At 47.4% G+C, this 106,221-nt stretch overlaps 5 protein-coding genes across 8 annotated transcripts; 3 read left to right on the forward strand and 2 right to left on the reverse strand.

The window, feature by feature from the left end:
• Positions 1 to 3,624: 3,624 nt before the first annotated feature.
• Positions 3,625 to 22,504, reverse strand: SDC4 (syndecan 4). Its single transcript, XM_079126992.1, has 5 exons — positions 22,349 to 22,504; positions 10,497 to 10,635; positions 9,220 to 9,266; positions 8,271 to 8,469; positions 3,625 to 5,716 (listed from the first exon to the last, which is right to left on the reverse strand). The coding sequence occupies exons 1-5, from the start codon at positions 22,472 to 22,474 to the stop codon at positions 5,565 to 5,567; spliced, it is 663 nt and encodes a 220-aa protein (XP_078983118.1). The 5' UTR covers positions 22,475 to 22,504; the 3' UTR covers positions 3,625 to 5,564.
• Positions 22,505 to 36,690: 14,186 nt separating this feature from the next.
• Positions 36,691 to 71,499, forward strand: SYS1 (SYS1 golgi trafficking protein). 3 transcript variants are annotated; one of them, XM_079126996.1, is made up of 4 exons: positions 36,691 to 36,895; positions 37,107 to 37,343; positions 38,886 to 38,953; positions 71,361 to 71,499. In XM_079126996.1, exons 2-4 carry the CDS (start codon positions 37,182 to 37,184, stop codon positions 71,365 to 71,367), a joined length of 237 nt encoding a protein of 78 aa, XP_078983122.1. In that variant the 5' UTR covers positions 36,691 to 36,895; positions 37,107 to 37,181; the 3' UTR covers positions 71,368 to 71,499. The 3 variants fall into 3 exon arrangements, with proteins under 3 accessions (XP_078983122.1, XP_078983123.1, XP_078983124.1); XM_079126997.1 differs by lacking the exon at positions 71,361 to 71,499 and adding an exon at positions 67,723 to 67,852; XM_079126998.1 differs by lacking the exon at positions 71,361 to 71,499 and adding an exon at positions 40,361 to 41,000 and having other exon boundaries at positions 36,708 to 36,895.
• On the reverse strand, positions 46,693 to 50,840 carry TP53TG5 (TP53 target 5; the record flags this gene model as incomplete). Its single annotated transcript, XM_079126701.1, has 7 exons — positions 46,693 to 46,701; positions 47,701 to 48,369; positions 48,802 to 48,806; positions 49,146 to 49,183; positions 50,102 to 50,232; positions 50,426 to 50,500; positions 50,796 to 50,840. The coding sequence occupies 7 exons, from the start codon at positions 50,838 to 50,840 to the stop codon at positions 46,693 to 46,695; spliced, it is 972 nt and encodes a 323-aa protein (XP_078982827.1).
• Positions 71,369 to 73,694, forward strand: DBNDD2 (dysbindin domain containing 2; the record flags this gene model as incomplete). Its single annotated transcript, XM_079126994.1, has 3 exons — positions 71,369 to 71,507; positions 71,702 to 71,839; positions 73,025 to 73,694. The coding sequence occupies 3 exons, from the start codon at positions 71,369 to 71,371 to the stop codon at positions 73,228 to 73,230; spliced, it is 483 nt and encodes a 160-aa protein (XP_078983120.1). The 3' UTR covers positions 73,231 to 73,694.
• A 7,321-nt stretch (positions 73,695 to 81,015) lies between these two features.
• On the forward strand, positions 81,016 to 90,270 carry PIGT (phosphatidylinositol glycan anchor biosynthesis class T). 2 transcript variants are annotated; one of them, XM_079126990.1, is made up of 12 exons: positions 81,017 to 81,249; positions 81,426 to 81,603; positions 83,415 to 83,542; positions 83,847 to 83,947; positions 84,110 to 84,196; positions 84,717 to 84,804; positions 84,910 to 85,007; positions 85,103 to 85,268; positions 86,274 to 86,474; positions 88,417 to 88,582; positions 88,696 to 88,779; positions 89,584 to 90,270. In XM_079126990.1, the coding sequence occupies exons 1-12, from the start codon at positions 81,063 to 81,065 to the stop codon at positions 89,834 to 89,836; spliced, it is 1,737 nt and encodes a 578-aa protein (XP_078983116.1). In that variant the 5' UTR covers positions 81,017 to 81,062; the 3' UTR covers positions 89,837 to 90,270. The 2 variants fall into 2 exon arrangements, with proteins under 2 accessions (XP_078983117.1, XP_078983116.1); XM_079126991.1 differs by lacking the exons at positions 81,426 to 81,603; positions 83,415 to 83,542 and having other exon boundaries at positions 81,016 to 81,249.
• Positions 90,271 to 106,221: the final 15,951 nt, after the last annotated feature.

The raw sequence follows: 106,221 nt of genomic DNA on the forward strand, positions 1-106,221 counted from the left end.
CACGGGGGCGGGGTGGGGCAAAGTTCTAGGGCAGGCGGAGCCTTGGATCAAGTTCTTAACGGACTTACCCTGGTTAAAGAATACTGGGGTGGGGCCCATCCCACCAAGCTCATCCCTAAGCCCTTGTCTAGTCCAAAAGATCATCTGTCTGCCCTGCCCCTGGCAGATAAGGGGCATTACCATTATCACCTTGCTCTTCATAGGGGTATCCTGGACTTGGCTGGTTTTGTCCTGGAAAAAAAAAATCATATATATATATATATGACATATATATGGGACAAAACTATATATAGATTAATATATTTATATGTAAATATAAATCTATATACGTACATATATATATTTCTCACACTCCTAACCAATATTAATTTTCAGAGGTGTCATCTTAAAATGAAGGAAGGTAGATCTAATGTAGACAGCAGTCATCTTAGAATCAAAGCTGTGTGTACTCGTTGGGTGAGCTTGGCAAGTTCAAGTCATTCAACCACTCTGTGCCTCAGTTTCCTTATCTGTAAATGTGGCTTTTTTTTTTTTTTTTTGGTACTGGGGATTTAACCCAGGGGTGTTTTACCACTGAGTTACATCCCAGCCCTTTTTATTTTTTATTTCGAGAGTCTAACTAAGTTGCTCAGGGCCGTGCTGAGCTGCAGAGGCTGGTCTCCCACTTGTGATCCTCCTGCCTCAAGTGGCTGGGTTTACAGACGTGGGCCATGGTGCCTGGCTGTTAATGTGGATCTTAATCATAAGATGTCATGAAGAATAAAATAATATATCAAAAGCACTTCAACAGGGCCTGACCCACAGCAGCCACTTTATATAACCTACTTGCTGTCACTGTTGTTATTCCAAAATCACTTTTTAGAAATGATTCAGGCACTACACGCCTCCTTCATGTAACAGATGGGGAAATTGATGGTCCAGGAGGTGAGTGACCTTCTGGTGTTTGCTTTCCAGGTTGCATAACGAATTGCCACAGAAGTAGCAGATTACAACCACACATATTTATTGTCCCAGAGTTTCCATGGTGCCCAAGCACAGCTTGGCTGGTCTGCTCAGGATCTTCCAAGGTTGTAATCAAGGTGTCAGTCAGGGAGGTATAGAGTTCTCTTCCAGCCTCACAGACTTGTTAGTGAAACTTGTTTCCTTGTAGCTGAAGAACTCACGGCCACATGCTTCTTCAAGGACCACCCAGAATAATCTCCCTTTTAACTAACTTAAAAATCAACTAATTTGGGACACTAAATACATCTACAAAACCTCTTCTCCTTTGCTGTCTAATGTAACCTAATCATAAACCTAGGGACATCCTATATTTACAGGTCCTGCCATATTTAGGAGGAAGGAATTATATGAGTTGTATACACCAGGTGGGGATCGAATGCTGGGGATCACCTTGGGATTCTGCCTACTCCCCAAAACCATGTAGCAAATTATTGGCAGGTGGAGATCTATTTGGCATAGAGAGCTTTCCATGCCCCATGCAGGAAATGTTCCATGCAGGGGTCAGTTCTGCGGCCTCCGAAGATTGGCAGATCACAAACAAAATGACCCAATCTTCTCCAGAATCCACTTTGCATTCCTTGCTTCATTCTCAGAAATAATATAGTGCCCTATCGGAGTTGACGCTCCAGATAAACTAAGCCCTGCCCAGGATTGACAAGTAGTGGAGCCATGGCCACCAACCGTAAACATGGCTTCCGGAGAGCTGCTTCGTAAGCTTCCAGCCCTTTTGTAGTCTACCCTCACAACGAATAGGGTTGACTTGTGCTACCAGTAAGATTTTATGGAAGGAAGAGAGTATAACTTCCAAAGCCAGGTCATAAAAGGCATTGTAACATCTACCTGGATCACGGACTCTGGGAGAGGCCCGGTGACATGTCATGACACTTCACTCCACCTTATGTAAGTTTGCAGGGTGAGGAACTGAGGCCTCCTGCCAGCAGCCAGTACCAAGTTGCCAGGCACGTGAGTGCACCATCTTGGATCTTCCGGCTCCCATCAGGCTTTCAGAAGACTGTCAACATCTGGACCACATCTGGACCACCTTATGAAAACCCAAGCCAGAACCAAACAGCTAAGCTGCTCCTGAATTTCTGACTCACTGAAACTATGAGATAATGCTGGTGTTATCACAAGCCCCTTAGTTTGGGGATAGCTTTACATAGCAAGAGATCCTACAGGAGCCTTCTGAAGCCAATATCTCACCCACAAGATGACACCAATTATGAGAGTACCACCAATAGTGGTTACTGTGTGCCAGGCTCTGACCTTCTTCCCCATAGGCTGTGAGAACACAGGGTAACAGCTGGCAGAAGTTGAAATCAGAATGCAGAGGTTTTAACTCACACCATTCAACATAGGAATTCCTGGGACAGTGAGACCCTTCTGTACAGTACAGTAGTCACCAGCTACACGTAGCATTGAGCACTGAAGATGAGGCTAGGTGAGCGTGGTGGCATATAATTGTGATCCCAGCAAGTAGGAGTGCTGCGGTGGGAAGCATCTTAGACCCTATCTCAAAGGAAAATTAAACAGGGCTGGGGATGTAGCTCAGTGGTACAGCACTTGCCTAGCTTGTGTGAGGCCCTCTCTGGGTTTGATCCTCAGCACTGCAAAAAAAGGAAATTGAAATTGAGGAACTGATTTTTTTTATATATATATACTGAGGATCGGACCCAGATGTCCTACCCCTGAGCTGTATTCCCAGCTCTTTTTAAATCTTGCAACAGGGTCTTGCTGAGTTGAAGGGGTCCTGGACAATACAACCCTCTAACAGGCAGTGTGGTTATAAGCAGACTCCAGAGCCTGGCTGTCTGGTTCCCATCCCACCTCCATCCCTGGTAAGCTGTGTAGCTTTGAAAAAGTCATTAACCCCTTAGGTGAGTACAATGGGTCTACCAATGACATCTACTCTGTTATGATGCTTAATAAGTTCAGCTGTAAATCAATGAGAACGGGCTCCTGGCACATGGTATGTGCGCTGTTGAATTAGCCATGACTGCTGTCAATTTCTCTTGGTGTCCTCCCCAAACCCAGCCAAGCATTGGGCAACATGGTGTCAAGAGGGAAAAACCACCAGTGTCCAAGGACCTGGAGTTAAGGTTCAGCTCTGCACTGGCAAGCTAAGTGCAGAATATCCCTTTGGTAAAAACGTTCTGACCCACTCACAGGGTTGTCGTGATCATCACCAGGGGTTGTCAATGGTTTCCAGAGCCTGCCAACTACAGTGTCAGCAGAGCCCAAGCAAACGACATGAGTGAAGCAGACAGAGACGGGCACAGGGCAGAGCCCACGTCCAGAAAGAAGGATGTCCTTTCCCAGAAGCACCTGCTGGTTGCCATGCAGGAGGATCATTGTCAACTTATACATTTTTTTCCCAAAGAAAGGAGAAATCTGAAATTTTATGAAAAGAGACTGGTCTATGTTTGTTTTGACCACAGTGCTGCCACAAAACACCGAGGGAGGCAGGCAGGCGAGAGAGGTTGAACTTCATGTCCTGCAGCCTTCCCTCCCCAGGCCCTTTCCAGCCTCCTTAACCTCTCCCTGTCTGCAACTCTCATGCTCCGCTGAGTTCAAGGGGTACAGAGCCCAGAAAGAATGACATCAAAATGACAGAGGCAGGCATTCTAGAAAGTACCAGGTTTTATTATCTTTTTATCAAAAAATCAGTAACAGACGACAGTGGGGGCGGGTGGAGAGTCGGGGCAGGCTGCAGATGTGCTCACTCCAACACAGCAAGAGGAAAAGGACCCTGAGGCTAGAAGAGGCTAGAAGAGGACCCAGCCGGCTGGGACTCTGGGTTGGGGTAGAGATGGGAGCTAACAGCCACAGGGCACAATGAGGGAAGGTGATTCTCCCCACCCCAGCCGGTGGGGTCAGAAGAAACAACCTACCTGGGCTAAGCCACCAGGCCTCTCCTAAGAGGGAGAGCCCCAGATAATAGACCCAGCTGGGGCCTCATTGGCCCTCCTCCCTGTCCCCTTCCCCATCCCAGGGAGATAAGAGTCATCCCAGCCGAGCTGAGCACTAGCTCACCAAGCCAGTACAGTTCTCTAGAGCAGCATGTCGCATCCTACAGGTGGAAGGGTGCTCTCTGCAGGGTCAGTACCATAGCCACGAGCCCCAGGTGGTGACTGGATGCTCAAGATGTGATTAGTGCAACTGACTGATGAGGATGAAGTTCAAACTTTACATGATTTGAATTGACCTAATTTAAACAGCCACATGTGGTTACTCTATTGTGTAGCACAGCCCTAAAGCCTAGAGAAAGCAAACCCTACAACCTGAGCTGGGCCCCAAGCAGAAGGCAGAAAGACTGGAATCATCTGCCCTCCACCATCCCAGCCCGGTCAGAAGGCACCAGGAACAGGGCAAGAGAAAGGCAAAAATCCACTCGCGCAGCCACCCGGCCAACAGGAAACTGGAAATATTACACTATATCCTGAAAAAATATATTTATCTATTTTTCTAGAACCAAGGGCAAATAATAATATATTACAGGAACATAGACACAAATACCACACCATCCCTACATTATATTTTGGGATCTGCTATAAAACTATGTTTCAGCAAAAGTTACTTCTTAGATGAAGCAGCTTCAGAAAGGGCCAAGGTCATGAGCAGGGGAGCAAGAACTTTTTTAAATGGGGGGGGGGGGGGGGGGGGTTAAAGAATAAAAAGGGAAAGAGAGGCCCTGTATGAAGCTATAAATAGTAAAAAAAAAAAAAAAAATTAATAAAAATCACATCTCCGGCTCTTCTCTCATTTTCAAGAAACAAACGAACATAAAACTCATTAAATACAAACTTCGCAGGTGCTGTGAAATGTGAGTGCAGAACATCCTCACATCTCCATGCTTGCCCAGGCAGACACACTCTGCACAAAGGAATGAACTGTTAAAAAAAACAATAATAACAAAAACACCCTAAAGATGATTTACAAATATTCTATAGATTCATTTCAGGGTGTGCTTGCAGCACTTCCCCCACCCTCCCTCGCCAAATAAAAAAGGTCGATTTCCACAAGTCGCTCAAAAGAGCCCAGGATGGCCCTTGGTGTACCACAAACCCTCCCGCTCCATGGCAAGGACCCACGGATGGACGTTCTTGGGGGTGCCGGGGGTGCTAGTTCCTTCTCCCCAGTCCCACAGAGGGATGGGCTGTGAAAGGGGAGGAAGCAGCCAGGTAGACCTCCAGGCGGGACTCCCACAATAAATACCCCTTCACCTCTGGCTCCAGGGGGCCCCCATGAGGCATGTTCAGTAGAGGCTCTAAACTGGTCCTAGATTCTAACCTGGAAATTCTTTAAAATGACCCACCCCCAGGCTTGCCTTCAGAAAGGCCACACTTAACCCCCATTTTTCTTCAGGGGTAACTGAGGCCAAAACCCCAGAAGAGCTAGGCAGCACAGTAGAAGACGATGTCGCTTCTGACCCCGGACAGGGGATCAGCGCTGGAGATATGGACAGGTAGGTGTTGAGGTGCCTCCTCCTACTCTAGTGCCCACCGTTCACAATCCTTTGGCTCCCCTTCCTGCTCAAGTCCAAGCCAGTGCCTGTGGGAGGCTCATGCGTAGAACTCATTGGTGGGGGCTTTTTTGTAGATGGGCTTCTTGCCCAGGTCGTAGCTGCCTTCGTCCTTCTTCTTCATGCGGTAGACCAGCAGCAGGATCAGGAAAACCGCGAACAGGATGCCCACGATGCCACCCACAATCAGCGCTGGAGAGAGCGGGAGAGAGCGGGGAGCCGGGTGAGAGCTGCTCTTGGAACCTCGGGCTACACACCCTCTGCACCCACAGGCATTTCCTGCAGCCAGATGTCACCACTCCTTGTGCCAGGCAAGCTGAACGCCTAATTAAATTCCACCCGCCTGACCCCAATTATGACCAGTTGGGCCACGAGGCATTATAAGTCACTGAACACCTTAGGGTTAAAATGGCAAAGTCACTATGTAAACCTGATTCTAAAGCACAGGCAGACGCCCTAGCAACAGCTGCGTGCTGAGCCAGGATAAGAATAATGGCGAGCTGCGGAAAACCACTTAGACACATCTGCCCTTAGCACAGGGAACTTTAGCTTTTCCTGTGTGTGCACACCCATCTACCTTCCTGAGCCTACACAGGTATACGTGGCATAGACATTCTACATCCATGCAGAACACACTAACGTCCACACTGATGTCACAGATAAATCGCGTACTGTGCTGCATGTTTCCATGTAGAGCCCAGTGGCTCAGGCTGGTTACCACTTCCACCTACTAGCTGTGTGATTCCAGGCAAGTCCCTTAGTCTTGTTCATTGCAGAATGGATTTGTGAGTCGCATATATTTGTCCTAAAGATTAAATAAATTATCTAGTGGCTTAGAACAGTGCCCAGCGCAGAGCATATGCTCAAGGCTCATGAACTGTAAACCTCTGGGATTTATCTCTGTGTCCCCGACACCCTGCATTGGGCCTGCTGAATAAATGGCACTCATAGTTCGGCTCAGCGAGGAGCGCCTGAATGGTGTCAGGCAGAGGTGAGCATCTGTTCTGTCCACCATGCCAGGTGGCTGAATGACTCATTCCTGTTAGGGATAGGAATGGCTCGCAGAAGCCTTTCTGTGGCAGATTGAGTCCACTAATTCAGTCTTACTCAGGCTAAGAAGATTAATTTTCCATCACTGCACACCCTACAGATCTGTGCACAGAATGGGATGGAGCAGCACAAGACCCAAGACCCAAAAAGCAGCACCGAAGGACTTCACGAGGTGCCAGAAAGCACATGGAATATTAGGCAGGGACCCCATTCCCATTTTCATCACCTCCCCTTGGACAACGCCATCGAGACTCCACACAGGGTCAGAGTCCAAGCACAGGCTCAGAAGTTGACTGTGCTCCTAGGTACAAACAACAGGTCCACTGCTTTCTGGCTTTGTGACTTCCTACAAGTCATTTAGACTCGCTTTCAGATTGTTGGAGGGACACCCTGAGGGGCACAGGAATCTAATGGCATATAGCAAACTTAAAGCCCCTGGGTACTGTTTTAAAGCTACTAGAATGGAGGATCCCACCTCAGTCAGCTAAAAATGTTCCCTTTCTCATAAGGATCTCATACTGGTTAATGCTCAAATGGAAGAGTAAACAGATAGCCTGGCTTCAGTTCTTCTCTTGCCATGTGCCCCAAAGCCTGGGCGTGTCTCCCCATGAATAAGAAACAGTGGCTTGGACTAGATCACCGACTTTTCCTTTAGAAACAGAAGCACCTTTAGTTGCTCTAAGTAGTACCTAATCAACAGATCTAAAATCCGTATATGTGCTGGGCTGGCGATACACACTCATAATCCTGGCTGCTCAGGAGGCTGAGGCAGGGGGATCTCAAATTCAAGGCTAGGCTTGCCACCTCAGAGAGACCCTGTCTCAAAATAAAAACATAAACAGGGCTCGGAATATGGCTCCGTGGTGGAGCATCCCGGAATTCAATCTCCAGTACTGCCAAAACATACAAAAATAAAATCTGAAAATTTAAAATCTGTAGCTGGCAGACCTAAAATATGCCAGCCGAGAGTGAAACTCTGTGGTTGAAGAAAGATGGGGGGGCTTAACCTCTAAAATGTTTCCACAAAACAGTCTGAACCATGTAAGACTCAGTGGCCCCTCACCCTGGGACAGAGCTTACCCACACCAGCACAGTTATAGTCAAGAGTTGTCATCAGAAACCAAATGTTTAACCTCTCTTGGCTTCAGTGTCCTATTCTGTCACATGAAGATACCCTGTGCCTCACTTTCTGAAGGGACAATGAAGATTCAGTGATGTGACACTAACATCAGAGGGCCCTTTACAGTTTGCTAGGCAATTTCATTTTTTTATTTTTCACTAACTCATGGAGTCATCATCATACCCAGTTTAGAGATGAGAAAAAGTGGGGGACTTCATCCTGCTCAAAAACCTTCTCAGCAAGGTCACAGGCTGCTAAGCCAGAGGGCAGGGGAAAGGGAGGCCAACCCAGACTTAAAGGAACCACCAGGTTTTCAAGGGAAATTAATGATTAATTCCCAGATGCCAAACCCAGGCTGTGAAAGTGCCTGGAAAAATACCCCAGAGGGGCGTGAGGCAAAGAAGTCACAAGGCCTATTCTTTAGAAGACTTTGATACGAAATTCTTCCCATCCCCCTCCACCAGGCTGCAGAGGTTAAAGCTCTCCACCCCCAAGGCCAGCTAAGGGGCCTAGAGGCATCCCTGCCTGCCGACCCTCTTCCCCTCAAGGCATGTCAGGAAGAGCTTGGGGCCTCACCTGCCAGGACCTCGGTTCTCTCAAAGATGTTGCTGCTCTGGGCAGTGCTGGACATGGACACCTTGTTGGACACATCCTCGTCTCCCTCAAAGGGCGAGATCCTCTTAGGGATGACTTCATTCTCCTCGAGTTCCTTAGATTCGGAGTGGACCCGGCTCCCGGGCCCTGCCCGCTCAGGGATGTGGTTATCTAGAGGCACCTGAAGCGGGGAAAGAAAAACAAAACTGGAGTGAGCATGGAGAGGGACTTAAGCAGGTGGGGACGTTCAGCCAGGTCGAGAATCGGGGCTGGCCCGTATGGTCCTGGAATAGGAACCCATAACTACCTCTCAAAATTAAGCTGCCAAAACGCTTACCTTGGACTTTTCTAGTACATCAGCTCCTAATGGGAAATGAACCTGTCCAAAGGGAGAGGGATGTTCCCACACCCCGCTGATAGGAGGGTGTTCTAGAGCAGCTGTGCTGGAGGCAGTGTGGCAAACCCTAGGAACTGCCTGCCCTTTAAGGCCGCAATTTTGCCTCTGGACTCTATCCTAAAGAGCTTGCCACAGGGTTTTAATTTTAGGATATCAGAAAATTATATGTAGTTTCTCCATCAATAAGGAGAATCAGGTGAACCATGACGCAGCCTGTACAAGTGACAAGAACATTTCATTACGTGTTCAGGACCACCATAGTGACAAATGCAGTAGACAGAACTGTATATGCTACTTGGTATCAGTTGGGAAAAGGCCATAAATGCATAGAAAAGGAGCTGCTGTCACAGTGACTACACCTGCAGGGGGCACAGTTACCCACAGTTGTGCCTGTCCCAAAGTAAGCCCAGGACCCCAGATGAAAAGGCTTCTTGCAGAATGCAGTCAGACCCCTGGGGGCGGCTGCTTTCTGCCCCTCTCAACGGGTGCGGGTGTCTGACGGGTGCAGCGGGAGGAAAGGCATGCAGCACTTACCAAGGGATGGATCACTTCAGGGAAGCTTTCCGGGCCCTCCAAGTCATCTGTAAGGTCAGAATAGCTCTGTGAGCACAGGGTCCACGTCCCCCAAATAAGTGGCCCCTGCAGCCATGGCTGGTGGGAGTCCTAACTTACAACCCCAGCCCCTCAAATCTCCGTGTCCAGAAAGTGAACTTGGTCACCTCAACCTCAGCCTCCTAGTCTGAAAAATGGGACCCCTGAGACCTGCCTCCCTGGCTCTTTCATACCAACTGTGTGTGCTGGTAGCCAGACAGGAGCTTCATTAGCTCCAAACACCCTTGTTCTGTAAAGCATGAATCCAGGGACCAACAACCACACCTAGGAGCTGAGAGAAATGCAGAATTTCAGGGCTGACTGAATCAATCTGCATTTGAACAAGATCCCCAGGGAATTAAGGTTTAAGAAAGAAGACTCTAACTGTAATATTAAATACCATATATTGCATCATTAAAGCATGTACTGAGAAGATGGGTATTTCACTACAGAAACCTTCTACTATGTATATGTATCCTATGACATCATGTTGTATATCTTAAATACACACAGTAAAATTTATCTTTAAACACACACACAAACACACAAAGTTACTTGGGTGCTTGGTCCATGCCAAGAGTTCTGAATACAGTCCCACAACACTGATGTATAGTCATTATTATTCCCATATTACAGAATAGGAAACCGAGGCTCAGAGGTGACATAGAGTTAAGGTTTGAAGTCAGGACTATGTGACTTCGAAACTCAAACTTGGAATACTGACATGACCCTGAACACAGGAGGGATGATTCTCAGCAGCTGGCGGCCCTAGAGGTCAGCGCCAGGGCGTGAAAGACCACAAAGGGCATTGCCCCTGGTTTGGTCCCAGGAAGCCTCTGCCCTCACATGCCCCTCCCACCCCCACCTCCAGTTCTCAGCTAGTACTTTCCTTTCCGAAGAAGAAAACTACATGGGGCCCCCGACTCCCACCACCACACTGCCCTACCCCATGCCAAAGGGAGGAGCCTATGGGAACAGGTTCAGGCTGGTGCCCGTAAACCCAAAGCTACAGTGAATTCAGAGCAGCACACAGCTCGCCCCAGAAAGTCTCGCCATAGAAAAGGCTAATACAGTTACTTTTGTTTCTCCTTCTGAGGAGAAGAGGGGTAGTGTAGGAAATCCCTACAAAGAACCCACGCTCCAAGTTCGTACTCCTCACTGGCTGGGCTACCACCTCCTCCAGCCCTGTGACCCAGGCTTGCCCGGCATGTCCTCCATACCCAGATCTCCAGAGCCCGACAGCTCAAAGTCATCAGATTCCTGCCCGGGGCCCCCGACGTCCTCATCATCAGGTAGGTCTCCGGAGAAGTACTGGCTTTCCAGGAGGTCCTGGGGGTTGATGACCTCGGTTTCTCGGATCTAGGATGAAGAAAGGAGAAGCCTCAGCCAGTGGCCCCTGGTGCTCTATGACAGCTGAGCCCCAAGAACTAGTGAAGGGGACAGGCCCAGGAGCGCACGCCTGTAATTCCAACCACCTGGGAGGAGGATCACATGTTTGAAGCCAGCCTCAGCCACTTAGCAAGACCCTGTCTCAAAATTTAAAAAATAAAGGGCTGGGAGTGTATCCAGTGGCAAAGTGTCCCTGGTTTCAATACCCAGTACTAGGAGAAAAAAAAAGTGCCAGCAGGGGATGGAGCCAGGGTCTGGAGACCCAGGTCCTGGATCCTGCCCCGCTCCCAACTTACTGTGTGACCTTGGGCAAGTCTCTTTCCCATTCATTGTTAATTAAAAAAAATACTAGTGGTAATAATGAAATTATTAGTATTATTAGGTATCCTTTACTGAGCACTTGAAATGTGCCAGCCCCGTTTTTAATAATTCTGGTGGCATGTTGTTAACTTATTTTACAACCAAGGAGACTGGGCATTAGAGATTTCATAAATTATTTTCTTTTGGTGACAAAACTTGCAGACAGAGGAGAAATGATGGGGCTGCTTGATTTGGGAGCCCGCGGGGTCCTGGGTGCACCAGCAGCCCTGGGGACACCATGCTGCAGGGTCCTGTGAGGCAGTAGCAGCTGACTGACACATGGCAGCGAGTGGACTCCTGGCTCTGGTCTTGCCCAGTCGGGGACACCTTTCCCAGCTGAGTCAAGCTGGGCTGGGACAGGCTCACTCACACCTCACTCACTCGGAGTGTTGCTCAGTCCTGGTGACTCAGGCGCTCACTCCCAAAATCAGCCTTGACTTCCAAACATCTCCCACAAGCAGTTCTGCTGCCAGCACTGTGCAGCGCACAGAGAGGCACAGTCCCCACCCCACAGACCACCACTCCAGCATCCTTAAGTGTCACTCACCCCATGGAGACCCCCTCCCACCCCCGACACAGCAGAGTCTGAGGGCCGCCCCTACCAAGCAGCTTTCCAAAGGGAAGTGCCCAAGGTCCAGGGAGGCAAAGACCTCTTAACTGCAGGAGGCAGGGCAGGGGGTCTGCTCAGAACCACGGAATATAAACTAGACACCCAGGAAGTCCTGTTCCCTTTTCACAGAATTTGAGAGAATCTGAAACCAGAATAGGGCAGTGACTCGGCTAAGGTGGCACAGTGTTAGCAACACTGATCAGAGTGGAAAGATGGCAGGTCCCTGTTGCTGACTGCCCAGGCTGTGCAGGGCCCTGCTGAGACTGCCAGGGGCACAGCGGAGACTCTGAGAAGAAACAGCCTCCAGTTTGGTTCATAAAACAAGCTACCGAGCAGCAGGAGAGGTCTAGAAAAGCCCCTTGGGAGACCAGCCTCCTCCTCCACCCTCCCAGCTGGCTTCCGGGGAGAGGCGGGTGAAATCTGTGCTCTCCTCCACCCCGGAGGGGGCAGGATGCTGGATTCCCGGAAGGGAGCCGGGTCAGGCTGGGAGCAAGGCAGGGACAGGCGTCCTTCTCTCCTGGCTGGGGGAGGCTCCGTGGAGATTGGCACAGGTGGGGGTGGGAGTCAGAAGGGGTTAAGCCCTGGTTAGGGATGACTTCATGACTCCGGAATCAGGAGCTGTTGAGCTGCTGGCGCTGGAATTCCAGCCCCCGCACTACACAGCCTGTGCCTGTGGTTTTGGTTTGGCAGCACAGGGGAAGGCTCCTTCAGGGTTGCGTAAGCGCCTACACCTAGGGTGGGGTTCCTGTGCTCCTACCCCCATCTCCTGCTGTTGCAAATGTCCTGGGGCTCAGAATCTGAACAGCAGGGCCTCCGGGTTTACTAAGAGCCAGGTTTTATAATGAAGCACAGGACAGGATGTTGCAGAGGTGGAAATGAGGACTCTGAAAGATAGTCACTTGTCTAAGGCCACACAGGCAGAAAGTGACCATGCTGAACCAGAACCCAGGCATGAGTCTCCCGGGCTTTGAACCACATACACAGGAACACATGTGTTCACACGCGAGCCCCGGTAAGCAGGTGTGTCACATCCAGCTGAGACAAAGATGCTTTGGCTCCTTGTTGACCTGGCCTGAAAACCAGCCTGGCTGAGGGGTGTCGGAGTTCAAAGTCTGCAAGACAGAGGTGAGGTCCCAACCACGGGGCTGGGGATTCCAGCAGCGTCAACAGTCTAGAAACCTGGCCTACTCCCTGGTTCCTGGTCACTGTGGAATGCTGTTTACGCATTTGGCCTTTCCTTTAGTACGTGAAAGTGCTATAAAATGTTTCAAAACCAGTCATGGGATCAGCAGGCTGATTGGCTGTTAGGAACTCCTCCATCCTACATTGAGGATGAGGAGAGACAGGTGTGACAATCCAGCAGCCATGGCAGTGCCACACTGAGGATGAATCCAAGCTTTATTCCCAGTTTCACCCTCCTTGTGGGCATCTGGTCATTCCCTAACCCTTCATTTCAATACCAGGTTCCCAGAAGATGGGGTTAGTTCAAGATCACCAGGGACCAGTGGCATGGCCAGGCCCAGACCCTGGTTCCAGAGCTCTGACGGGACAGATTCTTCATCAGCTGCATTGGAGGAGGCTAGGAGGCTTCCCTCTTCTATCAAGAAGAGCACAGGAGGTGGTATGCCCGAGGGCATGAGGAATTCAGTCCTCCTTGAGCTCTGGAAGCCCCTCTCCGGCCCCTCCTCTGCCCATGACCTCTGACAAGAGGGACACTCCCAAGTGAGCAGGAGTCATTTAGGACAAGCTCCATGGGATTGCGGGCAGTTGTCCCTCTTTTCTGTGGCAGCAGGGAAGGCACCAACAGCCCCCCACTTCAGACAGGGCCTATACAGTCTGGGGTGGTTTTGAAGAGCCAGGCCACCCAGCAGCCAGGCCTAGCCCTGACCAGAGGGGGACCCCGCCCTGCTCCTGGCTAAGGATGGTCTGTTCTCCTCGGCTCGCCCCACCCCTTCCCAGGCACGAGTGTTCCCGTGTGTGCACACGCACAGGCACCCTCTGTGGGCCCAGGCCTCTCTGCATCTTTGTCTTTTTCACAGATGCACAATAGAAATCACCAGCTTGTGAAGGCTGGGCTGAGACCCTGCTGACCCTGTAGCTGCTGGTCACCTGAATTGGTACCTGGGGGTACCTGTGTTTTTTCCCAGGCCTTCCAGGAAAAAGAAGATAGGGAAGGCAGTTATGCTTTCATTTTATAGCAACTAGCGCCTGCCAACAGAAAGTACCTGAGGCCACAGAGTCCAATGGTCTCATTTTATAACCTCTCAGATTAGGACAAGAGACTTCTCCAAGGTCACATAAGCAGCTGGCAGCAGAGCTAGACTTGGAAACTAGATCTCCTAGCTCCCAGGCTGGAACTGTCTTCGCTCCCTCTCAAGAGTCCTAGCTGCCCCTGAGGGTTCTCAGCAAATCCATTGTCACTTGTTATACTCCCCATATAGTTTTCAGGCTATAGCATAAAACTAGGAAAAGGTCACCAACCCTATTTGGAAAAGGTCACCAAACTTATTCCAAAGTTCTATAGCTTCTGTCACCCTAGGAAAAGCAATGGAGTGTCCGCTACATGCCAGACACCCTGCTTGGCTCTCTCTATACCTGAGCTCACTGAATTGGTCCAACAGGCTTCTGAGGGGCTCTGCCTGGGGCTTGGCGGGGCTGTTTACCCACAGCTAAAAAGCAGCACAGCTGGGAATCGGACCTCAAGACCATGTCCTGACCACAGCCAGGCTGGTCACTGCCACACGCCCTTCACCTCTCCACCCTGACCTGATCGCCGGGCACACTGCCCCATCAGGGCTCCAGCGCGCCCCTTCCTCTGGCCAGGAGTAAACAAAGGTGAAAGTGATATTGCTTGAACAAAGGAACAGAAACTTGGCTGGTGCACCAGGGAGTTCAAGGTCTGGGCTTGGTTAACTGTGATCTAATGAGAGCCTCCCCCACTTGCCTCCTCGGCAGGGAAGGCGGGGTCAGGGCCACACTTGATCCTTCCTTCAGGAGGCAAGACCAGAAGAGCAGTAACTGAGCACCGCAAACGCAGGATGGGTAAGGTGGGTGAGGTGGGTGAGTGCCCTTGGACGCCAACTGCTGGACCCACCAGAGTGATTCTGGCAGGAGATCCCAGGGTGCACAGCAGACACCTCCTCCCCGATTCCATTCCAAAAGATCAGACATTTCCCAGAACGTGCAAGATCTGTAGCAAATCACAGTCCTGCCTGAGAGTTTATGTGGGCTTTTAAATCCTCAGTTTCCTCATTTGTAACCAGTCTCATTAACACCTTGCCAGTGATAAGGATTAAGGGAAATGCATTACTGTGTACAAGCAACCCAGCTCAGGCCTGGTACACAGCAGGTGCTCAATGAGTGGTGACTATTATTAACCCCCACCTGTCTTCCTTTTGGCTAAGGGGGAGTATTAATACTCAAAGGGTCAGGGACCTGAGAAGACCTGTGGAAGCAGTTCCTGTGCTGTAAAGAAGCTGGCCAGTGGATGGAGCGATACTTTTGCAAACTACCAAGGGACATAACCACAGTGGGTTATTATTTTGCTTCTGAGACCAGATTCCTTCAGACTATGCAGAGTAAAAGAAATGGGGAGAGACCCAACCAAGCCACTCAGCTGTGGGCACCTGTCCTAAGCAAATGGAGAGAGGAAATCACACAATCTGCAGTCTGGTGCTCTGGTACCTGAAGGGTTAAGCCAGGTCTGGGTGGGGGTGGAGAAAGGGTTCAAATGTCAGCTCTGCCCACTCAAGGCCAGGTTACTGGGAACACAATCACTCTGAAGAGAGCCAGGCCTGGCACTGCCAGCAGCCAGCTTTTCACCAAGCTCAGGGCAGCCCATTCCCAAGCAAGGACTCCAGGATCCTGGGATGCCAGCTGGGAGTGGGGGAGGTGACACTGGAGCTTCTGGACAACCTCCTACCAGGAGCCAGTCCAGCACCCTGGTCACTGACTCCCTAGGTGGTCTCGGGTGATTCCCTCTCTGGGCCTCGGTTTCCCCACCTATAAAAGACGGGTCTCACAGAAACAAGCCTCCCTCTGTCCTGAGGCCTGGTAACCAAACTGGGCATTGCTCCGATTACCAGTGGAGACAGCTGGGAGGGGCTGGCTCCCCGAGGGCCTCAGAGACAGAGGTGCATTGAAGCTGGACTTGTAATCTAGGCAGCCGATCCGAAATCCCTGCTGGATCTGCAGCCGAGGAGGCTCTCCGGGCGCACACAAGCCTCTTGTGTTCTGAGAGCAAGTTGAGAGCCTCCTCTGCAGCCTTGTCGCAGCAGATTAGATGGACCAGGGAGCTGGCTTCCTGCCCCTTTCCCACCTCCCCCGCCACCCAGGGAAGCCTGCTCCAGACCAGCTCAGTCTGTTCCATAATCATCTCCCAGCAGCTGGGCTTCCCCGAGGCAAGGAGCGACCCCACTTGGGTGCCCAGCCCAGCCATTTGCAGCCAGTCCCTGCAGGCCTGGCTGCCACCACCCAGCTTCACCCAGTCACTGTTTCCACACACGCCAGCCCCTCCTACCCGCCTTTCCATTACCCCAGGTGTCACCTGACAGCTCTCCTCTGCCAGAGAAAACTGGGGCAGCTGAGTTCCCTGGCATGAAAGACCAGGGAGGGGCAGGGGCAGCATGAAAAGGACGGCACTGAGTGAGACAGTCTGGCCCAGGTCAGGGGTGAGAAACAGGGGTGCCAGAGGTGGGCCGAAAGTGGGAGGCGGGGAGACTATAGGAAGTTGAAGCTGGAACAAACTGGTAAGATTAATCTTTTGGGGAGTCCCGAGCCCTCTGAGAATGATAAAAGGTGAACCCTGAGAACTGGAACAAGCCATTTACATTTTTATTGTGTGCACAGACACCACCTACTCAAGGCCAACCTCTGGACGGCTTAGGAACCCTTGTCTAGCCACTAATAATAAAATCAACTGAAGCCAGCACTTTACAAGTTTGCCAAACACCAATTATGACCCTTGAGTGACACAGGTGTTTTATAGAGGACACTAGGGCTCTCATATCAACAAAGTGATTTATTAACCAACTCTGTGTCCCTGGGTGAGTGGCAGAGGTGGGACGGAGACAGGTTTTCTGGCTATAAAACATACCCACTTTTCCAGTCACCCAGCTTCTAGCAGACAAAGCTAGAGAGGCCTCCAGGGCCAGGAATATGTCCAAAGGTCACCAGTGAGTTAATGACAAACCAGCTCAAGAAGCCAGGCTTCTTATTCTCTTGGAGTTAAATCAGAACCCAAGTTGACATATGTCCTCCCCTCTCCTAGGAAAGTCGGGCTAACTGCCTTTTCAGAACACTGTCTGTTTCTGTCCATCATCGCCCTGTCCCTCCAAAACCCACAGTGCTACCTGCAGTCACTCAGTCACCCTAACATTAGAACTTGCTGGACACCATAGTGCAATATGGGAGGCTGGGAAAGGAGGATCAAAAGTTTGAGAACAGCCTTAGCAACTTAGTGAGGTCCTAAGCATCTTAGGGAGACCCTGTCTCAAAAAATAAAAGGTTTGGGAAGGTGGCTTAGTGGTAAAGCCCCCCTGGGTTCAATTCCCAGTACCCCCCCCCCAAAAAAAAAGACTAGAACTCCGCCCCTCCTACACAGGAGAGTGACCTGAGTCCTGGGCAGTGTCCTGAGTGGTTCAGTACCCTTATCCAACACCCTGCCCCTCTCCCTGCAGGCTTCGAAGTTGCCCACCAGAGGACCTCCTGCAGGACAGGTGGGGCTGCTGGGAACTGGTTCTTGTTTAAATATAAACCATCCGGATAATTAGCAAACAGCCCACTTCTAAGATAAACAAATAGGAGATTTTGACTCCATCAGCCCCACCCAGGACTCCTCCCTTTCCACCCACCAGCTGTGGGGTTAGATGTGGGGGAGGGGAGAAAGCTTTCTAGGGGCCCTGACAGGGAAGGGACAGTCACCAAGGAATGCCTCAGCCTCCTCTCCGCTAAGCGCTCTATTATTCAGTGTGCTCTTATTTCCAGCCATCTAAAGCCTCTCCAAAAAGCACTGTGATTTTTTGGGGGGACCGCGGGGTACTGGGAATGAGCCTGGGGCACTCTACCACTGAGCTACATCTGCAGCCCCTTTTCCTCTTGCTTTGCTGAGGCTGGAACCCACCTGGAGCGTGCTAGGCAAGCTCCCACTGAGCTACACTCCAGCTGCCGCATGGCCCTCCTTAACAGACTGGGAAGCTGGGCTCAGAGAGGCTGAACGGCATGCCCAAAGTCACCAGTAAGAGGTGGACTTAACACATCTGGAGTTAGATCTGCCTCACACCAAACCAATGTCTCCCAAATGGCCCCAGCAGCAAGGAGGAGGCCTCAGAAATGTCAAAGAATCCTAGGTCAAGTCACATCTGCCCTGGGTCAGCTTTGTTCTGAGCTCACACCACTCAGTTTTGCTGAAAGGGGGGAAATGTGCCCCAAACTTTGCAGAGGTCTAAAGACCCATTTTGAGGACCAGATGAACTCTGTCCAGTGTCAAAGTCCACATGCAGGCCAGTACAAGTACTTTCTGTATGTCCCCTTAAGGCTCTGGACACTAAGATGCTGACTCCAGAGGACAAGGTAAAAGTCTTCATATGGATTCCAACACCCCCACCACAGAGCCATCCTCTTAGCCAAGAAGTTGAAAGGAAATGCGGACTCAGACAGGTGACAGTAGCCTGCAGTGACTCACAGAGCCCCATCCCCCAATTTTAAGTGTTCGTTGGAAATCACACCCACCTACCAGCCCAGGAGGCCGCAGGACAACTAGAAGCCAATTCCTCTCAACAGGGAGCTGGGGCTGGAGCCCAGCCTGGCTTCTCTAGCTCCTCATTCAAGCTGGCTCAGCACTCCAAGTCCTTGGAAAAGCTCTCCGTTTCCAGGAGCTGGGGATGGCAGGAGCTGAATGTCCATCCCCACTTCTCTTGAGTCAGGCTCTCGTTTGGACTCTTAACTAAGGGGGACAAGAAAGCTCCCCTCTCCTCATCAATGGGCTTGGGTGGGGGCAGGAAGGACCCTTGGAAGGCAAAGGGCCCAACCTCCTCATTTTAGGGTTGGGGACACAGAGACCCAGACACAGGGTGTATTTGCTTAAGGATACCCAGCAATACAGAAGTAGGACCCAATGTATCTACCATCAAACCCAGCAAAATCTCCTGATCTGGAATGTTCTGAGGATGATCAAACCAGACACCTTGCATTATCAGTCAGACCTGGTTTTGACCTTGGTAAGCCACTACATTCCTCTGAGCATTAGTTCCCTATAAAAAAATGGAGACAAAAATACCTATTTCACAGTATTACTGGGAGATATTCATACTGGTGATATATAACCTCAATGCACCTTTTACAATGAAGTTCCATGCATGAATTTATTCATTCAGACAAACATTTCCTGAGAACTAACTCTGCAACAGGCATTTCACCAAAACAAATGGAGCAAAGTTCCTGCCCTGGGGTTGTGTGTGGGTGGGTGGGTGGGTGGGTGGTAGGGCTTCCCCCATTCCAGAATTTGGTACAGCATATTAAGTCCCTAGAGGGAATGCTTTGGATGTCTTTGTGGGTCCCACAACCCCTTTTGAATAGTTGGTACTTAATTGTTAATGAAATATCAGTGCTGGAAAGGGCTCTTGAAGTTATCCAGCTTAAACTCCTCATTTTACAGATTGGGGTTATCAGTGCAAAGAGGGCAAGAGACCTCTCTCCAATCTCATGAAGCCCTCCATGGCATGGACAGAATATTTCCCCAGGTGTTTGGTAACTCTGTGGGCTCCCACGAAGTCCCAAGAGTTCTCACTGCATACTCAAGGGTCCTAGAACCCACTGGCCTTCCGCTCCACCCTCACTTCTGTGCAATCAAGGAAAGAATTCTTAAGCAGACCAGAAATGTCTTTAAGTTGAAGTACACCTGGTGGATGGGGAACACTTCCCCAGAACTGCCTGGGCCTGGTGCCAAGTCATGGACTGTGCCCCTGGGCAGCAACACCTTTGTCCCCCTCCCACCCCTCCCCACTCCCAAAACAAGGCTGCCTTTAATTGGCCAAGGAGTGGCAGGAAGGTAGATGAGGGGAACGCTCCCAGCTGGACAGGAAGAACTGGTTTAGGATGGCAAACCCCGCCAGACAGAGGAGAGGGCAGCTGGGTGCTTGCCCTGGGGTTCCTTCCCAAAACCTGTGGCACCAAGTTGGGGGAATGCAATCCTAGGGGAAGGCCCCGCTTTGGAGCAAACCTAAAATTGGAAAAAGACTACTAGTCAAACAGGGATTTTGATGGCCTGAATGCTCTCAGCTACCCAAGGTGGTGACATTTTACCTCCCTCTCAGTTCCCTTATCTGGAAAGGTGGGTATAATATAATATAATTGCCACACGCTAGGCTTTCTTTTCTTTTCTTTTTTTTTTTTTTTAGCTGGGGGGTACCAGGGATTGAACTCAGGGGCGCTGGACCACTGAGCCACATCCCCAGCCCTATTTTGTATTTTATTTAGAGACAGGGTCTCACTGAGTTGCTTAGCAAGTCATTTTTTCTGAGGCTGGTTTTGAACTTTCAATCCTCCTTCCTCAGATAAAATGCACCAGATGTGACACATGGAAAGTACTCAACAAATCATAACTGCCATTAGCAAACTCCTTCTCCCTGGGCCTCATTTTTCTCCACCTGCAAGAAAGGCAGACTGGATCATCTCTATGTCTAAGTCAACTGTCACTTGGTCTATGTCTAAACTAACTATCATTTGGCCACAACCTGAGAGAAGGGGAGTCAAAACGGGAAGACCCGTGCCCCAACTAGAGGCAAGAGGTCTGACATTAGCCAGGAAGGGGAGAGCAAAGTTCAAGTTGAGAGACCGATACCTCTCTGAGGAAGCAGCTGCCCAAGCTGATGGCTCTGTCACCCTGGGTCACCCCACACAGGACAGACACAACCCCTCCCCCAAACCACATCCTTCTGACTGCCCCCAGGACACAGTTGTCTGCTCCTCCGGCTGAGCACCTGCAGGCTCAGCAGACCCAGAGCTGAGACTGACATGTGACTTCTCACGTGGTGACCTCAGCCACCTCTGGGTCCTTTCCTTTTTCCCACAAGGCCCAGTCAGTGTTCCTTCAGATGCCTTCCTAACTGCTTGATCCCAACCCCCTTGGGCCCCACTAGTTAGCTAGCGCTGCACTGGGGCAGAAGGCTGGTTCCAGTGTTGGCTCCACTAATCTCCCTACAAAACTGCCCTTGCTTTGGGAAACTAAGCACCCCACTCTGGGCTTCTGTGTCCTTGCACTGTGGAATTCCTTGAGGCTTTCTAGTCCCCAAATTTCAACAGATTCTAGATCAGTCTTGAGTAATCCAAGGATGGGACCAGCAAGAGTCACTCAGAATAAGATAAAAGCAGGAACTTGGAAGCCTGGCTGCCTAATTTGAATCTGACTCAACCTCTTATTAGCTGTGTGGCCTTGGGCAAGTTACTTAACCTCTCTAGCCTCAGGACCAGTTTAAGAACAGTAAACAATAGGGTTGTTGTTGAAATCAAGTTAGTTGATAGAGCCATTAGAAAGCTATTAGAACAGGACCAGACACACCAAAAACTCTAAATGTTTGCAATCACCAGTGCGAACCTGGAATTGTACTGGGGGACAGAGAAGAGGGGTATTGCTCAGGGTCTCAATCATTCCTCAACTAGAGGCTGCTAGATAGAGTCAACTTTCCCGGGAGTAGAGAGGAAAAGGAGACCCAGGGCTTTCAAAGGAATTAATTAATGATTAAACCCCAGGAACTTATTCCCCCCTAACACTAGGGCTAAAGGGCACAGAGTTCAAGCTCCTGGAAGCAGATCATCCCTCCTGAAATTCCTATGCCTCCAGCTTCCCAGAGGAGACTGCCTCCCTCCTCCCCAGCTGGCTGCTGCCATGCAGCTTCTGGTGGCCCAGGGCTGTGTAAGCTATGCTGGGGACCAGCAGAAGGGGAAAGAGGAAGGTTTCTCTAGGCTTCAGGAGGTCTTCCCCACTCCAGTCCCCTTAAACCGCACTGGAGGTGGGTGCCTCCGTTTCCCCCATGCAGTTCAACAGAAATGAATACTTGCAGAAAACCGAGGCTCAGCTCCTAACTACGTGCCGAGCCTAAACCGCCCCTCCTGTCTGCCCTTGAAAGATCACAGGTCCCAACTTTCTAGGAACCCTAAAGAAGCAGCAGTCACCTCTCGCCCCACGTCCCCATGCCGTTTGTGCAGGTGGGAAAAGTGAGACTAGAAGGACAGGCCTGCTAAGTCAATGGCAGGGCGGGGGCCAGAACTGAGGTCTGGGCTCAGCGGTCCACTCCCGGGTAATCCGGCAGAACCGCACCACCACCTTAAACCCCTCCTGTTTCCCAGCACACGCTGCCCCTCGTCCCCAGGCCATCTCCGATTCTCCAAGCTGTCCCCTCTGGGAGCCCAGGAGAGGGATTCGGCGCTCAAAGCCTGCGCCAGGATCACAGCGAAGGGGCGAGGGTGTGGGAGGGTGTGACACCGGCTTAGTCACGTCTGAGCCGGAGCCCGCGGTAGCGCCCAAGCCAGGCGAGGCGGGAAGAGCGACAGGCTGCGGGCGCGCGGAGGGGCCACCCGGAGCGAAGTTTCCCACAAGTTTCTCCGGCCTTGGAATCGGGTCGGGAGCGGCGCAGCCCCCGAGCGCCGGCACCCGGACCCCAGACTCTCAGTAACAAAGGAGGCACCGGCCCGCCCCGGGGACCTCCAAGCACCTACCGACTCTGCGGTGGCTGCGGAGACGCCCACGCAGAAGAGCAGCCCCAGAGCGAGCAGGCGCTCGGGCGACATGGTTCCGCGGAGCCGAGAGGCTGCGGCGAGTGGCCGCGGCAGGCGCGGGCCCATCTTATAGGCGGCGGCCCCGCCCCGGCCCGCCCCCGCTGCCCGTCCCGGCTCCCGCTGCCCGCCCGGAATTCCCCCGCCGCAGCGGGGCCTGCGGGGCGTGCGCCGCCCGCCGAGCTGGAAACCCCAGGGAACCCGCCCCGCGCGCGCCGGCCAGCTCCCCGTCCACCTCCAGCCCTGTCCTCCGGGACCTCCGGAGCCGCCCGGTTCAATTCATCCACCGCTAGGCAGGACCCCGGGGATCATTGCGTCTGACCCCATTTTATGGTTGGGGAAACTGAGGCCCAGGAACGGCAGAACTTGCCCAAAGTCTTTCATTGAGGTCCGCCTTCAAACCCAGTGCGCTCCTGTCCGAGGGCACCGAAGACTCAAATGGGACGTGAACCCGGGCAGTGTCGAGACAAGGATCAGCAAACTTGCGAAAGGCTACACAAGTCAGGCTGTTGCGGGCCTTGTCATCTCTATCCAAATTCTCCAAACCAGCGTGGCGGCTTAAAAGCAGCCATACAGTGTCAAAGGACTGAGCCTGCCTATGTCCTAATAAAACACTGAAATTAGAATTTTGAACGATTTTGCACGGGTTACGAAATAGTGATATTCTTTGGACACCCCTCCCCCGCCGCCGACCATTTAAGAATGTGAAAATCATTCTTAGTGAGCTGAACAAAACAGGCAACCGGCAGCAGAGCTCGGCCTCAAAGTGATTGACCTCTGTTTATAAGGGATTCATTTTTAAGATTAGGGACTTCCTAAAAAGTTAGGTCAGGCGTGGTGGTGTGGTAGCGATTACTTGTAGTCGCAGCGACTGGGGAGGCTGAGATAGGATTCTCAAGTTCGAGACCAGCCTGGGCAATGTAGTGAGATCCTATCTCAAAATTCAACACGGGGTTGGGCTAGGGGTATAGCTCAGTGGCAGAGTGCCTTCCTAACTAGTGTGAAGCCCTGGGTTCAATCCCCCAGTACCTAGAAAAAGAAAAAAGAAAGTTTGATCTTTCTGAAAACTTCTTTGCAAGTTTACCTCCATCCTCAAGTCAGCTTTCATACTTTATAAGAGGCATTTGTTTGTCCCCCTTATCACTCATCTTCCGAACTAACAACGCATTGTGTTCTGGGGTGATGGAAGTGACAAAATTCTCAAAACCACGCATCACTACTGTTGGGATTATTATGGGGTTAGAAAGGACCATCCTATGATGATAAATCAAAGTAACAAAGGTTCCTTACTAGTCCTGCCTCTTACCTATCTATCTATCTCTATCATCTGTTGATGGCATCTGTTGGCATGAGTTCATGTATTTTGTGGGGTGGAGAGCTGGAAATGACTTCCCTCTATTCCTTAATTATTATAAAAAAATGAAAGTCTCTATGGCAAAGATTCTTGAGAGTAAAACAAGTTTCAAATACCATGTTTTCCCTGCTGGGTTAAAGATAAGCAATTAATTTCAGCTTTTTTTTTTTTTTTTCTTTCTCCTTTTTGGTAATAGGTATAGAACCCAAGGATGCTCTGCCACTGAGCAACATCCTGTCCGTTTTAATTTTTATTGTGAGACAGGGTCTGGCCCAAACTGGTCTCAAACTTTTGATCCTCTTGCCTCAGCCTCTATTTTCAACTATTCTTAATTTGCTTCCCTAGGATATGGGGGGGAAAAAAAACTGAGAAAATGAACAAATCTCATGCCACAATAAAAAATCATTTTGCATGCTAAATGGTTGACAAACTTTGCTTTCCACAGAACTTAGGGGCCTAATTTAGTTGGTAGTAATTTTTGATGATAGATTACTCTGTGATTTTAGTTATCTGTCATCGCACTGCTATAACAAAATTCCTTCCGTTCCCACCAACTTCTTTAAGGGAAAATTTCTCAGCATTTACAGCCAGCAGGATGCTGGTAAATGTTTGGCAATAGGCCTGGGAAGGTGGGAGTGCTAATTTGCGCCATTTGCCAATTTCTCTTACACTGGTTGATTTCACGCTATCAATGAGCTGTCACTGAATATGGAGTTGGGAAGAGATGAACAGTATTTCTATCCATGGATAATATAGTATACATAATCTCAAGAACACAGATAATGAAGTATAGTGAGAGAATTAGGAAGAAATAAGTTCTTAGTACTTATTTTCTTTGTATCTATTTATTTCTGCAATGCTAGGTATGAGCCCAGACTGCACATGCTAAGCAAGTGTCCTACCACTGAGCTATACTCCCAGCCTTTTTCTATTTTAATACAGTTTATTTAAATGTAAGTTGATATTATTTAGCTTTTAGTAGTAGTTATGCTTAACAACCAGTTTGCAATATTCACAAAAATTGACCCTGATGAACCAGTGCAATCTGCTTCTAACACCACTGCTTGACATCTATAAAAAGTGGAAAATAGGAATAAAATTATAGCTGAAACCTATTCCAGAGTGACCAATATTCACCCAGGATTTTCGTTTTGTTTCCATACTGAGAATTGGACCCAGGGGTGCTCTATCACTGAGCTACATCTGCGGCCCTTTTCATTTTTTGTTTTGAGAGAGGGTCTTACTAAGATGCTGAGAATCTTGCTAAGTGGTTGAGGCAGGCCTTGAACTTTGTGATTGTCCTGCCTCACCTCAAGTCACCAGGATCATAGGAGTACCTCACCACACTAGACTCAAATTGTTTATTTTAAATGTGTGTAGTTTATTTCATGACAGGTCTACCTCAATAACGCTGTTTAAATTGCTGTAGGACTTTTAAAAATTGTCATATATTTGTATTATTTTGATCAAGTGCATTCTAAGAATAATTGTAATAGTAGAAAAAGTTTAGTACCCAGTCTTAAGATAAAAGTAAAATAGTAATTCATTTTTTTACACTTACATTTTCAAGCAGATACGTATAATGTAACCATCAATAAATCTCTTAGGCACTTAAAAAAATGATAAAAATTTTGTGGTAGAACATGGAGCAGAAATTTGAGTTCAAGTAGGAAAAGGAATCCTGAAACATTTCTGACATTTAGAGAAGGGTCTGGGCCAGGCGCGGTAGCGCACTTCTGTAATCCTAGCGACTCCAGAGGCTGAGGCAGGAGGATTGTAAGTTCAAAGCCAGCCTCAGCAGCTTAGCAAGGCCCTAAGTAACTCAGTGAGACCCTGTCTCTAAACAAAATATAAAAAGGGCTGGGGATGTGGCTCAGTGGTTAAGCATTGCAGAAATAAATAAATACAAAGAAAATAAGTACTAAGAACTTATTTCTTCCTAATTCTCTCACTATACCTCAGTGGTTAAGCACGGGGCTCAATTCCCAGTACCAAAAAAAAGAGAAGAGTCTGTTCATGGATTATTGTTATTATTATCATTATTATTGTTATTAGTACCAGGGATTGAACCCAGGGTGCTTAAGCCACATCCCCAACTCTTTTTATTTGTTTACTCATTTTGAGACAGCATCTTGCTAAGTTGCTTAGGGCCTCACTAATTTGCTGAGGCTGGCTTTGAACTTGCGATCCTCCTGCCTCAGTCTTTCAAGTTGTCATATATTTTTAAAATGGATGGTTGCAAGTGTCAATTGGTAGAGTATTTAATTCATTTAAGAGAATGATGTGAGCTTTTTATTTCTGAGTGTATGAATTTATAATATGCCAGAAATTACAATCTTTGCAACTATTTAAAACTTTTGATGGAAAAATGTTAGCTATCAACTAAAAAATGTGCCAGGGAGTATATAGTGTTTAAATAATAATTTAGTGTTTAAATAAAAATTTGAGAGCACACGGGCAGAAAAACTGAAAATGGCTAGTTTATAGTTAGCGGAAGGTTTGGATAATAATACTGTCCCTGGAATTAAGGAATTAATTTCCTCCCCCAGTTCTGAGACTCTATCTGTGGATTTGAGTTTTTAACCTGGGCTTCTTGGGTGGGGGTTACGGGGGGCATGAATAATCAGTCCTCCTATAGAGTACATGTCTATACATAAATTATTCTGGGGCAATAAACTTCACATTCTTTCTTTAGATTCTCAAAGAATTCCTGACCCTTAAAGAATTTTAAAAGATTTGATGAAAACCTGAGGTCATTTGAGAAGCTCTATTGAGTTCTTCTTTGGCCCCCCAGAAAACAAAAGGCAGTAGTCACGATTTGTTATACCTAATTGAAGTCCCCAATTTGTTGCATGAAGCTGAAGTAAAACAAACAAATGAACAACAACAAAAACAAAAACAAACAAACAAACAAACAAAAAAAAAACAGCCAACAACAGAACCCACATAATTTCTAGGGTTCAAAGGTCTTGAATAAGATTCTAGTTCTGAGCCAGGCATGGTGGTATACATCTGTAATCCCAGCAGCTCGGGAGGCTGAGGCAGGAGGATTGTGAGTTCAAAGTCAGCCTCAGCAATTTAGGGAGGCTCTAAGTAACTTGGTGAGACCCTATCTCAACATAAAATATGAAAAAGGGCTGGAAATGTGGCTCAGTGGCTGAGCGCCCCTCCATTCAATTCCTGGTACCAAAAAAAAAAAAAAAAAAAAAAAAAAATCCTGTTTCTGGGAATTGCAGATTGGAGGAAGAGTTGCTTTGCTCCTCTGTAAAATAGGAATCATTCTCGAGGTAGTTAGGGAAGGAAGGAAGGTGAGTAGCAGGCATGCAGTACATGGTCACCTAGGTTGGTTCCCCTCTCTTTTCCTTATTTTCTGTTCCTGACATGGAGTGGGTCCAAGGGAAATCAGGAGCCAGACACTTTCTATCCTCCCCCTAGCTTCTTTTCAAGAGAATGGAAGTGATTCAGGGCAACAGGCAGCTCCCTGGCATCCAGTTTAAAAAGGAGTGAGACCCAGGCCACCACAGGGATGAAGGTGTCCTTCCCCTGTTCCCTGACCCCAAGGCCAGAGGTAACCGAGTCTGAGCTCACACCTGCAACTCCACAAACACCAGGCCCCTAGTGCTGTAATCGAGCCTGTCTTCAACTGCCCCTTCTCCTGGAACCTGGAATCTATCATCTTCTTCTGGCTTTCCTCTCTTCCTCCGAGTCCTAGTGTTCCATCTGTCCCCTCCCTTGGGCAGGCATTCCTTTACTGCTCGTGTTAGTTAGGTTAAGAGCACAGGCTTCAGAGTCAGATCTGAATTGTGATCCCGGCTGTGTGACCTTGAGTAAGACACCTTACTTCTCTGTGCCTCATTTTCCTCACTTGTAACTTAAGGATCATTAGAGTTCTTAACATCATAAGAATGTTGACAGTATGGTGATTACTATAATATCCAGCTTATAAATGTTGTTGTTATTATTATTATTCATACTGGGCATTGAACCCAGAAGTGCTATACCACTGAGCCACATCTCCATCCCTTTTTATTTTTTGAGTCAGTGTCTCACTAAATTGCTCAGGGCCTCATTGAATTGCTGATGCTGGCCTCGAACTTGTAATCTTCCTGCCTCAGCCTCCCAAGTTGCTGGGATTACAAGCTTGTGCCACAGTGCTCTGAAAATGTTATCTATTTTTATAGATTTAAAAAAAAAATGATGAATGAGCAAAGATGTCTCCCTTATAAGAGTCTTGAGCCAGGGAGGTTGGCACATGCCTGTAATTCCAGCGACTCAGGAGGCTGAGGCAGGAGGATCACAAGTTCAAGGTCAACCTTAGTAACTTAGTGAAGTCCTAAATAATTTGGTGAGACCGTGTGTCAAAATAAAAAAATTAAAAGGGCTGAGGATGTTCAAGCAACCCTGTGTTCAATCCCCAGTAAAAAAGAGAGTGAGTTTAGAGTTATTCCACTCACCAAGAGCTCCCCAGACACAGTAGTAAGTAGGTAATCACGAACACCATTTTTAGAACAGCTAAGGGATTGGGTGGTGGGGTTCTCTCTCCCAGAAAGGTGCCAACCCTTTCTGGTCTTCCTCACTCTATGCAAATCTCTCCCTGGCTCAAGATAACGACAGCCTGGACTTTCCAGCGCCCATGGAATGTCCAGCCACTGCCTTGCATAACCACAGAAACTGGGAACACCAGGGTCACAGCGTCCTCCCAGACCACTGCACACAACAGTACCCCATTGTGAGACAGGCAAAGCAAGGCCCTGCAGTGAGTCAGCACCCACCCCTGGTATTTTGAGGAATTCTAAAAATAGGCCCTTCAATTACTCTATTTGCTTTTCTAAATTTTTTCTCACAACATTTTCCTTACCTGCCATCTCCTATTTGTTCTTTCACATGTGTACTGTTTCTGTCCCCCAGCAGGAGGATGTCTCACGAGGGTGGGAACGTTGTCTTGTTGTGCTTGTGTCCCTAGCGCCTATCCCGAGGTCTGGCACAGGCTAAGGATCAGCCGAGCTGGGCTCTGTGGGAAGTGGGGGATGCCATTTGGCTGTTTCTCCTGAGACTCAGACAGAGCAGTTCATTCGTTTGGTCATCTATCCAACAAACATTTGATGAGCATCTTGTGTGTGAGAGGTCTTTTGATAAATCCTGGTAGAGGAGACACTGTCCTTGCTTATGCACAGTGGACCACAGCCACCAGTTCCGTAGTAGGCTAAGGACCTAGGCTAGGCCAAGCTCTGGACTGGAAGTTTTATGTGCATCGTCTCTTAGTCCAGCTCCTCCATCACAAGGAAACACGCCTCACTTGGAACTCCTCAGCAAAAGGGACTTCAAAATATTAGGAGGATCAGGAGGGCTGAAGAGTGAAACGGAAATGAAAACATCAAGTGCTGAGATAGTTCCACAGGCTGGCAGCCGTGGCTCCACCTCTTTGAGTCTGTATGCTCTTAATCTGAGTGTCATTCTTCACACCCTCTCCCCCTGTCCCTAGTGTGTGCTTCTCTCTTACTGACTTCCTGGGTCTCTCATCCAGTCCAAATCTGGGGGCAGACAGTCTAATTGACTTGGCCAAAGGCCCTCCTGTTCCTTGAGTGAGCACCTGCAGGCCAGGCTACTTCTTGGGTGACTAATTGGCCTAGACGGTGAACATCTTCTAGTTTCTCCCATATCCTGAGCAGAGAGTATGATCAGTTAGAAGGGAACATCAAGCATCATTCTCCCCTTGACTGTGTAAAATTAGCAGTATCATCTCTAATTTACAGACGAGAAAACAGACTAAGAAATGATAATAAAGTTCTAATAAAGCTGCCCTAGCTATCCTGCTAACTCATGAGAAATACAAGCTATCTTGTTTGCCCCCCGGATTCCGGGGATGTTTTTGTGCAGTAAAAGCTGACTAGTACAGGATTCAAACTCAGGTCTCTTTGACTTTTATGCCTTCCCGTGTTGTCCTACTGCACTTACAGCCCTGATTCCTTTTGCATTTATATACCCCAAACAGTCCTGACAACGTGGGGTATCAGGGAGGCAGGACAGATGCCTATTGCAAACAGCTGATTCACAGTTGAGGAGACTAGAGTTTGGAAAGGTGCAGGGAATTGTCCAGGCTGACAAAGCCTCATGGAAACTCAGACCCCTTGGTTTCTAGCCCTGGGCTCTTTCCATAGAGAGAACTTGATGGGACCATCATCTATTTAGTATGTGTTAGGCACAGCGCCATGTGATTCACGAGTCATAGCTCATAGGGCTGCATTGCAGAGAAACCAGAAGACACTCTGAACCAGTCATTCAGCTGAACTTTCCTTTCCTTGCAGTTTTCCTGGCTCCCTTGAGGTGCTCTTCCCTACTCCAGCATCGATCAAGCTGGAGGCGGTGCCCTTCTGGTCCAGATGCCACAGAAGTTGGAACCTACTCTTTGCAAACAGTGAGAATTATTGTTACTGCAAAAAGGTAGCAGAGCAGCAAGGTAAAGACCATAGACTGAGCTGGGTGTGTAACCATGACGGTAATCCTAGCAACCCAGGAGGCTGAAGCAGGAGGGTGGCAAGTTTGAGACCAGCCTCCACAACTTAGTAAAACCCTGTCTCAAAATAAAGGGCTGGGGATGTAACTCAGTGGTAAAGTGGCCCTGGGTTCAATCCCCAGTCGAAAAGAAAAGAAAAGAAGGAAGGAAGGAAGGAAGGAAGGAAGGGACACAGACGGAAGCCTAGTCCTACTGTTTGATTTAGGTGCAGCCAAGGTGACTCACCTCCCATTGTCTCCTCTTTGCTTCCTCCTCCAATAAAAGAAACATCATGTGAAGACCCCAGGCTGTTCAAGCAGGCTGTCTCCCTTCCTAGAACATCACATCCTTGCGCTGGTTCAACCTACTCATCTTTCAGGACTCGGTTGAAATGCTACTTTCCCAGTGATATCTTCCTCTGAGGTCAAATTATATTCCTGTCCAAATTCTTTTCTATAGCATCCTTCACAGTATTCACTGTGATTCACATAAACATAATCCCTCAACGTCTGGCTGATCGGATATGCTCTCTACTAGACCTCCGCGGGGAAGGACTGCTTCTGCTTTGCTGTCACTGTATACACTGAGCCCAGCACAGTGCCATAGTAAACACTCAGTAACTATTTGCCAGACCAGATGAATGACGAATGAACAGATTTGCTGCCCCACTTTCCCTTCTCACGAACTCCTCCCACGCCTCCCCTCTACTCCTCTTCTAGGGGTGTTGTAAACTGATGACGAACTAAGGTGGACATTGGTGGGTGTGGGTTGATGGCCCTCCACCCTCCCCTCTGCCCACTCAGTTCCTGCCACACTGACCTCCTTGCTATTCCACGAATACGCCAATCTCATTCCTGCCTTGGGGGTTTCCACTTGAGTTCTTTGTATATGGAATGTTCTCCCCAAGTATCCTATGGCTCCATCCTTCACTTCAATCAGGTCTCTACCTAAAGTTTTTTCAGAAAGATAGCCATTTCTTTTTCTTTGTACCAAGGATCAAACCCAGGGGCATTTAACCACCAAGCCACATCCCCAGACATTTTTAAATATTTTATTTAGAGACAGGGTCTCTCTTAGTTGCTTAGTGCATCACTGCTGAGACTGGCTTTGAACTTGCAATCCTCCTGCCTCAGCCTCCTGAGCTACTGGGATTACAGGTGTGAGCCACCTCTCCTGGCAAGGTGAATGCCATTTCTGAAAGAACGTCTATCCTCTCCATCCTCCCTTCTCCTCCACCTCCTTGACCTCAGTTTTCTTTTTCCTTTTTTATTTTGGGGGGGGTGGTGAATACCAGGGATTGAACTCAGGGGTACTCGACCACTGAGCCACATCCCCAGCTCTATTTTGTATTTTGTTTAGAGACAGAGTCTCACTGAGTTGCTTAGCACCCCGCTTTTGCTGAGGCTGGCTTTGAACTTGCGATCCTCCCTCAGCCTCCCGAACCCAGCCTAGCTGCTGGGATTACAGGCAGGTACCACCACCCCCCACCTCAGTTTTCTTTGTAGCACAGTTTATTACCTGATGTAAAAATGTTACATTGTTTATGACTTGTTTATCATGTGTGTCTTCCAGGAGGCCAAATTATATTCCAGGAGGCCAAAGTTTTCACCTTTACTCACTTCGTTCATTTATATTCATACCTCCTAGATCATCTCCTGGTGAGTAGTAAATGCTCAATGAATATCAGATGACTAACTGAATGAATCATGAAAATGAAGGTGAAGAAAACAACTTTTCTTCATATAACAAAGTCCCGAGTCTTTTAAGGTCAGAGTAAAGAATAATTTCCTAGGTAGGGACAGTGAATTTAGCACATGGTGGGGCAAGAATCAAGCTCAGGAAACTTGAAGGGTGAGGCCACCATTTAAGACTGTTTTACCCCTCTGCTTCCTCTTCAGAGCATCTTAGGCCAGGGGAACCTACACATGGTTCAGAGTCCTTTGTTTAAGGACTCAGAGGTCCAGCCACCTACTGGTGTGTCTAGCATTGTCCACCCTCTGGAGAGGTGATGATCAGGCCTGGAACAAAGGAAACAGTCCCTTGATCATCCCTGGTGTAAAGGAAAGAACAGGGAGGCTGGAGCAGAAAGTCAGTACTCCAGGTGTTCCTTCATTTGAGCCCCAGCCCCAGCCCCTGCGTTTTTAAATTTTAATGATTCCTGCTGACAAGACCCACCATGCCTCAGCTGGATACTGACTGTGAGTCACTTCCTCTTCCGAGCCTCAGTTACCTTATCTGTAAAATGGGAAAAATGTTTATGCCTATGTCCCTGGGGCTGTGGGAACAAGATGAGGTAACGTATGTGAAAGCTCTGTGTAAACGGCAGCGTTCAGTGCACTTTGTCAGGAAGAGGAAGAGCGTGGAGTCAGACGGGCCTGGGTTGGCAGTGTGGCCTTAGGTAAACAGGGCCCCTTCTCTGAGCCGCCGGTGCCTCAGCTGTGAAGGGCAACTATTAATAGTATCTACAACTGCCAGGCTTGTTTTGGAAATTAAATAAGGATTAAATGAGATAACATAAGTGTCTACAGTAAGTGCTCAGCACATGTTCCTCCTCAAACACACACACACACACACACACACACACACACACACACACACACAGTCCTTAAAACAGACTGAATAACAAAGTGTTCTCAGTCTGGAGAAGAAAACAGGCAGCCAATGAGCTCTTTCTCTAGTTTCCATTCTAAGAAAGGAACTCACTGGCTGGTGTCCAGGATGGTCACTGACGTGGAGGATTGCAGCCAAAGGCTGGCCTTCCACATGGAGTTTCCAAAGTGTGTGCACAGAGTTGTATAACCTGCTCCTGAGACGTGTCTGTGCTGAAGTATTTTCATAAAATCGTCCTGAAAGGAAACATGTGAGTGGACCATAGCACTTAAGGGCAGAGAGAGGGATAGAGGAAGGGAGCTGGGAATCTTGGGAGAGTAGGGTGGGACTATGTCTGCCTAATAACTGGTAGGATCCTTGCCATGTATCTGAGAACTTAGGTATTTCCACTCCCACATTCTAAGGGAAGAAATAATAACATAAATATTACTAATGTTTATTTAGTACCGACTGCTTGTCAGGAAGTGAACTAAGCACATATTTGATCCCCAGGGCAGCCCATGAGGGTGCTATTTTGATCCCCACTTTATAGAAGAGAAAACCAAAAGACCGAAACCATTGAGACTGAAAGAGATGAAATAACTTCCCCAAGGTCACCCAGCAAGAAGCAACAGGGTCAGGATTTAAATCTAAGCAGAGATCCGAAGCCCATGGTCCGACGTGAGAATATTTCTCAAGAGATTTATGGGGGTGGACCAGAAAATGACCCTAGTAGGAATTGTCCTCATATGCTCACAGTGAGGCCCCAGTGTGGGAGTGACGTAAGTGACGAAAGTTACTCCCCTCCCCTCCACCTGGAGGACAGTCCGTCCCAGCTTATGACTGTTTGTCACTCTGCCTTGTCCTAAAGTTTAAAATTTCATTAATAAGTTTGGAACAACAGACTTGGCAGGATGGGAAGGGCCCTTGAGACCAGCTATCCTAGTCCAACCCCCTTATATTACAGAAAAAAGAAAAAAAAAAAAAAAAAAAAAACGAAGCTCAGTGAGAGCCATGTACATGCCAATGTCACAGAGAAGTTTTCTGGTAAATGGAGAAATTGGTTTAGGGTCAACAACAGATCATTTTGTTCTGTAGTTACCAAATGTGGCTACACTTTGAATTCACTTTAGGAGTTCTTTAGTATATAGATTTTTAACTTTGAGGGTAGCTCAGTAGTACAATGCTGGCCTCGCATGTGCAAGGTCCTGGGTTTGATCCCTAGCACTGCACACATGCGTACACACACACACACACACACACACACACACACACACACATACAGATTTCTGCATTCTGTTTCTGGAGGTTCAGACTTAGGTTTGCTTGGAAATCTGAATGTGCAATGTTCCAATATGTTCCAGGGGCGAGTCAGATGGCCACAGGCTGCATTAGGAGGTTGGAATCCAATGTCCCTCTTTCATTTTATAGTTTAGGATACTAGGACCCAGCAAGTGTGACCCCAAGGTCACAGAGCAAGTCAGTGGGACTTTAACTCTGATTTTGTGGTCTGAACCAGGCTGACTGTGGTCAAATTTTGCAGATAGGCCAAGAAGTCTTGCCAGAGGAACTGCCCTGGTTTTCCCCAGCTCTCGGTTTCCTTTTTGGATTCAAATTAAGACACAGGATGGTACCCATTTCTGGGGCACAGAAAGGTGGGATTCCAAGGGCTAACCTTCCAAAGGGAAAAGGAAACAAGCTCCTGCCTAGTCGTGTCCCGGGGTTTTCCCATAGGCAGGTTCAAAGATACAGGATGACATCAGACACAAGCTTTCCAAACAGCTCTAACTTCAAGCTCTAGGCTGTGTGTTTTCCTTCCAGGAGAATTAGGTAGGGAGAGCCTTACCTGTAGGGGAGGAGAAAGGGGTGGAGTGGGCCCAGTTGTGACGTGATGGGGATGGACTCCAAGACAGGCCACACATTCCAGAACCTGGAAGGAAGATGGAACTGCTCTGGGAAATTAAGTCTAAGCTCTCCAGTGTACTTCCTGAACCTCACTTCTTATCTCTCACCCCAGGGTGACCTGAGTGGAGAACTGACTGTTCCTTTCCTACTTCCTACTACTCAACCACCTACTTCACGATCAGATCCTTCCTTCCGTTTCTTTTCTTCTGGAGTGGATTTTGGTGTTTGGAGTCAGATATCCTGAGTGTGAATCCTGCTCAGGTTCCTACACCCTCCCTGACTTAGGTAGTAGCCAGGTCCCTTCTCTGAGCATCGGTTTCCTTACCTATAAAAAGAGGGATAATATTATACCTTCTTGGATTATGAGGATTAAACAAGATCATGTAGGCACTTAATAAACAGATGTTTTCTCACAAACATTAATCATGTGAGTGATCAGTGGACTAAAGGAATTTGAATGTATCTTTTGTAAAATGAATCGAGGTGCCTAAGAGAATGATTCACCTGGAAAACACTTCAGAAAACTTTGGGCCTTAATAACTACTAATCTGAAACCCAAGTGAATTGTTTATAGCGTTTCCAAATGATAAGGAAAATCATATACTTCTTTTGTCTTCCTTGTTGTTTCCACTATTGGGGATTGAACCCAGAGTCTCCTGCATGCTAGGCAGTTGCTCCACAAGCCACATTTACAACCCTTTTTATTTTCTAGACAGGAAGTTGCCTAGGCTTGTCTCAAACTCCCAGTCCTCCTGCCTCACCCCCTGAGTAGCCAGAATTACAGGTGTATACCACAGCACCTGGCACATACTCTTGATGAAGTCTCAAGTTTCTTTTGTCTGGAATTATATCAACTCAAGGTGATAACATGGCTATCACACACTGTTCAGAAATTCTGACTGGAAGTTTCATGGGTCTCTGATACATTTTTTAAATGGGAAAACAATTAGTGGAGGGCAGATAAAATATTAGAAAACTTTAATCTTGTCTAACTCCTTATTGCATAAACGGGGAAGCTGAGGTTTAATGAAGGAAATGATTTGTTGGTCACACAGCTAAGAAGTGATAGAGCTGACTTTGAAACCCTGGTTCTTTTCCTACAACCAGTTACTTCCCTTCTTTCCAACTCCAGAGAAGAGGAACCTAGGATCAATGAAGTTGAAGAGTTTTGGTCAGCTGGAGCAGAAATAAAGTGAGTCACCAATTTGCTATTGCCCTTTCTCTGTACTTGACTCATTTAGCAAATATTTACGGACTGTCCACTATTCGGCAGACTCAGAGAAAGCAGAGATAAAATAATCAAGGCAGCAGGCAAGGTCGGATTTGATTCCAGGTCTGACTTTAGTACCTTTAGTTTCTCCATTGGATAACACGTTATAATACTTTGTCATCTAAACCAGTCACAGTGTGTCTGACAGCAGGTACTATCTCATGTGTTCTAACCTTCTTCCCGGCACGGGGAATTCAGGTGTTTGGAAACACTTTAATTTAAATCCTAACATTGCCCTTGTGCTTCTCCCTTCCTCTCTCTGCCCACTCCCCGCTCCTCCCGCCCCACCCCGTGTCCTGTGTGTGTGTGTGTGTGTGTGTGTGTGTCTGGTACTAGGGCCTGAACCTAGGGATGCTCTACCATTGAGCTACATTCCCATCCCTTTTTATTTATTTATTTTTTATTTTGAGACAAGGTCTTGTTAGGTTGTTGAGGGCCTTGATAAGTTGCAGAAGCTGGCCTCAAACCTGTCATCCTTCGGCCTCACTCTCCGCCCAGGACCACTCGGTCTTTGAGTTTTTTTCTAGATTCCCCTCTAGAGGGCACTAAAGCACTACGGCTTTTCTGCCTCACTTCCGTTCGCCTTCACCCTTCATTCTGCGCATGTGCTCCGATCCTTTCCCGGCGGCCCATACCCTCTAAGTGGTTCAGCGAAAGTTTGCACACAGCGCGCCTGCGCAACCTCAGTCCCGCCCCTCTGCCGCCGTCCCCGGAAACGCTTCCTTCCTACGCAGCGTCTACAGTCCCTCGGGTCGCTGGATCTTTGCCTCTCTAGGCCGTAGGGCCGCTTCTCCATGGTTCTGTCTGTCAGTCCTGCTTCGGGAGCTTGCAGATGAAGCCACGTCGCGCTCGGGAGCTTCATCCTTGAGTCCATCACCGGTGAGTGAACCCCCGAAGAGTTCGTGTGCCGCGGGGGCCGAGCAGCCGGAATGGGCAGGACTTCCCCTCACTCTGGGAATGGGTCTGTCCGCCCCGCCCTCCCCCCAACTCCCGGAATGGGCTCGCCCCTCGGGCCCAGTCCCTCCTCCAGGCCTGGCGGCGTTGCCAGGGCGACGGCCCGCCGGCTGAGGCCGGGCGTGTGTCCCCGCAGGTGGCGGGGCGGCCCGGGGCCCATGGAGCGGCGGTGCTGACAGGCGCGGGCGGCGGCCGGGCCCGGCGGGCCGGCATGGCGGGCCAGTTCCGCAGCTACGTGTGGGACCCGTTGCTGATCCTGTCGCAGATCGTCCTCATGCAGACTGTCTATTACGGCTCGCTGGGCCTGTGGCTGGCGCTTGTGGACGCGCTAGTGCGAAGCAGCCCTTCGCTGGACCAGATGTTCGACGCCGAGGTAGGGTTCCCGGGCCGGTGGGGGTGGGGTCTCGGCCACACCGAGTGGCTTTGTGGTCTGACACTACTGGGCTGTAGACCCAGCTGGGCCACTTTCTCTCTTTGTGGCCCTGCGGGAGGGATTTTACCCTTTTAAGCCTCAACTGCCCCATCGGTGAAATGGAATGACTGATAACAGAGGCAGATGAGCGCAAAGGCAAGGCCTGGATGCTATCATAAATAGGCCTGCGTCCCAGGCAACTCTGATAGGCCTCCTTTCTGGGGAGAAGAATGGATAAAAATGCATTCGTACAGTGAATACTGCCTAGACTTTGGGTCACAGGCTTCCATTTAGGCTTCACTTTACTTGCCCTGTGATTTGGGACAAATGTTCCTTCTCTGAACTTACTTTCATGTCTGCAAAATCATGAAACTGGTATTGGAAAGGACATGAATTGCAGTACAGAGAGCCTGTTCTTAAGAGTCCAGTCTAAGCCCAGACATACTAGCTCTGGGAACTTGGGCAACTTGCTTCACTTTTTAGAGCTTTTTCATTTTCTGGAAAGTGGGCAGAATAATCATACCGTATCATCCTTAGTAAAATGTTATGAAGCCCAGAGGGGCCTAGGAATAAGAAGTGCTTTATAAAGTGTAAAGGAAGTTACATTTGAGAGGCATCTATTGGTATATTGGTATATTGGTATTGAGCACAGATCATTACCTATGCTCAACCAGGAGACCTGGCTGGAGTTCTTGCTCCTGATACTTATTCTTTGCATAGCCCTTGGGCAAGTTGTTATCCTGATAGAGATAGTAATAAAAATAACAAAGGCTTTTCAAGGTTTTCATAAGGATAATATGAGACTATGGATGTCATAGGCCTTTCTTTGTAAGCTGAAAGTGTGGTAGAGATACTTGGTCTTCACTTAATGTTGTGTCAAGGGTAGCAGAGGTTCATACCTACCAGGTGCAGAGTAATAGCTTTGTAGGAGCCTTCATTCTTCTAGGAAGGACACATGGAAATCCTAGGCTGTGTTGAAGAGTCAACTGATGTGTACAACCTGAGTTCTAGGCCAGGAGTCAGCAAACCTTTCTTGAAAGGAGGATAGTAAAGGTTTTAGGTCACAACTACTCAGCTCTGCCACCATAGTGCAAAAGCAGCCAGAGACAATAAGTAAGTGAATAGCTGAGGTCTATGTTTCAATAAATCTTTATTTACAAAACCAGGTGCCTTGCCTATGGGCCAATAGTTTGCTGAACCTCCTTCTCAAAATATTGTATCACTTTGGGCAATTTAACTCCTTCGAGCTTTTATATCCTCCTCTGTAAACTGAGATTAGTAATTCCTTTCTTGCCTACTGTGAGGATCAAATGGGATACCATAATGAATGTATATGACAATATGTCGTTGGAAATAGTTCATCATACAGTCCCATCAAAGTAGGTGTGGTCTTGTGTGATTTGGAAAGAATACTTGTGCCTTAGGAAGTCTACTGGGATCCTAGAGCCTGGGGCTCTGCCAAGTCACTTCTCTAGCATATTTCCATTTGTGATTCCCCCTCAGATCCTGGGCTTTTCTACCCCTCCAGGCCGGCTCTCCATGATGTCCTTCATCCTCAACGCTCTCACCTGGTGAGTATCACCAGTTTTATTATCCAGCTTTTGGGGTCTTAGCACTGGGACTAACTTCCTATATTTGTACATGATACATGCTGGCACTTGTTCCTGGGGAGTGGTGGACTGAAGTGGGTGGCAGAGATCAATTCTGGAATTGACTCTATTGTGGAACTCCTTCTGTTGCTGTTTTGACTTAGCTGCAAAGCTCTTCTGTAACTATGTGTGCTGCCTGCATGATAGCTTCCATCTCAGATCACTTTCCTGATATGGCATGAAGTGAGGGAAGGATAAGACTGGAAGTCAGGAAAACTATCTATCTTTGGTCCCTGTTCCATTGACCTAGTTACTTCCCTCCTTTCTGAGCCTCAGGCTCTTTATCTGCATACAAGGAGTTGGACTTGGTGATGTGTAAGATCACTCATGACCATTGCCTGTCTCTTGAGAGGTGGTTTAGCATAGTGATCAACATCTCAGGCTGAGAGGTAGACTCACTTGACTTTGAATCTCAGCTTTATCACTAGTCTAATGACTTTGGACAAGTTAAATCTATCTAAGCCCCATTTCCTCATCAGTGAAGTGAGTCTAATGACATTGCCTACCTCATAGTTGTAAGGATCAAGTGAATTAATTCACAGGAAGTACTTAGAATGATGCCTTGTACATAGTTATTATTATTGATCTTACACTGGAGGATGAATACTGGTGAGCTAATTTTGAACTAAATTTGTCTCCCACATATGTTCTGTTTGGCTTATATAGAGGTCAGCCCATACATGGAGTTTAAAACCTTTTTTTTTTGGTACTGGGGATTGAACTCAGGCACACTCGACCACTGAGCCACATCCCCAGCCCTATTTCATATTTTATTTAGAGACAGGATCTCACTGAGTTGCTTAGCACCTCGCTTTTGCTGAGGCTGGCTTTGAACTCATGATCCTCCTGCCTCAGCCTTTCAAGCCTCAGGGGTATGCCACTGGGCCTGGCATTAAAACATTTTTTCACTTAGTTGAAAGTTAACATATTTTATAAAAGTGCAGATTTATGGCTTCTCTTGAATAATGGGAGAATGGATCCAGGCTACCCTTCTAGTATGATAACATTTGCCTAGATGCAAGTAGCTTTTGTCTCTGCGTTAGAAAGAATGTGTATAGTTTTAGGGTGCACCACCAATCCCTAGCATCCCTCTGACAGTTGCCATTTATCATCAATCTCCTAGTTTTATTTTCTTCTATTCAGTGTGATTCACTCTTGATGTTACCTACCAGGTTCCTTTAGGCATCTAATATTGTAACACTTGTTTCACAATTAACCTTGCTCGCTTCTGACCACTATGCTGCCATCCTAATTGCCCCTACCCCCCAAATAACCTAATCTAAGACCAGGACAACTCAGTGACAACTCACTGCTGTCCTCTCCCAACAGTGCCCTGGGCTTGCTGTACTTCATCCGGCGAGGGAAGCAGTGTCTGGATTTCACTGTCACTGTCCATTTCTTTCATCTCCTGGGCTGCTGGTTCTACAGCTCCCGTTTTCCCTCGGCGCTGACCTGGTGGCTGGTCCAAGCCGTGTGCATTGCACTCATGGCTGTCATCGGGGAGTACCTGTGCATGCGGACGGAGCTCAAGGAGATCCCCCTCAACTCAGCCCCTAAATCCAATGTCTAGAATTGGGCCCTTTGGACACTCTACTGGCACTTGGGTTCCCCAACTTGGGCTGTTCAGACCTTCTGGATGAGGTCCAGCCCAGGTCTGAGAGGTACCCTGGAAATGTGAAGTCTCTGTTGGTGGAGAGATAGTGAGACCCCGTCAAGGAGGCAGGTAGCAGTCAGGATCACAGCTGCAAGAATGACCTCTGTCTGCTGAAGCCTTGGTATCTGGGAGGTCAGGAAGGGGACCCCTGAGGGTCATACAAGATTTGGAACCATGTCACTCTTGAGCCATCATACCTGTCACCAGCCTGTTGTTTTAAAAAAGAAAAAAAAAAAAAAAAAAATCAAGGATATCTGATTGGAACAAACCACTCTTTTTAGTCATCTGTCTTACCCCTGGACAGCTATTTCCTTTGCCATGTTGCCAAGCCACTGATTCTGGATCCATAGCCACAGAAAGAGATGTAGGTGCAAAGTACTATGCTGCTGTCAGGGAGAGGGCGACAGATGCAGACTTCAAGCACAAGGAGACTGCATGGCCCGTGCCCTGTTACACACATACACATGTGCACCCAAGCACCCATGATCAACTTCCTTCTAGTTCCTACTCCCGGGACTCCCCCTGCTGCCAGTCCTCAAAGCAGGGCACAGGACCCAGAGAAGTATCCCATCACTTCCAGTCTGACCTTCATAATAGAGTCACTGCCTGCTCTCTAGGAATGACCAGGTTCCCCAGTTCCCACTGGATCTCAGTGCTGACAGGAGTTCCTTTTTCTTGTATTATTTGGAATTCTCTGGTGGGAAGGGCATAATGGGTGCCCAGAGATAGAAAGGCCAACTTTCTAGCCCAGGCTATGCTGATAGTCTTGAGTCAGATAAAAATTTGCTGCTAAGATATTTCTTTGGGGTAAAGTTTCCTCTGTGAGGGGCTTGCAGCTCTCCTTCCTGTGTACAGAAATACAGTATTTTCCATGGTTCTGTCTGTACTTCCTTTGTAATTCGTGGGTGGAAGTGAGATAGATGAACAGCTAGGCAAAGGAGCTACAAAGAATTGTTAAGTTACTTCTCCTTTCCTGGACCTTCGAGTTATTCCTCCATTTGGTTAAAATACTTCATATGCAGGAAATTCCTGCCTACCCCCCATAGCTACTTCTATGCCTCTGGTTAACTGCTGTGACTCTTAGGACGCGCCCCCACCCTGCCACCGCTACTTGCTGATTCTGAACATGTGCAATGGAGCACACTAGTCTAGACCCACTTCTGCGTTGAAACCATCAGTATTCTTTAGTTTCTCTGGATCATGCCCAAGAAAGCTGTCGTTTTTAGCTTTTAGTATTATAGTTACATAGATGAGTTTTGCTGTCTCTCTGGGAGCCTTTCTAGTGTCCTGGCTCTGAGCCTGGTGTAGGGAACTGAGGCTTACAGGGTGAAGGTCTAAGAGCATACATGCTTGGGGGGAAGCTGAGAATGTGCTAGAGTGAGGCAGCTCAAGAACTCAGAGTGCTGTGGCTAAACTAGAAGGAAGCAGCTTATTACTGGGGCATGGTACTCCTGGCTGCAGGGTCCAGGAGGTAAGCCCGGCAGGTTGGTGGATTTCCCCCTAGACACCACAAATTCTACAGGCATGTAACTAACTTCATTTTGAAGTGCTTCAGATACACCCCATGTGGCAGCTCTCTCCCTTGATGAGTTGTGGTGGCTGTTAACTGCTATTATGGTTGGAATACCTCTTTAGGATTTCCTTTGAGGACTGGTGCCACTTTTTTCTGAATATTTTCTGTGATGACAAGTCTTTGACTCATGTTACTTTGACTTTTGGAAAGGGCCCCAAATCAGAAGAACCAGCACCCCCGCAAGTTGAGTGACAGTTATGGATCAAAAATATGTGATTTTAAGCTAGGCACAGTACATGTGCCTGTAATCCCAGCTACTCTGGAGGCTGAGGCAAGAGGACTGCAAGTTTTTTAAGTCTAGCCTGGGCAACTTAATGACTTCTTAAGAACAAAGAGAAAAAATGGCTGGGTGTGAACTCAGTGGCAGAACATCTAGCAGGTGTAAGTCCCTGGATTCCCTCCCTAGTACAGCTCTCCCCCTCGCCCCCCAAAAAAGAAAAAGTCACCTTAAAATAGTTTTATAGTTTCCAAAGTAACAATAAGAGCTGAAGGCTTTATGCTTCATTTCTTAATCTTCCCAACAACCTTCTGAAGAAGGAAATACCATCATCTGTATCTTCCATATGAGGAGAGTGTGGGAACTTACACAAGGTTCTTTTAAAGAGCTGGCAGTACCAGGATTTGGGCTCCGATAGTGACATTAATAAGCATACATTTTGATTGGTTAAACAGTCTATCACCTTATAAGTGTACCTCCCCATTCCACTGCATTGTTTTAAATACTAAGGATGAATAGTGCTTTATAAATATTACTAACTTTCGAAGAAAAACTGATAGACAGTATACTAAATATGGCCAGAAATTTCCCAAGTAGTTGTAGGAATGCAGAAATATCTTTATTTCCAGAGTATAAAGGATAGTACGCAGATCACAAAACTACTTCATCCCATTTCAAGTTGATAATCATCTTGACTTTCTAGTCATTCAGAGAGAAAAGTGGACTGTTGAATAATTGCTGAGAATAGTTTATAACTCTGAAGGAGGATGGGAATGGAGAAAGGGATGTCTGGCTCCGAGGGCACCTCTAACCCCTTGCTCTAGGCAACCCTGTCCAAATCCGAGCCAAATGGGAGCCAGGATGGTAGCAAAAGATACCTGGGAGTGGGGTTTGGTGGGAAGCTCCAGGTCTCTCTAAGTTCTGGTGGTGCATAGCCCAAACAGCCCGTCCTAGAAGCTGAGTTTCTTGGACTTCTTCCTCTGACTACCAGATCAGGGTAGTTTTTTAGGGGCCGGGGCAGTTAGCACTCAGGTGTGGAATATCTTTCTGTACTTCCAGGGATCACAGATCCTCAGGGGCAGGGCTTCTGGGAACCCAGGGCAGAAGGAGTAAGGGCGGACTCAGTATTGGAGGAGTCCTGGGGGATTAGAAGCCAGTGTCTTGCTTGAGGTTTTCTGTAGAAAACTACTAAAGGGTGTTGAAAACAGCATTGTGGCAGGAGGGGATAGAAGAAGCTAAGCCATGTTCTGCCCCTACCTGGGCAAGTCAGTATTCTCAGGGTCCAATGCTGGATGACTTTAAAGAGCTGCAGTGGAGTGCAGGGTTAAGTTCTGGAATCCTCATTAATAGCTGTGAGATCTTGGGTAAGGTACTTAGTCTCACCCTAGTTCAGTTTCCTCCTTTGTAAAATGAGGGTGAGTATAGTTATCCCAAGGTATTCATGTGAGATTGGTTTTAGGATCCCCAAGGATATCAAATTCTGAAGGTGCTCATCCCTTTTATAAAGTAAAACATAATAAAGGGGCATAGTAAAACAAAAAGGGGAAAATGGCATGTTATTTGCACATAATCTACACACATCCTATTGTATACTTTAATCTCCAGAGACTTACAATCCCTAATGAAATGTAAATGTCATGTAAATAGTTGTTATACTATAGGAAATGACAAGAAAACGATCTGTACATGTTCAGTATGGACCCAGTATTTTTTTTCACAAGTAATTTTGGTCCAAGGTTGAATCCATGGATTTATATTTATTAGGCTACTGCTCACCTCTCCGTTTTACCGAAGAGGAGACGACTTTCTTCTGGTCCTGTGTTATCTAATGTTAGATAGGGGACTGACTTGCCTGTGATATAGGTGCCACCACCAAGTGTTGGACTCTTTGTGCCCTGCCCTGTAAGTGGTCAATGTCCATTTTCACTTAATCCAGTGAAACAGGCACCGCCATTCCCCCCATTTTGCAGACAACAGTTGAGGGTTGGGAAGTCGCTTTCCCCAACATCGCACGACTGATAAAAAGGTAGCCACATCTGCCCCGAAGCCTTGCCCTCCGTACATTTCAGTTGTTTGAATATACATGGACAAACAACTGGGACAATGTAGGGAGTCCAGATGCCACCTTAGCAAAATGTTGTGAATGGGAACATAAGTTTGGTTTGTTAACAAGCAGCTAGTTCTCTAAAAGCTGACAGGTAGATGCTCAGTAAGCAAGAAATAGGGTCAGTACTAACCTCAAGGTTTATTTTGGCAAAGGGCCAGGAAGGTGGTTTGGGGAAAGGCCAAACATTTGTTCAATACCCCACAAACTGGCTTCACCTACATGAGCCTGATCTACTTTATCCCTATTTTGAGAACAGATGAAATAGTCCCTGGCTTATTAAACATCAACTTAAGTTTAGATTCAACCATTTAGTTTCCCTTCCTGCACTGGTTAACTGTTAAGGAACAACTTGTGAGATGACTACCTTCCCAAATCAGGATCTCAGAGAACCCAGAGAGCCTCAGACTAAAGTGGTCAAATAAGAGGGTGGTGGTAGTGGGGAGATGGCAGTTGGGGGATTGTGAAAGGCACGTCATCAGAGGCATAAATGCCAGGGCAGGTGGGGATGAGGCTGGCGGGAATACTGCTGGGAGTCGCTTTTCCCTGGGACCTGTAGTTCCTGCTCTCCTGGCCATGCTGTACTCCACCCTCAGCACACAGGCCTCCCCTGTACTGGGTGACTTTCAGCAGGTGGAGACCAACTGCTTTCTGTGGAGCAAAGTGGAAGTTGCCAGTCCCCCTAGGCCCACCCCATTTCCCCATTTGGGCTTTCACTTGGGGTCCCCCGCAATTTGAGGAAAGGAGAGGGACAGAAAGGATTTGGAAGCAGGCTGCCCTGACTGCCCACTGATGGCAGCTCAGGACAGAAGTTCATTAAAGGTTGATGGATCAGGTGCTTTGGAAGGACAATTGAGTAAGGTTATTTTCCAAGGTCGATGGGATTGATGACGGGCGAGGGAACGGAAATGCAGACTACTGATGAAATGGGCGGGAGTACAGGTTGAGCTGGGAAGTGCGAGTTACTGGAATGGAGGTTGCAGGGGAAGTGGGGGGGTATGTTTAGATCACACCAGGGGGTAGGAAGCCCGAAGAGGGGCTCCACTCTGGCTGGACCGGGTCCCAGATGCCAGATCCACTGAGACCCAGTCGCCCAGCTGAGCACTTGTCCAGAGGAGAGGAGCGACGTGGGCGAGCCTTTCCATAGGTCACCCTCTTAATCATTGAAATTCTTCACCACCGCAGTCTCCCTCCGACAGGGTGGAGAAGGCTCTGCGCCTCTTGATGGCTGCGGAATTCTCTGGAACGCGCCCTCTGTGCAGCGTGCCTCCGGGAATATGGAGGAGTATAGTTTTTGGAGAAAACTGGAGCTACTTGGGCTTTCCTTTCCCCAACTGCGTTCCAGACCCTTTGGCTCCTATAGACAGAGGGCGACTTCCACCAGATGGAGTCAACTAGGGCTTGGATTCAAGGATGGACTTGCCATATCACTGGTGCTGTAGAGATGTGCCAGCTCCCTGCCTGACCAGGTGTTTTCTGTGATGTGACCCCGGGGGGGCCATATATAGAGGTGCAGCCAAAACCCATTTATGGACTCGAATGCACTGATAATCAGGGCTTGTCACGGCTGGATGCTGGGACTTCTCCACTGCCTAGTGACTTCTGGACCTGCTCTCTGCACCTTTCTTGGGACAATGGAATGGGGAGCAGCTCCTGCCATTCCTTGCTGAGTGAGTCAGGGCAAGTCCCTTTTTCTGTCTGGGCGCCAAGGTTTCCTCCCGCTTGGACAGCCATTGTGAGGCACCTTGGACCCAGGAAGCCCACAGCAAATGCCCTGCTCTGACTTCATAGAGAAGAGTGCAGCACTCAGGAAACCCGCTCGGGGGGTGGGGGCTGGGGGTGGGTGCTAGTGCCTCCAGCAGGCTTATTTGTCCCAGCTCCTCACTGGCCTAAGAAGCTGGGGAACAGGAATACGTGACACACGCACACTCCCTTGGCCTTCTCCACCAAGGGCCTTTTTCTCTCCATCCTTCCCAACCTCACACGAACTGGCAGAGCCAGCGGCAGCATTTTTTAAGTGCCACGTGGAAGATTTTATTTGTAGACTCGCAAATTTGCCCGCCCAACCCTCCCGTCCAGCCGATTGCGCGATCTCCACCCTCTCCTCATCGAGTCACTCCACCTGCGTGCACAGAGACCTCAGTGTTAGGCGCTAAGATTGCCGCCAGAGGGCGCTGCTGTCTTGTAAAAGGGCACAGGGACAAGTTGGAGATGCTGGTTTTTGCTGAAGGGGAAGCCTCCCTTTAAGCTGGACCTCCAGAGCCAATAGCCCCCTTCTTTCACTGGGACTGCACTGATTCCATGGAAGGATCGAAGTATTGTGTTCTTCCATTTTCTTTTTCTTTCCTTGTACTTTTCTTTCTTTCTTTCTTTCTTTTTTTTTCTTTTTTTTTTTTTAGTATTATTTTGCTTCAAAACAGAGTAACTCATTTGAAGCATGAATAAATCAAACAGTGGAGGGTTGACTTGGTGGAAGAGGGAACGGGATGCCACAAGGCCCAATCTGGCCGTGTCCCTCCCTAAACCGGTTCATTTAAACCTCTATGAGATTGAGAGCCAAGCAGTTCTAGCCCCTCCCGAGGCCTCCTGGCAGTGAGATGACCCACATTGGAACCCACACTCTCAGTGCCTTTCCTTCCCCAGAGCCCCTGAGAAACCTAAGCCCTGCCACTATGCCGATGTTTGGCCTTGGTCAGTGGCTTCCCGTCTCTGGCAGTGAAGACAGCGCCTCCCAGCACTATTAGTCACTGCCCTCAAGACTTGGGATCCCAACTGGGCATGGCGGCACATGCCTGTAGGCCTTGCACTTGGGAAGCTGAGGCAGGAGGAGTGCTTGAGCCTATGCGTTCCAGACCAGCCTGAGCAACAGTGAGACCCCGTCGCAGAAAAATAAGATTCAGGCTGGACCCAGTGCCGCATGCCTGTAATCCCAGCAATTTTAAGAGACCTAGGTAGGAGATTACAAGTTTCAGTTCAGCCTGGGCAACTTAACTCGATCTCCAGTAAAAAATAAAGGGCTGGGGATGTAGCTCAGTGGTAGAGCGCCCCAGATTTAATCCCAATAGCATAAAAAAATAAAAATAAAAATTGAAAAAAAACTTAGGATCCTGAGCCTACTGACTCTGGGGCTCTGTGCCTGGCTTGGGTATGCATCTCCCTGGCCTGGCAGTGGTGTTGCCACACCCACCTTGTAAGAATGGTACATAGGCAGCTCAAGTGACGCAGAGCAAAAGCGGGTACAGCAGCGCTTGACCCAGCGCAGGCTAGAGGGTCTGCACATGACGCGGGGCCCTGGGAGGTGGATTCGTCTGGGCAGCCCCTCGAACCAGATATTTTGGCCGTCTACATCCAACTGCTTCATATCCCCCATGGAACTTCTGTGGTAGTGGGTCTTCAGGAAGATGACTCGGCGGCCCACAGTAGAGAGTTGCCTCACCCGGGCTCGAGTGTTCAGGCCATGACCCCCCGATGTCCTTGGGACCTCAGGCTCCACCTGATCTAGTGGCACTGCTTCAGTTGACTCCTTTTCCTTGTTCTTTATCTCAGATGCTATCTCCGGCTTCCACTCATTGGCCCTTGTCTCCTTAGATTCTTCTATAGACTCTTCTTTCTTAGTCTCCAGTTTCTTCTCAAGGAATCTAGCTTCCTGGAGTTTTTCGTTATTTTTTTTCACTTCATTGCAGGCATTGTCTCTGGCAGGGAGAGAAAAGGCTTTCAGCAGAGCAGAACCAAGGCTCTGATTTTCTAGCCCTGTCCTGAGAAAGTTGCTGTTCAGCCAGCTCAGGGGATCCTGCTAAGATAGCTAGAGAGGAGGCTGGGGTTGTGGTTCAGTGGTACAGCGCTTGCCTAACATATGTGAGGCACTGGGTTTGCTCCCCAGCATCACATAAAGAAACTAAATAAACAAAATGAAGGTATTATGTCCATCTACAACTAAAAATATATTTTTAAAAAATGTTAGAGAGGGCCTGAAAAGAAACTTGTCCATTGCCCAGAGTCCTGTGCCTAGTGACAAGGCTGTGGTTATTTATTGGCAGAGGGATGGGAGAGGTTTTATATTGTTTGCATCTACCACTAGGTTAGAGTTTTGTCTCTCTGGACTTCAGTTGAGAGGGTGAACAGTTCAGTGTTTGTTCTTTGTTTGTTTGTTTTTGTTTGTTTTCAGATCATGTCTCAAGAAGCATTAATATTCCTTGAGGAAGAAGATTTCCAAGGTCCTCACCTGCCCTAGAGTGGGGACAGGATGAGGGCAAGATAGCCCCCCTAACAAAAGTATAGTCGGGCTTGGGGATTGATATTTGAGGAGAGGTTCCACTGCTTTAAAAAAATCTTGGGAAGTGGGCGTGGTGGTATATACCTTTAATTCTAGCAACTGAGGAAGCTGAGGCAGGAGGATTGAAAGTTTAAGGCCAGTCTCAGCAACTTAGCAAGACCCTGTCTCAAAATAAAAAAAATAAAAAGGACTGGGGTTGTGACTCAGTGGCAAAGCACCCCTGTGTTCAATCCCTAGTACCAAATCATAATCATAATCATAATCATAATGAAGTTGGGAAACTGTGGTGCTACCTGACCCTGCTGGTTCTGTTACTTCTGGTTGCCTGTATCTAGGAAGCCAAATCCGAAGAGCCCAGGGGGGTTAATAGGTATTACAGGCTGGAAGGAGACTTCCCCTAGCGTGTCTAATAGATTTGGCCCCTGCCAAGCCCCATCCTAGCCCATCCTAGCCATGTGGAAAGAGGTGGGCTTGAGATAGCAGCAGTACTGGTGATGGTAATGGATGCTGCTAATTGGAGGCCCACTGTCACGCCCAGAATCCTCATGAGATTTCTGCTAAATAGGAGGTAGTGAAGCAGCAGAGTGGCTTGTAGAGCAGAGGCTTTAGAATCAGACAAATGGGGATTCAGAATCAGTTTTCTCCAGCAACTGGAACTAGGGTGAGATATTTAACCTCTCAGAGTCCTAGTTTTTGTATTTGTAAAGCTGAGATAATTCTGTGTACCTATTAGGATTCTTGGGAAGAATAAACTAAATGGGTAGATACTTGTAAAGTGCTTATCACAGTAGCTGGTGTTAGGTTCTTAGCAGGTACCTAATGTTAGCTTTCTTAATATTCTGTTGTAACTTAGGAAACTGAGCCTCACCAAGATATACTAATCCTCAGACTTCAGGGGCCAGTCTGCAGGTGAACCTCTGGGTTGGGTTGATGGGAGGGGGAGGGGGAGTGACTCCGCCCACTCAGTGCTGCAGGTGTTGCTTAGGTTCATAATTGGATGACCATGAACACTGTTATGGCCACAGCTCTGATATCAGACAGGAATGACTTCAAATCCTAGCTCTTCCACTTCTCAGTTCAGTTAAGTGAGCTAAGTCACTTCATCTCTTGAGTCTCAGTCCCCATCAGTAGTAAAACAGGTACAATAAATACCTGTCTTAGGGAGCCTTTGAGAAAATTAGACCTATTCTCTATATTCTTTAGCATAATGACAGCTATTGGGTCCATGGTGAGGATAATGTGGGCTCACCCGGAGGAAATACGGAGCATCTTCGGAACTCTGAGCACTGAATTCCAACACCGTCTTGCTAGGCTATGCAGTTCTTGGATCCTGCGGTTGGAGCTCTTGAGTAGCTTCAAGAGCGACAAATTTCTTAATACCTGTCAGGGGCAAGAAACCAGAGAAATAGAAGCTCCAGCTGTCCTGGGATAGCCTTCCAATCCCCTGCCTGTGGGTCTCTCAGCTCAGAACTGGGTCTGCTGATTCCTCTGGGTCACTTGGCCTGGCAACCAGGAGCGGCTGTGCACTGGGACTCAGGATCCCCTCAACTGGGGTCAAAGTGAGTCATCTTACCATTTTAAGTCGGTTCCGCTCAATTGCTTTGCAGACAGGCTGACTTATCTTGTCCTGTAGTTTCTCATCTTGCATCTGGGGTGGGGTGGGGTGGGGAGAGAGAGTGTGAGTTAGCTAGTGCAGGAGGAATCTCCAGAACACCTCCATTTGGCCTCTCCACTTGACCAAGTGCGGTTTGATGGCCCAAGGTTGGCAGTTTCGTCACCCTGGTTTGGGCACAGAACTGGGGAGGCCATTTTAACTCTCCTGATCTCCCTTCGTCCTTCGCTTCCCTTTCCCCCCAGGCTGGAAGTCCCTTGTCCTTGGTATGACTGGACTCTGTTAAGGCCCCTTCTAGGAGCTAACCCCAGGGTCCAGTCCAAAGTCTGACCTCGGAAACCACTTTGTCCTTGGGCCTCTTTGCTGATGGACTCATGCTGGCGCTGTGAGGCCTCAAAGACTGAAGGAGCAAGACTGGTACCAGGCACTGCCTGTGCCCTGCCCCTCGCAGTTCAGACAGCACTCAGCCTGGACATCAGAGAGCGGTGCTGGAGCCCCCAGGCAGGGAGCTGTGACATCACTGAAATGTGTGACAGCAACAGGGCTGGGTCTCCAGGGAGTGTGTGGGGGGCAGGAGTAGAGGGTGGGAGGTGAGAAGGAAACTCCCATCTGTGGAGAAACACAGTAGGGGACAGGCGGCGGCATACCTGATACAACCTCCCTGTGAGGTAAGGGGATTATTCCCTCTTTTTAAATGTGGAAGTCAAGGTTCAAAAAGGTTCAAAAATTTACAGCTGGATGACGGTGGGGCCGGAAACCTGACCAAGGTCTGGCACCTCTGGAAACCAGGTTCCCAAACCATGCTCCTCTGTTCTGTTGGGTCACATGAGTTGACTGTACTTGCTACAGGCCACGTGCTTTTCTAAGTGCTGGAATAAAAGAAAATTCCTACTCTCAAGGAGTTCACATTCTCGTGGAGGGGAAACAAACCAATGTGTATGAGGGTAAATGTTTCATTATTCACCCTTGAAAACAAAGAATATGAAATTGTGTGTTTATTATACATTTTAGATCTTTTTTTTTTTTGTACCAGGGATTGACACCAGGGGCACTTAACCACTGAGCCACATCCCCAACTCTTTATTTTTTTATTTTGAGACAGGTCTACCTAAGTTGCTTAGGGCCTAGCTAAATTGCTGAGACTGGCTTTGAACTTGTGATCCTCCTACTTCAGCCTCCTGAGTCACTGAGATTATAGGAATGTGCCAACACACCTGGCTTGGATCATAATTTTTGAGTATTGAAGTTTATTTTCTCAGACTTTTTTTTTTTTTTAAACTATGTACAATGTAATAGCCTTTTATTTAATCTGTATTATTGACATTTTCTCTATTACTTTCTCTTCCTTTTTTGGTACTGGGTTTTGAACCCAGGAGTATTTTACCACTGATCTACATCCCGGCCCCTTTAGGGTTTTTTTTTATTTTTGAGATAGGATCTAGCTAAGTTGCTTAGTATCTTCCTAAATTGGTGAGGCTGACCTTGAAACTGAGATCCTCCTGTCTCAGCCTCCCAAGTTCCTGAAATCACAGGCCTGCATCACCATGACTAACTTCTCCAATACTTTTTAAAATTTTTCATTGCTTTTTATTTTCTATTTTTTTGGTACCAAAGATTGAATTCAGAGGCACTACTGAGTCACATCCCCAACGCTTTTTAGTTTTTATTTTGATACAGGGTCTTACTAAGTTGCTTAGGGCCTCCCTAAATTGCTTGGATGCCTTGTGATCCTCCTGTCTTAGCCTCCCAAGTTCCTGGCATTATAGTCCTGTGCTACCATGCCTAGCCTCTCCATTACTTTGTGTGTGTGTGTGTGTGTGTGTGTGTGTGTGTGGTGCAGGGGATTGAACCCAGGGCCTTGTGCATGCAAGGTAAGCACTCTACCAACTGAGCTTCATCCCCAGCCCATCCATTACTTTCTTAAGGTCAATAATTTTCTTCTGTAAATATGTTAGGATTGGGGGGCCATAGAGTTATGGCCCCAAACTCAACTGCTCAGTTCTCTTGTTACAGAGTGAAAGCAGCCATATATAATAAGTAAATGAATGAGCGTGACAGTATTGTAATAAAACTTTATTTGCAAGAATAATCAGTGGGCTGAATTTGATCCATGCCAACCCCAGGTCCAGACAGTCAACAAAACAATAAATTAAAAGCCAATTTGTCGTGCTTACCTATTCCAGTGATGTAAATACTCCTACCACATTTGATTTAAAGTTACCAATTGAGGGACTAGGCTGTACCTCAGTGGTCAAGTGCTTGCCTAGCGGATGCAAGGCCCTGGGTTCTATCCCCAGTGCCACAATGACAGCAAAAACAAAACAAACAAAACACAAAGTTTGCTAAAATTTTTTTAAATAAAATAATCAATTGATGTCACTAAACTCAGAACAGGGCCGAAATGCACAGTAGCATCCTGTTATATATTTTATATTTCTACTATACGTAAAGAAGTTCAAGAAGATGCACATGTCTATAATCCCAGGTCTTGGGAGGCTGAGGTAGGAGGATTGCAAGTTCAAGGTCAGGCTCAGCAATTTAGGGAGGCCCTAAACAACTTAGTGAGATCCTATCGCAAAATAAAAAATAAAAAGGGCTGGGGATGTGGCTCAATGTTACAGCACCCTTATGTTCAATTCTCAGTACCTGTCCCCCCAAAAGTCAAAAAGATCCATAAAAGATGGTTCAAAGGTTAGAAAGTGATGAGTTTGAGCATTTTTTCATGTTTTTAATATGATTTATGTAGTCATAAGTTTACATACTTTAATTTTTAATGATGGCCTTGCTTAACAACCAGCCTGCAGAGTTTCTCAAAATGTAACAATTGACTTTTGTGAGCCCTTATGAGTCAGTCCACCACTGTTATGTCAGATGGAAATAAGTGCTTGGAGCAAAGTAAACAGGGTGAAGGGGACAAGGAGGGTAAAGATAGGGGTTCACTGTATTAAAAAGTGCCATCTGGGAAGGATCCACCCACAAGATGAGATCTGAGCAGAGACCTGAAGGAAGAGAGGGAAGAGGAGATGGTAGTAGCAGAAGATGAAAACAAAGAGGAGGTTGGGGTGGGCTGGGGGCAGGTCAGGGCTGGCTTTGAAGGACAGTGGCAGCTCTGAAGCTCTGGTGCCTCGCTGGCTGCATCAGAGTGGTCTGAAGAGCTTGTGAGAACAGCCTTCTGGCACCAGACCTCAGTAGGCCAGTTCAGCACCCAAGTGTGGGAACCACTCCATACCACTGCTGCTCAGGGCAGAGGGTGCAGGCACAGGGAGTGCTTGGCTCCACCTTCGAGGGGTGACAGACCGAGCCAAGACTGTGGGACAGTCCTTCATAGGTTCATCTTTTCCAGAATGTCCCATAATTAGAATCATATGGTAGGTAGCCTTTCGGATTGGCCTTTTTCTCCATGTCTTTTCATGGTTCTATGGCTGTTTCTTTTTAATGCTGCATAATATTCTGTTGTCTGGAAATGTCAGTTTATCTTTCACCTACTGAAGGACATCCTGATGGATTCTATGTTCTGGCAATTATGAATAAAGCTGCTATAAACGTGTGCAGGTTTTTGTGTGGACATATGTTTTTGATTCCTTTGGATAAATACCACAGAGTGCAATTGCTAGATCATATATTTAGTTTTCTAGGAAACCACCAAATTATTTTCCAAACTGACTATATTCCAAACTGGTGCATACCCTTCACTCTTTTCCTTCCTTTCTGAAGTTGTGCCCGCACAATGGCTCCCAAAAGCAATTTTTCATATTCTATCCTGTTTGATGTTCCATTTACACAGGGAAAAAACAGCATTCATACTCAGTAACACACAGCTGGCAAACCTTGGGGATTAAATCTAAGGCTCTTACATGAGAAAATTCCACTCTTTTAAGAAAATGTGGTAAAATACATATAACATGCTGGGCATTGTGGTGCATGCCTGTAATCCCAGAGGGTCAAGACTGAGCCTGGAGAATCGCAAGTTTGAGGCCAGCCTCATCAATTTAGCAAGACCCTGTCTAAATAAAAAAAAAAAAATAGAAGGGACTGAGGATGTAGCTCAGTAGTAAAATGCCACATACCAAAAATGGTACGATTGTGGATTTTGTGTTACATGATTTGTTTTGGGTACCAGGGGATTGAACTCAGAGGCACTCTTACCACTGAGCTACATCCTACCCCTTTTTATTTTTTATTTTGAGGCAGGGTCTTGCTGAGTTGCCCAGGCTGGCCCAGAGCTTGCAGTTCTCTTGCCTCAGCCTCCTGAGCCACTATGATTGTAGCCCTGTGCCACTGCACACCCAGGTCTTCAATGGAACCTTTTTTTGTTTTTTTTTTGTTTTTTTTGTTTTTGGTACTGGGGATTGAACCCAGAGCTGCACTTTACCACTGAACTACATCCCACCCATTTTTATTTTTTATTTTGAGACAGAGTCTCACTGAGTTGCTTAGGGCCTTGCTAAATTATTGAGGCCAGCCTCAAACTGTGATCCTCCTGCTTTAGGCTCTGATGTTGCTGGGACAGTAGGCATGTGCCAGCATGGTAGGCCAGTATTTGTCTTTTTTATGCCTGGCTTATTTCACTTAGTCTCTTCAGGGTTCTTTCATGTTGTAGTTCTTGTCAGAATTTCCTTCTTTTTAAGGCTGAATAATATTTCCATTGTGTGTATATATCACATTTTGTCTATCCGCCTATCAGTCAAAGGACATTTGGATTGTTTCTACTTTTTGACTATTGTGACTAATGCTGCTCTGAACATGAATGTGCAAATATCTTTTCCAGACTCTGCTTTTAATTCTTTTGAGTATATGCCCGGAAATGGAGTCGTCGGATTATATGGTAATTCTGTTTGTGAGTGTGTGTGGTGCTGAGGCTCAAACCCGGAGCCTCCTGCGCGGCAGAAGTACCCCCGCAGCCCAGCGAGTCTGCTCTGACTCTCAGGAGGAACCGCCACACCCCAGTGCAGTCGGTTTATATCCCCACCAGCAGTGGCAGGGGTTCCAGTTTCCCCCCACCCTCGCCCACACTTGATACGGTCTGGGTTTTTTAATAGTTGTCATCCTATAGAGTATGAGTTTCCATTCTTTTGTTTTGTTTCTTCTCACAGTTTTTGCTTTTGCTCCTTAGGTTTTTTTGAGGTATATTTTACATACAGCAAAATTCACCCATTTCAGTGTGCAATTCTATAATTTTAAACAAATGTGTATTATTATATACAACAATTAATATAGGGACTTTTTATAACATCACTAAGTTCCTTCAAGTCATCTCTGTGTATTAACCTCCTCTCCCACTCCCAGCCTGGAGACAAAGGATGTGTTTTTCAGTCCCTGAAACATTTGTCTTTTTCAGAAAATTATGTAGAGTCATGCAGTACATAGGCTTTTGAATCGGGATTACTTTCTGTTTTTTTCTTTTTCTTTTTTTTTTTTTTTAGTGCCAGGGATTGAACCCAAGAGTGCTTAACCACTGAGCTACATCCCCAGCCCTTTTATTTTGAGATAGCGTTTCACTAGGTTGCTTGCAGCCTCACTAAATTGCTGAGGCTGGCTTTGAACCTGTGATCCTCCTGCCTTAGCCTCCTGAGCTGCTGAACTTCAAACTTTCATTTGAACTTCACACATGTTGGATAATAGTAATTGTCTCCTTTCATTGTTGAGTAGTATTTCACTCTATAAATATGTTTAATCATTAAAGGACATCTGGGCTAGTTTCTCATATTCAGTGATTATGAATAAAGTTAATAAACACATTTGTGCACTGGTTTCTGTGGGACTATAGGTTTTCATTTCACTTGGATACCTACCTACAAATGGGATTATTGGATCATATGGTAATTGTATATTTAACTTTATAAGAAATTGTCAAACCATTTTCTAAAGGGACTATACTAGCTTGTATTCCCACTAGCAATGTATGAGAGGTCTAATTGCTCTATCAAATGTATTGGACACAAGACACTTGATATTGTTAGGTGATGGGATTTTACCACTAGATATATAGTTGTATCTCATAGTATTGGTGATTTGCATTTTCCCTAATGACAATAATGCTGAGCATAAATATGCTCATGTGCTCATTTGAAAGTTGTCTTCTTTGGTGAAGTGTCTATTCTTTTGCTCTCTTTTATTTGTGTGTCCCACCACCAGAAAAATCTTTCTGTGCTATCTGCCCCTCCCCTCCTCTCAGCGCATTCCTCATCCCTGGAAACTACTAATTGTTCTCTATCTCTATAATTTATTTCAAGATTATTTTGTGAGCTGGGCATGCTAAAGCATGCCTGCAATCCCAGTGACTGGGCTGAGAAGGATCGAGAGTTCAAAGCCAGCTTTAGCAATTTAGCAAGGCCCTAACCAACTTAGTGAGACCCTGACTCTAAATAAAATATAAAAGGACTTGGGATGTGGCTCAGTGGTTCATCAACCCTGGGTTCAATCCCCAGTACCAAAAATAAAAAAAAAGAAAGAAAAGAAAAAAAGAAAAAGATTATTTTGTGAATGGAATCATGTAGTATAGATCTTTTGAGGTTGACTTTTTAAAAATTTCAGCATAATGCTGTTGAGATCCAGGTTGCTGCATGTATTGATAGTTTATTCCCTTTTATAAATTCAACAAATCATTATAAAATCACCGAAAGTTTCCAAAAACTATACCGAGGTGTCCTAAGTACCCTTCGCTCATTTTCCCTCAAGGGTAACATCTCGCATACCTTTTGTGCTGTATCCAAGCATGTGTCAATCCGTGTAGCCACCATAACCAAGGGGCAAAACTGTCCTGTTAACCCAATGGTCCCTCATGCTGCTTATAGCCACAGCCATTTAAGTCATTTCCACCTTAGGGCTATTACAAATAAAGCTGCTACAGACATTAACACACAAGGTTTTGTGTGGACAGTTTTCATTTCTCTAATATAAATGCCAAGTAGTGTGACTGTTGGATCATATGGGAAGTATATGTTCAGTTTTTCAAGAAACTGCCAAACTATTTTGCAGAGTGACTAGAATTATCATTTTACATTCCCACCAGCAATGTATGAATGATATAGCTTCTCTGTATCCTGACTTGCTTTTGGAATAGTCACTATATTATTTTATTTTTTAAATTTGTTCTAATTAGTTATATATAACAGTAGAATGGATTTTGACACATTGTACACAAATGAAGCATAAATTCTCATTCCTCTGGCTGTACATGGTGCTGGGTCACACCAGTAGTGTAATCATGTGTATATAGGGTAATAATGAATGTCTCATTCTACCATCCTTCCCATCCCTACCACCCCACCTCTCCCCTTACTCCCCTCTGCTAATCCAGAGTTCCTTCATTCTTCCCTACCCATCCCCTACTATGGATCAGCATCCGCTTATCAGAGAAAACATTTGGCCTTTGGTTTTTTGGGATTGGCTTATTTCACTTAGCATAATAGTCTCCACTTCCATCCATTTACCTGCAAATTTCTTATTTCGTTCTTCTTTAAGGCTGAGTAATTTTCCATTGTGTATATGTACCACATTTTCTTTATCCATTCATCTGTTGAAGGGCATCTAGGTTGGTTCCATAGTTTTGCTAATGTGAATTGAGCTGCTGTAAACATTGATGTGGCTGCATCACTGTAGTATGCTGATTTTAAGTCCTTTGAGTACAAGCCAAGGAGTGGGATAACTGGGTGGAATGGTGGGTCCATTCCAAGTTTTCTTAGGAATCTCCATACTCCATACTTAGGAATCTCCATAGTGATTGCACCAATCTGCAGTTCCATCAGCAGTGTATGAGTGTGCCTTTTTCCCCACATCCTTGACAACACTTATTATTGCTTGTATTCTTGATAATTGCCATTCTGACTGTAGTGAGATGAATTTTTAAAAAATTTTAGCTATCTAATAGGTATGTAGTGATATCTCATAATGGCTTTTTTTAAAGCTTTATTTTTTACTTGTAGATGGACACAATACCTTTATTTTATTTATTTTTATGTAGTGCTGAGGATCAAGCCCAAGACCTCATACATATAAGGTAAGCACTCCACCACTGAGCCACAACCCCAGCCCTCATCATGACCTTGATTTGCATTTAGGGAAATGTTGATATGGAACATGTTTGAATGTGTTCATTTATTTGCCTTCTCTACTTTCCTTTGGTAAAATATCTGTTCATCTCCTTTGCTCATTTTCCAATTAGATTTTTGTTTACTTTTTGTAAAAAAAATATTTTTAGATGTTGATAGACCTTTATTTTATTCATTTATTTATATGCGGTGCTGAGACTAGAACCCAGTGCCTCACACGTGCTAAGACAAGCAAGCGCTGTACCACTGAGCCCAACCCCAGTCCCTGTTGTTGTTTTTTTACTAAGTTCTTTTTATATTCCAGATGAGTCCTTTGTAGGATATGTGATTTACAGATGTTTTCTTCAAATTTGTATACCTTTCATTTCCTTTTCTTGTCATGGTGCTGTTAGGACTTCCAATATTCTGTTGAATAAAAGTGGTGGGAGCAGATTTTTTTTTAATTAATTTTTTTTTTAATTTTTACAGACTGCATTTTGATTCTTTGTACACAAATGGGGTAAAACTTTTCATTTCTATGGTTGTACACAATGTAGATTCACACCATTCATGTAATCATACATATACATAGGGTAATGCTGTCTGTTTCATTCTACTATCTTTCTGTCCCCCACACTTTCCCACCCCATTTTTCTCTATACCATCTAAAGTTCCTTCATTCTTCTCTTCCTCCCACCACCCCCACTTGTTATATATAGTCATCCACTTATTGGAACATTCAGCCTTTGGTATTTTGGTCTTGGCCTATTTCACTTAGAATGATATTTTCCAACTTTATCCATTTACCAGCAAATGCCATAATTTTATTCTTCTTTGTGGCCGAGTAATATTCCATTGTGTATATATACCACAGTTTCTTTATCCATTCATCAGTTGAAGGGCATCTCACTTGGTTCCACAATCTAGCTATTGTGAATTGAGCTGCTATGAACACTGATGTGGCTGCATCACTGTAGTATGCTGATTTTAAGTCCTTTGGGTATAAACCAAGGAGTGGGATAGCTGGGTCAAATTGTGGGTCCCTTCCACATTTTCTGCAGAATCTCCACACTGCTTTCCAGAGTGGCCGCACCAGTTTGCAACTCTACCAGCAATGTGTGGAGTTCCCCCACATCCACACCAACACTTATTACTGCTTGTGTTCTTGATAATAGCCATTCTAATTGGAGTTAGATGAAATCTTAGGGTGGTTTTAATTTGCATTTCTCTAATTACTAGGGATAATGAACACTTTTTCATATATTTGTTGATCACCTGTATATCTTCTTCTGTGAAGTGTCTGCCCAGTTCCTTAGCCCCAATTTTATTGATTGGGTTCTTTGTATTTTGGGTGTAAAGTTTTTCTTAAGTTCTTTATAAACTTTGGAGATTAGTGGGGAGCAGATATTTTTGTCTCATTCTTGAAATATATATATATATGTGTACACATATGCATACACACACGCGCACACACACATGCACATATATTTGGTACTGGCTATTGAACCCGTGGCACTTAACCATGAGCTATATACTCAATCCCTTTTATTTTTATTTTGAGATGGGGTCTTGCTAAGTTGTTGAGGGTCTTGCTTATGTTGAGACTGGCCTTGAACTTGGGATCATCCTGCCTCAGCCTCCTAAATTGCTGGGGTTTCAGGTGCGTACCACCATACCTGGCTTTGTCCTTGCTCTTAAGGGTAAACAATCTTTCGCCATTAAGTGTAGTGCTGGCTATGGGGTTTTTTGTAGGTGGTTTTTATCAAATTCAAAGTTCTTCTATTCTTAGTTCGTTGAGTTTCTTTTTTAATCATGAAATGTATCAAGTTTTGTCCAATGATTGTTCTGCATTAGTTGAGATTATCAGGTGATTCTCCCCCTCAGTTGATCATAGTGATTGATTTTGAATACTGAACCAGGCTTCCATTCCTGAATGATTCCACTTTGTTGTTTTCTATGCTGCTGGACTCAATTTGCTAACAGAGTGATTCCCTCTCCATCCCTGGTTTCACTTTCTGTGGTTCCAGTTATCTGTTGTCCATTGTGTTACAAGAATATTAAATGGAAAATTTCAAAATAAAAATAAGTTAAATTGTTGATGTTCTGATAGCATGAAAATCGTATGCTGTCCTGTTCCATCTTCATCTTCAGAGAATGAGGCATCCCTTTGTCCAGCCTGTTCACACTGTATATGTCATGTGTTCCTTGGTCACTGAGTAGCCATCGCTGCATCAATGCGAGAACTGTTGTGGCATTGCTCGAGTTCAGGTAACTCTTATTTCATCTAAGAAAGGCCCCAGGGCAGAAGAGTTGTGTTCAGATCTGTCAAGGAGGGGCTGTGAAGTGCTTTCTTTAAGTGAAAGGTAAAAGTACAATAAGACATTTTGAGAAGAGAGAGAGAAACAGATACATAACATTTATTGCAGCATATTGTATTTTAATAGTTATTGTTAATCTCTTATTGTACCTAATTTATAAATTAAACTTTATCAAAGGCATGTATGTATAGGAAAAATATAGTCTATATAAGGTTGGTACTATCCTCAGTTTCAGGCATCCATTTCATCCCCCACAGATAAGAGATTACTGTATTTTGTTGAAGATTTTTGTGGCTATTTTTATGAGGTATTTGGGTCCCTGTTATATGATACCTTTGAAATGGTATAGTTTTGTATAAGAGTGGATTTCAATTAGTTATAAATGTATATTGCCAACTCTAGGACAACCACTTAAAATTTTTAAAAACAAGTATAGTTGTAGGGTAAGAGAGAAGAGAAAATAGAATTGTGTAAAAATGCTCAATTTTAGCCAGGTACAGTGGTGGCACATGCCTCAGATCACAAGTTCCAGGCCAGCCTCAGCAATTTAGTGAGACCCTGACTCAAAATAAAATAAAATGGCTGGGGATTGACTCACTGGTACAGTGACCCTGGGTTCAATCCCCAGTACTAAGGGAATGGATCTTAACTGAAACCAGAGAGGGCAGAAAAAGGGGAAGGAAGAAAAAAAGAAACAAAGACCAAGTGCAAAAAATAGAAAAGTTACAAATCTGGGAAATTTTAAACAAGTTATATGAACAATTCTATGCCCTGGAATTCCCTAACTATCTACATGTGTCTATTGTGTTTTGTTATATTTTGTTTTGATACTGCCTTCAACTGGTTTTGCTAACACTGCCTCATAAAATAAGTTGGGAAGTGTACCCTCCTCTTCTGTTTTCTGAAAGATACTGTATAAAGTTGTTGTTAATTAGTCACTCAATGTGAATAGCCTAGATATACCAGTTAAAAGACCAAGACTATTAGAGAATATAAAAAAACTAGATCCAATCAACTGTATGTTGCCTAAAAAGCCCACTTTAAACACTAATCATAAAAAACCTTGAGGGGTGGAAGGGGTGGGGGGGAAGGGGAAAAAAATAACAGAATGAATCAAACAACATTGCCCTATGTAAATTTATGATTAAAAAAAAAAAAAAAACCTGGAGTAGGCTATATTAATCTCAGACGAAGCAGACTTTATAAAAGGAGCATCAGTAGGGATAAAGTCATTAAGTGATAATAAAGGGGTCCATTGTCTGAGAAGACATAACAATCTTCCACATGTATGTCCTTAGCAATAGAGTGCCAAAACATTTGAGGCAAAAGTTGGTAGAGTTCCAGGAGAGAGGAAATCCTACTATAGTTGGAGACTTCAACAACCCTCTTCTGATAACTGATAAATCAAGCAGGCAGAAGATCAGTAAGAATATAGATGACCTGAATGTGCCACCATCAGTCAACTTGATCTAACTGGTATTTGTAGAGTAATTCAGCCAACAATAGCATACATTCTTTTTTTTTTTTTTTTTTTTTTTGCGGTGCTGGGAATTTGAACCCAGGGCCTTGTGCTTGCAAGACAAGCACTCTACCAACTGAGCTATATCCCCAGCCCTAGCATACATTCTTATCAAGTTCACATGGACTATTCAAGAGGGAACATACTCTTACTCTGGACAATAAAATACACCTGATCAAATGTGAAAGAATAGGAATCATACAATGTATGTTCTCAAGTCACAATGGAATCAAACTAAAAACCAGTAACAGAAATCTGGAAAATTCCAAGATATTTGTAGATGAGACACCACACCAGTAATACATGGATCAAAGTGATACATGGATCAAAGAAGAAATTGCAACAGAAATTTTTAAATATCTTAAACTAAATGCAAATGGAAATATAGTTTATGCAATATGTGGAATGCTCAGAGGAAATTTAGTGTTAAATGCATATGTTAGGACTGGGGCTGTAGCTTAGTGACAGAGCTCTTGCCTGGTACGTGTGAGGCACTGGGTTCAATCCTTAGCACCACATAGAAATGAACAAATAAAGGCATTCTGTCCATCTACAACTACAAAAATTTTTTTTTAATTTTAAAAAATAAATGCATATGTTATTAGAAAAGAAAAAAGATCTAAAGTTGATCTAAGCTTTCAACCTTAAGAGATTTTAAAAAATAACAGTTTAAGCCAAAAGAAAATAAAGGATTAAAAAGTAGAGCAAACTGGGGGTGGTGGTGCACACCTACAGTCCCAGTCAACGAAATTAAAAACAGGGTGACAATAGAGAAAATCAGTGAAACCAAAAGTTGATTCTTTGAAAGATAAAAAAAACTAACAGACCTCTAGCCAGGGTAACCAAGAAAAAAAAGAAAGAAGTCATAAACTACCAATTTTAGAAATGAAAGAAGAGTCATCATTACTGATCCCATGGACAATCAATAGGATAATAAAGGAATATTGTGAACAACTATATTTCTTTAAATTTGATAACTTAGATGACATGTGTCTATTGTGTGCCATTATATTTTGTTTTAGAACTGCCTTCATCTGATTTTGGATCAAGGTAACACTGGCCTCACAAAATAAGTTAGGAAGTGTTCCCTCCTCTTCTGTTTTCTGAAAGACATTGCATAGACTTGTCATTGGTAGAATTATCTGTCTAGGCCAAAAGATTTCTCTTTCAAGAGTTGTGTGTTGCTGCATGTGGTGGTGCATGCCTGTAATCCCAGTGACTTAGGAGGCTGAGGCAGGAGGATCACACGTTCAAGACCAGCCTCAGCAATTTAAGAGAGACCTTAAGCAACTTAACAAGACCCTGTCTCAAAATAAAAAAATAAAGAAGGGCCAGGAATGTAGATCAGTGGTAAAGTGCCCCTGGGATGAATGCCCAGTACACACCCCCCAAAAAGAACTCATTTGTTTTTTAAAAAGAGTTAGTTTTTTGAAAAACTATAAATTCCATTTTTTCATAGTTATAGGGCTATTTAAATTATCTATTTCATACTGGGTGAGTTTTGGGAGTTTGTGCTTTCTGAGGAATTTGTCCTTTTCAACAAAATTGTCAAATTGACATGTGTAGAGCTGTTCCTAATCGTCTAGTCGTCCCTTATTATCTTTTAACATCTGTGGGAGTCTGTAGGATATACCGTTTCATCCTGATATTCATAGTTTGGGTCTTCTCTCCTCATTCCTTGTCAGTCTTTTTTTTTTAATAAATTTCCCAGTCCAGAACCAGAAGTTCTCTTTACTTTTACTCCCTTTATCCTTATAAATCCAAGGTGGAGAAGTTTCTGGATAATACACCTTTTGAAAACTTGTGGATCAGTTTGGGTATCATCAAAGTTAACTGTCTTACACAAGAGACATGCTCACAAATTTGAGACAAGCCTTTCTCCACCTTAGGCCTCTGTTCAGATAGCCAAGTGACAACAAATGCCCTTGGACTTTCTAGGATCCCTGTTGTTCAATTCAGAGGGTCTGTGGGGTGTCCTTCAAATTTGTTGGAGCTCTTTATCTGCCTGAATCTTACTCTGAGGCATTGCCTTGAATCTTTCTGAGATGTTAACAAAAGATTTAATTGTTATATTCCCAACAGGGTTTCCTGGCAGTGCCCTGGATTTGAACTTTGCTAGGAAGCTATTTGCCATCATTTGCTAGTAGAGAGGCATTTTCTAAACCACGAAGCCTTGGTTCTGAAGGGTTATGGAAAATAATATTCCTACAAGATAGCTCCCTGGGAAAAATGGAGTGACAATGTGACTCAGGAGGAGGAAGGAGAAATTAGCCGAACATTAAATCTCTCCCAGTACATCCTTTCTAGTGACAATAGGCCCCAAGGGAATAAGCACACTTTCAATCTTTCCCCAGTTCATCCCTAGCATCTCCACCAAAAGCAAACATATCTCTTCCCAACCCCAACAGATCTTAAAGGAAGGAGGCAAATACTGAAATGCTGGGCCCTGGACTTTTACCCTTCTGTGCTGCTGAGTCCTGGAAGGAGAAAAGCAAATAGTGAAGCTCTAGGTAACAACGGGTTCCAGAGGAAGGAAGATAAGCGGGGAACACCGAGTTGTGAGCTTTTCCCAGTGACAGTGAGTTTCAAACGTTGTACAACTGCCTTCCTGAGTTAAAATTTTAACCGCTCCCATGCCAATATGTTGACTGCTGCAGAATAAAGGAAAGCTTGCTGATCCAGGTTTGCTTGCTGTCTCCTGCCTGTCATTTGTGGGCCATGGGCTTACAGGCTCTCCCATGTTTAATAGTCCTTCCTTTTAATTCAGTTTCTCAACCTCAGCACTATTGACATCTTTGATGTGTGTGTATAGCAGGGACAGGTGGTTTGTTTGAGAGGGGCTCCTATATGCATAGTAGGATGTTCAGTAGCTTCCCTGGCCTCTACTAATTAGATGTCAGTAGCAACCTCCCAGCTTTGACAACTAAAACTGTCTCCAGACATTGCCAACTATCCCCTGGGATAGTTCTGTCTTTTGAGAACTGTTGCTTTAGCTTCTCTCTCTCCATCTGCACTTTACTATAAGCAGCAAGAAACCAGGTGGTACCTTCAGTGTTTTGCTAGGAAATACCCTTAGCTAGATCACCCAATTCATTGGCACCTTTTGTGTTTCCCATTTTACTGCAGGTAACAGGGTTGCTAAACTTTGTGCTTCAACAGTTTCCTATAGTGTTGACCTCACTTTCCTGCTTGTCCCCACTTGGCTATGAGCCAAAGCTCAGGAGTACATTTGCCCTTTGTCCCTGTCTCATTGGTATTTACTCTTTTCTGGATTCTTCAAGTTTCTTAGCTCTATGGTTTGATATCTTTCATTATTTTTGGAAAATTATTGGCTATTATACCTACATGTAGATTTTTTTTCCCTCTCCCTCTTCTTCTGGAATCAGAATTACTCACATTTAAGCTCTTGTAGTTAGTTCTGATTTTTTCACTTTTCTCTTTCTGTTTCAGCTTCAGGAATTCTGTTTTGACCTGTCTTCAAGTTCACCAGTTCTTTCCTCAGCTGTATTGAGTTTACTGATGAGTTTGTCAGAAGTGTTCTTCAAACCTCTGTGTGTGTGTGGGGGTGCCCCTGTGGGTTTATTTTTAGCATTGCCATATACTCCTTTTTTTTTTTTGGTAGTGGGGATTGAATCTAGGGACACTTTACCAACTGAGCTACATCCCCAACCCTTTTAATTTGAGTCAGGGTCTCTCTATAAGTTGCTTAGTGTCTCACTAAACTGCTGGGACTGACCTGGAACCTGTGATCCTCCTGCCTCTGCCTCCCAAGCCATTAGGATTACAGGCATGTGCCACCAAGCCCAGCCACATGATTCCTTTTTATAGTTTCCATATCTCTGCTAATATTCCTCTTCTGTTCTTTTATGTTGTCTGCATTTTCCATGTTTCCGTGTTAGGTAGATATTGTCTTACATTCTTTTTCAGATAACTACAATATCTGGGTTTTGCTTTTGGTTCTGCTAATTGCTTTGTTTCTTGACCAAAGGGTTTTTTGGTTTTATTTTTTTATTTTTTGTAGTTGCAGACAGACAGCATGCCTTTATTTTACTTGTTTATTTTTATGAGGATAGAACCCAGTAACACATGCTAGGCAAGCACTCACCACTAAGCCATAGCCCCAGTCCCAGCCCCAGCGTGTTTTGTTTTTAAAAGTGTGTGTGTGTGTGTAGTGAGTTTTTGACTGATTTCTGGACATATAGGATGTAGAATAGTAAAGACTGAATACAGTTGAGTATAGCATCATTTATGCCTGGCAATTGTTCTCTCTCTTCCGTTGGGCCATTAGTGTGAGGAACTGAGTCAGTCTTGTCAGGAGCTGAATTAGGTTTGGGTTTTGTTGTTTCTCTCATTATTTCATTGTCTGCAGCTCCCATGGATTCTTTGCTTTCGTGTTAGCCACAGTGGGCATTTAGCAATTCAGTGAAAATGTTAGTGAACCCTTCTTACCCTCCTGCATAGAGACTTCAACTCCTCCTGCTTTACAAGTGAGCCAGTGCCTACATCCTATCTCTTCTTGGAGGTTGTTGTCCTCCTTTGAAATTCAGGTTAATCCTTTGCTCTGCAGTCTCAACTCTCTGATGGTTTTGACAGAAGCTGTGATTTTGTAGATTACTCAACGCTTCTTAACAATTGTTATTAGTGTGTTAACGATGCTCTTCCCAGCTTTCTGCATGCTGGATGGAAGCCAGAAGTATCAAGACATCTACTCTTCTGCTCTTTTTCAACTCCTTTGGCCACCGGCTTCTGGCCCACTGCCTGGGTCTTTCTCTTGAGAGACACACTTCCAGCTTAGCAGCCGGAATTATTTTCAGCTTGGATGCCCCCTGCCTCTGACTATTCTTGTGGGAAACAACTGACAAAGAGAAGGAACAGAGGTTTCTGATCTTTCATCATTTTGAGTTCAAAATAATCCATGGAGTTCTGTTCCCGGGGGAGAACATGGGAAAGGTGACTTTGGGAGCTGAGCTCCATCTACTGTACTCCTGACTTGGCCCCATTCTTTTGTGCTTGAAAATGGACCAAGTATCTCATTATCTATCCATTAATGAGAAATAGGAATCAAAGTTATTAAAATGTTTCTTGGAAGATGAAAATTACAGCAGGGTAAAAAGGAAATAGGCTGGGACAGTGGTTATAGGCAGTCTCTGGAGGCAGCCTACCGGGTTGAAGTTCCAGCTCCATTGCTGACTAGCCGTAGGACGCTGGACATGTTCCTTTACCTCCCTGTATCTCAGTTTCTATACTGGTAAAGTGGAAATAATAATAGCACTTATCTCATAGGGTTGTTATGAAGACTACCAGTTAATATACGTAAGCACTTATAATAGTGACTGGCACGTAATAAGCTCTGCAGCAGTGCTAATTAGGACTCCCTTTCTACAATTTCAGAAATTGGTGACAGAGAACAGTTCCTCTCCTTTCCCAGAAACTACTACAATCAAAACAGCTAAGTTTATTGAGCATCTCTGAAGTGTCCAAGTCCTGCACTATGCATTCTGTAAGAATTCTCTCATAAAAGTTAGGGTTTAATTATTCCTAGTTCATAGGCAAGAAAATCAAGGATCAGAGAAGTTAAATGCTTACACCCAGGTGGCGAGAGAACGAAGCAGTTTTACAACTCAAAAGGGTCTGGTGCTCTTAACCACTTCATTTGTCGCCTCCCACAAACTAATTTCCACTCTGGCAGACTAGTGGGAAAGCTGCTTGCTGTATTTATCTCACAGGGTTGTTTGGAGGTCCCAAAACATAACGGAAGGGTCAGTACCTTAGTATTTGTAGCACGCTGTTCCCCTGACAGGGAAACCTGAATGTGACATTCTTTTCCACACTTCCGGCCATCTCTTTACAAATGCCCTCTCCCTTTCTGTTGTTTGAACTCATTTCTCCAAGACTTGGCGCCTGGATTTTAGTCTAACAATGGCGGGATTTCAGCAGAGGGTGGCACAACATCTTTGTGCTCTGAAGTGACAGCTGACTGTTGTGTGGGGAGTGGGGCGTGACAGACCCAAAGCGAGTACAGAAAAAAACAGATAAAAACTCCTGTAGCGGAGGGCCAAGCAAGAGTTGGTGGTGGAAAGCAGAGGAATGGTGGATTGGAAAGTTACTTAGGAAAGAGATTCGACAGGAAATGGAGGTGCATTTTACTGTGGGCGGTGAGCGCGAGGGAGGTGCCAAGGATGACTACTAGTTCCTGGCCAGTTTGTGCTTGTTTGTTGAATGAATTATCAAGTGACCCCCAACGCAGAGTCATCTTGGATGGACACCCCCTCATACACACCCGCCGCTGGCCAGTCCCCATCACTGCTCCGGAGCTCGGGCGACAAGGGAATGGGTGCCAACGCAGAAGGAAGGACATGGGAACACAGTCTTGGTCCAGGAGCTGCTCCATTGAATACTGCTAGCACTGGTCTGGGCTGGGATGTGCTGCGAAGGGGGAAAGCATTTTTCCTCCGCCCGCAGTTTCCTTCTGGCACCTCCATTCATGCCATACCGGAGGTCCAGCACCCGTCTTAGCACCGAGGAGGTGCTGGCTCCTTGCCGGCGTCTAGGGGCGCGGCGCAGCGGCTTACCCCTCCAGGCCTGATCCGCCCGATCCCGGGTCCACCCCACCCAGTGCGCTGGTTGGGCGGCGGCTCTGTCTTTTCCGTGAGCCTGGACTCAGGGGCAGCAGGGTGAATTCCCGGGTCAGGGTCTCGTCCGGGCCACCTGCCTCGCTGGGCTGCTCAGGGTCAGTGCCCCTCCCCCTCCGCAGGTCCCCACCCTCCGTTCCCCAGCGTGCGCCTTCTCGAGAAGTGCGCGCAGAAGCGTGGCAAGTGCAGCCGAGGGTGCCGAGAGTCCGGGAGCGGGTGCGTGCGCGTAGTGGTTGCGTGGGCGCTGCCCAGGAGTCGGAGAGCACCAGATGCGTGGGCAGGGAGCCGGCGCGGGTGCCCGCAGCGGGGCTGCGCTGGGCGGGGGCGCCGCAAGTGCAGCGCTGCTGGCGCGGACCCGCGCGCGGCGTCGGTGGCGAGGTGGTGCGCGGAGGAGCGAGGCTGATAGGAAGGAGGAAGGATGCGTGCCGGTAACTTTTTGCCGGCCCTGCAAGTACGAGTAGTCGCGCTCCAAGGGGCTGCCTCCGGCCGCCGGGCGAGCGCAGGGCGAGTGTGCCCGCCGCCCCTCCCCCACTTCCGCCTCCCGCCTCTTCCTCGTTCCCGGCTCCCAGGGCCGTCGGTCCCGGGGGAGACCCGGAGGCACAGCCCCACCCCGGCCGGCGCGGCTCGCTCCCACGCCCCCGCCGCCGCCTAGCTGGAGCGGACAGACTGAGTCAGCGGGGGCGCCGGGCGCTGCAGGTAGGGGCTCGGGCGGCGGTGGGTGCAGGTGACTCCGGGGACAACGGAGGGGACCCGAGCACCAGTGGAACTGCCGGGGGTGGGTAGCGCCCTCCTCTGACCCCTCCCTTCCCCCCGTGCGGACGCGGCGTGTCCCTTTTTTGGGAATTCTTTTCCTCTTGCTTACTCTAGTGCGGGTGGGGCTGAGACTGAGAGGGAGTTCTCCATTTCCTGGCTCCTGCCTGGTCCCCTGGCAGCCTCCTGCCCCCAACTCTCTTCACTCTCTCCCCAGCACCTGTGGTCGCGTAAACAACTCCCTAGCTCCAGTCGCGGCTCCGTGGCCCCAGGTGGGCAGCCCCTTCAATCTCGTGAAACCAATGGGGTCAGGGGGAGGGGAAAGAGAGGGGGTGTCCGGGAGCCCCTGGTCCTCATCAGCTCCCCCTCGGTTTCTCCTCCCCCTCTCCCCCAGCAAGCGCAGACGGCCCCAGGGGCCCTGGATATTTTTAGCGTTGTGACCTGGGCGGCAGCTCTTAAGAGCCTTTCCCAGGAATCAGCGTCAGCGCCTCCCTTCTCGGTGGCCAGCTCGCTGCCACACTGGCTCCCCATAGCGCTGCCTGGCCCGCTTGTCCATCTTGAGCTGCCCCAGCGCCTGTGGAGCAGGCCCGGGCCTGGGAAAGGCTGAGCCCAGATGAGGTGGTCTGTGGAGGATGAAGATCTGGTCCTCAGGCCAGAAACTACACTGCCCCTGGTGATGGGTTCAGAGCAGAATGCCAGCAATGAGATTGAACGAAGGGAGGTAAATGCACAGGGCCTGGACTGGTCTGGAACTTTTGGTGTTCTGGAAAGCTCTCGGCACTGGGAGTCAAGAGGCCCGGCCTGAATTGGACCCAAGACCTGCCTTTCCAATTCCTACTCACTGACCAGTAGAGAGATAAGACGGTGAGATGTGTCAGAAGAGGGGAAGAAATAAAGAGCTGTTGGAGTTCAGATTAAAGATGGTGGTTCCTTAAATAGCTCACCTTCACAAGCCGTGTGTTGTGTTTCAGGAAGGTAGGACCACTATACCTTTTCAGATGGGGAGACTGCGAAAGATGATTTCCTTAGGGCATCCAAGTCTGAAAGACAGGTGACTTCAGAGCAAGAGTTTGGAGGTGATGGGGATGGCGTGTGTGTGTGTGTGTGTGTGTGTGTGTGTGTGTGTGTGTGTGTGTAAAAAAGTAAGTGGAGAGGGAGGGATTGCTGTAGCCTGTGGGTTTTGAAGGATGGGGAGGAACCAGAGTTCACAGCACTGGAGGAAGAGGACCTTCTACCCTACCATCTCCATCCTATCCTCTTCCCTGACTTTCTGAAGGAATTTGGGTCTAGTAAGTGGAGAAAGTATCATTTGGGCTGGATGAACCTCCCCGACCCTCTCAGAAGGGCATAATATGAGAGTTGGCCTTTGGCTGCCTTCCCTGAATACAGAGAATCTTCTCTGGTGCCTGGAACTGGCATCCCCTTTGTAGAGCTGGGGCAAGCCCTGCCTCTGCATAGAACTTGAAGCCTGTGGGATGGGCTTTGTTTCAGAGCAGGGGAAAGAGGTAGCTGAGGCCAGAGGTGTCCAGCTGGAACCAGAAACCCCACTGCTGGGATTCTGGCCTCTGTGGGCCTCCCTAAGCCCAGGTCCCACTGTCGTTTCTCTCATCTTCACAGCTGGACTTGTCTTGCTTCTCTACCTTCCAGGGGCTGACATGGACCCAAATCCTCGGGCAGCCCTGGAGCGACAACAGCTCCGCCTTCGGGAGAGGCAGAAATTCTTTGAGGACATTTTACAACCAGAGACAGAATTTGTCTTCCCTCTGTCCCACCTGCATCTCGAGTCACAAAGACGTAAGTTCCATGTCCTGGGGTGCAGGATTGGGGTAGGGTGGGGAGAATGTCCTATGGGGTCCTAAATCTCTGGGGCCACCTCCCTCTTGTTTTCTTAACTGGAGGAACTTCTAACTTGGTGTCCGAAGGGTAACTCTGAGCATCCTATCCACTTCATCCTAGGTCCTCCTGACTTGTCCCCTTTCTGATCATAGCCCCCATAGGTAGTATCTCATCCATGGAAGTGAATGTAGACACACTGGAGCAAGTAGAACTTATTGATCTCGGGGATCAGGATGGAACAGATGTGTTCTTGCCTTGTGAAGATCCTCCACCAACGCCCCAGACTTCTGGTATGCCTCTCTGCTTTGGGGATTTGGGTACCAATTTAGTGGAGCTGAATATTGAGGCTGTAAGGCTGAACTGGGGAAGAATTCAAGAAGGGGCTGGAAGTGGGTGTTGCCAGTGAAACAGCCTTCAGTTCTGATTTTAAGGAAGTTGACCCTGAAGGGGAACTGGGCTACAGATTCCTAGGCCCAGATTCTAGGGTTGACCAATCTCCTTAGTCTTTGTAATTTTGCATTTGTGAAATTAATGTAATTACTGCAATAAAAATAATTTAAAATATAATTTTTACATTAGACAAATGATTTTAGTCATAATATTTACTGAGCACTTTACTAGGTACCTCATACTGTGCTAAAGTCCTTTATATGTATGTTATTTCAGTACTTAAAATGTCCTATCAGGGCAGATATATAATCTTCATTTTATTTTTATTTAATCCCCAGAAGAATGGAAATAGTCTCCATTGTGGGAGGAGGTACTGGGGATTGAACCCAATGGTGCTAAATCACTGAGCCATATCCTCAGCCCTCTTATATTTTATTTAGTGACAGAGTCTCACTAAGTTGCTTAGGTCCTCGCTAAGTTGCTGAGGCTGTCTTTGGACACACCATCTTCCTAGCTCAGCCTCCTGAGCAGCTTTCAGGCATGAGCCACTGCACCTGGCAATAATCTCCATTTTATAAGAAGGGAATAAGGCTCAGAAGTTCAGTCACATTGTAGCCAGAAAGGCCGGGAAGGCAAACTACCATCTGACTCCACAGCCCACGTGCTTAACTGTAGGATATTCTCTTATTTTAAACTCCTGCTGTTCTCTGATGACCTACTTCTATAGCAAATATTTTTTAAGCATTCTTAGGTTTTATTCTCAAAACCCTTTGGGAATGTAGGTATCCTTTCTTTTACAGAGGAAGAGCAGAATCCTTGGGAGGGAAAGTAAGTGACTTGTCCAAAACTCTTCAGCAGAAAGTAGATGATGTATGTAGAACTTGAACTCTTATATTGACTGATCTGACAAGCCCACACATGGTATAATGATGTGGAAGGAGCTGGGAGCCAGGAGATGGAGCTCCTAACCCTGGTTCTTCACTGGACTGGCAGAGGATTTTGGACAAGTACCTGCCCTCCCTGGGGTTCAATTTCTTTGGCCAGGAAACCATTTATGGGTCTAACCAGCTGTTCTCTCTGGGCAGGAGTGGAGGACCATCTAGAGGAGCTGAGCCTGCCATTGCCCGCGCCAGACAGGACTACATCCCGGACCTCCTCCTTGTCCTCTGATTCTTCCACCAACCTGCATAGTCCAAATCCAAGTGATGGTGGAGCAGATACACCCCTGGCACAGTCTGATGAGGAGGAGGATGGGGGCGATGGAGGAGCAGAGCCTGGAACCTGCAGCTAGCAGTGGGCCCCTCCTGCAGACTGACCATGCTGGCTATACTCCAAGTGGGACCCTAGGCCCAGCCAGAGCCCTTCTGGAGGAGATCAGACACTTTGCTTACAGTCAGCCCCAAAGGGAGGGGAGGATGGTGGGATAGCGTACCTCTCTGAGCATTAACCCTCTTGCTTTTCTGCTAACCTTTCCCGCTGCAACCCTTCCACCAGGTTTTGGCTTACTTCAGAGTTGGACTTGTAAGTGGGGAGTTGGAAAATGAGGTAGGACAAGAGGCCACTGCTTTTCTTAGCACTGCTCCCTCCCTAACCATCCTGTCGTCTTCCAGTAGAGCCTCCTAAACCAGTGTCTCTGAGTGGACGTGAACTCCTTAGCACTCCAAATGAGGTGGTACTTCAGCTATCTTTCCTCCTTACGTCCTTTTTGGAAAATGACACAGTATAAATAATAAACAAATAATAATATACCAACCATTCCACTTCATTTTTCACATCACAGAGGTTTCCAACCCACTATATGTCTTTACTTTCTCACCAACACTATATCCCCGTCACTCATTGACTTCATTTCTTAAAGAAATACTGATTGAATACCTACTAGGCATGTGGAGTGCAGTTTTGAGCAAGACCAGTTGTATCTCTGCCTTCATAAATACAGAAGGGAAAATTCACAGTGTGATAAGTAGCAAGATGAAGTACTACTTGTAACAGTAAATAGGAGTGTCTTAACCTAACTTGGGTGGTAAATGAAGAGTTGATGATTTTAGCAGAGATCTGAAGGATAACTAGGAGTTAGCCAAGCCAGGCAGAGGCAAGGGGATGGGATTCAGGCAGCAGGAGCAGCTTGTGAAGACTTCAAATGGGGAGAATATAACCTTGAGGAACTGAGAAGCATTTAGTTTGGCCAAATGGTTGGATCTGAAAACATGAAGGGAAAGGAAAGATTGACCAAGGTGGTCGTGTGTACCTGTAATCCCAGCTTAGGATGCTAAGGCAGGAGGATTTCAAGTTTGAAGCCAGACTGGGCAACTCTATGAGACCCTGTCTCAAAAAATACTAAGGGCTCGGGATATAGTTCAGTAGTAGAACCTATCTGGTTTAATCCCCAATACCTGGGGGTATGGGGGGAGATTGACAAAGGTTAGGTGCTTCGAAGCCTGTACTAAGTTTCAGTTTGACTGCTAGTAAAAGATCATGACTTAAGATATAAATATATTTCCTCATATGAAAGAAGTCTAAATATGCAGGGCTGTAGCTGTATGGAAGCCCTATAGTCACTGAGAACTGGGCTCCTTTTTATTTTTTGCTCAGCCATTCAGGGCACATGATTTTCATTCTTACGGATACCTCATGTCTAGGATGGCTGCCAAAGCCCCAGCCATCATGACTTTGAAACTGACAGCAGAAGAAATAGGATATAGGCAAAGAGGGCATAGCCTGATGTCTTCCTCACTTTATAAAGCATTTTTGGAAGTTCTGAGCAATAGCCTCCATTTTCATCTCATTGACTAGAACTTGGCAACACAGGGAATGTTTCATTTGTGGACATTTTATAGACAAGGACACAGCATTACCTAGAAGAAAGGAAATTCTGGGTTTTGGAAAGACAATAACCCTTTCAAGACCCTAAATCAGCAGTGCATCTGCTTTTTGTACTGCCTGTCAGATCTCTGAGAAGTATGGTGGCTGCCGAGGAATTGGGATAGTCCTTTGAAAGGGCACTGCTGTCTCGACAGAATCGGGCTTGTTTCTAAGGACCAGGAGGGCGGTAGTCATCGGGTAGGTAATTAGCAGTTTACATGTTAGAGTTTGAACTTCATTGGGAGCAATGAAGGATTGGAAGGATTTGCATGTTTAAAAGCTAATTCTGACTGTATTGTAGAGAGTATTGGAGGACTGGCTCAAGACAAATAACAGTAACCGGTGCAAGAGACGGTGGCCCAGAAGACAGTGGTGAGGATAGTTTACTTGGGTCGAATCAGGGTGTAAACAAATGACGTTATTCATTGAACAGATATTAACTATTGGGATTTAGCATATGCAAGACACTGAGCATGGCCTTGAGTATGGTGGTGGTAGAGAGGGGCAGGGGTGAGTGGACATAGTCCCTGCTGTCCTGAAGTTACAGTCTAGGGGGAGCCCAAATGTAAAGTTGTAGCTATGACTAGTGCTAGGAAGGAGTTGGTGTTTTCAGAGGGGTCACCAGGGTGTTTCCCCTGAGGAAGTGACGCTTGAGTAAGATCTGATTAAAGAGTAGAAATAAACTAGGATGATGGCTGAAGGTCCCCGTGGAGTAGCGATTAGAGGGGTTCAGAGGGAACCCTGAAAACCAGAAGATGATCACAGCCATCTATTCAAGAGTTCAGGCTCGAGGATGGAAAAGTGGAAGGAAGGACGATTTGGGGGCAAATTCCAAAACATTAAAGGGTAAGTGTGAGAGGAGGGAGTCAAAAGTGCCACTGTTATTTCTGCCTCCTGCATCAGGATGGTTTTGAGTGCTCTTTACCAAGATGGGAGTTTAGGAGAGAACCATGTTTGGAAAGATTATAAACTTGGATTTAGACATGTTGAGTGGGAACCTGGACCCCTGAGTGTGGGATTGGGTGAGAGGATTGGGCTGGAAAAATTAATAGGTAAGTCATCCGTGCATTGGTGGCACGTGAAGCTGTGGGTGAGAATGAACTTGCTCAGGGAATGTCAAAAGGAGGACCTGACCTTAAGGAACATCAACTCATGTCTCACATTTAAAAAGTCATTCCACTTCCTTCTTCCTTCCTTTCATATATCAAATACAGTGCATGGATCAGTGATCTTCAGCCTAAAACCCTGAAGTTCTTTGTGCTTCCCAGTCTGAGTGACCGGACATCCATCTTCCTAATGTCTCATCCTGCTTCTACCCCTTCAGGAGACCATTGTAAATGACCATTCCTAAGTGCTTTTCCTAAAGATAGAAACTTCCGGGAGCTCCAGGGATGTAGGCACATCCATTAGCCTTTCCCTGTCCCTAGGAAGCTTGTGGAATGAATACCTTTTTGTCTAAAAGTCTCTGGGTCCATATTGAGATCATTCACTAAACTGGGCCATGGCTCAGTCTCACGTTAACCCTGGGGATTTTTTTGGGGTTGCTTATAACTTTTTGGGGCTCAGAATACATGGTCTTTGTCCTCTGGTGCCTTTTATGTCCTGACCCTTTCTTTAGCAAGGCTCTGCCTCGTGTCTGGCTGGCTGAGCCTCCTCTTGGGCTGTGGCTATGCAGGACTTCTCAGATCTGGAATGAACCTCCTCCCCTCCAGGGTGAATGATGGGAAAGCTGTACTGGTTTGGTGGCTGTCAACATGCCGACAAATTTCTTGGTACCCCAGACACACAATGCTAAGATTGTGGGGGTTTGGATAGGAAGCCTGACTTGGGGGAGAGATCTGCAGCCCTCTTGGGGAGCAGAATTGTTTGCGAGTCTATGGGAAGCCTTCATTTCAGATACTGTGAGGCCAGGCTCTGTCTGGAAAAGTCTAGAATCAACTGAGACCACAGGACCACTTCCTGGTTGGGACAATGACCTCTTCTTCTGCCAAACCACAGCCAGTTGGCTGGCCTTCAGGGGCATCATCTCCAGCTGACTGTTTTTGAGGCCACAAAGTGCCCCTGGAGATGAATTATTTGGAGCCAACTCCAAGTCAAGGAGCCTAGCTTTCAGTCTCCAAGTCAATGTAGCTTCTTTCTGTTGTTTAGACTTGTTACTGGGGGGACATCCTGACAGACTCTGGAGAGGAGGGGAGAAGATAAGTCATCGTAGAGCCCTATATTTGGGAGGAAATATGAGGGACTACAGCTGAGAAAATTCCCTTGAAACCTCACTGTAGCAATCCTCGGCAGGACTTGATTCTTCAAACAGGGTGGCAATGTGGGGACAAGATAGAACTGTTGAACTACTGGGATGCTTTCTTGCTCCTTTGTTCATGCAGTACTGAGCATACCTGCTGGGTGCTAGCCACCTGCATAGGCAACCAAAATACTAAGGTGACCAGGAGCTCTTCTAGAAGCAGATATGGCCACAGACTATGGAACTATAAAGTGACGAGTGTTCGAGCCGAAGAACCCAAAGAACTGTAGCCCACTAGAGAGGGAGAAATCTTCACTGGAGGTGGCTGGGTTGTGAATGATGGGGACAGGTCATTTCAAAAGGAAGCAGTAGAAATATAAAATAGTAGTGCTTGCTTCAGCAGCACATATACTAAAATTGGAACAATACAGAGAAGATTAGCATGGCCCCTGCACAAGGATGACACACAGCGTTCCATATTTAAAAAAAAAAAGAATACAAAATAGTCATAATGATGGCAGCTGCCTTTTTTAAAAAAGTTATTTTGAAGTTGGTAATGTAGACTTTGGTTCCACCATTCCTGCAGTCTTAGGAAATTATCCTGTTTCTCTACTTGAGTTTTCTCATCTGTAAAATGGAGATAATACCTACTTGATAGGGTCACTTAAGAAAATGTCATTAATCACATTACATTCCAAATCCTGCATGTGTATGGTATCTAATCCTAACAATGAGTCTGAAAGTATGTTTCTCCATTTTGCAGATTAGGAAGTGACACTGGGGTTGCTTATACTCATGGATTAAAGGCTGGTGTGGGGATTAGAATCCATATCTATCTGACATCTAAGCTCACGGCCTTCCTACTATCCCAGGAACACTAGATGCAGGCAGAATGAGGGCATGAGATAAAGACATCTTTTTGACACTTCCTTCCTCATTGGTGGGGTTATATCGTGGCAGGCTTGCCAGATACCAAATTTGGCTCTTGCTAGAAAATACAGTGGTTCACCTAGAGACCATTTACAAAATCCTTCATGAGTATGTTCCCGATAAGGGCACATCCCAAATTCCTGTTTGGAATTTAACATTGGAACTTAACTCCTACAATTTAAAAATAAAACAGAAAACAGGGCTGGGGTTGTGGCTCAGTGGTAGAACGCTTGCCTAGCATGTGCGAGGCACGGGGTTCAATCCTCAGCACCACACATAAATAAATAAAATAAAGGTCCATTGACAACTACAAAATATTAAAAAAAGAAAAGAAAACCAAAACAAGTATGGTGTGGCACCTGTTAATCCCGGTCACTTGGGAGGATCACAAGTTTGAGGCCAGACTCTGCTACTTATTGAGTCCCTGTCCCAAAATATTTTTTCAAAAGGTTGGAAATATGGGTCAGTGGCAGAGAGCCCCTGCATTCAATCTTCAGTACCACCCACAGACACAAACACCAGAAAGTCAGGCCAGTTTAAAAAAAAAAAAAAGGTGGATTGGGGCACAAAAGATTTTATCAGACTCTTTCACAACAGAAGCTATATGAATGGTAATAAGCATGTGTACAGATGCTCAACATCCTTAGTTACCAGGAAAATGTAAATTAAAACCACAATGAGAACACTACATGTATATCCAAATAGGTGAAATTAAAAACACCAAATGTTGATCAGGATGTGGAACAACCAGAACTCTCACATACTGTTGGTGGGAGAATAAGATGATACGTTTTGGAGAAAGAGCTCTTTTTTTTTTTTTTTTTTTTTCATTTTCTCCCCACTACCTTCCTTCCTTTTTTTTTTTTTTTTTTTTCCTTCCCACTAAGCCACGTCCCCAGCTCTTTTTTATATTTTATTTAGAGACAGGATCTTGCTGAGTTGCTTAGGGCCTCCCTAAATTGCTCAGGCTGGCTTAGCAATTTCTGATCCTCCTCCCTCAGACTCCTGAGCCACTGAGATTACAGGTGTGGGCTACTGCACCTAGCAACCCTTTTCATTTTTTGTTTTGAGACAGGTCTTACACAGTGGGCCCAGGCTGGCCTTGAACTTGCAGTCTTCCTGCCCAGCATCCTAAGTAGCTGGAATTTCAGGCATGTGCCACCAGGCCAAACCCAACAGTTCTGTTAAATGAAACATACTCTTTTTTTTTTTTTTTTTTTTTTTTGGTACTGGGGTACTGGGGATTGAATCCAGGGATGCTTAACAACTGAGCTACATCCCCAGCCCTTTTTATTGTATTTCATTTAGAAACAGGGTCTCACTGAGTTGCTTAGGGTCTTGCTAAGTTGCTGAAGCTGGCTTTGAATTCATGGTCCTTCTGCCTCAGCTTCCTGAGTTGCTGGGATTACAGGTGTGCCCAGCTTATACTCCTTTTTGACCCACAATTCCACCCCTAAATATTTGCCCAAGGGATATGATAAACATGTCTACAAAGCAACTTGTATACACAATACCCTGGTTCATAATATCCCCAAACCTCAAAGAACCCAGATGTCTATCAACAGAACAGATAAACTATGGTTTATTCAATGTAATACTGCACAGCAATTAAAAGTAAAATCTGCTGATACGTGCAAGAACATGGACGAGTCTCAAAAATATACCATAAAAAAGTTTTACCCCAAAAATATATATGATAATTTCATTTATATTTAGTCCTAGAAGAGATTATTGTGGGGGGAAAATCAGAATATTGTATACCTCTGGAAGGTGATATAGGGTAGGGATTGTGTGGGAATAAGCATTAGTCAACTTTCTGGGGCTTGGGGGAAAATTTTGTATTTGGATAGGTATTGGGAGTATATATTTGTTAGGTGTATATATTTGTCAAAACTCAACATATGGCACTTCAGACGTGTACATCTCACTGAATGTGAGCTTTTTGTTTGTTTGTTTGTTTGGGTTCTGGGGATTGAACCCAGGGGTGCTTATTACATTCCAGATCCTGCATGTACACAACTTCTAATCCTAACAATGACTCTGAAAGTAGGCTCTCCTTTTTGCAGTTGAGGAAGTGTCTATATCCCCAGTTTTAATTTTTTTTTTTCTTATTTTTTCCCCCAGTTTTAAGGACAGGGTCTCTAGGGCCTGGCTTAGTTGCTGAGGCTGGCCCCCAATTTACCATCCTCCTGGCTCAGCCTCACGTGTCACGGGGATTACAGGCATGATTCCCCCAAACCCAGACACACAACACACTTTCCAACCCTCCGCCCACTGCCTCTGCCCTGTAGGTGAGTGTTACATCAAAAGAAAAATGTAATGGCTGACGGGGGATATAGCTTAGTGGTATAGTGCTTCCCAGCAAGGTGGAGGCTCTGTGTGTTTTGGGGTTGTGGGAGAAAGCTGGAGAAAGAAAAATGTGAATACTGAACTGCTGATGATATGCATTATGAACTATTCAGACAGCAATGTACTAATGTCTGCAGGTTACTTTAAAACGCACTGAAACCAGATGGATTAATGGATTCAGAAGGGTATGTGATGAAGTACAAGTATGGTAAAATGTTAATAGTATTGTCTAGGTGAGGGCAAAACAGGTGCTCATTCTGTCAATTTTGCTGTAGCTTGAAATTTTTCATAGTAAAAGGGTCAGTTATTTGGGGAAAACTGTCCTTGTGAGGTGGGTAGGTTTAGATCAAGCAAATTTACACATCTGAAGCCGAGGGCAGCGCAAGCCCAGCTGCGTGACCTAGCAAAAATAACTGGGCCTTTTTCAGTGTTTCCGTAACTATCGAACGGCAGTGGCCCGCTCCGTGTTATCAAGCACTTTGTGGAGGGTGGAAACACCTCAAAGTGAATGGGTCCCCAAGCCAGCCCCTAGCCCCGCCACCTGCCCATCCTCTCCTGTCCTCTCTGTCCCCGAGACCCATCAGCCCAGAAGGAAATCACGTAGTCCCGTTCGGGCTGCAGCTCTGGCAACCGTATTCCAGCTTCCGGGACGGCACCGGAAGTCTCTCCTCATACTCTCTTCCTATTGGACAGTGGCCTTTCATGGGGGCGGGCACCGCTGGGAGGCGGAAGCGGCCGCAGGCATGGCGGCGGCCGTGCCGCTCGGTTTGCTGGTGCTACTGCTCCTGGGGCCTGTAGATTGGGGCCATGCAGAGCCCCCACGCGACAGCCTGCGGGAGGAGCTCGTCATCACCCCGCTGCCTTCGGGGGATGTAGCTGCTACATTCCAGTTCCGCACACGATGGGATTCGGAGCTGCAGCGGGAAGGAGGTGAGAGGGTGAGGTCTGACCGGAGAAATATTTCTGTGGCACCTGCTGTATTGGCAAGTGGGGGTTAATCCCTAGGTGGGGTCTGGACCCTGGGTGTGGGCCCTATGCGTGGGCCACACAGGTAAGGGTCTCGATGAGGCGGGGGGAACACCACTCGTCCGCTTTCTCTTCCCCAGTGTCTCATTACCGGCTCTTCCCCAAAGCCCTGGGGCAGCTGATCTCCAAGTATTCTCTGCGGGAGCTGCATCTGTCATTCACGCAAGGCTTTTGGAGAACCCGCTACTGGGGGCCACCCTTCCTGCAGGCCCCATCAGGTGCAGAGCTCTGGGTCTGGTTCCAAGACACTGTCACTGAGTGAGTGCCTACCTTGGGTCCTGTTTCACAGTATGGAAGGAATGTGGCAGAGAAAGATGTTTTCATTCTGCCTCTGCCCTTGGGGGCAACAGTTCCAGTAGACAGCGACTCATGGGGCTGGAGTTGGCTTTGGAAGTAACAAATGGTGTTACCTTTGAGTGGCCTGCTTTACTTTACTGAATAAACTTCCGTACCCCCAACACTTCCAGACTTGAGGTAGCACATCCCTACAGAAGCATTTGGTGCTTTTTTGGATCCAGTGGTTGCTGTAGCTGTTCTATTTAGAGTAGAGACTTTTTATTGCAAGGGTTGCATACTATGCATGGGCCACACAGATAAGTAAATTAATAAAGTTTTAAACACATTGTTAAAGCCGGCCACAATGGCATATGCCTGTCATCTGAAGGCTGAGGTGGGAGGATCGAAAGTTCAAAGTCAGCCTCAGCAACTTTGAGAGGTCCTGAGCAACTTAGAGACATCCTTTCTCAAAAAAACAAAAACAAGCAAAACGACCCAAACAGACAGTGGTTCAGCACCCCTGGGTTCAATCCCTGGTACCAAAAAAAGAAAAGAAATTGGTAGAAGCGTATGAATGAAAATTATAGATCATTTTTCTCTTAATTCCACTGTAAGACATCAAATATGATAACAAATTTAGGGCAGTAATAGGGAACTGTAGGGACTGTAGCAGACCTGAGAGCTTGTGTGACAATCTGAAAAGGACAGCCATCTCTTACCTCCTATGGGTTGTTGCCATGTAGCAATAGAGGATTAATGTGGTCAGACTCTCATTTTTCAAGAGATACCAGAATTTACTGTGAAAATTGACAGATTTAAATATCAAAAAGTAATTTTAAATTTTTAGTAATGCTATGTGGGTCAGTGTTGGGCATACTGAATAAAGCATACTTATGGTGTGTTTGGGTAAAGCTTTCAGTCTTCAAGTTTGTGATCTTTATTTGAGGCTTAAGGATTGAGCAGTGGAAAAGTACTGAACAAAGGATTATAAAAACTCCAGTATAGCACCAAAGCAAGCTTAGATGAGGAGCAAGCAGTGGTAGCACCTCCCTCTCCCCACACACAATTTGCCAAGGTTTTTGCTCTTGCCTGGACTCTGACTCCCTTGCCTTTATTTTCTGTCTATTCTGTCTCTCCTCAGCCCATAATTTCCTATAATATTGAGCTGATGTGTAGAATTCTAGTACTTATTAAATGTAATGCTTTTTATTATTAATATAGAGAATAAATCTCTTGATATTTCTATGAGAAAAGATACCCAATTTAATAGGAATGGTTGTTTTCCCCTTGTTCATGGAGATTTTTGGATATAAGACTTCTCACCCTGAGGGGAGAACCAGGACTTACATTCATGCCCATAGTATTCACAGAGCAGACTCTGTTGCTTTGCCTGGCTGTGCACACTCAGGGAAGATCAGTGAGCTGTGTGCTCTGAAGTAAGGGAAAACACTCCCCATGGTGTTGTGGGAACTGCATGCATGACCCCGACTAGTCCTTGTCAAATTGCACACTGCCTAGTTGAGGGGGAAAGGCAGTCCCAGGCTGGAAGAACCACGCAAGCAGAGACCCACGGGGATGCCGGCTCTCCAGAGGAAAGTGAGGAAGAGGGGACTGAGTAGGGCAAGACCAAGAAGTGGACTGAGCAGGGGTGGTGATGTTGCTCCAGCTCTAATAGCCAGCCTATTTAATAGTTGAGATTCTAGCCTCCTCCTACCGTGGATTTGGCAGCTTGCAGGCTGTGTGAGGGAGCAAAGGCAACCCTGGGACAGTGATGGGTTTGTGTCTCCATCCAGTGTGGATAAGTCTTGGAAGGAGCTCAGTAACGTCCTCTCAGGGATCTTCTGCGCCTCTCTCAACTTCATCGACTCCACCAACACGGTCACTCCCACAGCCTCCTTCAAACCCCTGGGGCTGGCCAATGGTGAGAGATTCCCTGTAGTCCTTTCCTTCTTCCTGGTACCTCTGCCCAAACCTTCACCTCCTCGCCCTTCAATGTCCTCCTTCCACAGCCTGTTAGATCCTGAATCTCACAGATGTGCAGGCCTCAGGAGACTGTGCTGTCTGTCTCTGCATTCTCTTCCCCACTAGGGGACAAGGGAGTCTCTTCTCCAAGTGGCACTGTTTGGGTGGTGGTATTGGAGAGTGGTGTAGACAGCAGGAGTGGTCATCCCATCTCTGAAGGAGGCCCCAGGCCTCCTCTACAGATAGACCTCTGTCTCCCTCAGATACTGACCACTACTTTCTGCGATATGCTGTGCTGCCGCGGGAGGTGGTCTGCACCGAGAACCTCACCCCATGGAAGAAGCTCTTGCCCTGTAGTTCCAAGGTAAGGCCGGAGAGATCTTAGTGTGGGTGGGAGCCCCACAGAGGGGACAGAGTTGGCAGTGCCCCTTTGCAGTCTGGTAGCCAGGGGGCATTTATGAGAACCTGTGCCCCATGCCAGGTGCTCCTTCCAGGTCTGACCTTTGTCTCTTCCTGCCTTGTGTAGGCAGGCCTCTCTGTGCTGCTGAAGGCTGATCGCTTGTTCCACACCAGCTACCACTCCCAGGCAGTGCATATCCGCCCTGTCTGCAGAGTAAGTCAATGGGGAAGAGGGTGACGGCCATCTGGGGCTCTCAGAGAAGGTGTAGGTACAGCTGTGGCCCATTGTCTGGCTCTGGCTGAATGAGTAGTAAGTGGCAGATGTGATGATGATTATGTGGGGCATTGGCCATGCACCAAGGAAACTGCGTGGTTGCCTGGCTTGTACTCAATAAATCTTCATCATGAAGCATGGCGGTTAGAAACCGTTGCTGCGCCAGTGCAACTGCTAGCCAGCTGGCATGACCTTGAGTGAATCATCCCGTTTCCCCGAGCCTCATGTGAGAATGGTAGGAGAATGAGCTCTTGGGTTGCTGTGACAGTTCATCAAAGTGGTGCACATAAAGCTGTCAGCGCAGGGTCTGGCTCAGGGTCAAGTGCTCAGTGAATGGGAGCAGATCGATAGATGTGAAGACACATGCACAGATGAGGGTTGTGTCCAATTCCGAGTCCTTAAGGCTGTGTGGTGGGATGAGAACGGGCCCCTCACTGCTGCCATCTGGCCCCTGTGGTAGAATGCGCGCTGTACCAGCATCTCCTGGGAGCTGAGGCAGACCCTTTCGGTTGTATTTGACGCCTTCATCACGGGGCAGGGGAAAAAAGGTAAGCTGCCCTGGCAACCTCCCTCTACCTACCCATCTCAACCCTGCCGTATCTGTGCCGACCAGCCTTACCTGGGCCCTGCTTAGCCCTGCTTTCTGCTCCTAGACTGGTCCCTCTTCCGGATGTTCTCCCGAACCCTCACAGAGCCCTGCCCCCTGGCTTCAGAGAGCCGAGTCTATGTGGACATCACCAGCTGCAACCAGGTACCAAGGTCTCCAGCTACACGCACACCCCTCTTCCCCAAAGCTAGCCTGTCCCTCTGCTTGCTTCTCAGCCCTTTGTGGCTTTGCGTTCCCAGGACAATGAGACATTGGAGGTGAACCCACCCCCCACCACCACATACCAGGACATCATCCTTGGCACCCAGAAGACCTATGCTGTCTATGACTTGCTTGACACAGCCCTGATCAATAACTCCCGCAACTTCAACCTTCAGCTCAAGTGGAAGAGACCCCCAGAGAATGGTGAGTGGGCATGTGAGCAGGCTCCCAGGGCCCCAAAAGGCTGCAGGGATTCCTTCGCCTAGGGAAACACTCACCGTCCTATCTTTGCTAGATCTTGGGACCGGGAGAGGGCAGAGAAGGGAGGACAAAAGGTAGAAGGTGGACATGATCAAAGCATGACATAAATATATTGCAAAGGCCACGGTGGAACCCATTAATTTGTACAATTAGTGAGTTTATAATTATTTTTAAAAGTCATAGGCTTGCTGGGCATGGTGGCACATTCTCATAATCCCAGCAATTCAGGAGGCTGAGACAAGAGAATTGCAGGTTTGAGACCAGCTTCAGCAATTTAGTGAGACCCTGTCTCAAAAATAAAAAGGACTGGGGTTGTAGTTCAGTGGTAAAGTGCCTGTGGGTTCAATCCCCAGTACCCAAAACAAAAACAAAAAACATTGAGACCCAGATCTCGAGGTCATGTGTTCCTTGTTCTGACTCCACCTCTTTCAAGTTCTGTGACTTTGGGCAGGTTCCTAACCCTGTATTCAGCTGCACAACAGGGACAGTAGTACCGAGTGGATTGGATGTAGGAATTAATGTGAAATTTGGAGTTCGTTCACGTAGCTGCTTCATCAAGTATTTTTGAATTTGTGCCACGTGCCTGGACACAGTGATTTTAAAGGATGCTGCATTCAAGAAACAATGTATGTGTGACAAGGGCAGCATCGTTCCTTCCGACTGTGTACAGTATTACCCAGGGAATGGGCAGGATGTCCTGAGAACACCTGGTTAGGGTTGGAAGGGGGCACGATGTTGGCGCATAAGCACTTTGTAGGTGACAGTAATCTCTTTGTCATCTCTTGGGGGCTGGGGAGTGAGGGATGATTCCAGAGCCCAGGTTATCTAGTTCCAATGGCAGAACTTTTCCCCATCTGCTCCCTGGCTTAACACTGAGGGCGGCCTGGGAGTGGGGCTGGGGAGTAACCCTCATCTTAGGAGCTAGCACGTGTTGCCTTTTCTCTGCAGAGGCCCCACCAATGCCCTTCCTGCACGCCCAGCGGTACGTGAGCGGCTATGGGCTGCAGAAGGGGGAGCTGAGCACACTGCTCTACAATACCCACCCATACCGGGCCTTCCCTGTGCTGCTGCTGGACACCGTGCCCTGGTACCTACGGCTGTATGTGCACACCCTCACCATCACCTCCAAGGGCAAGGAAAACAAACCAAGTGAGGAGCTGAGTCCCAAACCAGATCCCCCAGCTTGTTCTCTCTCGAGGACCCCCCGACTCTCATTTCTCAGGGTAGTTGCTGAAATACCTCTGGAGGCCTCCACAGGCATGAAGAGTTAGGAATCATTTGAAAAATGGAGCAGAAGGCCTCACTGTGCCAGATTTAGAAGTCATTTATAAAGCAAATGTAATGAAAGCACATAATACCAGTGGTTTTTTTTTTTTTTTTTAAATATTTTTAGTTGTAGATGGACACAATACCTTTATTTTTATGTTGTGCTGAGGATGGAACCCAGTGCCTCCCCTGTGCTAGGCAAATGCTCTACCACTGAGCCCCAGCCCCAGCCCACTGGGGGTTCTTAATAGCACAGTCCGAGGGCAGCAGCTTTCCAATGGTTTTCACTGATTTGCTTTTCCTGGAGCCTTGGGCACATCCTTGTGTTCCATGATGATTCACAGCCTCATTAAGACAGTGAAAGAATTGGCAAGAGAAATAGGTCTTGCAAACTAAGAAGGTGGCAGTGCTGGGGGAGATGGCTTTGTCTCTTGGGAGGGGTAAAGAGGTGCAGTTTTAAACTTCTGATTTTATTTTCTAAGGAGATGTTGGTATGTGCTGGGTGCTTCTGTCAGCTGCCTGACACAGCTAATGCCCCTGTTTTTCCTTCATGGTGGGGGAGATTGAAGAAGAAAAGGGCATTTTAGGAAAAGGCTGTATCTCATCCCAGTGCAAAACTAAAAATCTTTAAATAGCTCTGTTGCTTCCTATATTTTCAAACCTCTTTTCACTTATTTTCAGCACCACTATTTGTACCATCTTCAAAATATCTATTTCAATCATCCTATCCAGATATTCTGTTTGGGGCTTTGCCTTTTACTTTGGAGAACTTTGAACACATACCACTAGTGTGATAACCTCCCCTCTGCCCATCACCCAGCTTCAGGGGTCTCCAGCTGCCTGTCATTTTTGTTCATTTCTCTCTCTCTTTCTCTCTCTCTTTTTTTTTTTTTTTTTTTTTTTTTTTTTTTTTTAATTAGTTGGTTTGGTCATTTTTTTGCTGGAGTGTGTTAAACAAATCTTAGCTGTTGTATTGACTCATCTTTAAATATTTCAGTATATATTTCTAATAGAAAAAGGACTTTTAAAAACCCTAACTGTATCATTATCACTCCTGTTTTCCCCTGTGGTCTTAAAAATAGCTTTCTGTAATTGTTCATTTGAATCGGGATCTAAACAAGTTTCTTGGATTGCATTTGCTTGCTGTGTCTCCTATATCTCACTCTTTTTTAACTAATAAACTGTATTTCTTAGAATAATTTCGGTTTATAGAAAAATCGAGCAGAAAGTACAGAATTCCCCTGGACTCCTCTCCTTCCCAATTTTCTTAACTATTCACATCTTGCATTTGGTGTGGCACATTTGTCTCTTAATCAATGGCTGTTTGCATGTCTTTTTTTTTTTTTTTTTTTTTTTCAGTGCTGTGTGTTTGTTGGAGGAACAAGGTCATTTGTGGCATAGAATGTTCTACATTCCGTATTTGTCCTTGTGCTGGTGTTTAACATGTCCCTTCATCCCCTACGTTTCTTGTGCATTGGTGATTGGATTTAGAAACTAGATTTTTGTCCCATATTTTTAGCAAGAATCCCCAGGTGGTTCTGTGAATGCCCTTGCATCAGACATTAGCTTCCTGGTGCCCCAGCCTTAGTGACGTGAAGAGTGAGTCGCAGTCTGCAGCATTCCCGACCACATCCCAGGACTGCCACCTGGGAGTACGCTCTTCCTTTTGGAGACCCTGCATCCTTCCTTACCTGCCTGGCTTCTGTGGTCCAAAGCCCACCTCTTAGACATCCAGATTGTGACCCTAAGACGCTTGGTAGGAACACGTGTGGGTAGTCAGTCTGACCCCAGGAACAAGGGATGGGTGACCTTTGTGCGTCTCCAGGTTACATCCACTACGAGCCTGCCCAGGACCGGCGGCAGCCCCACCTCCTGGAGATGCTGATCCAGCTCCCAGCAAACTCGGTCACCAAAGTCTCCATCCAGTTTGAGCGGGCGCTGCTCAAGTGGACTGAGTACACCCCGGATCCCAACCATGGCTTCTATGTCAGGTGAGATCCACCCGACAGGCTGTCCCCCACCTTCCTGACCCGCCCCATGCCACTTACACCTCTTGGTGGGGGAACCAGTAGGGAACACGAGCTGTCTGTCTGCTTCTCTGCAGCCCATCTGTCCTCAGCGCCCTTGTGCCCAGTGTGGTGGCAGCCAAGCCAGTGGACTGGGAAGGGAGCCCCCTCTTCAACACCCTGTAAGTGACCAGGCCTTTCTGATGCTCTGTCCTCAGCTGCTTGCTGGGCATTACACAGATGATTGGGCTCCTGATGACGTTACCTCTTCAAAAGTAATATGTAGGTTTAACCCAGTGCTAGTAGGAATTCCAGCAGTCCGTGGTATTTGTAGACCTTATACAGTGATTCTGAGGTGCTTCTAGAAGAATAAGTAGGTGAGAGTGGCAGTACTTAAGCCTCCATCACTCACTGACTCTGAGGTGGATATCTAATGAGCACTTACCAGATGCCAGCTGTTTCAGAGTGCATCAGGAATACAACAGCAAACAAACTGGCCTTGTCCCTGTCCTTCCTGTGCCACAGTCCGGAGGGGAGACTGTTCTGAAAGGGAACAGATGGAAGGTGTCTGGAGAGCAGCCCACTGGTTATTTAGGACTTCTCTGAGAAGCACCATTTAGGCTGAGGTCGGGCTCAGAGAGGTGGCCATGGGCCAGCAGGCCCTTTCCTCCTGTGCAGCACCCACCCTTTGGCTCTCCTTTGATCAGGCTTAGGTGTTGGCTGTCCTGTAAGGTGCCTTCTGTTGAAAATTTTTGAGGCTCAGCAATTTAGCAAGATCCTGTCTCAAAATAAAAAATTAAAAATAAAAAAAGGGTCAGGGATGTGGCTAAGTGGTTAAGCACCACTGGGTTTAATCCCTGGTACAAGGAAAAAAAAAGGACTTCAAGGCTAGGAGAACTTGGGAGCACTGGTCATTGAGGCTGCAGAATGTCACTAGGGAGAAGCACCCAGTCCTGCCTCACCACCTTACTCTGGCCCTACCCCAGGTTCCCTGTCTCCGATGGCTCCAGCTACTTCTTACGACTCTATACTGAGCCGCTGCTGGTGAACCTGCCCACACCGGACTTCAGCATGCCCTACAACGTGATCTGCCTCACGTGCACCGTGGTGGCTGTGTGCTACGGCTCCTTCTACAACCTCCTCACCCGAACCTTCCACATCGAGGAGCCCCGCACTGGCGGCCTGGCTAAGCGCCTGGCCAACCTCATCCGCCGGGCCCGCGGGGTGCCCCCACTGTGAGATGTGCCCTCAGCAACTGCAGCTGCTGTTTTTCTTTGGGGAGGGGTGGTAGTGACCCCAGGGCTCTTCCTACCACTTACTCTCCTCAGAGTTGGCTTTTGAACCAAACTGCTCCAGACTGGGCCAGGGACTAGAGCTGTGCTGTCCAGTATAATAGCCATGAGCCAATGTGGCATTTAAATTTAAATTAAATCAAAAATTTGTTTACTCAGTTTGTAGCCACACTTCAAGTGCTCAGTAGCCGAAAGGTTAGTGCCACTGCATTGGACGGTACAGAGCAGCGTTTCCATCATTGCCGAAAGTTTGGTCAGGGAGCCAGGTGCGGTCGCACACACCTATGATCCCAGTGACTTGGAGACAGAAGCAGGAGGATTACAAGTTTGAGGCCAGCTGTGCAATTTAGCAAGACCCTGATTCAAAATACAAAATAAAAAGGCCGGGGATGTGGCTCAGTGGTAGCACGCTCGTGGGTTCAGTCCCCAGTGGCACACACATGCACACACACAGTTCTCTGGCCTGGGTATTAGTGTGTGCTGAAGAGTTTGTATCACTGTGTGGGGGTGGGATTTACTCGTTGTGGAATAAAGATGGCTACTTCTCTAGTTCTTTGCCTCCTCTCTTTTTAAGGAAGGCCTGGGATGAGTTAGGGACTAGGGCTTGTATGCTGGGTGACTGAACAGGACCTCCCAACTGCCACCCCACCCTCCCCAGAATGCCTTCTCTTCTGCTCCCCCTTCATCCCCTGTCCCTTTAAGGTAATTCCCAGAACTCTCCAAGTTTGGTTGTTAGTATTTCTACAAACATAATCCCTGACCACGAAAATGAATCATTCTGTCTTGGGGTGAAGGCTGTCTTGAGAACCAGTCCCTGTCGCCAAGGGCAGAGGGTAGAGGCAGGAGTGACTCTCGACTGGTGTTCCTCAGAATCACTGGGAGCACTTGCAAAAGTAATGTGGCCCAGGCTTTGAATATGTAGCAGGCTTCTCAGGAGCTTGTGCTGTGGGTGGTCCTGAGAACACCCACAGGGTCGGAAGCCAGGCCTGCCCTCTTACGCAGCCTGAATCCATGTAGAACAGGTCCTTGGGCAGAGGCCTCTCCCGGCTCTGCCTCCCTTTTCTCTGACATGTGGGCATCGTCTGTGTCAGCTCGGGGTTCTCCCCGACCACACTGAGGCCTCCCTTGGTGGCAGTGTGGCCTAGATGCTCTGTTCCCCCAGCCACATGCCCTTGACTGCCTGGTTTGCTTTTACAAAGCCACGTGGCGTACTGCATCCCTCAACTCCAGGCTGCCCTCAGAGCGCCCCTGCACCCTCGGCTCCTCTCCAGACCTTCACGTACTCCTTATCGCCTGGCTCTTGCCACTCTCCTTCCCTCAGGCTGCTTCCTGGAAGTTCAGGGATGTCCTTCCAGAGCCTGACCGCCTCAGGACCTGTAGGAGCTCCATCGGCAACGGCCAGTGCCTGAGTGGGCGTGTGCTTTTCTGGCTCACGGGCTGGGACCCAGAGTGGGACTGGAGCACGGAGCTCTCCAGAAGCCCCACGAGGCAGTCCGCAGCCGGGGCAGTGTCGGGGCCCCACAGCGACAGCCACGGGCTTCTTGGGTTGCCTTGGAGAGTTTTCCACAAGCCCTCTCAGAAGGGGGGCGATGCTGCTCATGCGCGTGTGTAGGAAGGAAGTGGTGGGCTCTTCCAGAACACCGGCCAGAGCGCCTTGGTGGAGATGCTTCGCCTGAGTTTACACCCAAGGTGATGAATAAGCGGGCTGCAAATGAGGTGAGACTGCAGGGTGGGTCTCCAGAGCCCAGTGGTCCTGGCAGCCGGCATGGTGTGGGTGTCTGCCAAGACAGAAGAGCAGAGTTGGGGCCTGCTTTTGTCCTCCATGGCTCTCTGTTATCCCACCCCCACCCCCCACCCAAATCAGTACCTAGCTACCATGTCTAATGTAATCTACATGCCAGCAGCACCCACATCTCTCTTTTTTTTTGAACTGAGGAATGAACCCAGGGGTGCTCTAACACTGAGCCACATCCCCAGTCTTTTTTTTATTTTTTATTTTGAGACAGGGTCTCACTAAGTTGCTGCTGAGGCCGGCCTCAAACTTGTGATCCTCCTGCCTCAGCCTCCCAAGTTGCTGGGATTACAGGCATGGGCCACTGTGCCCAACCCCCACATGTCTCTTGTTCAGACCTGTTCCCTGAGTGTTGGATCCATGTACCTGACTGCCTACGTGTCATCCCCATTTGGTTTTCTAAGGGATCTCAGTATCTCCTAAACTGCACTTCTGATATTCTCTACCACCACCCCCAGCCACCTCCTCCCTGAATGGCAACTCATGTTGCCCGCTGCCCAAGGCTAAGACCTTTGAGTCATCCTTGATCCCTCTCGAACACTGCCTGCGCCCCTACCTTCAAAACACAGCCGGGATCTGCCCGCTTCTCCCGACCTCTGCTCTCAAGTCTTCAAGGTCTTCTCTGGACGCCGCTGCTTCCGATCAGTACCTAGCCACAAGCTCAGCTTTTCTCAGTGTTCTCTGCAGCTCTTGCCACCATCAGACCCACAACAGATGCTGTATGTCGTACTTAATTATTCATGGTTCCGCCTCACTCAAGTACACACTCCACGGGGCCAAGATTTTTGTCTTTGTGGCTACAATGTCCGGAAGGGCACCTGGCATGCAGTTTGCTGGTGAAGGGGGGTGAATGTCTGGTCGAGTATCACACAGGATCTTCGCTGCTGAGCAAGCTGGCTGCCCCCTGTCGAGGTTCTGAGCCTTGAAGTTCCTGCTGGGCCAGTGCCAAGACCATCTCCAAGCCCCGCGCTCGCGCGGGCGGGACCTTCTTTGTGCTCCTTTAGGTCTCCCCAAGTGTAAGTCTGGCCATGGCCGCCTCGGAGAGGTTGGCAGTGGCCTCTGGGAAAGCAGCCAGAGGTGCTGAGGGCCACGTCAATCAACCCCTTGGGGCACTGTGAGGTGGAGCTGACGCAGCTCCTGGTAGGGTAGCAGTGGAGGAAGAAAGGAAATTTTATCCCCTGAGGACTTCCAGGGAAAAGAACGGGTGTAGAAATGGAGTTGCTGGCAGTACTGGGGTCTCCCTCGACAGCCCGCAGTGTGCCTTAACCAACTGCTGTTCCATGAGCTGGACAGACTCGCAGGCACTCGCTGCACGTCCACTGGGACACTTGCGGGACACCACAGTGGGTGCCCCATGGATTAAAGGGAGAGAGGGAGGACCCCGCACCCAGAGACCCCTGAAGATTCAAGAGCACAAAGCATGTTGCTAACAGATGGGAAGTCTGTGCTCCATGGCTGTGTGTCCTCAGAGTCGGGGACAGCTGGCAGGCCACAGTGCTCAGCCAACAGTGATGCCTGTCATTGTGGAGCACTTCGTATGTTCAAAATAAAAACAAAGGCTGGGGGGTAGCTCAGTGGTGGAGAACCCTGGGTTCAATTCCCAGTACTATAAAAAAGAAAGAAAGAACATTCATGAAAGGAGATTCCCCTGGGGTAAATCAGGGGGAAAGATGGGCCAAGCAGGGAAGCTGGGAAATAGGGCCTGATGGATGAGGCAGCTCTGCCCTTCCTCTCTCTTCCCAGCACCCTTTGCTCAAGGCAGGGGCTCTGTCCTTCCACCCCTACCTCAGTGCCTTGCTGTCCCTGCCACAGCAGGAGGCAAAGGCTGGCATCAGGACTCTCCCAGAGGGGCCCTGCTGCTCCCTGGGGCCTCCAGTCAGAGCCCCCGGGAGGGTCCTAATGCCACCAGAGGGCAGCTGTGGCCAAGCCACAGGGATGTACCTCAGTGGTAAAGTGCTCCTGGGTTCAATCCCTGGTAATAATAATAATAAAAATGGGCTGGGAATGTAGTCGTAGAGTGCCCTGGGTACAGTCTCCAGTGCCACAAAAATAAATAAATGTAGATGAATATAACACACACGGAGAGAAAACCCCCTACACGATTTATTTAGTTGGATATAGTCAGACTTTTGAGTCACGTGTTCTGCTTTTTACTTTGTAATGGCACTTCTTCGTCTTGGCTTAAGCATCTGATCCTTTTCACTTATGTGCTTCAGTCGTTATTTAAAGACTGTTTATCAATAGCCAGGTGCAGTGCTGTGCACCTGCAATCCCAGCGACTGAGGCAGGGGCATCCCAAGTTCAAGGTCAACCTGAGCAACTTAGTGAGACTCTGTCTCAAAATAAAAAATGAAAAGGAGGAGTAGGGCCTGGGTTGTGGCTCAGTGGTAGAGTGCTTGCCTAGAACACTGGGTTCAATTCTCAGCACCACATAAAAATAAATAAATAAAGGTACTGGGTCCATCTATAACTTAAAAAAAAAAATGGAGAAGTAGCTCAGTGGTAAAACATCCCTGGGTTCAATCCTTAGTATTCACACACACACACACACACACACACCGTGTTTCACTGAGCCAAGAAACTTGCGAAGTCAGATTGGCTGTACCCTGGTTCCCTTGAGATTGAGGAATGGACAAAAGATTGGGGTGGGGGCTTGTAACAAGAACTGAGACTCTTCACATTTGCCTGCAGACGTCCCTGTGTGGCTAAAAGCAGGATTAAAGACTTGGCATCTCTGCCTCCATTTTGTGTTCACCTTCTTTGCTCTGAGTCACCTTGGATTCCAGGAACAAGGTCTGATCCTATAAACATCTTATGCTGAGTGGAAATTACTCCCCCAGGCAGGAAAAACTTTCTTATCTGGGATGAAACCCCACCTGTCCAATCCTGAGATAATGATGGAACAAATCGAGCTGATCAAGATCATCTGTTTGGGCAGCTGTAAGAGCTGCCAGCTTTGCGAACCCCCGCTACCCTTGCCCTCATTCCCCTTTCTACGAGCCCTTCGGAGGCAGGGCTAAGGACATGGGGTCCCTTGTCTTCCGGGAGCAGCTGCAGTGACTAAAGTTCCTTTCCTGCTTTTCACCATTACTCTTCGGTTTGGTTTTGGGTGAGTGGCCCGACCTGGTTTCTTGGAGCCCCAGAGGCAGACTCTGGGCCTAGAACTCCTGTAACAGCCTTACAAGATCTAGATTGGCCTCTGGCAAACGGAGGAGATACCAGGACATCTGAAGGATGCAGGGTGGGAAGGGCACTTCAAAGGACACCAGTGACTGGCTGGGAATGTGGCTCAGCACCAAAAACAGCGGGGGGGAGGGGGGGGCTGGTGGGAGGGAAGGGAGACACCAATGACATTGCCAAGGACAGCCGTGTCATGGATATGACAGTCTGGAGTCCCTGGCTGTGGCTTCTAGTATTGCTTTTCCTTTGCAGCACAGGGACATGGTTGCTGATGTAGGATCAGTGGACTGGGTTTGGGGCAGATGAGCACAGTCCCCAGATAGCTGTCAAAAAATCATATATCAATGACACATTGTTCAGCCTTAAAAAGGAAGGAAACTGACACACAGATGAAACTTGAGGACATAGCGTTCACACTGGGTCGGGAAGGGGTTCCACCCTGGCTTACAGGATTCCCTGAACTTCCGCTCCTCTCTGCACACCCCTCTAGAACCTGTTTCCTGCTGGGCAGGAAGAGGCTCCAGGGCTCCCCAGCTGGCAGGGAGCACAGGCCAGGCTCTGGGGACAGACAGGCAAACTCCAAGGTGGCAGTTCAGCCTGGCTTCCACCACGACCCCCTGGTGGGAGGGGAACTGTGTCATTGTCTTCCTCTCTATTCTGGGGGCACAGGACACAAGAGGGTCAGGTGAGGGCTGGGCAGTTCTGGTTGCCCACTTCTGGCCTCCGAGAGCTATGGAAGCCGTGAGCAGTTTTGTAGGACAGACCCTAGGTCGTTGCAGGAAGCTGCAGGTACAGCAGCTTTAAGAGCTTCATGGGCCCATCCAAGAAGGTAAGAGGAGGGCTTCAGAACAGGACCTCAGCGTAGGAACGGGGCCAGGGCCAGGACTGTGCAGGCACTGTTTTCAGGTGCTCTTGACCTTGGTCTAAGGGAGGGAAAGTCGGCTCCCTTTGTGGGTGGCCTGTTGGTGGCCTGGAGCCAGAATCATCAGCTGAATTGCTCACCCAACCCTCTAAGGGCTGCATCCTGCAGGCCTCCTTGTCTCTGTCACCTCCGGGTGACCACTGCCTTGCCGACTTCCATCATCTCTGCAACACGAGCATCCTCAGTGACCCTCTCATGGCCACCTTAGCCCAGGCCACCACCATCACGTATTTTATTTACTTGTTATTTATTTTTGTGGTGCTGGGGATGGAGCCCAGGGCCCTGCACATGAGAGACAAGTGCTCTACCACTGAGCTGCAGGCCCAGCCCCATCACCACAGATTTCAAAAGGCCTGACTGGCCTTACTCTTCCTACTTTCTTTTCAGTACGGGGGACTGAACCCAGGGGCATTTGTGCCACTGAGCTACATCCCCCGACTTTTTTACTTTATTTTGAAACAGGGCTTCACCAGGTTTCTGAGGCTGGTCTCAAACTTGTGATCCTCCTGCCTCAGCCTCCTGAGTGGCTGCAATTACAGGCGTGTGCCACTGTGCCAGACTCCCCTACTTTATTCTTCACCCCCACACTGCCACCACCCCAGCCTTGCTCCCCTGTCACCACTGTTCCAGGCCACATGTCCCTCATTCCCATCACTGTGACCACTCCCATAACAACACCATGGCCTGTGTCCCTGTCACCACCCTCACTCACACTCTCTCTTTACCGTCTGTCCACCTGTCACCACTGTTAATCTTCCTAGTCCCATAGGAGGACTCACCGTGGGGTCGCAGGCCCTGGGGCTCTCTCTCTGCTCTGGGACTTGGTGGTTGCCCTGAGGATCACCAAGGTGACATTGGCAGAAGCCCCGGTGGACCTGGGCTTTGCAGAAGTCTCCACGTGGGCCACGGGAGAGAGCAGGGCCAGGGGGGCGCCTGGGTAGCTTCTGCCTGCTTGCGATTGGCGGCAAGGGTAAGGAGGGACACAGAGTTCAGTTATTTGTCCTTTTAAGGAACTGATGCACCTCTTCCTCACCAAGCACTGGCCGAGATGCTTGGCACACTTTCTATTATCTAAACACTCCTCCGGGGAAGGCCTTGCTGCCCTCACTTCATGAAGGAGGAAACAGAGGCTCAGAGAGGTAATTTTCCCCAAATCACGAAACCTGTAGGTTGGGGACTGGGGTTTAAATCCAGATCCAATTCCACCCCTCACCCCTGCCCCCCCCAGCAACCTCAAGGTCTTTTCCAAGCCTGCCAGGCCCACTGGGCACAGGGCAGGGCAGAGGGCAAGCAGGGAGCAAGCCGGCTGTCGGGCTCACGGTGTCACAGGGTCCAAGTTCTGGGCCAGGACTGGGAGGCTGGGACTCCATCTGCAGCCGAGAAGATGCTCTGCTCCCTGGGCTGGGGGAAGTATCTTGATTTTATTTTCTTGGATGAAGAAATGACGATTTTCGTTTCTTGGATGAAGCACCTGGGCTAGGATGAGCTCCAAGGAACTGGACTTCTGGTCTGGAGGGACAGCCTGCCTTGGAGGGTCGCAGGGCTGCTGAGTCCCCTAGGCCAGCACTTTGGCCTCCTCTGGAATACTTGTCTTCAGCCTCGTCCATGGCAGGCTTGAGTCCAGGAGGCCTTGGACTGGTCATTGCCCCTCCAGCCTCAGGTTCCCCACACGTACAGCTAGTGGGCTGGATGAGATGGTTCCTGACAGACAGCAGCTCGGCAGCGCTCCATTCCTCTGTGGCCGGTTCCCACCCAGAGCCTCCTGCCCGCTGTCTCAGCATCCCAGGAGAGACGACAGTGCTTTGTCTGTTGATTTATCTTTTATTTTGAAATGATGAGTCTGTTGTTTCATGTGAATACTCAGACCCATTTTAGGAGAAGCAGCTTCCCCGAGTGGTGGAGGCCGGAAGCACTACCACTGATCCTCTCTCCTTGCCCTGCTCAGTGCTTTATTCTAATGGTGTCAACCTACGCTCCTCCCCATCCCCCTTCCTGCGGGGAGATCTGTTGTTATTCTCATCCTGAGCCCCAGATTGCAGTCTGGAACTCGAGTCTCTGCTTTCCGTGCTTGTCGGTGGCCAGCACTGAGTGACAGAGGGAGGAAGGGAACGCCAGGGAAGAGCCTGTCTACCCCACGGCAGCCTGGGCTGTGCTTTCTCCCCTCTTCTAGAGATCTTAGGGGCATGTTTTATCCCTTCCCTGTTAGACCGCAGGTTTTTAATAATCTAAAGTGCTCCTCTGCATATCACGGGGACTCCAAAATTGAAAGGGTCTGCCTCAAAGAGATTTTGGTTCTGGCTTTTGCTTAATGGATAAATCTCAATAAGATTCATAGGAAACTCATAAAACTTTTAGAGGCATTGTACTCACGGGAATACTGTCATCTTGAACTACGAGGAACAGTCTGTAGAAAATGAAGAAAGGCCTTTGGATACCCCTCCCCATCCCCAATCAACAATGGGCAAAGGCAGAACAAGAAGGCTACCCAGTTGCAAGCAAGAAACATTTCTTACAGAAAAGGAATCAGAAGGTGGAGCCAAGAGCCCAAGCAGCAGGATGGACCCATTGGCAATAGGTGCACAATTTGACTTCAGAATCACCACAGCTAGGTGGGCTAGACTGGGCATGGTGGCACGTGCCTGTAATCCCAGTGACTCAGGAGGCTGAGGCAGGAGGATTGCAAGTTCAAGACCAACCTCAGCAATGTAGGGAGACCCTGTCTCAAAATAAAAAATGCGGGTATAACTCAGTGGTAAAGTACCCCTGGGTTCAATCCCTAGGGGGAAAAAGATTGCCATGGCCCAGTGATTGCTCTGAGCTTCTTGTTTCCTTTTTCACCAGGAGTCTCATAATGGACTCCTGTGTCGATCCCAACTCTGAAACCCGGTCGCATGTGAGGCAGAGGAAGGCGGCATGTGTCTTCAGGTCAAAGGTCTTCAGATGGACAGGGACTCTACTCATGGAGCAGAACCCAAAGAGCCTGTCTGCATCTGGACTCAACGTGGATGAGAAAACCCTGGACTTGGAGCCTGAGTCTGATGCCTGAGTCGATCGGGGCAGTAGGAATGGCGGGGAGGACTCTTGGAAGGAGCGACTATTTTGTATGTAAGAAAACTTTAATGTGTTGCGACTTAAGAATATGTCCGCATGGGCTGGGGATGTGGCTCAGGGGTAGGATTCTTGCTCAGACGTGCAAGGCCCTGGGTTCCATTCCCAGCACCACACACACACACACACACACACACACACACACACACACACACGGAATAAAGGTCTGCAAAAAAAAAAAAAAAAAAAATTACAAACTCTTTGACGTTCATCACACTGTGAATGGGGTCGTTCCTCTTGCCCTGAATCTGGGCTGGCCTGCTGACTGCATCACAGCCAGTAGAATGCAGAGGAGGTGCTGGGCTTCCTGAGACGTCCATGGGAGGCTTGCTCTGGGGAATGCTGGTCACCATGCGAGAAGTCTGACCTCTGGGTTGGAAAGGACACCTGCATGAGACACTGGCCAACATTTCTGGCTGAGTCCAGTCTTTGGCCATCCTGCCAAGGCATGAGACATGGGAGTGAAGCCATCCTGGGCACTCCAGCCCAGCCCAGCCACCACCTGGGTACCACTGGATGACTTCAGAGGAAGCCATGAGGAACCAAATAATTGCATTTTGACGAATACTTAAATCTCTTCCTCCTCCTTTCCTTCCCTCCTTCTCCTTCATTTTCTTCTTCTTTTCCTTCTCCGATTTTTTTTGGGGGTACTGGGGATTGAAACCAGGGATGCTGTACAACCGAACCTCATTTCCAGCCCTTTTAATTTTTATTTATCAAATTGTTGAGGGTCTCTCTAAGTTGCTAAGGCTGGCTTTGGAACAGCCTCCATCCAATGAGAGTCCCTGTGTCAATCGCTAACAAAGTGGAGCAGGGAGACCAGGAAGCCATAGCTGCACACATGCCTGCCTGTGCGGGAACTATGCAAGGAATTCCTGTAAACTGCAGGAGTCCAGGTAGGGCACCTGCATATTCCAGATAAGCCTCTTGCACAAGGACACTGGCCTGACACCTGCTGTCTCTGGCAATTGAGTTCACACCCAATCCTGCAGCAAAGCCCCTGCAGTCAACATAGCTTCATAGCTTCGTCTTTTCTAAACATTGATTTTCTTTTTACTTTTTACTCTGTGGGGCTGGGCGTGGAACCCAGGGCCTCACACCTGTGACCTCCGAGCTGCACGCTCAGCCCCAAGACAGCTTGGTCTCCCTCCACCACAGGGAGCGTGCATGTCCTGGTGGCCTCCCCTGCCCTTCCTGGAGAGACAGACTCTTGGCTTTGGAGACCTCTCTCTCTCTCTCTCTCTCTCTCTCTCTCTCTCTCTCTCTCTCTCTCTCTCTCTCTCTCATTTCAGGTTGACGCAGGACAGTGGCACTCCTTTCCCCTGCTAGGTACCCTGGGTGCACCTGGCTCCTCACCACGGGAGGCCACCCTGGTCCTCTGGCAGATGCTTGTGTGTCACCTCTCCCCTGCTGCCCAGCTCTGGCCACAAGGCAGCTTCCTGCAGCCCTGGCACCTCTCCCACCTCAGCGCCCCTCTTCCCTCCACCCTCCAGCCTCCTGCCTGCTGACTGTGCCAGCTTGAGGTCCCCTTCCCTCAGAGCCTGCACCCGAGCCCCAGTCTGAACTGTGACCCCATGATCCCTCTCGGAGGCTCTCCTCTTGGTCTTTTAGGCACCGTGGTTTGTATTTCTATGTGGGTCGGGCGTCAATATTTGATGAATGACCTCCCAGCTAGACTCCCCGTCCCAGAGCTGGGGCCGTATCTGGCTCATTCACGATTCTACCCTGGTGCCGACCACGGCGTCGACAAAAGTGATGCTTACTGTGGTTTGCCTTAGGTAATAAAAACGTTTCGCAAGGAATGACTCCAACAAAGGGACAAAAAATGTGTAAAGCTATGTTTAAGGAAGGAAGGACAAAATATTAAAAGTTATGATATTAGTGTAGTAAGATGATGGATTTCTTTCTTTTTCATTATAGCTTATTTAATCTCTTGAGCTCTTTTTAAAATGAAGAAAATGAAAAACATTTAAAACAAAATTGTACTATATGAAGTCAAGCTTTCATTTTTAAAATCTCAGCTGGGCACAGTGACACATGCCTGTAATCCCAAAGTCTCATGAAGCTGAGGCAAGAGGATCACTAGTTCAAGGGCAGCCTCAGCAATATTGTGAGACCCTGTCTCAAAATTAAAAATAAAAAGGGCTGGGGATGTGGCTCAGTGGTAGAGTACCCCTGAGTTCAATCCCCAATACCACACACACACACACACACACACACACACACACACACACACACACACACACACAAAGACTAAACAGTAAAGAAACGAAAGCAGTCTCCACTGTATGATTTCAATTATTCCAAAAGCACAAAAAGAGGCAGATATTTGGAAGAAAACTTTTCCTCTGGGTGTCCGGAGTGAGTGTCCAGAGAAGGGGGTGCTCTTAGGGTGCTGGTAACCGTCTGCAGGATTCATGGAGATACAGATTTGGGCACGCTCTTCTGTGAACATATTATATTATGCACCAGTAAATACGGGCGAACGAAGAGAAATTGATGTTGTCTCCTGTGGGGTCTGAATCTTCTTCTTCCTCCTTTTTTTGGCACAGGGGATGAAACCCAGAGGCACTGGACTACTGAGCTACTTCCTAGCCTCCTTTTTATTGTGTACTTTAAGTCAGGTTCTCACCAAGTTGCCCAGACCCGTGATCCCCTGCCTCTGCGTCCCATGTCTCTGGGATTACTGGTGTCTGCATGGCCCCCAGTTACTCCTGCCTTTTTTTTTTTTTTTTTTTTTTTTTTTGGTACCAGGGACAGAACCCAGGGGTGCTTTACCACTGAGCCACATCCCCAGTCCTTTTTATTTTTTATTTTGAGTCAGGGTCTCACTACTTTGCTGCAGATCCTTTAAACTGTGGAGGCTGGTTTCAAACGTGTGGTCCTCCGGCCATAGCCTCTGGAGTCACTGGGATTAGAGGTGGACACCACCACGCCTGGTTTAAAGGATGAACTACGCTATAATAAAAAAGAAAAAAAATCATGATTTCACCAGACTAATGCAGTAACTGCTAATATTTTATCTTCCCTTCCTCCAACATATCTTTCTATTTTGTCCCTTTGTTGGAGTCATTCTTTGCGAAACCTTTTTATTACCTAAGGCAAACCACAGTAAGCATCACTTTTGTCGACGCCGTGGTCGGCACCAGGGTAGAATCGTGAATGAGCCAGATACGGCCCCAGCTCTGGGACGGGGAGTCTAGCTGGGAGGTCATTCATCAAATATTGACGCCCGACCCACATAGAAATACAAACCACGGTGCCTAAAAGACCAAGAGAAGAGCCTCCGAGAGGGATCATGGGGTCACAGTTCAGACTGGGGCTCAGGTGCAGGCTCTGAGGGAAGGGGACCTCAAGCTGGCACAGTCAGCAGGCAGGAGGCTGGAGGGTGGAGGGGAGAGGGGCTCTGAGGTGGGAGAGGTGCCAGGGCTGCAGGAAGCTGCCTTGTGGCCAGAGCTGGGCAGCAGGGGAGAGGTGGCACACAAGCATCTGCCAGAGGACCAGGGTGGCCTCCCGTGGTGAGGAGCCAGGTGCACCCAGGGTACCTAGCAGGGGAAAGGAGTGCCACTGTCCTGCGTCAACCTGAAATGAGAGAGAGAGAGAGAGAGAGAGAGAGAGAGAGAGAGAGAGAGAGAGAGAGAGAGAGAGAGGTCTCCAAAGCCAAGAGTCTGTCTCTCCAGGAAGGGCAGGGGAGGCCACCAGGACATGCACGCTCCCTGTGGTGGAGGGAGACCAAGCTGTCTTGGGGCTGAGCGTGCAGCTCGGAGGTCACAGGTGTGAGGCCCTGGGTTCCACGCCCAGCCCCACAGAGTAAAAAGTAAAAAGAAAATCAATGTTTAGAAAAGACGAAGCTATGAAGCTATGTTGACTGCAGGGGCTTTGCTGCAGGATTGGGTGTGAACTCAATTGCCAGAGACAGCAGGTGTCAGGCCAGTGTCCTTGTGCAAGAGGCTTATCTGGAATATGCAGGTGCCCTACCTGGACTCCTGCAGTTTACAGGAATTCCTTGCATAGTTCCCGCACAGGCAGGCATGTGTGCAGCTATGGCTTCCTGGTCTCCCTGCTCCATCTTGTTAGCGATTGACACAGGGACTCTCATTTGATACTAACTTCCATACACTTTAAGTAGAATGAGGCTGGGTGGGGTGGCACATGCCTGTAATCCCAGCTACCTGGGAGGCCGAGGCAGGAGGATCCCAAGTTTGAGCCTGGATAATTTATAGAGATCCTGTCTCAAATGAAAAAGCAAAAAGGGGACTGGAGTTACAACCATGGTGGAGTGGCCCTGGTTCCACCCCTATTACCAAAGGAAAACAAGAAAAAAGAGCTGAGCATGGGGGCGCAGGCCTGTAATCCCAGTGGTTGGGGAGGCTGAGGCAGGAGGATTGAGAGTTCAAGACCAGCCTCAGCAAATTAGCAAGGCCCTAAACAACTCAGGAGACCCTGTCTTTAAATAAAATATTAGAAAGGGTTGGGGATGTGGCTCAGGGGTTAAGCACCCCTTAGTTCAATCCCTGGTACTGCCACCCCCCCAAAAGTCATCAGATCCACAGGAGACATGATGAATTTTGCTTCCTTCTCCTATACTTACTGAAGTGTAATATCACATGTATGTGGGAGAGTGGCATGAATGTGTAACTCGGTGAATTTTGCAGACTATCACCACACCCTAAGAGCATCCCCTTCTCTGGACTCTCACCTGACTCCCAGAGGAACAGTTTTGAGTAAATGAAATAGTATTATGGGAACTGTTTTCTTTTCTTTAATTTTTTTTCTTTTACTCTGTGTGTGTGTGTGTGTGTGTGTGTGTGTGTGTGTGTGTGTTACCCAGTGGTACTCTATAACTAAGCCACATCCCCAGGTCTTTTTATTTTTATTTTTTTGAGACAGCTTTTTGTTAAATCTCCCAGGCTGGCCTTCAACTTGCGATCCTCCTGCCTCAGTCTCCCAAGTAGCTGGATTACAGGCATGTATATCCGACTCCGGCATGGAAACTGTTCTCTGAGGTACCAGGGATTGAACCCAGGGGCATTTAACCACTGAGTCACATCCCCAACTCTTTTTAGTTTTATTTTGAAGCAAGATCTTAGGAAGTTGCTTAGGGCATCTCTAAATTGCTGAGGCTGGCTTTGAACTTGCAATCCTCTTGCCTCAGCCTCCCAAGTTGCTGGGATCAGATTTAGTTTTTTAGAAGATTGCCCTGGCTGTAGCATGGAGAATGAGCAACTTAAAACCAAGCAAAATATTAAATATCTAAGAAATGGAATAAAATGCAAACTTTTTTTTTTTTTTTTTTTTTCTTTTTCTTGAACTTTGGATTCTATCTAGGGGATATTTATCCCAGAGCTACAATCCTAGCCCTTTTTATTTTATGTATTTTGAGACGGGGTCTCTATAAATTGCTGAGGCTGGCCTTGAATTTGCAATTCTCCTGGTTTAGTCTCCCGAATTGCTGCAATTTACAGGTGTGCTCCACCATGCCCAGTATCAAGCCAATAAAATTAAATTAATTAATTTATTTGGTAAAGGGAATTGAACCATTGAGCTGCATCCCATCTCCCAATTTTAATGTATTTTGACATATCGTACATACATGGAGCATAAGTTCACATTCTTGTGGTTGTACATGATGTGGAGTTACACTGGTCATTTATTCAAATATGTATATAGTGGGGACCACTTTTTACTTTTTATTGTGAGACAGGGTCTAAGTTGTTTAGGGCCTTGATAATTTGCTGAGGCTGATCTCAAACTTTCCATCCTCCTGTCTCAGCTTTCCGAGTTGCTGGGATGACTGGCATGCACCACCATGCCCAGCATCAAACCAATTTTAAAAAACGTAGACGAAGAGATTTTGCCAGACATCTGGTGTGCTGGGTTCATTATCATATCTCCAAAAATTTTCCATTTTTTCCCTCCCAAATGCTGTCATAATGACAGCTTAAACCGGCAATAGCTTGCGTGACATTATCATTTCCGATGCAATGAATTGGAAACAGGCTTAAGAAGGCCATGGAGGATGTCTAGGTCCGTGGGCTCTTAGAACTATCCCAGGTGTCACCATCCCTGTCTTGGGAAGTGGATTTTCTGGCAGGAGAGCTAACTGCTTTTTCTGAAAATGTACTCACCCCGCCACACACTGCGACACTGAGGGTCATGCACAGTGGTTACTATGCCTCAGTCACCAGCACTTCGGGCCGGGAGAGGATGCTTCCAGTCTGCGGCTCCTGGGCAGCCCCAGGAGGTAGAGTCCCCTGGATCTCCAGGGTCAGCGTCACGGAGTCCCTCAGCCTAGGGCCTCGGTGCAATGCCAGGTGGGGTATTTGCCGCCCCCCGGTGGTCAGACTAAGCAATGGGCAGCTTCTCAAGCTCTGGACACTCACCTGCTGCACCAGGTGTTTCGTGGCCTCACGCCGACCGCCAGCGTGGGCTTGCGCTGGTCGCGCCTGTTCTCTGAGGTCTCGGTTTCCTGTCTGCGGCTGCTTCTTCTGAGAATCCCCCTCCCCTCTCCATCTGTGGCTGATTCACTGGCAGTTCGAAGGTAGTGGATAGAAAGGGAGGCTGCGTCTCAGCTCTGGGATCATTCATGGCTCTGAAGACGCAGGCGGGGTCTGGGTTCCAAATACCCTCTGGCTTCCTCCTGTGCCTACATCTATGCTGGAGAGAAAAGGGGGTCCCTCTATCAGACCTGAGTCAGCCCCGCCTTCCCCGCTGTGAGCTGGGTGGAACAGTAATGGCGAAATGTGAATTGTTAAGCTTGTGGTTCCCAGAGCACTCTCTGCTCCTTAGTCTCAAATACACTCACAACTTTCCTAAGAAATGGGTGTTGATTTTATAAACAACCTCATTTTACAGACTAGGAAACTGAGACCCCCAAACCCAGGTTCACTTCACTGTGAATGAAATGTGTGGTCTTAACCCAGGGCAGGGCCTTGAGTGATTCTTTATTTCTAGCATAACTTAGGAATTAAGGCACTTATCTCCCAAGAGTATTTGCAATTTATTAGTGGTTTGGGGCCATTCAATCGATGAAGACGTGAAGGATCTTGACGGTAGCTGGGTAGGGCGACATGGTAGTGAGCATTTAACTTGGGTGCAGCACAGGTGTGCAATCTGAACGCATTGAAATCGAGGCGATTGCTCAATTCCCTGAGGGAGGTAGGGGCTAAGCTTGCTCATTTTTGCAAAAGAAGGCTAGTGACTTGCCCTGAGGTTTTCACAAAGAAGCAGTGTAAAGGTTCAGGCAGAGGGGTGTTTCAATGGGAGATAGACATTTTGGGGTTCCTTTGTGACTCATCTCTTCCTGACCTTGTCTTCTCTTTCACTTTCC

This window comes from Sciurus vulgaris (assembly GCF_902686455.1).
Source record: "Sciurus vulgaris genome assembly, chromosome: 2".
NCBI classification, from domain to species: Eukaryota; Metazoa; Chordata; class Mammalia; order Rodentia; family Sciuridae; genus Sciurus; species Sciurus vulgaris.

Excerpts from the sequence above, each read along its gene's own strand:
- SYS1 (XM_079126998.1), top strand. The coding sequence starts at position 37,182 with ATGGCGGGCCAGTTCCGCAGCTACGTGTGGGACCCGTTGCTGATCCTG. Across the intron at positions 37,344-38,885 it reads ACCAGATGTTCGACGCCGAG|ATCCTGGGCTTTTCTACCCC; the intron begins GTAGGGTTCCCG and ends ATTCCCCCTCAG. Across the intron at positions 38,954-40,360 it reads ATCCTCAACGCTCTCACCTG|TGCCCTGGGCTTGCTGTACT; the intron begins GTGAGTATCACC and ends CTCTCCCAACAG.
- PIGT (XM_079126990.1), top strand. The coding sequence starts at position 81,063 with ATGGCGGCGGCCGTGCCGCTCGGTTTGCTGGTGCTACTGCTCCTGGGG. Across the intron at positions 81,250-81,425 it reads GGAGCTGCAGCGGGAAGGAG|TGTCTCATTACCGGCTCTTC; the intron begins GTGAGAGGGTGA and ends TCTCTTCCCCAG. Across the intron at positions 83,543-83,846 it reads ACCCCTGGGGCTGGCCAATG|ATACTGACCACTACTTTCTG; the intron begins GTGAGAGATTCC and ends TGTCTCCCTCAG.
- SDC4 (XM_079126992.1), bottom strand. The coding sequence starts at position 22,474 with ATGGGCCCGCGCCTGCCGCGGCCACTCGCCGCAGCCTCTCGGCTCCGC. Across the intron at positions 8,470-9,219 it reads CTGAAGTGATCCATCCCTTG|GTGCCTCTAGATAACCACAT; the intron begins GTAAGTGCTGCA and ends TCCCCGCTTCAG. Across the intron at positions 5,717-8,270 it reads GAGAACCGAGGTCCTGGCAG|CGCTGATTGTGGGTGGCATC; the intron begins GTGAGGCCCCAA and ends CGCTCTCTCCAG.